This window comes from Canis lupus, chromosome 6, assembly GCF_003254725.2.
Source record: "Canis lupus dingo isolate Sandy chromosome 6, ASM325472v2, whole genome shotgun sequence".
In the NCBI taxonomy this organism is placed as follows: domain Eukaryota; kingdom Metazoa; phylum Chordata; class Mammalia; order Carnivora; family Canidae; genus Canis; species Canis lupus.
In genome coordinates this window covers 58832421-58976599 of record NC_064248.1, presented here as the reverse complement: position 1 = coordinate 58976599, position 144179 = coordinate 58832421, and the positions used below count along the sequence as shown (strand labels likewise).

Genomic DNA, 144179 nt, shown 5'->3' with positions numbered 1-144179 from the left:
ATGCCAGGTAAGTGTTCAAGATAAAGGCAAAGAGACATTCATGAATCAGAAAAAATATGGAGATTATTGAAAACCATGACATTTTGAAAGAATGGTGAGGCACAAAGCCGGAGAACAATGGGGTAAAGAGAGACATGGGAAAAGAAAACGTGGAAAAAGGAAATTGAGATCACATTTTTTGTCAAAGCAATAAAAAAAAAATAATAAGAAAGGAGACTTTTTAGCTACAATGGTATGTGAAGTTCAGGAAAGATTTTTAAGATGATAGATGTTCTGAGGTGCTTTAGCACAACTGTCAAGGAAGAATTCTTGAGATATTTCACAATGCAACTTAGTAAGTTTATTAAAGTAGCACAGGGACAAAACCCATTGACAGCAGCACTTTTGCTGTATGAAGCTGGTGGTTATATGCTTAAGGCTCAAAGGGGAGGGGACATGCAGGGAATATTAGGTCATAAATGTTTCTTTAAATTTCTACTCATAAAACTACTTTCACAAGATTTCTCTGGTGCTTCCCATTCAGCTCGATATTAACTATTGGTGAAATACACAGGCAGTGAGGAGACCCTTTAAGAATATAGCAGCCAGCACATATTTGATCTTTATAGAAACTATGAAGGCTAAAAAAAAAAAAGAAAAGAAACTATGAAGGCTATGTTAGGTGAATATTCTGGGCTGAAGGTGAATATTTTTCTGCTTCTATCCCTCCTCAGTAGACTTTCGTGATCATGGTATCTCCCCTGCCAGGTAAGTATCTCAGTAGACTTTCAAAAATCTTTATATGTTGATGAGGATATCCCATAAAAAAGCAAATGTGTTTTGAGAGAGGAGGGAGATACATTTATAAGAGCCCAGTACTTGATCAGGTTAAAGAAGGTAGGATCCTGAGAATTAGTAGGAGAGATTTTCCTTAACAATAGTAAAATAGTATGATAATATATTAAAATAAGAGTAGTTTAGTACTGAGAATTAGAATTGGAAGGTTAATTTTTTTTTTGAGAGGTGTTTGGTTCTCCTTTCATGTGACCAGGGAAGAAAAATAAAGATCTGAGATAAAGCTAGTGGTAACTGGTTGGCCCCAGACTGAATACAACACTTACCTCGGTTCTGTCCTCCAAGACGATTCATCAAATAGGATTTGCCTGTACGATACAGTCCTACAATAGCCACCACCACTACTGGTTGAGAAATCTTTTCAAGAATCTGTATAGCTGTTGGGTTCACTGACAGCTGCATATTGTAGTTTTCCACCAGACAAATGGGGGCCGTCATATTGGGTCCAGATGCCATGACAACCTGCCAACCTAGGAAAGCTCCTTGTAGAAATAAGATTACAAAGTCATTCTCTGACTTAGAGTTATCCAAAGCATCCATCAATTTAGGACTAGGTAATTGGAGAAGGACAAACATTATATGGTCTCATTCATTTGGGGAATATAAAAAATAGTGAAAGGGAATAAAGGGAAAGGAGAAAAAATAAGTGGAAAATATCAGAAAGGGAGACAGAACATGAAAGACTCCTAACTCTGGGAAACGAACTAGGGGTGGTAGAAGGGGAGGTGGGCAAGGGGTGGGGGTGACTGGGTGGCGGGCACTGAGGTGGGCACTTGACGGGATGAGCACTGGGTGTTATTCTGTATGTTGACAAATTGAACACCAATAAAAAATGAATTTATTTTTTAAAAAATTAGGACTATGGGAAACTTCTGTGCTTTCTATGGGACAAAGTGTAACCTAGAATTAGCAGACTGCAGAGGGCTTCCTCTGTTATTTCCCTAAATCTCTGATGATATTAGTGATGAAACATAGGTTATTATTATTCTCCCAAGTTTTGCTTCAATAGTGATAATAAAATTCAAGCAATTGTTACTACACACGGAGGGCCTACAACATACCAAGCCCTGTGACACATGCTTTACATACCCAGCCTCACACTTAATGAGAACCTACAAGTTAGAAATTATTGTACCCACATTGCAAATAAGATAAATGAGTCTCACAAAATCTGAGTAAGACATGGAGTCAGGATTAAACCTAGACAGCTGAGCAAAATGGCAAGCTAGGAAGCTCTAAGCTCTTATTTCTTCAGAGATTTCAAAAATAACCAAAATATTGGCTAGAATAATCTCACAGTAGTTCTGTAAAAACAGTCAAATGTCTAAAGCAACCTAGCAAACACACAATCAAGAAAAAGCCATATTAAAAATGGTAGAAAATTCTATGGTATTTTTGCTTGTCCTTGTCCACATATTTCCCAGTGTGGTATAGTTTTGGTCTGTTGGAGGTGGCAACCTAGTTCCCAGTTTTCTCTCTTGACCCAGAGGGAACAGAGCAGACCCTGTTCACAGCGTCTGAGGGATACCTCTTCAGGTCTCTGTCTCATCTCACATGGATCTCAGACAGGGGCAGGGGCAGGGGCTGGGAATGTATTAAGATTACCAGTGAAGACAAAACAGACTATCTTAGGGGCACCTGGGTGGCTCAGTCAGTTAAGTGTCTTGCCTTCAACTCAGGTCATGATTACAGGGTTCTAGGATCGAGCCCTGCATCAGGCTCCCTGCTCAGTGGGGAGTCTGCTTCTCCCTCTCACCACCCCCACCACTCACCCCCTGCTGGTTCTCTCTCTCTCTCTCTCTCTCTCTCTCTCAAATAAATAAAAACAAAAAGCAAGAAGCAACAACAACAACAAGAAAAAACCCAGGCCATCTTAGGCAATAGTTCAGTTCCCACTTCCCTCCTTTAGACTGAATGGAGCAGAGCAGTTGGTGTTCATAATGTTCTGTGTTCTGAGCTGCCTGAAGGACTGGTCTTTGTTTCATCTAATTTGGATCTTGAACAGGGAGAAGCAATGAGCATTGCCAGGGAAAGCTGCAGGGAGTCTGACCTGCAGACCCCTCTGGCAAAATAGTATGAGCACGTCATATCGTGATTTATAATAAGAAGCATGTATTTGGTCTTTGTCCCTGCTCCTGACACACAGCTTCCAAGTGATGAAAGTAATGGAAGTATCTTCTGTTATACTATTTGTTCTTTTGTCCTTGGTTCCCAAAATAGTTCCAGAGTGAAGACGGTGAAAGAAGTGTCTTTTGTGATACATAACAAGCACCTTTCAACCACACTTATGTTTATGTGACTGAGGTGATTATAAGATACCCTGGATAACCACAGAATGAAGGCTGATTGCCAAGGGAACCAACCCTGTGATTAGAGAGTTGGAACTTTCAACCTCATCTCCCAACCTCTGGGAAGGGGAGAAGGGCTGAATGCCCAATGATTTATTCAATAATGCCTTTTTAATGAAAACTCCATTAAGAACCTTAACTGAGGGAGTTTAAAGAGCTTCCAGGTTGACAAACATGTGCAGGTGCTCAGAGGGTGGTGTGCCCAGGAAGAGTATGGAAGCTCTACCTGCTTTTCTTTTCTTTTTAAAAGATTTTATTTATTCATGAGAGACCCACAGAGAGAGGCAAAGACATAGGCAGAGGGAGAAGTAGGCTCCCCACAAGGAGCCTGATGTGGGACTCGATCCCGGACCCCAGGATCATGCCCTGAGCCAAAGGCAGACCCTCAGCCACTGAGCCACCCAGGTATCCCACCACATGCTTTTCTTGATACTTTATTATTATTCTCCAGGTTTTGCTTCAATAGTGATAATAAAATTCAAGGAATTTTACTACGCACTGAACCTATAATATACCAAGCCCTGTGACTCAGACCTTAGATACTTGATACTTAGCCCTACACAACTCTTTTATCTTACTATTCGGGGTCTATCTTTTTTCTTTCTTTCTTTCTTTCTTTCTTTCTTTCTTTCTTTCTTTCTTTCTTTCTTTCTTCTTTCTTTTCTTTCTTTCTTTCTTTTCCTTTTCTTTCTTTTCTTTCTTTCTTCTTTCTTTCTTTCTTTCTTTCTTTCTTTTCCTTCTTTTCTTCTTTTCTTTCTTTCTTTCTTTCTTTCTTTCTTTCTTTCTTTCTTTCTATAAACCAGTAATCTAGTGAGTTTTTGCAATCCAGTGAGTAATCTAGAGTATTTTTCCTGGGTTCTGTAAGTGATTCTAGCAAATTACTGACTGGGATAGAGATGACAAACATAGCAAGTCAGAAGTATGGGTGGCACTCTGGACGTGAAGTGGTGCCAGTCTTGTGGGACCGAGCCCTTAACCTGTGGGGCACACACTAACTTCAGACTGTTCCTGTCAGGATTGCTTACTGTGACAAATTGCCCATACCTGAGGTGACCAGAAGTAAAGTGTTGAGAACAGGGTGTTGAGAGGAGAAACAGAATTTTTTCCCTTTTCAAGGTGGGGACAAACAAGAGACCATTGAAGTCTCCAAAGAGAGATTCTGAGGGAAATTAAGACATTTAAAAGCAACATGTATATGGGAAAACTGAAAAAGCCATGTACAAGCTCAGGGAAAATGCATGCTCAGAAAAGATCTGAAACAACTTTAAGATTTCTCCTTAGCTTAATCCTAAGGATCAAGACTAAGACCCAACTAATTAGCAAAAGACATCCTTGGCATAGAACCAGTATTTCCAAAAAAATGGAAAAGGTGGCTGTTTCTATATATGACCTATTTTCAGCAGAAACAACAAAAAACACAAAGCATACAGAGGAACAGGAAAATATGGCCCATTCAAAGGAAGTAAACAAATGTGGCAGAAAACATAACTGAAGAAACACAAGCGTTGCATGTTCTAAGCAAAGACTAAAGTAATTTTCTTAAGTGTACTAAAAAAGCTAGAGGAAAACACAAAGAACTCAATAAAGTACATCAGGAAAATGATATGTAAAGAAAATTAGTTCAGTCACAGCATGGTACTGGCATAAAGATATGTATAGACCAGTAGAATAGAACAGAGACCAGAAATAAACCCTCCCATATATGGTCAAATGATTCCTGACAAGCACATCAAGATCATTTAATGAGGAAAGCATAGTCTTTACAGAAAATGGTGCTGGGGAAATTTGATATTCACATACAAAAGGATGAAATTGGACCATTACTTAAATACCATATATAAAATTTAACTCAAAATATCAAAGACTTAAACATAAGAGAAAAACTATAAACACTCTTGTTAGAAAACACAGGAGAAAACCTCACAACACTGAACGTGACAGTGATTTCTTTGGATCTGACACCAAAGGCATGATCAAAATATGAAAAAAAAATGGCAAATAGGACTTCATAATTAATATTTTTTGTTACTCAACCGAGTAACAAGGCAACACACAGAGTGAGAGAAGAAATTGCATATCACATATCTGATAAGGGATGAATATATATATTAGAATCTGTAAGAACTTTTACAACTCAATAATAAAAACAATGCAGTTCAAAAATCAGACAAAGGACACAAACAACCATTTCTCCAAAAAAGATAGCCAATAGATACATGAAAAGATGCTCAGCATCACCAATAATTATGGGAATGTAAATCAAAGCCACAGTGAGTACAACTTTATACCCTCTAGGATGGCTATTATATTTTAAAAAATGAAAACAAAAACAGACAGCAAACAACGAGTGCTGGCCAGGATGTAGAGAAATCGGAACCCTTGTGCATTGCTGGTAGGAATGTAAAATAGTCCACCACTGCGGAAAACACTATGGTGTGTTCCCCCAAAATTTGAACATGGAATGACCATTTTATCCAGCAATTCCATATCAGGGAATATCAAAAGTATTAAAAGCAGGAACCCAAACAGATATCTGTACATCAGTGTTCATAGCAGCAGTATTCACAGTAGCCAAAAGGTGAAAATGCCCATCGGGGGATGGATGAATAAACAAAATGTGTCATAAACATACAATGGAATATTTTTCAGCTGTAGGAAGAATGAAATTCTGATACATGTTACAACAGTGATGAACCTTGAAGGCATTATTCTAAGTGAAATAAGCCAGACATGGAAGACAAGTACTGTATGATTTCACTTATAAAAGGTACCTAAAATAGTCAAATGCATAGAGATACAAAGTAGAATAGTGTTTACCATGGGCTGAAGTTGGGGGGGGATGAGGAGTTATTGTTTGAAGGGTACTGAGTTCCCCTTTGGGATGATAAAAAAATATCTGGAGATGGATAGTGGTAATAGTTGCACAACAGTGTGAATGTATTTAGTGTCACTGAACTGTACTCTTAAAAATGGTTAAAATGGGGGGCACCTGGGTGGCTCCGTTGATTAAGTGTCTGCCTTCAGCTCAGGACATGATCTCAGGGTCCTGAAATGGAACCCCACATCAGGCTTTCTGCTCGGTGGGGAGTCTGCTTCTCCTTTTCCCTCTGCGCTCTCTCTCTTTCTCTCTCTCTCTCTGTCTCTCTCTCTCAAATAAATAGAATATTTTTTAAATGGTTAACATTGTAAATTTTATGTTAAAAAATTTTTATCACAATTTTTAAGTTTTTAAAAAACAACAACTGGGCAATCTATCTTTCTGTTTCATGCCACTGCAACCACATATAGGACAGAATATTCTTCCTCAAAGACATTGATTATCCTGTCAGTTCCTTTATCAGTAGGTTAACCTATGGCAGCTTTCTTGTCATGATCACATATCAAAATGTGTTCTCTAGTGCTTTAGTGTGACCCATGCACTCATCTTTTGTCTGCAGATTGACAAGTGTTGGGAATAGGAGTGGTAAGTGGAATGAGGTGTAGCCTCTCTTTCAACCAGCGAACGCAGGAAAATGTCTCTGAATCTTAAGAGATATAGGCTGAAGTACTTAGCTGAGGTGGGTCAGGTTTTCTGCAAATTACTCTTATGGATGAGAACAAAAATAAATATGCAAATATCATTTTATATTATATAAGGAGACATACACATATATTTAGAGAGATAAAGCAAACCTAGCAAAATATCACCAGTAGATAAATCTAGGTGAATGGTATATGGGATTCTCTTATACAAAATTAAATATTAAAGATACAGTTTTGGTCTCCTGGCATATTTTTTATTGCATTAAATTTAAATGGTTTTCTGTAATATTGTGGGATTGTATAAAATTTCTAGACAAAAGAGACTCCATTTTGAAGTTCCATTTTCTTTTCCAAATAAAGAATTCCTTAACTAGACCAGAGTGGTAATAGTTTTCAAGCAATTACTCATAAAATTTCAACAGAGCAACTGGCATTTGGATCATACGAAGACTAAATGCACACCAGAGGCAATTTTATTTGATAGGACCAATAACATCATCAGTAAGATGGTAATCAGAAGTGGCTCAACTAGTCAGCACCAAATTAGTGGGTTTTTTCTCCTCTTCTTTATCTAAATCGTGTACTTATCCTTTCCTTCTTTCTCATTAAAACCTTGTGCTAGGGCAGCCCTGGTGGCTTAGTGGTTTAGCTAAGCCTTCCGCCTGGGGTGTGGTCCTGGAAACCTTGGGATTGAGTCCCGAGTCGGGCTCCCTGCATGGAGCCTGCTTCTCCCTCTGCCTGTGTCTCTGCCTCTCTCTCTCTCTAATAAATGAATGGATAAATTTTTAAACAACAACAACAACAACAACACCTTGTGCGTTTCCCACAACGAGCAGGACACTAGCCACTTCGGAATCTGTGCTCCCAAATTACAATTCTGAGACCCCAAATAAAGGCCTCTGTTCTTTTTCAGTTTTACCTTCTTTCCTCCATTGACAATGTCTATATGTATTTTTCATAATCAGAATATGTAAACATGCTCTTATGTTCAAATGTCTCAAATACTCAGTTCCAAATTTTATGTCACATGTTCAAAATGCATCTAACATCAGCCCTATCATTTATTGCTTTTTGGTGCCTTAAACAAGGAGCCTCACCTAGCTAAACCTAAGTTTTTAAAGATAATTATACAGGTAATGTGAATAAAATTAAAGGTCCAACGTGGAGGATATTTCAATAATTAAATTAGATGCTGTAAGCTTTTACCTTAGTATAGCATGCAACACAAAATAGGATTTCAGTGTATGTTTGTTGAATAAACGGACACTAATCTGCAATAATTGCATTGAGCAATTTGGTCCATTGGGCTGTGGATTTCTTTTTTTTTCATCTTTAAGATTTTATTTATTTATTCATGAGAGACACACAGAAAGAGGCAGAGACAGAGGCAGAAGGAGAAGCAGGCTCCCTGCAGGGAGCTGGATGTGGGACTCAATCCCAGGACCCTGGGATCACAACCTGAGCCAAAGGCAGATGCTCAACCACCGAGCCACCCAGGTGCCCCTGGGCTATGCATTTCAACACTGCAAACTGTAGATTGCTAAAAAACAAGGTCTACAAGTAAATTTTTTGTCAGGTCAGAATGGTAAGCAAGTTCAAATACACTGCTCCTGTCCCACCACCTTTTGTCTGATTCTTCAATGTGGGGAGCAAAGAGCACCAGGGTAAAACAGAAGCCTCTGAGCACTGGGTGTTATACTATATGTTGGCAAATTGAACTTCAATAAAAACAAACAACAAAACAAAGCAAAAGAAGCCTCAAACAGCTACCTTATAGTGACTGGAACTGTAAATCCCTTCTTTGTAGGTAAGATTAAAGGAAGCTGAAGGAGACGTAACAGGAACAACTGAACAACTTTATGAAAACAGCTGGTGGTTTCTTAGCTGTGAATGAGCCACAGAGCTTTTAACTTCAAATTTACAAAGTGCAGCCATTCAATCCTATTCAGGACTGGTTTTCAAAATTTAAACTACATTAAGAATCACCCGGTGAAATTGTTAAACCCAGATTCTATACGTTTAACAAATGGTACAGGTGACTCTGATGTTTCTATGAAAAATAAACCAACAAACACCAGAGAGGGGCAGGGAAAAAGAAACAGACGGACTTGACAAAAATAGATATTTTTAACTAATAAAGATCAGCGGTGTGGGAACTAAATTTATTCCTGCATGGAGAGTTCTGTAACTCTCAATCTGAAGCTTTCTTAAGTATGACTAGTAGAAATACTAGAAAGAAACTATCTCTTTAGATTATCATTGCCTATCAGCTCCTTGAGGGGCACAGTCTCATCTGTGAATTCTAAGTGCCTGTCACAGAGCCTGCTAAGAGTCAATCAGGGAGGCTCCCATGAAATTCTTTGCACTCCAGTTGCTGCTGCCCTGAGCTGACATTGTTCCAGAAACAGCACACCCAGGGAGACCTGGTGTGCTTGGCTATCACTTTGCAGCAGCTCCCATTTCAAATGGAGAAGCTGAGCTTCCCCAAAACTAAAGCCAGCCACAGACTCTGGTGGGCCAGACAAAAGGCAACCTGCCCTTCCTGCCCATTCCTCACTGTCACTTGAAATCAGAAATCAAATCTTGAGCTCAAGACAGTGTTGCCAATAAAAGAAGATGTACTTGCCTTCTCTGCAGCACCAGGGGTCCAAGAACAGTTAGCTCTCCGCAGCTCACTGGTTGCTCACTTGTTCCTTCCACCTTCTATTCCTTCCTTTATAAAAGCTGGAAAAAACTGAGCAAGTTATAAATTTCTACCTTCTAATGTGTTAAAACTGAAATTGAAAGTAAAAGTAACTCCTGCACCCTGAATCACCAGACTAGAGCATGAATCTGGATATTCAGTACACAGTAAGAGGGCATTGAGAAACCCCACAGTTGCTCAACAGTCAGATCTTAGAAAATACATTTCATCAGCTTTCTTTTGTCTTCCCCATCTTGGAAGGCTCTGCTGGCTTCACTTCTTTATATGTCTCTCTCAGCTGGCTTAAGTTTCCTTAGAACACAAGAGACATAGAAAATGCATGGCACAAATGTAAGCAAGATTGTAGAAAGCAAGATTATTTCAATTATGTTTCTCTTAGAGGGACTTCCTGGGTTCTTTTGTCAGTGGAGAGCTTTTAACATTTTAAATATGTTCCCTATTATGTAGTGTCAATGCAAATTGAACAAACCTTTTAGAATTTCCTTGTTTTTCTTGACTGATATGTTTATTTTTGCTATTTTTATCATTTTAATTCCAGTGGAGTAAACATACAGTATGATATTAGTGTACAATATAGTGATTGAACAATTCCATATATTACTCAGTGCTCATCAAGACAAGGGTACTCTTAATCTTCTTCACCTATTTCACCCAATCCCTACTCCCCTCCCCTCTGCTATTAGTTGGTTCTCTATAGTTAAGAGTCTGATTTTTGGTTTGTCTCTTTTTTTTCCCTTTGCTCATTTGTTTTATTTCTTAAATTCCACTTACGAATGAAATCATATGTTATTTGTCATTCTCTGGCTTATTTTACTTAGCATTATACTCTCTAGATGCATACGTGTTGTTGCAAATGGCAAGATTTCACTCTTTTTATGGCTGAATAAGATTCCATTCTATGTATATACCACCTCTTCTTTATCCGTTCATCTGTTGATGGACACTTGGGTTGCTTCCATAATTTGACTATTGTAAATAACACGGCAATAAACATAGAGGTGCGTGTATCCTTTTGAATCAGTATTCTGGTATTCTTTGGTTAAACAGCCAATAGTGCGACTACTGGATCATATAGTAATTCTGTTTTTAACTTTTCAAGAAAGTGTCATTTATTATTTCTGCTATTTCATTTCTGATTTTATGTGAGTCCTCTCTTGTTTTTTGTGAGTTCAGCTAAAGGTTTATCATTTTTATTGATCTTTTCAAAGAACCAGCTCCTAGTTTCATTGATCTGTTCTATTGTTTTTTTTTTAGTTTCTATTTCATTTATTTCTGCTCTAATCTTTATTATTTATTATATATTATTTCCTTTCTTCTACTGGTTTTTGTTGTTCATTTTTTAGTTCCTTTAGGTGTAAAGTTAGGTTGTTCATTTAAGTGTTTTGTTTGTTTGTTTTTTGATTTTTAGGTAGGCCTGCATTGCTATAAATTTCCCTCTTAAAACCACTTTTGGAAGCACCTGGGTGGCTGAGTCAGTTAGGAGTCTGCCTTTGGCTCAGGTCATGATCCCAGAGTCCTGGGATCAGGTCCTGCATCAGGCTTCTTGCTCAGTGGGGAGTCTCTTTTCCCTCTCCCTCTGCCCCTCCTTCCTGCTTATGCTCTCTCCCTCCCTCTCTCTCTCAAATAAATAAAATCTTTTTAAAAAAAAAATTTTTTTTCTGCATCCCAAGGATTTTGGACTGTTGTGTGTTCTCATTATCATTCATCTCTATGTATTTTTTAAATTTCCCTTTCGATTTCATGCTTGACCCATTCATTATTTAGTAGTCTGTTATTTAACTTCTATGTATTTGTGTTCTTTCTAGACTTTTTTCTTGTGGTTGATTTGTAGTTTCATAGTGTTGTGGTCAGAAAAAAATGCATGGTCTGACTTTGAACTTTTTGAACTTGTTGAGACTTGTTTTGTGGATTAACAGGTGATTGGTTCTGGAGAATGTTCTATGTGCACTTGAAAAGACTATGTATTCTGCTGTTTTAGGATGGAATGTTCCGAATATACCTGTTAATCCATCTCATCCAAAATGTCATTCAAAGCTACTGTTTCCTTGTTGGCTTTCTTCTTAGATAATCTGTCCATTGTTGTAAGTGGGGTGTTAAAATCCCCTACTGTTATTGTATTACTATCGATTACTTCCTTTGTGTTTGTTATTAGCTGCTTTATGTACTTGGGTGCTCCCATGTTGGTTGCATAAATTCTTATAATTGTTATAGCTTCTTGTTGGAGTGTCCCCTTAATGATTATATAGTGCCCTTCTTTGTCCCTTGTTACAATCTTTGTTTTAAAGTCTTTTTTTCTGATAGAGGTATTGCTACCTCAGCTTTCTTTTCATACCCATTTGCATGATAAATGTTTCTCCATTCTCACTTTCAATCTGCATGTGTCTTTAGATCTGAAGTGAATCTTTTGTTGGCAGCCTTTAGGTGGGTCTTGTTTTTTTATACATTCTGTCACCCTATGTCTTTTGATCGAAGAGTTTAGTCCATCTACATTCAAAGTAATTATTGAGAAGTATGTATTTATTGACATTTTGTTGCTTGTCTTATGGTTGTTTTTGTAGTTCTTTCCTGTTCCTTTCATCCCTTGCTCTCTTGTGATAAAGTGACGTAAAAAAATTTTTTTATTGATTTATTTGAGACAAAGAGAGAGCACGAGAGGAGGGAGGGGCAGAGGGAAAAAGAAAGCAGACTGCCCTGCTGAGCAGAGAGCCCAACATGGGATTTGATCACAGGACCCTGGATCATGACTTGACCTAAAGTCAAATGCTTAACTGACTGAGCCACTCAGGTGCCCCAAAGGTGACTTTCTTAAATGAGACTCTTAGATTCCTTTCTCTTTATTTTTTGCATGTCTTTTACTGGTTTTTCATTTTTGGTTACTAGTAGGTTTGTATATAACATTTTCTGCATATTGAAGTCTATATTAAAAAAATAAAATAAAAATAAAAAACAAAAAAGTCTATATAAGTTGATAGTTGCTTAAGTTTGAACCAATTCTTTATTCCTCTCCCCTCCACATCTATGTTTTAGGTTTATGCTGTCATACTTACATCCTATTATTTTATGAGCCCCTTGACTGATTTTTACAGAGGTACTTTTCACTGCTTTTGTGCTTCCTACTTTTGTTACTCTTATGATCTTTCCTTTCCCCTCAAGGAGTCCCCTTTAATATCTTGTAGGGCTGGTTTAGCATTCATGAATTCACTTTTGTCTGAGAAACTCTTTGTTTCTCCTTCTATCCTGGATGATACCCTGCTAGATAGAGTACTCTTGGTTGTAGATTTTTCCTTTCAGCACTTTCAATATATCATACCACCCCCTTTTGACTTTCAAAGTTTCTACTGAAAAATCTGCTGATAGCCTTATGAAATCCCTTATATGTAACTGTTTTCTTTTCTCTTACCACTTTTAAAATTCTTTCTTTATCACTACTTTGTGCCATTTTAATTACTCTTTGTGTTGGTGTGGACCTCTTTGGATTGACTTTTTTTGGGAAAATCTCTGTGCCTCTTGGATCTGGATTTCTGTTTCCTTCCCCAGATTTAAGAAGTTTCCAGCTATTATTTCTTTAAATAAAGAGTCTGTCCCCTTTTCTGTCTCTTCTGCTTCGAGATCCCTATAATGTGAATGTTATTACAATTGATGGAATTGCTCAGTTCCCTAAGTCTATTCTTACTTTGCATATTTTTTTCCTCTTATCTGCTCAGCTTGATTACCTTCCATTACTCTGTCCTCCAGGTCATTGATTGGTTCTTCAGCTTCCTCTAATCTACTATTTATTCCATCTGGTGTATGTTTAATTTCATTTATCATATTCTTCATCTCTGATTTGTTCTTTTTTATCTCTTTGTTAAAGGTCTTGCTGATGTCCTCCATGCTTTCTGAAGTCCAGTGAGTATCATGATACTACTTTAAATTCTCTATCAGGAATATTGCTTATCTCTGTTTCGCTTAGGTCTCTTGTTGTGATTCTGTCCCGTTCTTTCATTTGGGACATAGTCCACTCTCTCCTCATTTTGTATGACTCTCTGTGTCTGTTTCCATGTGTTAGGAAAGTCAGCTACATCTCCTATTCTTGAAAGTATTGACCTTGTGAAGAAAAGGTCCTAGAGTGCCCTGCAGTGCAATGTCCCCTGTTCTTCAGAACCTGACACTTCAGGGGTATCTCTCTGTATATTGCATTTATTCTGCTATTGTGGCTGAGTCATCTGCATTGCCTATTGTGGGCAGTGTTTGGTCCCTCTGGTGTTAGTGGGCCAGTCTGGGGACACCTGGGGCTTGAGTTGACTCAGACCAGGCATTTGCCAGAAATGGAGTTAGTGCTAAACTGCAAGATACTTTCCCTGAGAAATTTTCACTGGTGGGTGGAGCCTACAATCAAACCAGCTGTCTGCTCCCAGCCTACTGCTGGGGCCTCAGTCTGACTGATGTAGTTATCTTTCCCTCTACCCAGGGCAGGAGTCACTTTGGAGTGATGGTGGCCCCTGTTGGGGCAGCTTGCACACTGCCAGGCTTATGGCCTTGGTTTGGATGGGCTTTGGCCAAGAGCATATTAGAGGAAGCAGATCCACACAGCACGCAGGGGCAGGGCACACAGTCTTAGTAAGATTTGGGTGGGTGGATACAGTGTTGCCAAGATTTGCACCCATCTTATGGGAGAGGGAAACTGCAGCACCAAGACTGAGGCAGAACTGTCCCTGGAAGGGGCAGATCTACCAAAACATGGGGCAGAGGAAAGAGAGATGGAGACCTGGTTGCTTTGTTATCAATTAGGTAGGAGTATAAGCACTGTGCTGGTTCCCATAGGTGCCCACGTATTTATGCTGGGGGATAGGGGAGGGAAATGGCCCCTGCCTGCTCCTTTGTTCCTGGAGGAGTCTCCCAGGGATCTCTGTCCCTCTAGGATGTGCTCTGAGATTAGAAAACACCCCTCTCTCCTGTATGCCCCATGCGTTTTCAAACTGCTGTTTCTGTGCTGTACCTCAGAGGGATTGTTTGTTGTGCTGTCTCTCTAAGGGCCACGACTCAGTTTCCTCTGGCCCTCCTGGCTCTCCCAGAGCTATCTGCTGATTTTTAAAAGTCCCATTGGTTGTAAGAACTCACAAAATTCAGCCCCTCTGGTTTTCAAAGCCAAATGTAATGGGGATTTATCTTCCCCATGTGGGCTCCCTGGTGTGATAGTCTGTTTCTCTCCCTTCCTGTGTCCATGATGTTCCTCCTTCCCACAGACAGACTTGTGGCCCTTTAGCTCCTGACAGTGTCTCCATCTTTCCTAACCTCTTGGATGGGGCCTCTTCTCTACATTTAGTTGTGGAGTTTGTTCTGTCAATCTTCAGCTGGTTTTAGGGTTACTTACATTGATGTGGCTATTGCCTAGTTGTATCCGTGGGACAAGGTGAGCTTAGAGTCCCTCTTCTCTGCTGTCTTCTAGTAACCTCTAGAATGTCTTTTAACAAGGAGTTAAGGGTGCCTGGGTGGCTCAGTGGTTGAGCATCTGCCTTCAGCTCAGGTCATGATCCCAGGGTTCTGGGATCGATCTCACATCAGGCTCCCTGCTCAGCGAGGAGTCTGATTCTCCCTCTCCCTCTGCCCCACCCCCACCATGTGTATACATTCTCTCTATATCTCAAATAAATAAATAAATAAAAATCTTAAAAAAAAAAAAGGAGGAAAGTTTCTTTCTAGCCCAATTATGACAGCTGCCTGGGATACACAATCTTCATAAAGAACAGTACACTGGCAAAGGAACATTTAGTGCCCTTTTTGCATAAAAAGTTACAAATTATTAAACAAAAAACAATTCAGAAAATTGCAGACCTTAAGTTCCTAACATATGGAGGGCTGTGTGACTTAAATCTAATGAGAACTAGGGAAGTTTCTTACTTTTTCTTTTCTTTTTTTTTTTTTTTGTTTGTTTCTTACTTTTTCTTACCTTTTGTGTTATTTTGGTTTTTTCCTTAATGAAACAGATGTACAACTTGTGCTGGGGGCAGAAATAGAGAGAACCCATGCTTTGAGGTTTTGCCAAGTCATTTGACCTTGCTAAAAGTTAAGTACAGCTTCCCCGGGAGCCAAGGAACAGGGCTTACAAACATTAAAGTTGAAAATTACTTTATCAGTAGATAAAGAAAGAAATGGAACAAGTGTGTGACAGGAAAATGAGAGGCAATGGGACATTCCTGTGGAAGCCAGGCTGTGTGAGGATAGGGGAGCTCTTAGCCTTCCTCCTCTACTTCCCTCACCATTCTCCTTGTCTGTGGAAACTTTCTCATAAGTGACCAGCTAGTAAATATTTTAGAATTTGTCAGCCATTGAGTCTTTGTCACAACTATTCAGTGAAAACATCCATAGACAGTAGGTAAACAAATGAGTGTGACTATCTTCCATTAAGACATTATTTACAAAAGTGGGCAACGGGGCAGGTTTGACCTATGGGCCATGGTTCATTTGCTCACCCTTGGTTTAGATAAATGTGGTACTACTATATGTTGGGGGTTATCATGAAGTGATCATCCTGTGTATCATTGTCTTATAAACAAGTTATAGTTCCAGAATACAAATTTGAGTGTCTCCTTCTATAGACGTTTGGGTCAAATGGTATATAAAAATTCTTATTGTTTTGGATCAGCGATACAGAAAGGGGGTATATTTACTCCATTTGTCTCAGCATCATCCAAGCGAGTGCCTGCCTGGGTGCTTAGGCCATGCATCCCTATGTCTGCACAACTAGTTATCTAACTCCCAACAAATAGCACTGCCGGTAGCTCCTAGATATGTCAAAGAGGAAAAAAGTGGTGATGGAATATAGTCACTGGTAATAAGGAAGAGGCTGGTTTGGTTGGGGGGGGGGGGGGGGTCGGGGGGAATTTGCCCAGATCTACAGGCCTCTGTGAGTGAGCGAGGAAGACTAACAGTTGGGTATATATCAAGGTGATTTCAGCTAGCTGAGGAAGTTGGGCATTGGTGAAGGTTATACAGATATTTCAGGGGTTTTCTGCTCACATTTGCTAAGCACGGCATGCTTATCCCAAGCACGGATTAAGAAACAGAGTTCCCATGAATGCAGCACAAGGGCATACCTAAGATATAAAAGCTTGCAGGCACTGCCATCATGTGGTTACTCAGAATCATAATCTATCCAGTAAAATGTGAATGGGTGAATTTTCCTATGAAAAGTGCTTTATTGATATTATTATAGAATTTATAGAAATTTGATTATAATAAAGTAGAAATACACATGTACAAATATATCATGTGAATGCAATGATAATATTTCTGTATGTTTTCTAACATAAATATTGGCTATAATGTAGGTTCTTGAAAGGTTAATTGAAATGAGTGAAGTGGTAAGGTCTAAAGAGCCTATGGAAAGAATGTGTTTCTTTTCTTTTCTTTTTTTTTTTTTAAGATTTTATTTATTTATTCATGAGAAGCACAGAGAGAGAGAGAGATAGAGACATAGGCAGAGGGAGAAGCAGGCTCCATGCAGAGGCCCCAGTGTAGGATTAGATCCCTGGTCTCCAGGACCACGTCTTGGGCTGAAGATGGCGCCAAACCGCCAAGCCGCCCAGGCTGCCCAAGAATGTGTTTCTACCTCGGTTCCCTCTCCAGGAGAGAGACTTAGATGCGTGTAGTTTATTTGGGAAGTGATGACAGGAAGCTAGGGGATGGGAGGAGAAAAGGGAGACTAAGATAGGAAATGAAAAAGTCAAAAAGGTGAATTATAGAGCTGATTCCTAGTGTGAGAGACTAGACATCAGTCCCAATATGAATATTCTGAAGAACCACATAAAATGTATTTCAGAATTGTCCCTTTGAAGGGCACCTTGGGGAATTATCCAACAACCCATTTTCCATTGACTGGGTGCTGCCATTAACCACTTTAAACTTACAGGCTGTACTTGCACAAAATGGGCTGTTTTTTACAGCTTGAAGAAAAGCCTGAGAGAGAAGAGGAGAAAGATGCTTGAGGTAGGACATAGCAGGATACTGACAGGTACCATGACTGCACTGCTACCTTGGGTGTGAGAATAGAGGCAAGAGACAGAATGGACAGACAATGGATATTGGAAATAGCTGAAGCCTAGGAATTGGGAAATATGGTGATCTAACCTGAATAATGTTTTCAAACAAAGCCTTGTGCTAAAAACAACTTAAAATTCTAGACTAGGAAAAAGTTTCACCTTCTCAAAAGCAATACAAAATTTGGCAAACTGATAGTGAATCACATTACTAGGCCAGATTCCCAGGGAAAGTGGGAACCTAAAGAATTAGGTGGAGCTTTGAAGCTGCTTTTTTCCTGGTGGCACTTGCTGAATGAGGAAATGTGCCATCAGTTTTAAAGGTATTATGACATAAGGGGCCAGAGGTCAAAAGCCAGCACTTGCTTGAAACATCTATGGGGATGTAATATAAGTATGATGACTGTAGTCAACGGTACTGTTTTGTGTATTTTTTAGAAAGATTTTATTTATTTATTCATGAGAGACACACACACAGAGAGAGGCAGAGATGCAGGCAGAGGGAGAAGCAGGCTCCCTGCAGGGAGCCCGATGCAGGGTTTGCATCCCAGGACCCTGGGATCATGACCTGAGCCAAAGGCAGATGCTCAACCACTGAGCCACTCAGGTGCCCCTGTTTTGTGTATTTGAAAGTTGCTAGGATACTAGATCTTAAGGCTCTCATCACAAGAAAGAACAATAACTATGTGTGGTGATAGATGTTAACTAGACTTATTGCGAGGAACATTTTGCAATATAACATTTGCAATATATATGTATATCAAATGATTATATTGTACACCCAAAACTGATATAATGTTATATATCATTTGTGTATATATAATATATATAAATATAAATATATATATAATATCTCAATTTTTAAAAAATAGCATTAAAATCCATGTATGAAATTAACAAAATATTATGATTCAGTATCAAAAATTGCTAGTCTGTTGCTAGCAATAAGGAATGTCATAAAGGAAATGCCAAATGTCAAAGGAGGCTCCCCAGGTTGAGGAGTTAGGGAAGGCCACATGGCTAAGGCAGTATTTGAGCCTTGAATGACAACAAGGAGCCGAGCAGGGGGGGCAACTTCCCAATCTTCCTGACTTCATAAAGGCAAGCCAAGTGCAAAGACACTAATGTGAGCAGGACAGTCTCCACAACTTGGAGAGGATGGTGGAAACTGTGTATCAGAGCGTAGAAGGTGTTTGGGAAATGTTGTGTGAAAAGAGTGATATAAAAGCACTTCTATTATAGGATACATTTTGAGGGGGACACCTGGGTGGTTCAGTGGTTGAGCATCTGCCTTCAGCTCAGGTCGTGATCCCAGGTCCTGGGATCGAGTCCCGCTGAGCAGGGAGACTGCTTCTCCCATTGCCTATGTCTCTGCCTCTCTCTGTGTGTCTCTCATGAATAAGTAAATAAAATCTTAAAAAAAAATACTTGTTTGGGAGATATGTAGGCATATAGGATGATACAGTGCAAACTATCAACAGCGGAGCAGTCTGCTGACATTCAGAGGTGACTTTTATTGTCTTTCTTTCACTATCCGACTTACCTAAAGCACATACAAGTACATGCTTTATTTTATAATAATAATTAAAGGGAGGATATATGCCTCACCCTGGGGCCAAAAACAAAAAAGCAGCAGCAGAAGTAGCCCACAGCCACTCCCGGGTGCTCAGGATGGCCAGTCTGCTGCACACCGGAGAGTGACCATCCTGATTCCACCTGTGACAAGCCACCAGGTGGCAGCCCACCTGTCCCATAGTGAGGTGGCTACTCTCTGCAGGGAGTGGCTTGATACATTTTTAATGAAGAAATGCTTTTGCTTTGTTCCTTGCCTCCAAACCTTGGCACTGAGACAGGAAAACAGAAACTGCTAATATGCTCCCAGCAACCGGGGACAGGCTGAGTCTATCAAATGAAATCCAAGAACTAGTGTAGCTGCAACTGCAGGCCACTGACCTGCTGCCAGGCAGGGAAGCAGCTCCCACCGGTGGGAGCCAGGCGATCATCCCACCAATTTCCTTAAGCATTTTTACCAAAAGCTTTCTTTAGTTTTGAGGAGCATGCCTGCTGACCAGCAGATATCCACAAGAGGGCAGCAGAGGGTTATTTGGGTTTTGTTTCTTGATTTTTTTTTTTTTTTTTTTAATTTTTGATTTTGGTTTTGTTTTGTTTTGTTTTGTTTTAAGAGCTGCAGTCCTTTATAGAACTCGAGAGAGGAAGACAGAGGGAAGAGGGGGAAGGAGAGATTTTTAAAGAAATTTTATGAACAAGCAAGTGTGTAAGAAATTTACAAATTTTGTTAAGGTTTGTAAAAGTTTGTAAGAAGAGATTCAGGGCCAACAAGCCAAAGACGGTGGAAGAAAGCGGTCAGGAAATCGGATTCACCAGAACCTGCTATTAGTAAAACATAAAAGGGATGGAAGGAAGTGAAGAATAAAGAAAGATCAACTTTTTGGGAGATGGCAGGAAATATTAGTCAGCAAAGCAAATATTCCAGGATGCTATACTCAGGCACGGCTCGTTTTAGTATAGTAGCATCTGAGGAGTCCTGTAAGTCCTATCTATCTATAAGTATCTCCCCTTCAAGTACCCAAAGTTTTATGCCTTTATGTTTTTATGGTTATTTGGGATTAGAGCACCTACAAATACATATCTACTTGAAAAATATATATTTTTTAAGCCTTTAATTTATGAAGGTTTTTTCCTCCCTATATTTTTTCCTTTCCTCTCTATCTTTCAAACAAGTGGCTGGCTCTGTTTCACTGCTTTCAGAGGTCTGTAGCAGAGTCCAAAGCAACAATCTCCAGATTTTATTTCACAAAACCGAAGCCCATGGGAAAATTTAAATGTGTGGAGGAGAGAAAATGGAAAAGAGAATTTACAGAGTGTCTTGGATGAAGTAAGCAGGACAGAGGGGCTTTTCCCAGCCCAGAAAAGGATTTTCTTGAGAACAGCAGGGGAAACACAAAAAAATGATATGGGGCTCCGGGGGTCAGGGGAGAGCTAAGACCCCAGAAAGCAATGACTATGCCATTTCAGACAAAGGAGATCAAGCAATTTGCAAGGGGCCTTGTGGTAGAGCCCTGAAAGACCCACATACATCCTTGTAAGGCCCAGGACTGCATTCCTGGCTGAAATGTGAGAAGGCAAAGCTGTCCTTAAAGTGCTCAGGTGGGGCTCATTCACAACACAGTTCCCCCACTGGTCATGATCACACCCTCCTCCCACCCCCACCCCCACCCCCGTTGCATAACTACAGAGTGGTCTTACAGACCCTCACCACCTGGAGGATGGGAAGGACAAGTCAGGAAGGAGATAGAGAATCTCATCTTTCCCCCATCATATGTGATTCTGCTGTTATCCCCCCGCCCCCCAAGGGCTTTATTACCTAGGGAAGAGCCTCCTAGACCCTTGGCATTCCACTTAAAACCCCTTCCATTCATTTCCTGATCACAGAAACCGAAGTGGTAGCAAAATAGGGCAAGAACTCTCAAAACGAGTTTCCTGGTCAACACCTAGTGGGGAAAATGTTGAATTATTTTTTTTTTAAAATGTTGAATTATTATCACAGAGAAAGTAAATTTGATGTCTTGTCTCTGGGTTTCATTTTTTTTCCATACTGTTCCTCTTGCTTCATGCCAGTAAAATACTGAAGGTCTGCCTGCTTTATATTAAATGTTTGAATAAAAACAAGACCATTTGCATATGCTCTCTAACCTAATGTAAGTCTTCAAAGCCTACCTGTTCTCATAGTCCAGCCAGCTCTGAAGTCTGAATATCCACTGGGGTACCGTCCTCCCCTTTGACCTGTTAAGCATTCTAATCCCTTTTTCCTTTAAAGTGCCTTCTTCTCTTTTCTCTGCTCTTAGGCCCCAGACGCTTTCCCTCCTGCTGATCTTGGCTTTCCACTCTGTCCTAAACAATGGAATTCCTTTGGATCCAATGCTATAGGAGATAGCTATCTTGTCTGATAAATATGTGGCTCTGTGTGGTTTGCATTCTGGTTTCTAAACACAGAAGCGATCGGCTATAAGTTAGAAGGCTTCTCTTCCAGTGAACTCACATCTGCACATCCTTCTACACTGAGGAGCCTCATAGCTTAGCCAGATTATGAAGTTGCTCCCTTGCATTAGTCTGCTGATGTTATCACATCATTTGACAACTAATAATTAAGCATTTACTATGGGCTGGGCATTGTGCTGCCCGTTAGGGAATCAAAACAAATAAGCCATTGTCTTTATCTTTAAGGGTTTGCAGGTAACTAGGAAGGGAGAGAATCAAAGTGATTCAGCTCCACAGTTAATTTTCTGGGACTTCCACCAAAAGCATGCAGTACTTGTCCAAAATCTGCTACGAAGTGTGATCATTTTCCTCTTGATCCATGGTTGAGAAATGCATTCTTGTCAGTCAGGGCATTTTTGAAATGGTTGACTGTGTCTCCAATACACATACATGCGTACACTTTTGTTAATCATTTTGCCCGGCTTAATCCGTGGGCAGCATGGAATGGCAGAGTTTTGGAAAGCACTCCCCAAATCCTGGGCTGAACTCAGCATGACCCCTTGCTTCCTTTTTCCCATTGGCTATTTCCAACCCCAACTTGGCTTTGGAAAGTTTAGTCCACACTTGGCAGAAACTGAGGTGCTGACTAATTGTTGACCTAAGCTTTTTTTTTCAAAGCTTAAGTTGAATCATATTGAGTGAAATTCAACCAAAACAACCATCATATTCCTTACAGTTGAACTAGTATAGTAGTGAAGTGATATTTCTTCCAAATTCACTAATTTGACTGGAAAGAACCTCTTCTGTGACTGGTGGTGACTTTGCAGAAAGGCTGACTAAAACCAACTTTTCCTTTGAGAATGTCAGATACCTTCCAGATGGAGTACTTTTATAGACAGTTGTAATTACCTAGGACAGATCCAAGGGTATGACCCTCGGAGTTCCCATGTCTCAGAAGGGCTTTGAGCCAGTAAGGCCAGCGTGCACTTGGGTGGGTCACACAGCCTTCCTGGAACTCTGTGCTGGGGCTTCCTCACTCTCCTACAGGAGGTCCCGAGGAGGGACAGTCCATACCATTCACAGACAGACTCCTAGGTTCACAGCAAGGCTCACCTGTTGGGGTTGGCAGAAAGGCGCAGCGGCTACAGTGAGTTTATAGTCATTACAGGCAACCTGGTAACAGTACAATTTTTAAATTACTGGCAAGTCTAACCAGCTGTGTGTTTTTGCTGGCATCCTTTCTTTCGTTCTAAAACTGAGATTAGATTAGACGTAAAAGGAATGTGATTACGATTGTAAGGGCTTCAGAAGAGATCACTGCCCACCTTGCAGAGCCACATCTTTAGTTTGAGACTGAGATTTCTGTTTTAAGGCAAATATCGTGGAAAGAGGCTGCCATTACACCTTATGGATCCTTTACATCTTGATCGGGATGCATTTCGTATTACTTTCTGAGACGCAGCCGACCAGGGCAGGTAAAATCAAGAATATGAGGAGTAGGGGCGCCTGAACAGCTCAGTTGGTTAAGCCTCTGCCTTTGGCTTGGTCCATGACCTCAGGGTCCTGAATTGAGTCCACTGGTGGGCTCCCTGCTCAGCGGGGAGTCTGCTTCTCCCTCTCCCTCTGCCCCTCCTCCACTCCCTTGTACTTGCACGAGTTCTCTCTCTCTCTCAAATAAATAAATGAAATCTTAAAAAAAAAAAATAATATGAGGAGTGGGCAAGTGAGCCCCTGAACGGGAAATGGACACAGATCTACACAGAAGATTGGTACTTAAGGTAGATGCGGCTGCTGAAAATTTTATGCCAGGCCAATTCTAGTTAGAGCAAAGTATCTCCTGGCTGATACCTCTCTATGTCATATTTTTCAGAATAATTGTTCCTCGAGATAGAAATCTGCCTTTGTGATATAGCCAGAGAACTTGTATACATGGTCCTTTTTAAATAACTGTGCCTCCAGAGTAAAATAAATGTTTAGATAACTGTAGATACACAACCAAAAAATGTATGTTTAATCTCTTGCTCCAGAATTAAAGCTTTGGACGTATTGGAAAGAACTTGATAGCTGATAGGACTCCCAGTGTGTAGAAAGGATCAGTGGCCACAGAGTCTCTGAAGTTGGGAGCTCCTGTTTGCAATCATGTCTGTACATGAAAGGACTTCATATAGTGGTATTCTAATGCTATAATTTTATGATGATAGAAACATTTTCATAACCCTGCACCTTTTGCTGTAATTGTAGGTTAAGCAAAAAGCCTGTTTATGTTCCAAAGATAATTCCCAGTCTTATGCATAAAGGCACTATTTATCCCTCAATAATTTGTAGTAAAATGCTAGAAATAGTTCTCCAGTACTATAAAACATTAGCCTTCATGTCTCATCCAGTGCCAAGAATAAAAAATTATACTTGTCATTTTCATTAAATTCCAATAAAAATTATACCAGAAAGTTTAGGGGACCTCAGCAAATTTAGCATATGGAAGAATAAAACTTCACGAGTGCCAAAAGTTATTTCCTTATGTATAGAAGAGAGGACTCTGCCTGTTAGAAATTAAGATATACTATATATTTTTAAAACACATGGTACTCATATAGGGATAGACAAATAGACCAATGGACCTAAATATCAAGTTCAGAAATAAGTCCATGTGCATATGGAAACTTGCCTTTAATGGACATGGCCCCACAAATAAGAAAGGATGTGTGGCTTGTGAGATGGTATTTAAAAAACTAGTTATTAGATAGGACATAAATAAGTTGGATCTCTACCTCATCTCATTCACAAAGGTGAGCTTGGAAACTTTAAGGAACTAAAAGAAGAAAAGAATGTTTAACAATAATAGAAGAAAACATAGGAGAATGTATTTGTTATCTTGGGGTAGGGAGGAAATTTTTTAATAAGACCCCGAAGTCATATGCCATAAGGAGGAAAATTATTGAGTTTGTTTTCATCAAAAGAACCTATGAAAATACAGATGATTGGGCAAAGATAGTTATAGCATCAATAACTGATCTATCTATATCTGAGTATTTCTAGAATATAGGTCAAAGGTAAAGTTTACAAAAGGATGAAGATTTGGACAAGAAATTTGAAATATCTAACCCCAGCAAAGAAATAGCTTTTAGAACATTCAAGGATACCAGTAACAACAAAATGCTAGTTAAGCCAAAAAGAAATGAGCAAAAAATTTATATCCATATAAATTTATGTGTGTATATGTATGTATATATAATTTATAATTTTATATATAGATAGGAGAAACCTGAAAACCAGCAAGTGTATAAACTTATCCTCTAGTGCTCAAAGAAATTCAGAAAAAAATGGTAGGGCATCTAGGGGGCTTAGTCAGTTAAGTATCTGCCTGTGGCTCAGGTCATGATCTTAGGGTCAAGGAAACTAGTGAAGGAAATGGATTCTCCTGTGACCCTCCAGAGAACCATCACCTAGATTTTAGCACCATAAGACCTATTTTAGACTTCTGACTTCCAGAACCATAAGAAAATATGTTTGTGTGGTTTAAAGCCACTAAGTTTGCAGTGATTTGTTACAGCAGCAATAGAAAACTAATACAGTTAGAAATAGTTCAGACTCAGTTTAGGATCTTTAGAGCTGTCAGAAAGGTAGTAGATATGTTTCCAACATGATTTAGCAATGAGTTAATGCCATAGGTGGAACTAGTATCTGGGTCTCTTGATGCCTCAGTGCTAGGCTATTTCCACTGCGTATTCCAACTGACACGCCTCAATGTCTGGGGTAATAGCAGCATGCAATTTGAAGTCAAATTGAATATAGACATTAAAAGTGTGTGACTCTCTCTTTCCAAGAGAGCATAAGTTTAAACATAATGCATAGAGACAAAATAATCCCTGTGGTTTTGATACGAAGAATAGCCCAAGATACAAAAAGAAATATTTCTACACTTAAAGTCCTATCCTTGGCTATAGTACAATTCAGGTTGGGTTCAACTGCTCTAGCAATGCTATCTGCACATCCCTACGGGTTCTTAATGAAAATCACCCTTAGCAGGTGAGGACAGGTACAAATAATGCTACATGGAGATTACTGTAATCTTGTAAAAAGAAAGAAAAAGACTCTTGGAGTTGAAATCAGAATTAGGTTCAAATTCCAACTCTGCCATTAGCTCTGTGACCTGGGTAAATCAGTTTACCTCATTCGGTCTCAGATTTTTTTTTTTTCCATGCAAGGACCCACATAGTCCCTTACAGATCTTCCATGCTAGACTATTCAGTGCTTTCTTAGGAGACTGAACCAGGCTGGGGCCAGAAAGAGGAGCCCTAACATTCACACGGTACCTCCTAAGAGCCTGGTGCTGTGCTCTGCGTCCTACTTCTATTGTGCTGGTCCATACGCAAAGCTCCACAATGTCATATTATGATACACATTTCACAACAGAGGACACAGAGACCCAGAGAGTTCAAGTAACATACTCAAATTCTTACAACAAGGTTAGTTAGAACCAAGTTTGTCTGATTTGAAATGGGGTGGGCTGCAACACCGTGCCATCTACCATCTCCTCCCCAAACTTAAATAATGAAACTAACACTCACATGTTTTTCAGGGTAGAGACATTTCCACACCCATTTGTGCATTCACTCCTCCCTGCAACCTTGTGACAGAGGCAAGGCAGATGAGGAAACCAGCTCAGATAGTTTGAAGAAACCTGTCCAAGGTTGCAGAGCTCGGAAATGGCAGGCATGGCCGACCTTGGATTTGAGTCTTATACCTTGCTCCTTTTACGATGCCCTATTACCCTTCTCTGCCACCACTAAAGGGGCCTCGAGTAAGTCACTTAACATCTCTAAACCTCAATTCCTACTAATACTGTAAGATCTCAATTATGATACCTGCCTTCAAAAGTCATCCGGAGGATTACAGAAGCCTGAGAAAGTATTTTACAAGCTTCTAAAAATATACAAAGGACAGGAGTGTTTCAGCTTCCCCTGAATAGTGTCCTTTGTGTCATCTATTTTAGCTTCTTTTTTGAAAGTTTAGACAGAATGGTCATGACCCATCAAGAGCTAAATACCTCTATGAAATATAATTCTATAATGCCTAGCACAGGCTGCAGGCTCACTAAACATGTGTTTGCTAAGAGAAGAACCATTAATCAGTAGCTGTCCAGAAAGACGATCCTAGCAAATGCTCAGATCATCAATAACAGCATCTAGGGTAATAGTCCATTAACTGGTATTGAAAACACAATTTCATGTCACTGCATTTCCGAGCCAAGGAAGAACCCATTCGCCAAGAATGAATGAATGTTCAGTCCAATATAGCACTGAACCTGCTGTGGGATGGGAAAACCAAAACCAAATTAACATAAAAGTTGTTTTGTAGGACAGATCAAAGAAAGTGTTTTTTTCCTTCCATCTTGGTAAATGAAGACACCATGTGGTTAGCAGACATATCGGTCACAAGGAAGGAGCCGTGTTTTCATGGCAAACCAGTTCTATCTGCAAGTTCCTATACACGAATGTGCCCATCCTATGGGCTCACTTGAGAGGTAGCTGGATTTTTTCATGAGATTGACTTGGTTCTTGTCAACCATTACATCTTTTTTCAGGGTAATTGTATTAATTTTTTTGTAAATAAAGAGGCACTTTATTTTGCTTTGTCTTAAGCAATATACGTATAGTCTGTGGAAGGAGAAGAGGGTGGGCCAGAGAAAAGAGGAGATAAAGAGAGTTCTTCATAATGATAAATGTTTATTTCATGAAAAAGTTACCATTTTTCCATGATCTTATTAATAACAGAGCCTCAAGCCAATGCTCAAACAAATGTCAAATTGTTGAAATCACAGACTATATATTTGGCCACAATAAATTAAACTAGTAATAAAAAGTAAAAGGTAACTAGAAAAAAATTTTCATGTATTTTAAATAACCTGTAGGTCAAAAAGAAATAACAGTAAGAATGAGAAATTATTCTGAACACTTCTTTCTAATGACAAACGGTGTATACGTTCTTAATTTGAGTGACAGTCTCAGGGGTTATTTTGTGCTATCTAAAATGCAGGGCAGGGCAACCCAGGTGGCTCAGCGGTTTAGCGCTGCCTGTGGTCCAGGGCCTGATCCTGGAGACCCGGGATCGAGTCTCATGTCGGGCTCCCTGTGGGGAGCCTGCTTCTCCCTCTGCCTGTGTCTCTGCTTTTCTGTGTGTGTCTCTCTCATGAGTAAATAAATAAAATCTTTTTTTAAAAAATTCAGGATGTATTTCTATTCAGTTGGAAAAATACACCATGGTACTTTCACATCAAATATAATTCCCTGCCTTGTGAAAACACGTTTTGAGTACCAGGATTGAATCTTCATTGGCTTAATATTAATAACATCCCATAATGTCTCAAGTTAGTTCTTGTTGGCTAGAAGCTGGGTGTTTATGTATATGTGTATATGTATGTATGTTTGTATGTATGTATATCTTTTTGAGAGAGAGTTTGCACATACGTGGGGGAAGGAGAAAAGGGGGAGAGAGAGGAAGGGGCAAAGAATCTCAAGCAAACTTCTTGCTGTCGGGGGAGGGATGCTTCTGTCTCACACCCCTGAGATCATGATCTGAGCCAAAGTTGAGTCAGTCATTTAATCAACTGAGCCACCCAGGTGCCCCTAGGTTTATATTTTTAAACAACAATGGAAGACAAAATAGATCCAATCACTTTATTCTAGTTTTGTATCATGCGTGTCAATCCCTGAAGGGGAAGAAGGTCTTTTTAACGTGATTTTCTGTATGCCTAATTACTTGAGTTTATGAGTAAAGACAATATGCTAGTCAAAATAATTTCTCAGCCTGGTATAAGCATCAGCTTGCTATAATGGGAATAAGTTTAATTTAAAAAAATCTTAAAATGAACTAGCCAAAAGAACACTTTTAAAAATCCTTTCTTTTTTTTTTAAATTACATAAATTAAGCCATTTATTATAGACTAGCAATGTTTCAAATGGTGGAGCTTCTACTGGTCTTTCATCTCCTCCAGTCTTCTGATGGCAGACTTCAGTGTGAGGGCAGAAATGGTGTTGTAGTTGCAGGTATGTAACCATTGCAGGTTGTGGATATGTAACCATAGCAGGTGCCACTGGCTATGGTTTTCATGCCAGATGCTCATCTTTTCATCTTGGTTTTGCCACAGAAGGAGCAAGTGTACTTGTCACGCTGGCTTATTTCAATCTTCATCACCATTTCCTGAGGGAGGCACCATAACGGGTCCTGTATTTACCGGTGATTCCGACCTTCTTGGTGCGTTTTGCCTATTGCCCCAAGCGAGGTCTGAGCCTAGAGACAAAGAGACTTCGATCACAAACCTGAAAGTCCTTTCTTTAATGGAAGATTTACCTGTTGGTGAGTTTCTTTGACTAGCATTGTAGCTCACTTTGATTATGAATTAGTAACTTCTACAATTGAAAATAAGCCACTGAGCCACCATGAAAAGTTCCTGAAGAATCACAGATGGTACATTTTTTTTTTTAAAGATTTTTAATGTATTTATTCATGAAAGAGAGGCAGAGACACAGGCAGAGGGAGAAGCAGGCAGAGGGAGAAGCAGGCTCCATGCACCGGGAGCCCGACGTGGGACTCGATCCCAGGTCTCCAGGATCGCGCCCTGGGCCAAAGGCAGGCGCCAAACCGCTGCACCACCCAGGGATCCCAGATGGTACATTTTAAAAGGACATTATCAAAATATTTTAGTTAGGAATTTTGAAATACGAAGAGTTATTTCAAAATATTCCTGGTAATAGGAGTCAGGAATGACTTCAATTTATATACATCCCCAAAACTGCTGCTCCTATAAAACCTTAGATTCTGGAAGTAGAAGACATGTGCTTGAGTCCTAGCTCCGCTGCACACTAGCTGCACGCTTAAGTTCTCTGAGCGTGTTTCCTCCTTTGTCATATGGGCATAATGATGATACCTCAAAGGTTTATCTTTATCAAATTCTGTAACGACTATGAAAATGTTTTATAAATTATATATATTAATTAGCACGAAATGCTATTAAGTAATAAAACATATGTTTGTTCAAATTCTACTATCAGTTATTGGCCTTAGAGATAAAGAAAATACATTTAAGTTCTTCCCTATTCTATTACAATATTCAAAAAAGCAAAGAAAAGTATTAAAAACTCTTGGCAAATGAAAGGCATGAGTTGCCCTGGGTATAATTGAATCTGTGGAATACTAAGGAGCTCTAAAAATTGTCTCCAGATTATTCGCCAAGCTAACTCTACAGGGAATATGCCAGCACAATTTAGTAAAAAATTATATGAATACTCTATCACATGGAGGTGATAGTGGCATTTGTTATGGAGACTAGAAAGATAAATAAGGTAAAATCTCTTGTCTTTGAGAGCAAAGAGTAATGAATAGCTCTTAGTCATCCATCATCAGTTGGGATAATTGTTTTAAAAATTATCCCTGCCCCCACGTCTCTTTCTCTCTCTCTGGGTCTGCATGTCTTGCTATGTAGCTGTATTCACTTAAATGTATTCATGTGTATATGAATATATGTGCACAATTGACTATATATTCATATATCATCTTAATAGCCTCAGGGATCATTTCTTACCCACAAAATTATTTATCCCAAAACAAATTCTTATCTCACTCTTTCCCAGCTCAGGAAATGGCACCACCATTCAGCTGGTTGCTCGAACTATAAGGAGCCTTGAAAAGTAAGAGTGAAAATAAACACTGTTTTATAAATGAACTTGAAATTGTAAGAGAAGATATAATAATAATGATTAAAGGTTTATATACCAAATACTGCTCATCTCATTTAAACCTCAGAACTATGCTATCAATAGATAATTCTTTCAATCCAATTTGCAGTTTAGGAAACTGAATCATGGTTTTAATAGCTTGCCCAAAGCCATACAGGTAATGTATTATAAAATCTGGAATTAGGGACGCCCGGGGGGCTCAGCGGTTGAGCCTTTGGCCCAGGGCGTGATCCTGGAGACTCAGGATCGAGTCCCACATCGGGCTCCCTGCATGGAGCCTGCTTCTCCCTCTGCCTGTGTCTCCGCCTGTCTCTCTCTGTGTCTCTCATGAATAAACAAATAAAATCTTTAAAAAAAAATCTGGAATTAAACCCTAGATCTGTCTTATTATAGAAACGATTGTGTGTGTGTATGTGGTGTGGTGTGGTGTTCATGAAAGTATGTGTAGGGCAGCCCGGGTGGCTTAGCGATTTACCACCGCCTTCAGCCCAGGGCATGATCCTGGAGACCCCGGATCGAGTCCCATGTCGGGCTCCCTGCATGGAGCCCGCTTCTCCCTCTGCCTGTGTCTCTGCCTCTCTCTCTCTCTGACATTGTTTTTAAATTAATTAATTAATTAATTAATTAATTAATTAAATGTTTTTTAAAAAGAAAATGTGTAATTATTATTAAAAAATGTAATAAGGAAAGCAAACTTAAACATCTAATCTGTAATGTGAAAAGCGCAAAAAAAAAAAAAAAAACTCTGTACATATTGATAATAATCAGATAAATATTAAAAGGCCAAAGTCGGGCAGCCCCGGTGGCGCAGCGGTTTAGCGCCGCCTGCAGCCCAGGGCGTGATCCTGGAGACTCGGGATCAAGTCCCACGTTGGGCTCCCTGCATGGAGCCTGCTTCTCCCTCTGCCTGTGCCTCTGCCTCTCTCTCTGTCTCTATGAACAAAAACAAAAACAAAAACAAAAAAACTTTAAAAGGCCAAAGTCATAAAAGGACACATTTTAAGGGAATGTGCTGATCCCTTTTTAAGAACTCAGGGGCATCTGGGTGGCTCAGTCAGTTAAGCATTTGTTGATTTTAGCTCAGGTCATGATCTCGGGGTCATGAGATTGCGCCCCACATTGGGCCCTGGGCTGGGCATGGAGCCTGCTTGGGATTCTCTCTCCCTCTCCCTTTGTCTCTCCCCTCCTCCATTCACATGTTCTTTCTCTACCTAAAAATACAGACATACAAGTAAAGAAACTCATCAAGATAATGTTAGTGGACCATGTTGCTATCTTGATCTGGTAAATTCTTTCCAACAATGGCCAAAATCCTCTTGTCTCTGGATACCCAGGCTACTTCATCCTGAAGAAATGGAGTCATTTCTCTTCTCTTCGAATCTAGATTGTACTTGTGAGTTTTTTTGTCAAAAATTATATGACAGAAGTGACTCTTTGACAGTTCAAGGCCTAGGTATTAAAAAAAAAACCATGATAGTTCCTGTTTTTACTCTTTTCGAAGGTAGCAGCCATATAAAAAAGCTCAGCTATCATGTTAGACAGGAGCAGCCACTTGGATGAATAGGTGGGTTCACGGAAGAATAGATGGATGAATAGATAGATGATAGATTAGATAGTTAGACCAATAAAAAATATATAGACACCGTGTATATATGGAGAAGCCCTAAGTAATAAGAGATTTTGAGGGAAAAGACAGAAGCCCAGGCAATCTCCAACTGATCCAGCCACCCCAGGTGAGGCACTAGACTTGGCAAGTTAATCTTGTAAATGTTCTGTCTTCAATCGAATCACCTCAGGCAACATCATATGAACAAAGTCAAGCCATCCCCACTGAGTCCTGCCCAAAATGCAGAATCATGAGAAAAAGAATAGTTGTTACTGCCTGTTGTTTTAGTTATTTACTGCCATGTAACAAACCACCCCAATTTATAATACATAACTGAAACAGCTAGAAAATTGGTTCATATTATATTTTACATTGAGCAACAGAACCAAAAGTCATGAATGTATAATGACTTGCTCAGTTTTTTTAATCAAGCTGAAGCTAAATAACAAGTTCTTATTACTTGCAGCTTAGTAGAGACTATGAATCTTTTGTCAATATAATGCCTGTAGTGACTTATTTTTGATGTTCAAATTTGGAAGTAACAGGGCTCTGGCAAACATCCCATTTACCTCTCAAGCGTAATATAACAGATTTTGAAAGGTTAAGACAAAAAAAAAAAAACCTGAGTCTTTTGAGAGATGTGATTAAGAAACTAGGATATCTAAACAAATTATAAATAGAAAATATTCTTCCCAAAGTCTTTCTCAGTTTATTTAGTTTAAAACAGCATAAATTAAATTTAGGGAAGCTTCAGTGTTTGAAAAGGAGAATAAAAGAAGTTTAAAAAGTCAGAAATCATTTTACAATAGCTGGAGACAAAGTCAAGTTCATTTTTTTTTTTTTTTAATTCCTGCCAACCTGGGCAAGACATAGATGAATGAGCTCCAGAGCCCACTTCCATCCTCAAACTAGGCACTGGTCTCAGTCCCTTGTGCACTAAATTTCAACAAGAACTATTTAAAGAGAGCAATATTTTTTTGGATTGGATTTCAGATCCCAGTCTGTTTTCATTGGTCATCTCATGAAATTGGAAATGGCTAGAACACAGACAAAACCAAAGACTAGGAAAGGTTTCTGGAGATTAAGAAATACAGTAAGTGATTGAAAAGTGGACTCAGAAAACCTCTATAGAAATTCTGGAGGAAACAACCATCTGTCTGGCACATGTGTCACTGCATTTATCACCAAATTTGATGATTGAATAAGGTGATTGAGGACCTATCCTCTCAGTAAGTCATAGGCATCTCTATCAATGCTGCAAGGCCAGCGCAGGAAGACAGTATTCCTCACCAAGAGTATATGGTTATCTGCCCTTCCCTGCTGGATGCCCCCCTCCACCCAAATCTCTCTATTTGTAGAAGGGTATTCAGGAAACCTTTCTAAATCATGTATTAAGTGACGAGGAAGTTTACATGCCAGAAATCTCTAGCTTTTTGACCCCTTTTGATCCCAAGATTTGATCCTAGATTTGACCCCAAATCTAGATTACACTAACAAACCTAAACTGCACCACGAATTTAAGAAATAATCAATATATGCTCCAGGCTCTGTGCTAGGATATACATATTAAAAGTAAGAACTCTCGGGATCCCTGGGTGGCGCAGCGGTTTAGCGCCTGCCTTTGGCCCAGGGCGTGATCCTGGAGACCTAGGATCAAATCCCACGTCAGGCTCCCGGTGCATGGAGCCTGCTTCTCCCTCTGCCTCTGTCTCTGCCTCTCTCTCTCTCTCACTGTGTGCCTATCATAAATAAATAAAAATTAAAAAAAAAAAAAAGTAAGAACTCTCGAGAAAATAAATAATCCAAGTAACTAATTCACAAATTATTGAAACTTCTATCTATAAAACTAATTGTTTAGATAAGACTCCCAATCACTGCAATCAGCACAACAAATGTTTTTGCTGAGCCAACTACTCTGATACAAAACAGAGTAATGGTACATTATATTTTTTCTTAAATTCTATTCATTTTGTTTTTAATAGTTAAAATATCCATATGGTTCAAAATTCAAATGGGTGTAGTGATAAAAGTCAAATTCCTATCCTGTCTACCCACCACCTTGTTCCCTTGCCTTGAGTTTCTTGTATAGTCATATATTTTCCCCTTCCCACATTTCTTTTTTTTTTTAAGATTGTATTTACTTATTCATGAGAGACACAGGAAAGAGAGAGAGAGAGAGAGGCAGAGTCAGAGACACAGGCAGAGGGAGAAGCAGGCTCCATGCAGGGAGCCTGGGATCTGGGTCTCCAGGATCACGCCCTGGACCAAAGGTGGTGCTAAACCGCTGAGCCACCGGGGCTGCCCCCCTTCCCACATTTCAAAACTGTAAGTGGCCACCTTATATTTGTATCTTGTTTTGCAGGCACATATAGATAAATTATACTTTTAAGCCCCAAAACTCCCTGAGGTGGCATTTATTCTGATATTACAAGTGAAGATACTGAGAAAACATTTAAAACACTTAGCCAAGGCAGTGATGGCACATAAACCTAGCTCTTCTTATTCCAGTCAACATTCCCCTAACTGCACTTCAACATCCTTATTTATTCATTCATCCCTCCATTTATTAGTGCATAGATATGTTATTTTTTTTAAGTAGACTCCACGCCCAACATGAAGCTTGAACTCATGACCCTGATATCAAGAGTCACATGCTCTACTGACTGAGCCAGCCAGATGCCACATTTAGCAAATATATATTAAGCTTCCGTTATATGCAAAATAGTATGTTAGATGTTTTAGCGTGTATATATTTTGGTGAGACACAATTTCTTCTTCCCAAAAGCTTAAATTGTACAGTGAAAATAAAAGATAGATTGTTACAGTGTAGTTTTACAGCCATTACAATATGGAAGTCCTAAAGAGGAAGCAACTATTTTGCCTTGATATATCTAGAAAGGTTTCATGGTAGAAATGGAGTTGAGTCAATTCTTGAACTACAAGGAGAACAGAAATAACATAAACATATACAATTAAAATGCATATATTTACAAAGTGGTGTAAGCATGGCAAAGGCATTTAGTTAAGTAAATAAAGAATTTTCCATGGGAACAAAATGTGAAACCTTCCAAAATTCGTTGATTTGTTCACATAGTCTTCTCCTTCTCAAAACCAGAATTGCACATTTAGTCATAAAGATGTGTTACTTTATGCAAAGCATAGAATATTTTGGACATTGAATAAAAGAGTAAAGCACACTAGTCTTAACCTCCACTTCTTGCAATGACAAAGTAATCAGGTCAGCCCTCCCACATACAACAACTAAAAGAAGTGGAAAAAATATGCAAACATATGTTTTAAGGCATCAGAGCATTAAAAAGGTAAAGAAAAATTAGGTGGCCAAATTCTGGAAAAAGAAACCCATAGGGTTAAGCCAGGCAGTGGGGCTGCTTGTCTGCAAGGGATATCCACCAATCCCAGTAGCAACAAGTGAGAGGCCAAGAAGCTGAGCCATGATGTAAACAAATTCACATGGTTAGCAGGACAAAATGAGCTTTCAGGACCTGCCAAGGATTGAAGATCCTGATGGTCCATTAGCGTCTTATTGGAATCCCAAAGGACCCTACAATACAAATAAGGTATTATCTGGAAGGGTCAGGCCCTTCAAGGACTGTTGTTCAGCTTTGAATACATCAATTCCTGATTAGATATCTGGGTTTGCAAACATAAATCCTCTCTAGAAGAATATGACATCATCCTAAAGATCTAACAATCTCTATAATATTCTAACTTAATTTTCAGTGTTCAATACTCCATCAAAAGTAACAAGCCATAGGATGAGGCAGGTCAAAGAAACACCAAATAAGAAAAATAAGTACACAAGAGATACAAATAATGAATGACCAAATATGTACTTTTTAAAAGTTATGATTAACATGGTTAAAGAAATTTTTTTAAAGATTGAGTTTTCCAAGAACCAAAAATCTTTTTTTTTTTTTTTAAGGATCTCAAAAGAGGAAGGAAATTCTGCCAAAGGATACAACACGGATGAACCCTGAAGTCACAAAAAGACAAATATTGTGTGATTCCACTTATATGAGGTAACTACAGTAATCAAAACCAGAGACAAAGTGGAATGGTGGTTGTCTGGGGCTAAAGAGGGGGGAATAAGGAGTCGCAGTCTAATGGGTATGAAGTTTCCATTTGGAAACATGAAAAAGTTCTGGAGATGGATGGTGGTGATGGTAGCACAACAATGTGAATGTACTTAATACCACTGAACTGTACACATAAATAATTATTAAAATGGTAAATTGTATGTTATGTATATTTTGCCACAATAGAAAATTATTATAAGGAGATAAGAGAATCACATGGAGATTGTAGAATTAAAAAAATAAAACCACTGGAATTAAGAACTCAGTGGATAAATTAGGGGCCAATTAGACTGCCTTCTATTACTGCTGAAGAGGGGTTTGGGGGAATGACAATAGAGCATAAGAAAAAAGCCAAAATAAATCACAGAGACAAAAGATGAAAAATATAGTAAATTATATAAGAGAGGGGATACAGTGACACTTAACATATACTTGAGTTTCAGGGAGAAAAAGATATGAGAAAATGAGGCAGAAGTAATATTTGCAGAGTTAATGAATGAAAAATTCCCACCTGATACCACTAACCTGTATACTTAAAAGTGAGTGAGATGGGGGTACCTGAGTGGCTCAGTGGTTCAGCATCTGCATTTGGCTCAGGGTGTGATCCTGAGATCCTTGTATCAAGTCCTGCATAGGGCTCCCCACAGGAAGCCTGCTTCTCCCTCTGCCTATGTCTCTGCCTCTCTCTGTGGGTCTCTCATGAATAAATAAATAATAATATCTTTAAAAAACAAAAAAAAAGTGAATGATATGTGGGGCACCTGGATGACTCAGTTGGCCAAGCAACCATGTCTTGGTGTCACTCAGGTGATGATTTCAAGGTTGTGAGATGGAGCCCCATCTCATCTGCTTGAGATTCTTTCTCCCACCCCCCACCACACACTCACTCTCTCTCTCAAATGAATAAATAAAATCTTCAAAATAAAAAAATTGTTTAAGAAGTGAGATGTGGGGATCCCTGGGTGGCGCAGCGGTTTGGCGCCTGCCTTTGGCCCAGGGTGCAATCATGGAGACCCGGGATCGAATCCCACGTCGGGCTCCCGGTGCATGGAGCCTGCTTCTCCCTCTGCCTGTGTCTCTGCCTCTCTCTCTCTCTCTCTGTGACTATCATAAATAAATTTTTAAAAAAAATTAAAAAAAAGAAGTGAGATGTGAGTTTTATGTTATCTATATTTTACCACAATAAAAATGTAAAAATTTGAAATAATATCCGAGTCTTAATTATAAAGAAAATTAAAATCACTGCAAAAAACATTTAAATAGGGAGAGAATATAAATGAAGTTCAAATGTTCTGTTCTTCAGCTCTAAAATATAATAATAAAGAGTTGATATTAAAATGATGGAAAAATGATATACCATAGAAACTCTAACCTGGAGACCTGGGAATCGAGTCCCACATCGGGCTCCCTGCATGGAGCCTACTTCTCCCTCTGCCTGTGCCTCTGCCTCTCTCTCTCTGTCTCTAATAAATAAATAATCTTTTTTTTTTTTTTTAAAGGAGTCAGATGCTTCACCAACTGAGCCACCCAGTAGCCCCTGTATGACGCCAGTTTTAAGCACAAATATAAGGGCATTTAACTCATATGTGGAATGACCAAAATTTCACAACTTGTATTTTATAACCCATCCACGCATATTGTTTTATTCTATCAAAGCAGTGGAAACTGCACAAAACTAACTGCTGTTTCCATTCACTTCCACGTATGTTCACATTCTCTACCTGTGGCCTACTTGTGACTAAGAGAAGAGCAACTAGAGTTTGTCCCATCTTGCCTTTTCCTACCCTGTCAGCATTTTCAGAATGAAGTGGTTAGCTACTAAAGGGAAGTTGTGTTTCTTGGAAACCATTGCCTCTTTCTGCATCTGATGCAAGTTCTCATCGAAAGAAAGCACAGCCTGTCAAGTCCGTCAGCACCCCTTAGTCAGTCTGTAGCTGTCACATACTTAACTTCTTTTGAGTCTTGTTGGACCCCGTGAATAGCCACTCCTCAGAATTCTAGGCTTGTGGGATATTGGTCACATGCAAACAAAGCCACAATGAACTAGGATCGTGCATATTATGGCTTTCTCTTCTGGTTATGCATCCAATTTCATTTACAAAACTCAAGTTTCAAGATAAAATGAGTAAGAATTTCAGGACAGTAACGATAGAGCCTTTAATCAAGTGCAGGGTCCTTGTGAGCTAGGATCCTCTGGGACTGGACAAGATGCATATGCATGAAACCAGCCCTTCCCAGTGAACTGCCTCCAGATTTATAGCCAGATTTATGCATGCATATGTGCACCAAAAGACACGCTCAAGAACATTCATAATAGCCTCGTTTCTACTAAATAACTGAAAATAATTCAAATGTCTACTAACACAAACTGAATAATTGTATAGTATAATATATACATTTATAAAATGAGGTACTATATACCAATTAAAATGGAAGAACTGTAGCTCATCCCAATATAGATGACTCCACAAATACAATGGTGAGCGAAAGAAGCCAAACACTAAAAATATATGCTGTATGATTCCTTTCATATAAAGTTGTAAATCTGCCAAAATGATGCTGGAAGTCAGGATAATGTACACTCCTGGGAAAGAAGGAAGTAGCCATGGATTGAAAGATGAATGAAGATAATACTCTTGTCTTTTGGCCTGGGTGGTAATTATACAGCTGAGTTGACTTTGTGATAGTTGGTTGAGCGGGACATTAATAATTCGTTCATTTTTCTGAATTCAGTCATACTTCTCTTTTTTAAATTAAAAACTAGAAGTATGGAAAAATATGGGAAATATATGGAAAAAAGTATTCCTTTATTTTTATTTATTATAGTAAAATTGTAGGAAATTATGAGTTGATAAGAATTTTTTTGATTGACAAAATATTAATGATGATATATAGCATCTGCTATAATAATCATAAAAACCGTAGTAAATCAGTGCGTTACAGACTTAAGTTTGATGCTTAGGAAATTCCTCTTTCGTTACTATGACAAATCACCATCAGAGATCTTTACTTTTCTAATGACCTTATTTCCTTCTGGTAGTGTAGACTGTTCCATATATCTCCAAATATCACAATGATGGAATGATTCATGAAAATTGTTGAGATTTTTGCTAAAGTTATTATTTCCTATAATATTATGATTTTGTAAATATACATATATAGTGATGTCTTGAATTTCTGCTTACAATTATCATGCATTGAGGAAAAAAACAAGGAAGGAGAACAAACCTTGAATTATTTTATGGACTCCAGGTACAAGAGAATAATAGTAACAATCCAGCCTGTCAGTGATGACAACAATGTCTTGATTCCTACACCTGTTGAACACATAAAGCAAAGCATGTGACTCCATAATTATTAGATTCCCACTCTGATGAGTTGGTTGTAGGAGTAAGTAATCCTTGAGAAATAATCTTTGGTTTCTGATGTAACTGGAAGAAGGATCTGTGGGAAGCAGGGAGAAATTCTCTAAGAAGATTGAACTGTGGCCACAAGAGGGTGTTGTGAGGAGCAGAATGGCTGATTCCAAGGCAATGAGATCTAAGGCCATCAAGTGCCATGAGAGAAATGCTAACATCATCTTCATCACTAGCTGCAACCATTCCAAATCCTGTACAGTTTTCTTCCCTAGACCAACAAGGGTAAACTAAGAAAATTAGGTAATCGGTGACTACTTTTCCTGTTTGTCGACTCTACTTAATAAGTAGCTCTCTTCCTTTTCAGGATGTTGATGTTGAATACTCAATTTAAACAGCTCACATGGATATATTAGGGAAGACTAGAATAAATTTTTTCTCCTATCCTCAGTTCTTCTAGTGAACTCCAGTTCCTACTAGAATAATTATGGATGACAACATAACTATTCTAGAACCATTCCAACCCTTTATGACCATTACATGTTACCTACTTACTGGATTAACACTATCCTGCTCAGCATTTATGTAGAAAAATTAAAAATGTGAATGAAGATTACAATTGGCAAGGTTCTATAACAATTATGTACCTCTCTAAAGAATGAACAGATAAAAAAAAAAAAAAAGAATGAACAGATATGCCATGTCTATACTATATCTGTAATATTTCATTGTATTTTGTATAATTTTTATCTATCTTTTTCAAGTTCATGGATTTTCTCTTTATCAGACTTATTCAGGTTGTATTACATTGATTGTTCAAAGTTAACTAGAAATCAACAAAGAGGAAGTATTTACAATGACAAGGTAGGTGATGAAAACCCTTTGACCACATATTATGAAAGAAAGAAATCTGAAAGAAAGAAAAAGCCAGAAGTAGGGGTTGTCCATTCTCACTTCTGATGCGAGAATATGCTCAATTCACTGATGTCAATGCTTTATAAATTAGCCATGCATGCAAGATTTCTTTTTCCTTTAATATTTGCCTAAGGTAGATTGTGAAATTTAATGATCAATTCCTTTAATGCCTTCATATAACTAATATTACTTAAGCCTTTTTTTTAAGGGCGGGATTAAGATATTTTATACTTTAAAATCAGACAACTGGGAAACAAAGAGGTTAAAACATCTTCAATGCTGGATGCTGTTTTAGATTCTAGGAAGATGTTCCTCAGTCAACATGTTGCTTGCAGTGGTTTTGAAGGTATGCCCACAAGTTCTTTGAATCTCCTCCCTTCAAGAGGTAAGGCTTAATTCCCTTCCCCTTGAGTGTAGGTGAGTTTTAATGACTAATTTCTCATGATTTGGATAGAGCAGATGTGATGGTATTCAGTTCTGAGATTAGAGTGTAAAATATCTACAGCTTCCTCATCAGGAATGTGCTGCTTCTGTCCTGGATCACTGACCCAGGGAGAAACCATGTCATAGCAGGCTTGTGGAAAGAGGCTCATGTGAGGAGGAGAAGCCAGGGGAATGAGTGTGGAAATGGAAGCCCAACCCCAGCCCAGCCTTCATAGGCTGCAGCCCAGCTGATAGTCGAACTACAACCATGTGAGACATCTTGCAACGGAACTATCAGCTAAGCCGCTCCAAGCTTCCTGACCTTCAGAAACTGAGATAATCAATATTTGTTGTTTAAAGCTGTAGTGTTTGGGAGTAATTTATTACAAAGTGGACAACTACTATAGATCTTGGTATCTGGAAGTGGGAGGTTGCCACAACAAAAATCTAAGGTGTGGGAGTGGCTTAGGAACTGAGTAGTGGGCACCGAGAAAAACACTGATGAAAGCCCAAAGTGTCTTGAAGTAGCTATTAATAGATGCCGCAGAGTCTTTAATAAGGCAGTGGGTAAGGGCTGGCAGGAAGGTGATGTAATTGTTTCTTAAACATCTGTTTCAATTGATATTTAATTCCAAAATGAGATGTCAGACTGTATATACATTTGCAAGTATATCTATGAGAACCGTTACAGCACTTGTAAAACCCCTCACCTAGGGGCACCTGGGTGGTTCAGTTAGTTAACAGTCCAAATCTTGATTTTGGCTCAGGTCATGTTCTCAGAATTGTGAGGTCAAGACCCACAGTGGACTCCCACTCTCAGCAGGGAGTCTGCTTCAGGGTTCTTCCTCTGCCGCTCTTCCTACTTGCTTTCTCTCTCCCTAAAATAAATAAATATTTTTAAAAATAAAACCCTTCACCTCCTGGAATGATATAAGACATAGAGAGTATACTGCGAGAATGGAATCATAAAGAAATTTCACCTACTGAAAAGAGTTTTGGGGATTCCTGGGTGGCTCAGTGGTTTAGCGCCTGCCTTCGGCCCAGGGCGTGATCCTGAAGTCCCAGGATGGAGTCCCACGTCGGGCTCCCTGCATGGAGCCTGCTTCTCCCTCTGCCTGTGTCTCTGCCTCTCTCTCTCTGTCTCTCATGAATAAATAAATAAAATCTTTAAAAAAAAAAATGAAAAGAGTTTTGGCCTTCTTCCAGTGAGGTGAGGAAACCTTCACGGAGCCCCTGGGAGACCAACCCACGTTCCCTGAGCTGGGGTGTGACCCAAATCCGAGCACTCTGATGGGATACTGAGGCGACTGGTCTGAAGGTCAAGACAGAAATATCTAAGAGATTTGCTGCTGTTGACTCATTAACAGAAAATGAGAGCTAGTCTTGGAATCATTTTTAAAGGGATCTTACCTGTTCAATCACGGCTTTGGCCAGAGAGCAAGAGGTCCCCAGAGAGTCTGGGCTTGGACTGGACTGCTGGCAATTGGAAGCTAAGGAGTGCCTGTCACCAACAGAATGGGGAGCATTACACTCTGTGGGAGTTGAGGTAGGACAGGCCGGACAGGTGAGCTATCAAAGAGTTCAGGCTGGTCCCAGAGAGAGAAAGTCAACTCTAAACATCAGCCACCCTGAAAGGAAAACGAGAGAATGAAAGTACCTAACAAGTAGGTACTTTTTGTTCTCTCTCCCCTTGTCCCTCCCTGAGCTCCGTGCTTTATAGTGTTATGTTCAGGAGAGACCTGAGGGTACCTTGGTGGGAGGAGCAACCTGGTTCCTCCCTGCCAAGATTGCTAGGAAGCAGCTCAGGATAGGAGGCTGGAGAGAGAAGGGAAGGAAGCCTTACCTTGAAATGAAAACTAAAATTTGGACTAGACATGCTCATTTCTGAATCAAGCTCTGTTTTGAAAGTTAAAGCAAACATGGGACTTCCTATCATTAAGCCCCCTTGAGCTTTTATCCAGTAGCAGGAAAAACATTTCTCTTACTGAATACACTAAGGTGACAATAGGAGCAAAAATAAAATTGCTTTTCTTATTGCATTTCTCAAACCGTGGTTATTCAATATACCAGTTGTACTTACTATAATGGAAATATTATTCAGCCTAAATCATGAAAAAATTTTAATAGGAAATTACACTGCTATCATGAAAAAGTATGATTATAAATAATGGCAACAATGCCTTACATTTTAAAAGCTTTTAAAAAAAAACTTAAAAATCACCTTCACATCCATTTTTAATTATCTCTATAACCCTTCACGGTAGTAGCAGGATAAGATATTAATTAAGTGCTACATCCAGAGACCTACATACCCACAGCTCTCTAAACTCTCAGAGGTTATAAATCTAATATAGATTAATAAAATAAATTTTAAAGGATCCAGCTCAGCTTAGTTCCTCAACTCTCTATTTCTCCCCACCCAGCATCACTAGATCTAGATCCAGGTCCCCCTGGCTGCCAGGATCCCAAGGCCTGGCCCAGGACTGCTCTAGCCCCGCATCCCAGACCTACCTGTTGCTCCCTTTGTTCTGAATCTGATTCTGGCGCTAAGCCCCACTCCTGGTATCTGGGCCTTCACTGAATTTCCAGTTTGAGCATCTACTTCCTTCACTTGCAGTTGGCTTCTGCCCATCTTCATTATTTGCCTATATTCCTTTTCCTTTCCAGGGCTTCTTCTGAAGGTCATGTCTGAAGGACTGGAGGCCTGTCCTAGAAATCGGCCCAGGCAGTTGAGCCTTCACATCCATTGACAAATCTTCCTCAAGTCTTCATTGATGCATCTTGCTCAAATGCCAGAACTCCCTGCTACCGTTCTGTTGCTGACTATTTGCCTAGTGGAACCTGACTGTATTTTTTGGAAAGTCTACTTACCTGACAACATGAACCCCAGCTGAGCATATGCATCAGGGTCCAGCTCCTCTGTGGGTGGTTTATTGTCAGGTCCTATCCCCTCATATGAGCCTGTTCCGATGGCAGTAATTGACATGCTCTACCAAATCTCAATAATAACGACTTAACATCTGTTAATATCTTATTAAGTTCTAGTCATTGTGTGAAATACTTTATTTTTTTATTTGGTCTTACAACAACCCTATGAGCTAGGTACAATTGCCTTTTACAAATAAGGACTTTTTTTTTTAAGATTTTATTAATTTATTCATGAGAGATGCACAGAGAGAGGCAAAGATATAGGCAGAGGGAGAAGCAGGCTCCTCCCAGGGAGCTGGATATGGGATTCGATTCCTGAAACCCAGGATCATGCCCTGAGCCAAAGACAGCTGCTCAACCGCTGAACCACTTAAGTGTCCCCCAAATGAGGAAATTGAGGCACATACTGGTTGTGTAATTTTCCCAATATTAATTACTCTTAAGTGGAAAAGGCCAGATTTGCTCAACCATGTAGAAGTTTCTAGAAAAATTGCTAATTTAATGCATGCACATTCAGCAGGAGAGAAAGGCATTCCATTGACAGGCAATGACACAGAAAAACTTAAACCTTGTATAAAAGAAGGCTAAGTGCATTTTAGGAAAAGGAAGGACAAGTAAGAACAAATTTTCTCACACAGATGAGAAAAACTACAAAGAGAAAAAAAAAGTCGAGTCTGCTACTAGACGACTGGATATTTGTCAAGAGACAAAAGAGAAAAAGAAGAACCTTCTGTCACCAAAACCCTGGAGAGGGAAGGAAGCCCAGTCTTAGCCCTGCTTGGACAAGAGCTGGAATTGCTCCAAAGTGCTGCAGGAAGCTGTTGGTCATGTTGAGTGCTTCAATTCACTTGTCAGGAGAACTTTCTACCATCTAAGGAGAAAGAACATGGAGCTCAACAGAACAAGGGTCCATAGCATCCAGGCTCCACCTCGGACTTTGAGAAAATCATCTCGTTTTTTCTGAGTCTCAGTTTCCTCAGTTATAAAATGGGAACATTAGCATCGACCACTCAAGGTTAAGATGTTGATAAGAGATACGTATGTCAATAAACACTACAGCTACCTGGTGCAACACAGATGCTTGGCAAATATTTAATGATACCTTGCTGATGTGTGGAGAGAGAAGGGGAAAGACGACCATGATGCCAAGAAAAAGATTCTAAGCTGTATGCCTAGTTCCCGGCATGTAGCAGGCAAACAATAAATATTTGTTGGGTGAACAAAGGAGTAAAACAAGAAATAGATAAATCCTAGTGACTCCATCTCATGACTCAGAATAGAGTTGCTTACATAAGAGAGGGTAGCATATTTGCTGGCATCTGAAGTGCTCTCCAAAGTCCTGTCATCCTCTATGTCTCCCAGGGCTTCTAGATTCTGCAGGCTCCGTACTGCTGCCACACTGGAATGTCCTCGAGGCTTTCCTGCTTTTCTTTAGCATATAGGAATCATTTAAAGTAACGCATGTCATGCCTGTTGCATTTCAGAACTTTCATATGACTAATGAGAATTTTCCCAGGCTTTTCCCTGGAGGTAGGGTGGGTGGAGAAAAGGATAAACAGGTCATTTCATAGGCTAGCCTCCTCAGTTGCCCGGCTGACCTCGTGGTCCATATTCATGTAGTGGTAAAAGGGTGGCAAAGGGCATTACTTGAATATGCACACATGAAAGTTCTGGAGTGGCATAAATGTGACATCTAGTACTTTGAAAAAGAATTGCAAGTTGGAGAGAATCAATAGGAGTTCCAGCAGTACACAGGGTGGATTAAAGGAAAGTCACTATAGAATAAATTCATTCGAGAAAAATGCTTAGTCACACAGCAAAGTTTTCATCACATTCTGAGAGATCGGCTGTGTTCACTCCATACCAAGAATGAAATAAACTACAACATCCTAATGAGCTAAAGATTTTTCATCTTTTCACAAAGAAGGAACAGAGAGTTATGTATACTGATGGCTTTGAGGAGTATTTAAAACTAGTAAATGACGGACACCTGGGTGGCTCAGCGGTTGAGCATCTATCTGCCTTCTGCTCAGGGCCTGATCCCTGGACCAGGGATCGAGTCCCCGCATCAGGCTTCCCACAGGGAGCCTGTTTTTCCCTCTGCCTGAGTCTCTGCCTCCCTCTGTGTGTTTCTCACGAATAAATGAATAAAATCTTGAAAAAAAAATAAAAGTAGTAAATGATGCCAACTTGCACTGCAATTAATAAATACACAAAGCTGGTGACATGGAAAGGGACACCAGCTGCTTTCAGGGACCCACCCTTTGTGTGAGGGCTGAATCCTCAGAGCAAAAATGAATGCTAATGAAGAGAACTGACTATCATAAAAGATGACTGGAGTCATCATATGCTAGTTGGTTTAGTTCCAACTCAAACAGCAGACCAATCTGTGGTACTCTCAGATCTTTCTACAGGCTGGCACCATGCAACAAATAGCCCATCTGTATTGCTGGGGATGGCACCAATGAGAGCAGATATCTATTTACATAAAGACAGATTTCAACAGCTAAAATGATCCTATATTTGGCATGGCTTACTCATGAAAACTGAGCATTTAATATGCCAGTAGGCTATAATTGGTCCAATGAATTGTTTTCTTCATGCATGGTAAATTTTCAGTGTTTTTCAAGAGGCTAAACCTACAATTTGCAAGGGCTTAAAGCTAGCTAACTAGAAAAGTTATTTTACACGAAGTTGAAATGTAACAATCTGGCCCTTTGTACTCAAAAAATACTTATTACTTCCTTTCAAAATCAAGGGGGTTTTTTGGTTGCTTTTTCTAATGGTTTATAAAATGGTTTAAAAAAAAAATAAGAAGAAGCTTGCACTTTGAGGTCTACTGGACCTGGATTGTAAACATCTTTCCAGTCCTTGCTAGCTGTATAGCCACAGTTATTTGTGGACTCTGTTCCTGATCTACAAGATAAGGATGGGAACACTCACCTCAAAAACTATTCTGATGCTGGCTGGGACAAAGAGAGAGCACTTAGCAAAAAGTCTGGAAAAATTGAATATTAGATAAATATTAGTTACCTCTGTTTTCTTCTTCTCTGCACCCAAAGTTCTAAGAGAATCAAATACAATGGTTTTAAATTTTAAATTTATGTAGCTATAACTGTAATAGGTATACCCCTAAAGCTAGTGCACAAATTGAATTTTTAAAAATCTTATTAATACTAATGTTTAATGGAGCGCTGGGGTGACTCAATCGGTTAAGCGTCTGTCTCCGGTCAGGTCATGATCTTGGGGTCCTGGGATGGAGCCCAGGGTCAGGCTCCCTTCTCGGTGGCAGCCTGCTTCTCCCTTCTCCTTGTGCTCTCTCTCACTCTCTCTCAAATAAATAAATAAAATCTTTAAAACTAATGTTTACATCAGAGTTTACACTTAAAGAATCCTGTAAAGTATCCTTGCTTAGAATAAATAACTACCCCTAATCAATGTTTATTTTTAAAGATTTTATTTATTTATTCATGAGAGACAGAGAGAGAGGCAGAGAGAGGCAAAGGGAGAAGCAGGCTCCCTGTGAGAAGCCTAATGGGGGACTCGATCCAGGACCCCGGGATCACGACCTGAGCCAAAGGCAGATTCTCAACTGCTGAGCCACCCAGGCATCCCTCAATCTGTTTTATAATTCTGGGTTTCTGTCTCCCCTATGAATACTTTGCCTCAAATGAGATCTATCTCTTTTAGTTCTTTGTAAGCCAATAATTACATATTTATTCATCAATGTCAGTAGACTTTGAAAAAGAATATTGTATAATGTTTATTATATTTCCTATCTAAAAACATACTGTCATCAGGAAGATAATAACATTGGATTTATTCAGAATCATGGGGTCATTGTTACATTTCAGTCTTCCGTGGAAAAGGGACTGACTGCCTGCGGTGGGGGGCAGGGGTGTATGTGTGTGTGTGTGTGTGTGTGTGATCACATAAAACATAAGCATATACTCCAACCTAGGACATAATAGATGTTTAATGACTTTATGATTGCAGCAAATATTAAGCTATTATTAACCACTAACACTTCTTGAATTGGCTTAATGGGACAGAATCTTAAGGGTTAGCAAGAGGAGAAATAGATTGAAAGCATGGAGAGGGTCTTATCCTCTCCATTTGCAGTAGACTTTGGAGTTGTAAACCCTGAAGGGGAAGATAGGGCCATTGAAGATAAAAATTCAGTGCAAATGGAATACGGTTGACAGAAATCAGAAACACTAGACTATTCCTAGTGTATAAAAATTATCATGTATAGATTCTCATCTTATATTGTTATAGTCTTAAAGTGCTCTTCCATTGTTGCATCATAAAATCAAAATGATAACAAAAATAATAGTGAATTACAGATCAATCTGATTTTGTAAGGAATTGAACGTTAGTAGTGGTCATCTAGCAACAGATACCAATCATTAGTACCATTGTTTCACGTGTTCTGCTTAATCCAATTGTGAATTCTGAATTTATTTCCAATGAGAAGAGATAAGGAATAATTTCCTAAGGACAATTTAGTTTTAAATTCTTCTAGAAACTGCTGTAAGAAACCTTAAAAAAAAAAAAAAAGCATTGAAATGCCATCTGCTAAACAAATACTCTGGCATGACAAATTTAAACAATGTGAAATCCAAGAGATTAAAAATATGATTCAATCATATTACCAATCTTGGCTGCCATTGAAAAAGCAGATGTTAGAGGAAATTTTAGAAAATATTCCATTTGAATATAATATATCTAAATTTCTCCCAAATGTCTTTGTTTATAACTCCCCCAATATTCATATGTCAATGAGGTCTTTGTGATTTTGTTGTTGAAGTTATTAACTTGTCAGATCGCACTGCTTTTTCTGGGTCTGAAATCAAAACTTCTGTTTTAAAATAAGAGAATTACGGTTTTGTGATTAAAATCACCACTTTTAAATATGTCTGTGGTATTCAACTGGCATACCATTTGGAGTCCTGAATGCTACTGAGAGGGTTACTTACCTGCTAATGTATTTTAAATTAGCAAGACAAAGAAAGTGATTTCTAGCTCCCCACTACATGTTCCCTGGCATATATGGGGTTTAGTTAGGTACCTAACTTACCATTTCAGGGAATATTATTCTTACTGGATGGCAATTTCTCTTTAACCTAACCTTAACAGAAAAGGTTTTGAAATGGTCTCTACCATCTACTTTATTAAACATCTTCAGTGAAAGAAGAAAGCACTTGTCACTCCTAACAATGAGTAGGCTCAGTCTGTAAATCCTCCTTCACTTTGTTCTTACTGAGAAATATCACACTGTCACATACCAAAGAGAGACCAGGTGTGTGCATTTTCTTTTTACAAAAACATAGCTCTTTCTGAAGAGGTTGCCGCAGTGTGGTATTTAAATTGATGTTCATATAGTATCTAACTACTTAGCACTTGAACCACAATGGGGCTTTGGGGGCATGTAGACTTCAACCACTTGAAGTCTCTCAGTTGCCAATTAACCTGAAGGAAAATATTTGCCATGCAGGGCTCTTGCTTTAGGGAAATTGCTCTACTCCTTGCTAAACCAAATAATTTAAGCATATTGAGTGGAAATGGGTCCATGAGCAATGTTCCCAAAATTTTCACTCCTTGGATGACATTAACCAAGGAGATTGCAACATTGTTGGGCTCTGACAAGGCTGATCTCAGAAGCCTTAGGCCAAAGCCAAGGGCCTTTGTATTCCTGAATGACCACTGGGAACATTGTTAGTCCTGCCCTGGCACTCCCATGCATGCCCCTGCTTTTTGCTTTTTTAATTCTTTTCTCTACTGTCTCTTATTCTTTCATTTCTCTCTTCTTTAGTTCTTGAACTCTTCTTTACCTCTGTTGAACTCCACTCCAAATCTTTTTACTAGGACAGAGTATCCATCCCTAGATGAGATGGGTATTGATTGGCTGCTATAGGGCTCACACTACCTCCCTCAAGAGACGCCTGGGGACTTGTGTATCCCCGTATCACCAGTTCTCTAAAAGCTTTCTTCTAAGAAGATTCCCTCAACAAACCACATACAAGGGATTTCCATTTTAGTCTTGCTTCTGGAATGCTAGTCTAACAAATTATCATTATTATTATGATTACAAATAGATCTTCGGCTTTCCACTAGCAACCATAGACACTTCAAGCACTCAGCTAAAGACAATGCTTATCTATACTGGAGCAAAGTTTCCTTTTCCTAGCTCTACTTCTGGCATGACAGTGTGCAACTCTGTTACTCCTCAGCAAAACTAATGAAAGTAAAAAAAAAAAAAAAAAAAAAAAAAAACTAATGAAAGTATTTCTAAAACAACCATTTAAAAATGCTTAACCCCATGGACATAAAAAATGGAAATGGCCCTATGGGTATACAGTAAATGAGGAAACATTTACTTGAGAATATTTACTAAAACTCCATAAAACAGCCTGTCGTATTTGAGATAATATCCATACCCTCCCCGCTAACTTCCAGCTCTATGAGATGGGAACTCCACTCCAGACTAGTACAGTCAAGAATACAAGGTTCTGAATTCCCCAAGCTTCTAATTGGAGGGCTATTTTCCTGGGAGAGATAAGACATTAGCATTTCTCATGGTGTCCCTACCTACTAGTTGCTAAGGCAAATGTCTGGACAAGTGCAGCCAAGAGGAGGGAACTCTAGTCTTCTACTAGCTTCCACTCAGGGGACAATGTCTCTACCTTGGCACAATAGAACACTGAGGTCCCAATTTCTCTTGCTTCAACTCATAGGGCAGGGATACAATGCCAAGGGAGACAAGCCAAGGACACCTGGTGTTATTACTCCCACATCCACTGAGTTCTCAGTTCTTTAAGCTAGGGTTTTGCGTAGGAAGAAGTGAGCTATTGTTCCTTCCCTCAGTACCAGAGCTGTGGCTCAGAAATTTTGGCAGGTAGAAAAAGCAGGCCATAGAACAGAAAGCTCAAGCTCTTTCCCCAAAGAAACTAACTTCATTTGCAACAGAATATGAAGTTCAAGCCTAAGGGTGCTTTCAAAAACTGTACAGGTTTTGGTGGAAGACAATTGGGAGGAGACTGATAGATTCATGAGAAATATAGGCTAAGCTGTGAACTAAAGAGTTGCTGGGGAAAAATAAGCAAAGAAACAGGTAGAAGAGCTTTCCTAGAGTCTGAATAAACCTCAGACACTGATGTCAGGAACTGTCCCTCCAAAGGAGCCTAAATTTGATTGGATTAGTATATGAAGCAATTTATTTCCCAGGGCATTATTACAAACAATAGAGCAAGCAACGAGCAATTACTGGAGCTACGCAGATGTATGTGGGCACATAAACAGGCAGAGAACCACACCAAAACCACTGTCCCCCCAGAGTGACTGTGAGCATATCCAAGGATGGGCCCCCGAGGAACATCAGAGGTTCATCTTATGTGTGTTTATCAAGGTGGAGAGGAGAAGCAGGGAAGAGACTTCACTAAAGTAATCTAACCAGTCCCTAAATAAGTAAACAAGCTAATAACAACAAGCCCCAGATGAGGAGAGAGATGAAGCCAGTACCCAAGTTGCTATAATATATGATCTAAAATATTCTGTTTCCAAAAAATATGAAACATACAAAACAAACGGGAAGAAAATGTGACCCATATATCAGAAGAAAAGCAACAGAACTGCCTGTAAGAGTGATCAGATGTCAGACTAGTCAGAAAGACTTCAAAGAAGCCATTATAAATATATTTAAAGAACTAAAGGAAACCACAATTTTAGTAAAGTATGATGACAATGTTACATTAAACAGGGGACATTAATGAAGAGATAGCAGTTATGAAAAGAACCAAATGGAAATTCTCGAGTTGAAAAATGCAATAACTGAAATCTGAAGGTTCACTAGACAGGCTAAGTTGAAAATTTGAACTGGAAGAATAAAGAAGTAGAGAACTCAAAAATAATCAACAAAAATTATACAAGCCAGAGGACAGAGAGAAAAAAGAATGAATAAAAAGAAACAGAGCTTCAGAGAAACTTGAGACCCTGTTACGTACAAGAAAATACATGTTGTGGCAGTACCACAAGATCAGAGAGAACAAAACAGAAAATATTTGAAAAATTAATGGCTGAAAATTACCCAAATTTTCTGAAAACCATAAATCTACACATACAGGGAGTTCAACAAACAATGAAGGTAAACTCAAAGAGATTCATATATAAATAGATGCACTGTAGTTAAAATGCCAAAGAAAATCTTGAAAGCAGCAAGAGAAAAATGATTCCTTACTTATAAGGAAATTCAATTACTATTAACAGTCAACTTCTCATCAGAAATAATGGGTGTCTGAAGGCAATGGGATAACATAATCAAACTCTTCAAATTTGGAAAACTGTCAACCAAGCATCTTATCATTCAGAAATGAAAGTGAAATAAAGACATTTGGATAAATAAAAACTGAAAGAATCTGTTGCTAGCAGAGCTGTCTTTCAAGAAGTACTAAAGCAAATTCAACAGACTGGAAAGCAAGTAACCTCAGAAAGTAATCTAAATCCATACACACAAAGAGTACTCGTAAAGGTAATTCTGTAATTATAAAAATATAATACGTATGTATGCAATTGTATTGTTGGGCCTATAACATACAGAAATGTAATGTATTTGCACATAATAGCACAAGGAGGTGAATGGGGACAAAGCTGTCCTGGGCCAAGAATTGACTCCAGATGTTAACTTGAATCCACAGGAACAAACGCAGGGGATCTCAGATGATAAATAAGATGGTTAATATAACAGAAGTTGCAAATTAAGTGCTTGTTCTTTCCACTTCTTTCAGCTTCTTAAAAAAAAAAGATTTTATTTATTTGATAGAGTGAGAGAGAATGAGCAGGGAGGGGCAGGTGCGGCAGAGGGAGAGGGAGAAGCAGACCTCCCCACTGAGCAGGGAGCCCGACATGGGGCTCGATCCCAGGGCCCCAGGATCATGACCTGAGCTGAAGGCATATGCTTACTGACTGAGCCACCCAGGTACCCCTTCTCTCAGCTTCTTTAAAAGACATACAAGTAATAATAATTACAACAATGTGTTATTGGGTTTATAATATACAGAGAGGTAATACATAATAATATCACAATAACAGAGAAAAGAGAATAGAGCTATATGGGAATGATGTCTCTATATCTCACTGGAATTGTTAATATAATTCTGAGCTGTTTTTTGATAAGTTAAGATCTACATGGTAAGACCTAAAGCAATCACTAAGGAAATAACTGAAAACATATAGCAATAAAATCATTAAAGAAATGAAAATGCAACTTTAGAAAATATTCAGTTAATGAAAAGTAAGTACTAAAGGAAAAATAGATGAACAAAAAAAAGACTTGAGGCATATAGAAAACAACATGGTAAGTTTAAGTCCATCTGTACTCATAACAAATGTGAATGGACTAAATACTTCAATCAAAAGGCAAAAATTTGTCAAACTGGGTTTAAAAAAAAACAGGATCCAAATATAAGAGATACAGTTTGTTTCTAAATTACAAATAGATTGAAAGTAAAAGGATAGAAAAAGATACATCATGTAAACAACAATAGAGCTGGAGGGACATTTTATAATGAGGAAACTATCAATCCATCAGGAAGGTACAATAATTATAAACACATGCACCTAACAAGAAAACACCAGAGATATGAAACAAATATTGACATAAAAAAAAGGAGATATATATATATGTATATAACATTCCATATCATTTTTAAGCCCTGGCAAGCATTCATTATAAGTCCAGATGCACAGTTTGGGAGTACTTGATACAGAATTCATTCTTGTATATTTTTTATTTTAAAAAATTAGCATACCTGAGAGTTTGCCTAAAAGAAGGTAAAAAGTTTATAAATTCAATAGAACCAAAATAACCAAATTGCTTTCTTTTACTTCTTAATCAGTTGTTTTGGCATTATACAAACACAACCTCAGATGATTTTTTTTAGTTGAAAACAAAACAAAACAGAGATGCCTGGGTGGCTAGTGGCTGAACATCTGCCTTCGCCTCAGGGCGTGATCCCAGAGTTCTGGGATCGAGTCCCACATCGGGCTCCCTGCATGGAGCCTGCTTCTCCCCCTGCCTATGTCTCTGTCTCTCTCTCTGTGTCTCTCATGAATAAAGAAATAAAATCTTTTAAAATTAAAAAAAAAAAAACAAAACAACAGAAATCACTTGACAGGTTTACCTCTCCAGGAGATCTTTATATGGCAAAGTACAGGTTTAAAAAATCCACCAAAGCCTGACATTTTGTCCTATGGTTACTGCAACTGGGTGTATTTAGAGGACATTGATTTTGTTTAATAGCAGTTATATTGAGATGTAATTCACCACAAAATTCATCTTTTTAAGGCATACAATTCATTGTCTTTTAGTATTATGCACACAGTTGTGTAATCATCATCACTGTCTAATGTTACAACATTTCATCACCCCCAAAATAAACACCCATTAGGTGTCACTCTCTGCCCCTACTCCCTCAACCCTTAACAAACTATTTGTGTGTGGATTTGCCTATTCTGGATATTTCAAATAAATGGAATCATAAGATATGTGGTCTTTTGCAACTCATTTCTTTCATTTAACATGTTTCCCAGGTCCGTCTATGTTGTAGACTATACTGCATTACTTTTTATGGCCAAAAAATATTCCGTTATATGGATATACCACAATTTCTTTATCCATTCATCAGTTGATGTACATCTGGGCTGTTTCTACCTTTTGGTTATTATGAATAATGCTGCTATGAACATTCAAGTATAGGTTTCTGTAAGGTGATATTTCACTTATTTTGAGGAATAAAATTGCTGGGTCATAGAGATATTCTATGTTCAACATTTTGAGAAGCTGCTAGGCTGTCTTTCAATGTGGGTACATCATTTTACAATCCTATCACCAATGTTACGAGGACTCCAGTATCTCCACATCCTCACTGAGACTTGCCATTGTCTTTTTATTTTAATCATCCTAATGAGTCCGAAGTAGTATCTCCTTGTGGTTTTGATGTGCATTTTTCTACTGACTAATGATGTTGAGTATCTTTTCATATGCTTACTGTCCATTCATATATCTTTTTTAAAGAAATGGCAACAAATATTTTGCTTATCTTAAAATATTGTGTTTTTTGTCTTTTTTATCGTTTTGTCTTTTTGCTTTCTCAATATTGATATTTTAATTAATGCTGCCCTTCTCTTCTTATTCACAATGAGTGAGAAAGAATACAAAATTTGCACAAATGTTTAGATACAAATGCTCTGAAGAAAGGTCAGAAATAGAAGGCAAAGAAATTTGAGTGCAAATCATGTCATCTCCAGATATGTTTTGAAACAGTAAAATGTATCTATCTGCCAAATCCTATTTCTAAAATCCAGGACTTCTGAACTCAAACCAGAATCTGCCATCAAAAGCTAATTAACTGAATTCCTGCACTATGAATATCTCCAGTAGAGAGCACTAATGTTTCTTTTTATTATTTTGTGTAAGTAATGCTAAAATTAAAAGAAGGCTTAGGAAGCAGTTACTACCCTTTCTGATTCCCACACATCTGAGAACATAAGACACAAAGGCATTTATTCCACATTCGCTAGCAGTTTATTGAGCACTGACTATCCCTAGATACCATGTTAGACCTTGGGATATGGAAGAAGAAACCTTATATTTTTCACTCTCTAGAAATTTAGAGTCTAGTACAGAAGCTTGGTCTAATCTCCCAATAACCCCTTCTTTCATCAATCAGAGAAAGTATTTACTAATTAATCATCCACTTTCCTATCTCTAACCACACACATATATATGTATAAAGATGCATAGACCAACTGTCCTTGTTTGAGAACAATAGATTCAGAAGGGCCTCAAAGACAATCTACTCAAAATCTCTCATTTTGTGCATGGGAACTCTTAGTTCAGAGTGGGTCACTTACCAAGGATCATGATAAGAGCTAAATTAATGTTTCTGGAACTATCCTAACCATATTACTCATCTAATCCTTACCACAACCCATTTTTCAAATAGAAGACTAAGGCTAAGAGAAATTAAGTAATAACAAAACTTAAACAGCTCATAAAGGCAAAGCCAACGTTTGAATCCAAGTAGCCTTGCTCCAGAATCCATGCTTTTATCCACTAGGCTATATTTAGGTAGCTATTTCTAAAGTAGTCATAATTTGTTAACTCACATTTTTGCACTGTCCTGCATGCCGTCTTGTATGCTAATCATCATGGGTTTGGGCCTCTCCAAAGCCAATCCTCTGGTCAAATGTTATCAAAGAAATCTCAAGGTATTATGACACTTCATAGCCACAAGACACTCGTTAGAAAAAAATGGCCCAATGCCAATGTGGATGTATATGTTACCAAGAAAGAGGAGATGAAGACCTCCACTGCCATGAGAAATGTAAGTGATCTTGTAATAAGTAAATATTTTTTAGCTAACTTTGGAAAATATTGCAGCTTTGTCGATCATCCCCTTGTCTTCTCAAATTGTCCCTATCTACTCCTTTGCACTTCCAAATCCCAGTCTCTTAAATTTGTTGCTTCTTCATGCAGTGAGAACATATTAAACCTGGGACCTGAAGTGGACAGAGCTAGGGCTTAAATCCTCAGATGACCCTGGAATATACCAAATAGAGAATGTGTGCATTTTAGAAATTTCAGACCTCTTTTACTTCATTTATTCATTCATCATTTGGCAAATATTTATTCTGTGCCCGGAATGAGAAAATCACTGTGTCAGTTTCTGGGGATATACTAGTATATGTGATGGATGTAGCCTTCATCCTCCAGAGGATGTTAGGGATCTGCAATTAAGCAATTGTCATCTTTCCGCCCACTAGGCCTCTGAATGATGGCTGGGCTGTAGGAGGTTTAGCAGAGTGCCTCAGCAAGGCCGGGGACTGCTAATAGGTGACAGCACTATTAGTATACAGAGTACAGAAGAAGTAAGAGAATGTGGTTCAGAAATGACTATCATACATTGAGTGATTGGTGTGAACTCAAAAGTAGCTTACAAATAGAAATTATTTGCATTTTTGTTATTTACTCAGAATGCACATATCTTTTTAGTCCTGGACCCTGAAGAGCAAAATATTATATTTGCTTATTGAACTGATAAGTAAGTTTAGTAAATCCAGGAATTCTGTTTAACATTCAAGTTCACTCAAAGATGAAGATAAAATTGTAAAATTTCCACTCACCTATATACCTGTTTTCATCCTTCAAAATGCTTCCCCCTCATCTTTACTTGTAATCAAGTTGTCTGTAACTCCCCCACCTACACAAGGCCTTTGTCAGCCACCAGAGCTGTTCTACTCACTAAAACAACAGGTTCCATGGAAGCTCTGAGTTCTTTAATTCACTCATCAGATCTCAATTTCTCCAAGAAGTTTTTCCTACCTTAACCCACACTCTCCTCTACCAGTGTAAGCCTTACTACTTTTGTCCACCAGCTTTGCAATGAGAAAGAACATCTGCTTTATTATCTTACTGCCCTTTTTCATAAGGTAACTAGATTAAATTAAACTATTTTTTTAAGATTTTATTTATTTATTCATGAGAGAGAGAGAGAGAGGCAGAGGGAGAAGCAGGTTCCATGCAGGGAGCCCGACGTGGGACTCGATCCCGGGTCTTCAGGATCACGCCCTGGGCTGAAGGTGGTGGTAAACCCTGAGCCACCTGGACTGCCCAAATTAAACTATTATAAAGTATATTTGAGTCATAGGCTCTGAGCCATGTCAGTATCCTGTGTTAGAAGATTCTCCTGGGTCCTATATTGCTCACTTATCTGGTGACCTATTCACCTCTATTTTTTCAAGTTTTAAAAACTTCATGCTTCTTGAGGGTAAGTGTCCTTTTGTCCTTATATGCTCTGAAAACAATAGTTTGGTGGAGTTAGTAAATTAGATGCAAAGAAGCTTACAGGGATAAGTCAGTAGAATAAGTAGGTAATTGGAAAGTGTGTCTGCATTTAGATATGCAGGGTTCAGAAACCCAAGCCAGAGAGGATGGTGTTGTGGGGACAGCCTGGAGTTTGGTTAGTTAGTCCTTATTGATTTATAACATCCCGCCTACCATTCTCTGGAGGAATGCTGAGACACTGTGGACCTCAGGAAGGCAGAGACCACATCTGTCATGTGGACCAGTGTATCCCTAGAAACTAGTATGGTATTTTGCATAGAATAAATGCTTGTTGGATGATAAATGAATGAGTGAAATGAAGTCTGGGACTTCTAAAACATGAATGAACTATTTCTATCTTCTTATATTGTTCATGATGGATACTATTAAATACCTTGTAAAATATAAACTCCTCCCTAGTCTGTTAGTGGCTTGACCTAGGTCTCATGGCCAGAAGAGCCACCAGTAGAACCCAAGACTCCAAGTCCAGTGCTCTTTCTTGCATGTAATCTTTTTCTTCCCCAGCTCTAAAATGTTCTGAATTCTGTTCTTTTACAATTATTTTTTCTTCTTAATAAACCACAGTGCTATAGTAGCTCCTACCTTTAAACAATCAGTTTAGGGGTGCCTGGGTGGCTCAGTCAGTTAAACGTCTGACTCTTAATTTTGGCTCACGTCATGCTCTCAGGGTTGTGAGATCGAGCCCCACATTGGGCTCCATGCTGGGTGTGGAGCCTGCTTAAGATTCTCTCTCTCCCTCTGCCCCTCCCCTACCTCTCTCTCTCTCCCATTCCCCCTCTTTAAAAAAAAAATAGGTTTAGATGAGAATTGAAGTCCAGTATTCAAAGTACATTATATTATTTTTTAAAGATTTTATTTATTTATTCATGAGAGACACACAGAGAGAGGCAGAGACATAGGCAGAGGGAGAAGCAGGCTCCATGAGGGGAGCCCGATGTGGGATCCGATCCCAGGACCCTGGAATCATGCCCTGAGCCAAAAGCAGACGCTCAACAACTGAGCCACCCAGGTGCCTTTCAATGTATACTATAATTAGCAAATGACCTAATATCAGACAAGAAATGCACAGGCATGCGCACACCTACACACAGCTGCTGAAGGGTAAAAAATGGGCAGAAATCAAGGTATGGCTGCTTTGAGACCTGAGTTACTCTCAACCAATGGATGGGTTTGCTATGTCGAACCTCAGAAACCAGCCATGGTAACACCACCAGGAAACCTCTTGCCCAGATTCCAACGTGGTTCATGGAACACAGTGCGACTCCTTGCAGGGATCCCAGCAATCACTGTATCAGTCACAGGCAGAACTCAGCAGGGCTTTTTAAAATCACTTAGCAGAAGCTGAGGAGCACCAACTCTGCTTTAATTCTAGGCTTTCAGCCTGGCTTCGCTTGCAAATATTTTCTTAGAAGTCGCCTCCTTTTTATGGATAGAAAGGGACAAAAGTCAGTAACTGGCTGGCTGCTGTATGGTGGATTCCAATATGTGACCCAGATGACAGTATGTATTCTTTAAATGGGATGCATGGGAAACTTTCAAAGAAATATTTGGACAACTTCCCAGAAGACAGTTCAGCTGGGGATGTCGGGTATCCTGCTGCAGGAATTGGTGTTTTTCCTTCGGAGAAGAGGCTTGGAGGTCACCTTTATAGCACTTTTCTCATAAGTAAGGGGCAGCATACAGTTAAGGCGGTGTGTGTGTGTGTGTGTGTGTGTGTGTGCAATCAGCAGGGTGGGTGGTGAGAACAGAGTAACTCGACATGAATATGTCAGCCTGGGACCATGATAAGGGATCAACTCACACTGAAGTGCACAGCAGCCTTGCACAATTGCAGTTTGGATTTCTAGGTCAGGCTACTTTATTCCAAACACATGTGCAATGTCCTACTCATCCTGTCCTCAGAATTCCCACCACTGAGCTCATCCTCGGGGGTTATTCTCAGAATTTTCCTTAGGCCCAGGAACACTCATGTGAAACCTCTGAAACAAGTAGATTGAAAAGGTCAGGAAAACATGGTGAAGTGTTGGCCAAAAATAAAAATTCTTTATCAATAACAACGTGCTTGGCCATAAGCCGAAACAGGGGATTCAGGCAAACTCTCTGAGAATGCAAAACTGTAAATAACTTCTAATTTTTATTCTTTTCTTTTGGCCTGACATCTCAGTAAAACTAACAAACTTGAACCATGATGCTGAGACAATATTTAAAAGTAATATTCCAGTTTAGAATCTTAAAGCTACCCAAACTTCCTCAGACCCGTTCTCAGTATGATTCTCCTTCAACTCTACGTGGACCGCCAACTCTCCTCTGTAGATGCCATCTGGGGATCCCTGAGTGGCTCAGGGGTTTGGGGCCTGCCTTCAGCCCAGGGTGTGATCCTGGAGACCCGGGATCAAGTCCCACATTGGGCTCCCTGCATGGGGTCTGCTTCTCCCTCTGTGTCTCTGCCTCTCTGTGTCTCTCATGAATAAATAAATAATATCTTAAAAAAAAAAAAGACACCATCTGGGTATACCTCCTGTATGCTATCTGGATATACCCCCCATATTTAAAACCTTAACTTTCAGAACATGATTTATTATATTTATCTCCCTCACTTCTGAGAGATCCCCAGTCTTTCTTTTATATTGTGTAGATATCAATGTTTAATTAATTTAATGAAAGAGGATTTTTATTATCATAAATCATTTTTAGAATGCAGAATTGAAAAAGAACTGTTAATATTGGATAATATTCAGTCTTCCATTAATCATAACAATTTTCTCAAGATTCAGAAAAAATGAAACTCTTATCAACATAGCCACATGGAGCTTAGCTTATGCTGATGACACTCAGAGATGTGGGTTTTTTTGTTTGTTTGTTTGTTTGTTTTTCTGTTCTCAGAGAATCAGCTCAGAAGTAGCCTGACAATATTTTGGACTTCAGTTAATTTGACTGTGGAAATAGTGACTGAGTCTCATAGATTTTTTTTCTTTTCTTTTCTTTTTTTTTTTTTTTACCAAAATAACTTAATCAGAGAGTCCCTTAGAGAATTTCAGATATTCCTGTAATCCTTTAAAGACTGACATATTCTAAGTCATATTCTAAGACTCCACGGGTTCTGTTTCCAAAGAGATTATAAGGTAGTGGTAAAACTGGGTACAGACATGAAAGCCAAACAGGATTTGTGTTTCTCATTATAAGGTCTACCCTGGGATGCCAATAGTTTCCAGTTAGTAAATACTTTCTCCTCATTATGGTCCCATACCATGTGCATAGTATTAAAATTCTCAGGGACTAGCATTAGAGGTTATTCTTCTTTCTCCTCACTGTAATGCAAGCAGAAGCTTATATGAAGCATCACAGGAGGAAGAAGAAACAAGAGAAACATACACTGGATGTTTCAGAGGAGGATTCCCAGAAGCAATATCACAAATTCAAAAGGCTGTGTTCTCCAGTGTCAATAATAAATGCTGCCATCATAGATGGCGACTTAGTTCATGAGACTTGGGATAAAATAAACATATTTATAAGCTACATGCCTGAGATTAACCCAGAGCTAATGCAGTCTTAATGAACTTGATGACTTTAACCTCTTGCTAATGGTAACTTGGGTTACCTAGCATGGAAGTCACTTTTTTTTTTTTTAAGATTTTATTTATTTATTCTTGAGAGACACACAGCAAGAGACAGAGGCAGAGGGAGAAGCAGGCTCCATGCTGGGAGTCCGATGTGGGACTCGATCCTGGGACTCACGCCCTGAGCCGAAGGCAGCTGCTCAACTGCTGAGCCACCCAGGCGTCCCTGGAAGTCACTTTTTAATTCATACCATCATTAGAATTGGAATCTTAGCAATCACCTAGTTTATAATCTTTTATAAACGAAGAGCTTGATTCCCAAGGAGGTGAAATAACTACTCCCAGTCACACAAGTAGTGATATTGCTGTCATAGAAGATGGATTATCTGTCCATGAATTTGGAAGGAAAGGGAAAAAGTACTTTCCAAACATTCAAAGATACATATGGAAAATTAGACATTTTCAATTCTGAATCTCATGACTTTATAATCAGCTTATAACACTCACTTTTTTCCTGGTTTCATATTTAATTCTGTTTATCTTCCTCTCCAGGTGGTAAGCCCTTTGAGGAGCACACCTAAACCTAAATTGGCTTAATAGATCTGCACACACACAGCATCTCACATATAAACTCAAAAAAAACTCTATGAATGAGGAAGTGCTGAAATGTTCTTTCAACCTTTCCTCCAAGAAGACAGCTGCCAACCCAGAATGGAGTGGACAAGGAAAGAACAGAGCAGTGTCAGAGAGACAGCCTGCTTCCTACTCCGAGTAATTTACTTATTTTTTAAAATTTCTTTTTATTGGAGTTCAATTTGCCAACATATAGCATAACACCCAGTGCTCATCCCATCAAGTGCCCCCCACTCAGTGCCCGTCACTCAGTCACCCTAATCCCCGGTCCACTTCCCTTTTCACCACCCCCTTGTTCGTTTCCCAGAGTTAGGAGTCCTTTCAGAGTAATATAAATTGTAGTCCCAATCTCAACAGTCTTTGCGGACACAATTTGGTCTCACAGAACTCAGTCACGCCAATGACTTTACTCACATTTACACAAGCCCACCAGATAACGCCGCCCCAATGCTTTTAGGGTCTTCATTTTATTCCTTTGGGAAGCCCCTGTACAAACATTTTTTTCCCCCAAGGTTTTATTTATTCATGAGAGAGAGAGAGAAAGAGGGAGAGAGAGAGAGAGAGGCAGAGACACAGGCAGAGGGAGAAGCAGGCTCCATGCAGGGAGCCCGATGCGGGACTCGATCCCGGGTCTCTAGGATCACGCCCTGGGCCGAAGGCGGCGCTAAACCGCTGAGCCACCCGGGGATCCCAACATGTTTTTTTTTCTAATGGGAATGTGATTGCCATAGCAACTGAGAGATATCAATGTCGCCTAATTGAATCATTGTGTTGATGATACTCTGTGCAAAATAAATAAATAAATAATAAATAAATACAGAAATAAATAAAATAATAATAATAAAATTTAAAAAACCCAGATAAATCTGGGGTGGGGATGCGAGTGGGGCCTGAACGAGAACGACAAGGTTTAGCCCCCGAATTCCTGGGTTCGAATTCTCTGCCCCAGGACGCGGCGCGCCCCGACCTCGCCCCCGCCCCCGCCCCCCCCCCCCCCGCCGCCGCCGCCGCCGCAGGGGGAAGCGAGCCGGGCCCAGGCGGGCGGCCCGCACCGGGGACCTGAGCGCGGCCGGTCGGGGCCGCGGGGCGGGCGGGCTCCCACGTGCGCCGGCAGGGCTCCCCGGCGGCCCAACACGCCCAGAGCGAGCGGGTCGGGGGCGCCCGCGGACACGCCCGGGCCGGCTGCCGGCGAGCGGAGCGCGGGGCCACGCGGCGCGCTGGGGGGGGGGGGGGGGCGGGGGCGGGGGCGAGGCCCGGGGCGCCGGGGTCCCGCGGCGGCCGCCCTCCCGGTCCTCTTCCCCCGCCGCCGCCGCCGCCGCCGCCGCCGCGCAGGCCCCGCCCCCCCCGCCCGCCAACCGAGTCAGCGGTTCGCGCCGCCGCGCCGCGATTGGCCGGCCCGACGCGCCGCGTCACAATGGAGCCGGTCGGAGGCGGCGAGCCCGGCAGCGCCGGGGCTTCCCGCTGAGCCCGCCGCGGCCGGCAGCCGGGACCGAGCCCGCGGGGCGGCGTCCGGGGGCGCGGGGCACGCGGCGGGGAGCGCGGGCGCCCGGGGCCGGGGTCGCGCAGGCAGGTAGGTCGCGGCGGGGCGCCCCCCGCTGGCGGCGGCGGAGCCCGGGGCGCGGGGCGCGGGGCGCGGGGCGCAGCAGGTGGGGCCGCGCGCAGGTGCGAGGCTCACCTGCGGCTCGAGCCGGGCCTGCGGGCAGGTGGCGCGGCGGCGCGGCTGCCCGGGCGCCCCCGGAGAGCGGGAGCGAGCCCCCTCCCCGAGAAGGGGCGCCGCCGGGTGCCGGGGTCGTTCGGGCGACGGGGCGGGCGGCCGCGGCCAGGAGGGCCCCTGGGTGTCCGCGCCGCCGCGGGGTCCGGGCGCCGCCGCTGGTCCGGGCGCGGTGCGGGGCGCGGGGCGGGGCGCGGGGCGCGGGGCGGCTGCGGGGCCGGACGGGGGCGAGCGCACCTCTCCCGGGGGCGCCCGCCCGGCCCCCCGCCCCCCCGCCCCCTCCCGCCCCGGCGCTGCTGCCGCCGCCGCTGCCCGGACCCCGGGTCCCCGCGTCTGACGGCGCTGGCGCTGCTCCCCTGCCGGGAAGGGCGCGGCGGGGGCGACCTCTGCCCACGCGGGGAAGCCAGCACTGTCCTCCCGGGCTCCCGGGCTCCAGGCGAGCAGGTCCCGAGAGGTCAGAGGTGCTGGCTCGTGACTCTGTCCCAACTGACTTCCCAAAGTCCATAGGTTGCCTCCAGTCAGATGACATTTGTGGAAGACTTGCGCTTGGTGCAAGAAAGACTCTCCGCGACCCCCTTTCCCTTCCCAAGAAAAGGAAATTTCGAAACAGAACCCTGCGCCTGAACTTTCTCCAATACGTCTGCCTTGCCTGAAAACTGTTTTTGAGACTCCGTGAAGAGATGGCAGTAGGGAAATCTTAAATTGCAGATATGTAGCCAGTTTGAAATAGTCCATTTGTGCCCCGCTTTCTAGGAGAAAATCAGATGGCCTGTGTCTTCATCAGACTGTTCTGTCCCTGACACCCAAGTGTAGGCTTGAAGTGCTCAAAAGAAGTCAAAACGCAGGATAACCGCATTCCCAGGATGTCCAGGTTGCACCTCCTGAGAAACCAAAACTGCTCCTTTGAGTCGTGGGTGCCAAGGTGACTTTCTTTGGCCCCTGGCCTTCCTAGTCGGTAGCACCACTCGTGAAGAGGATATAAAGTGACGGCTAATCCCCCAAGTAGTTGGGCCTGTGTGATTTAAGAATATAAGCCTTACCATGTGTGACATTACTTTTTAGTTCAAGTAACGAGGGAGGCAAAGTTGTCACAGATTGTATGTACACTTGAGTCACGGCACTTTTTCTTGTACCCACTACCCCCCTAAAGTGTTTTTATTACAGCAAAAAATAAAAATCTCCACTTTAGAATTAAATTTACTATTCTTTCAAACTTGTTCTGTTTTTCTTCACCCGGAAGGGTGTTCCAACATATCCAGCCTAACGTGTATTTTCACATATGGAGTGATTTTATTTGACTATTTGGTAAGATTTCCTTTTGTGAGACCATTCCACGTTGCTGTTTCATTCTTCGGAATCCTCACAGTGAAAGCACCACGTTAATTAAGATGAAAATGGCCCTAATCAATACAACTGAAAAAAGATACCGGATCCTCCAAGTTGGTTTTTTTTTTTTTTTTTTTTTTTGACTTTATTTTTTAGAGCAACTTTAGGTTCACAGCAAAATTGAAAGGAAAGTGCAGAGGTTTCCCTTAAAGCCCCCCCCCCCATGTGTAGCCTGCCCCATTATCAACATGCCCTTGCCAGAGTGGTACATTCGTTACACTCAGTGAGCCTACCCTGATACTTCGTTATCACCCAAAGTCCATAGTTTACATTAGGGTTCACTCTTGGTGTACAAATGTATGGTGACGCGTTATCCACCAGTTTCATAACAGACTGTGGTCCTAGATCACATTATCACTGCCCTAAAAAATCCTTTGTGCTCCACCTTGCATCCTTCCCTCCCCATTAATGACCACTGATCCTCTCATGGTCTCCATAGTTTTGCCTTTTCCAGGATGCCATAGTTGGAATCATGCAGTCTGTAGCCTTTCCAGACTGGCTTCTTCCACTTAGTGTTATGCATTTAAGTATCCTCTAGGTCTTTTCATGGCTTGATAGCACATTTCTTTTTAGCACTCAATAATATTCCATTGTCACTCCAAGTTGTATAAGACTGTGTGGGTAATTTTCCTGCAGTGGCCTGAAATTTGTGTTGTTTTTGTCTTGTTTCCTTGAAGCGGGCAAATATTTTAGTAGTTAGAAGATTCATGCTTTAGCCAAAGTTTTTATTTGTGAACGAGTTAAATTTTATTTTCAAATCCTTCTTAATGGTATCTGAGTATTTTTATATGCTTTTCTAATTTTTTTTTTTTTTTTTTTTTTTTTACTGCTCATACAGAAAAAGAACCCAGCCTATTTAATCCTTAGGTTTTATTTGGTGTCTCTCAAGTTGAATTTCCACATTTTATTTTTGTTTCTCCTTTCCATCCTCCTTCTAGCATACACTGAAAATATCAGAGATGAACCTACGCCAGACCTGTCGTGTTACTCCAGACTTGGTGGAATGGTTTGCATTGCCTTCCACGTAGCATGTCCCTCCCTGGTCCCCCTGACTAAGAGAATGCTGGATGTTCCACAAACAGTTCAGGCCTGTGACCACTCAAAGGGAATCTGGGAGGTCCAGTTCTAGCATAGGATTTTTTTTTCACCAGCTGTAGAATGCATTCTGATCTCTGCCGTGTATATTTTCATATTCCTGTCTTTACTTTTATTGCTATCACCTACTTTCATTTTATTTCCCATCTATATTTTCTACACTTTCCACATACCTTTATTGTGAATTTTTTTTTTTTTTTTCTGTCATTTAAAATAATGTCTTTGGGCAGCCTGGGTGGCTCAGCAGTTTAGCATCGCCTTCAGCCCAGGGCGTGATCCTGGAGACCCGGGATCCAGTCCCATGTCAGGCTCCCTGCGTGGAGTCTGCTTCTCCCTCTGCCTGTGTCTCTGCCTCTCTCTCTCTCATAAATAAATAAATAAAATCTTTTTTAAAAGTAAATAAAATAATGTCTTTGGCGGACATTATTTTTCCTTTTCTGAATTATGAAGATTGATCTTAAATAAAATGAGGCCTAATTCTAATCACTGAATCTCTCTGCTAAGGTCTTAACCACTGTTGTTCATTTAGAAATTGAGGAAAGGGTAATAATAAACTCCCTGTTCTATGACTTCCTCTCATTTAGGATTCTGCTCAATTGCAATACAATTTAAATTCACGTCTTCAATGCTGTTGTGAACCTGTGTAAAGGAAATGAATAAAAATGAGTTGTCGGAGCTCTGTTCTTGAACTTTCCTTTTGCCTTTTCGACCTTTATGCTGTCTTTGATACGGGTCACATGCTTCTGCTTGTCCCTTTCCAGACTGTGTATCTTTGAACTTCATCTCCTGCTTCTTCAATTTCAGAGTTCCTTGTAATTCTTCCTTCTTGTCAGTCTCATCCTGTGGCCATTTCCAGGGCTCCATTCCCCAGTGCTTACTCCTCAGCCAACATGCCAACAGCATCTTTCTCAGAAGCTCCCAGCTGCACTGCTTCTGTTTCTTTTCCATTGCCAGCCCTGTGCAGGTGACTGAGCTCTCCCCCCACCCATTCCTGATGGAGACTAAATTCTTTATTGTTGAGTACCATATTCCTTCCAATCCTTTCTCAGGTGTGCAGATTTGAGAGCATATTTGAACCTTACTACTTTTCTTCCATCAAATTCCTTTTCACCATTTTTACATTGCCCTCTTCCCCCAATATATTGCAAATGATAAACAGGAGTTCTTCAGCTTCTGCCTGAGTGTGGACTTTGTAGAGGGGCCTGATGAACTAGTTGCTGGGTTAGTTAAGATTAGCTGCCAGTTACAGAGACTGCAAAGAACAGTGGTTTAAACAAAGTGTTGTTTCTCTTTCACTAAAAAAAAGTTTTTGGAGAGACAATCCAGGCTGGTATAATGATTTTACAGCCTTTTGAGACCTAGGCTGATTCCATCTTACAGATCTATGACACATCAGAAGAGGCCCTCAACTTCATGGTCCTAGATGGAGCCTTCGCCATCACACTTCGGTTCCAAGTAGTAGAAAGGAGGAAAGGAAGGTAGGAAAAAAGGGGAAAGGCAAGAGACCATGATCTCTTACAGAAATTTCATCATACACTCCTTGTCACATCTCTTTGGCCAGAACTTGGTAATGTGACCTCACCTAGCTAGAATAGAGACTGGAGAATATTGTCCTTATTCTCAACAACCTTGGGCCCCATTCAATGTGAATGATTCACATCCTTAGGAAGGAGGGAAGGAACATTATGGCAGCCAAACACCACAGTTATTCTACACCTCTTCTTTCTTGACTATTATTTCCTACTTTACAGGATGCTTAAAATTAAAGGAAATATTAACATTAAGGCATCTAATACAATAGCTGGCATAAAACAAGCTTTCAGTAAATGATAGTTCATGTGTCTCTATATTCCTTTGTCATAAATTGTCTAGTTTCCCTGCTAATCCTTGGCATCCAAATCCTAATTTTTTAAATTAAACTTAAATATTTGCCCCAGTTGGTAGAATGAGACTGTTTGTAGTCATTTGCCTTTTCATGGGAGAGTGCAATGCATTATTACTATCAGCATTTACTTCTGAGCTTAACACATGGCTTAGATTAAAAATATAGCTCTTATAATCAAATAGACCTGCATGTGAAACCTGGCTCTGCCACTTACTCAGGATGCAACCATAGCCTCTTGTATCCTCGTATCCTCAATTTTCTTATCTTCAAGTTGAGGGTAAGAATCGGGAGGATTAAAGTAGAGTCTCTAATAAACTGCCTGATAAATTAAGTGGTAACTTTTTTTTTTTTAATTTGGCTTAATCTGGGTGAATCTTTCTGAGAATGAACTCTTATTCCATTTTTAAAAAGTTTTAAAATTGTTCATCTTCATACATATCCAAATAAGTATTGTTAAATTGGTGTACACTTTTTGAGAATTGTCTCCAAAATCAGTTTAAACACAAATAGCAGCAAAGTCTTTCCTGTTTCTTTTTTTTTTTTTTTTTAATCAAAAACAGAACAGCTCAGCCTTAACCTTCTTCAACCTTGGCTTGAATGATTTTTTTTTGTTGTTGTTGTTGTTGTTGATCTGCTTTCAGAAGCTGAAGCATTTCCACCAATGACTATATTTCATAGTATTTTTTTAGCATCTATTTAGTAAACAGCTCCTGTGTGCCAGGTACTGTGCCAGGTTCTGGGGATAGAAGGTAAGCAAAAATGTACATGGTCCTGCCCCCATGGAGGTTGCAGGTTACTAAAGGAGACAGGTGAATGAAGCAAGTAAATGTAAGTGGCAAGTGAAAAATTGCCACTACAAAAGTTGTTAAGAAGGAAAGGGAAACCTGGATGGCTCAGTCGGTTGTGTCTGCTTTCAGCTCAGGTCAGGTCTTGATCTCAGGATCCTGGGATCAAGCCTGCATTGGGCTCCCTGCTCTGCAGGGAGTCTCCTTCTCCCTCCCCCTCTCCCCCTGCTCCCTCTGTCTCTCCTTCTGCTCATGCTCTCTCTTTCAAATAAATAAAATCTTTTTTTATTTTTTTAAAGGGAAGTACAGGTGGTATAGAAGCACATGTGAATGTCCTATGGTCAGAGGTTAAATGATGACTTGAGGAAGAAAAAAATTGGCCAGTGAGCTGAAGTAAAGAGATGGTGTGGGAGTGTAGTTTGAAATGAGCTCAAACATGAAATGAGCCTGCCCCTAGGCATGAATCGTAATGTGTCACAGGTTTCCAGCACCATTCCAAAGAAGGCATTTCATAATGCTTAGAGCCATCTTTAAAGGAAGTGCATATAAGCTATACCTTCTCAATGTGATACTCTGAAAGGGGCTACATAATTCAGAAATAATTTAATTATTTTATAATTTATTCATGCTACATTAGCAGAGTTTAAATACAGATTTTTTTTTTTTTTTTTTTGATATACCAAGCAGATGCATCTGAGAAAGTTGGCTTTAAAGTAGAGTCTTTTCAGAGAGGGTCATAGGGTTGATCTGCATCACCCTTAGCAAGTGGAACTTAAAGCCATTTGGTTGAGTGAGGGCCATATGAAAGATTATTGGCAGAAAACTAGGGAGTCCATAAAGCAGCAGTGGAAAATGGCCACAGGATAGGGGGCATGGGCAGTGTGTTCCGGATCGCTGGCTAGACTACTGTGCCTCAGGTGGCCTGTGTTAGTAGACAACCGCAACATCCAGTTGCTCCTCAGCTTTCAGGAGGACGTAGACAAGAACCCAGCTCAGCATATTGGCAATGGGGTACCATTTTTCCCTGCCCTCTAGCTGAGCTATTGGAGGAAACTTTGGAGGAAATGTTGCCTTTCTGATCCAGCTGCGAACCTTGGAGGGTGGGCAAGGAGGTTCTGCTTCTAGGTAGTGTGTTAGGGCATGACCAAGCCTTGGGGGCAGAGCCACCTGCCATTTTAGTGCAGATTGTTTCTTGCTCTGAGTGGATAAATATAAAATGAATTTTGTTCATCTAAAGATTTTAAAGCTCATCTCTCTAGGCAAAACTAAATGAGTTTGTTCTTGGCCCTATTTCAATGCCAAAATAGGCAGTCTTCACTGAGCAATGGCTTGTCTTCCAAAAGCGTTTGTGAGTCATGGTGCAGTTTCTCAGATGCCAGTGTTGTGTATGGTGGTCAGGTTGCAGGCTTCCCCAAGAGAGTTTGCTATGCTAGTGCTGCCCTAAGGGGCCCGCAAGTTTTTCACCTTTGCCCTCCCACACCCTCCCAAGAATACCCTTTGAACTGGGACTTGCTCTCATTCCACACCTGCCCCGATATTTGGCATTTCTCCCTCAGTGACACACCAACTTTGTTCCTACCTCAGGGATTTCTCAATTGCTATACTGTGTCCAGAAATGCTCTTTATGAATTTTCATGAATGCTTCCTTCTCAATGAAAGGTCAGCTCAAATGGGACTTCAGAGATACTTTCTCTGACCTCCTCTGATAAAGTTCCTATGCCCCCCTCACCTACCCCATCATAGTCTTTCTGATCTTGATTAATTGCTTATTTTTCTCCTATTCCCCTTACCTGAAATTGAATGAATGGGTCTTCCTTGTTTACCTGCTCTTGAGCCTGGTATATAGTAAGCTTTCCAAACTATTGCATGTGATATTGGGCAAATTTTTTTACTTCTTTGAACAGAGATTGGGGCTAATACTTGCACTGTCCATTTCAAAGAATAAATGAGGGAGTCACTGTACTAAATGTACTTTTGTTTCCCCAAAACTTGTTATTTGTCTTTTTTTTTTTTTTTTTTTTGTTATTTGTCTTTAGGCTCCATATTTTTTGTGAATAGCAATACTATTTACCCAATTACATCACCCATAGAACTCTAGAAGTCATTCTGGGCTTCTCCTTGCCTCATTCCCCAAAACTGCTCCTTATACAGTTTGTAACCAATTTGTCCAGGGGCCATGCCCTTCAGTTTTTTCCCATCTGCACCCTTCCTGCACAGCGCTTTTACTGCCTTGAGTATCTTCCAGGATAACTGCTAATGGTCTTCCAGCTGGTTGTTCAGTTTGTAGTCTTCTGTATCCTCCACCCTGCAAGTTAGTTGTCCATACTGCAGGAAAATAATCATTCTGAAAGGCAAATCTCATACCATGACTGCCCAGTTCAATAACCTTTAATGACTTGCTTTGCCACAGGATCAAGTCCAAAGGCCTTGGTGAACCATATAATCAAGTCTTCCTTTGTCTGCTTCCACAATTTTCCAGCTTCACCTCTTGCCACCCTGTCATTTCTAAATCACCAATGCATCCACCATGGACAGTGTGCATGGTCACAGTCGCATACCAGCCATCCTAAACTATTTGCAGTATAGGGAGCAAGGCATGAGGTAGCCAGGTGGCTGTACTCTATGGCTTTGTTCCTTCCCTCTACTTGGGGTGCTAGTAGCCTCTTGTCAAACATCTGCCCATTTTTCAAGGATCAGTTCAAGCATACCTATACTGAAAGACCTTTGCAGACGCCCTCTCTCTGCCTGCCACCCAGCAGAGCTCCACATTCCCTCCCCTGTGCTGCCTCTGGGTTTTGTACACCTGTTGTAATACCTATGCCAGAGAACACATCTGTCACCTCCTAGGTGCCCCATAAGGATTGTTTTGTTCATCTCCTGGGCTTCCTGGCCCAGACATCATGCTTGGCATATACATGAATTTCTGGGAAAGAATTAGGAATAAAACCCCACATACTTATTACCTAGTCCTGAGATTTGTGTCGGTAAATACTTTTGACTGATATTTGACCAAAATTTGAAAACTCTCTATGAAGATTAGAAGTAGGAAGCAATTTTGCGTATATATGCTGTTAATAGATATCAGTTGAATGGCCAAAATATTTTGTCAATGAGCTAGTGTTTACTGAATATTTACTGTTTTGAGTTATGGATTTGGTAACTTGCAGGGGATGCTTCCGACAGATTTTGCACTTTTCTGAAATAGTCTTGGTTTTGTTTATTAGAAGTAAAAACTTCTTAAGTCAGTGCAAGCTCTTGGCTTAGAGGTAGTTTAGAGTAATATCTCTGAATGTTTTTCTTCTAGATCTCTAAAAGGATTTTGAAAAACTATGTGCTCTCCTCATACATTTTAAAAGTTAATATCTAGGGGTACCTGGGTGGCTCAGTTGGTTAAGCATCTGACCTGGACTCAGGTCATGATCTTAGGGTCCTGGATCAAGCCCCATGTTGGGCTCCCCACTCAGTGAGGAGTCTGCTTGTCTCTCTCCCTCTGCCCCTCCCCTGCTTGTGCTCTCTCTGTGTGTCTCAAATAAATAAAACATTTCAAAATAAATAAATATAAGTTAATAACTAAAGTTTTTAATTATGATTTAAATAGTTGTGAAAGATGACATTTGATACTATACTGATTTCCTTTAATTATTTTTTTTAAAAGATTTTATTTATTTATTTATTCATGATAGTCACACAGAGAGAGAGAGAGAGGCAGAGACACAGGCAGAGGGAGAAGCAGGCTCCATGCAGGGAGCCCGACGTGGGATTCGATCCTGGATCTCCAGGATCATGCGCCGGGCCAAAGGCAGGCACTAAACCACTGCGCTACCCAGGGATCCCTATACTGATTTCCTTTAAAAACTCTTTGTAATGTACCCAATGGAAGCTAAATTAAATACCAAAACGATTTCATGTCTATTATAACATCATCTAAAAAACATATGAATAAAAAACATATGAACAAGCTTTTCCAGAAGTCAGGAATTTTACATAGTTGTTTCATTTATGGAACTCATTTCATTTCTCTTTTCCTATAAAACTTAATCCCAGTGTAACATTCTTATGTTTGAAAATCTTTCATTGATTACCTTTTCAAACTCTTAAGAGACACACACATTTACGAGTACTGTATATCTTTTTTAAAACTTCTTGTGACAATAAGGCCCTGTTAAATAAAATTTCTTTTGGATTAAGTTGTCATGATTTTTACTAGTAAACAATTGATCAGAACAACAAGTATATTAAAATTTTGATGAATCATTTTTAGATATAGGTACACTTTTGCAGGCAAATTATCTCTCAGTGAGATGCTTGGGGCTTAAAAATAGTTTATACATAAATATTACTTATTGGTAGAGTAAGGTAGCCTTTATTATCAAATCAAGTGTTTCTTTTTTTAATGTAGTATTTAAGAAATCTTGCTACATAAATAAGTATATAGGGAAGAAGGTAGTATAATTTTACTGTTTCTTTTTTAGAGGAGAGGAAGGGCAGAGGAAAAGAGAGTATCTTAAGGAAGCTCCGCACCTAGCATGGAGCTGGACACAGGGCTCCATCTCACGACCCTGAGATCATAACCTGAGCCAAAATCAAAAGTCGGATGTTAAACTGATTGAGTCACCCAGGTGCCCCTACTCTATTTTTTAAACTCCTAGTTACATGCCAAAAGTTAGCTAGTGATTGATCACAAAAATGATTTTCAGTTTTTCTTTTCTTTTCAGTTTTCTATTGTCTATTGATTAGGTCTTGCTCTAGCATTTGAAGCAAAAAAATTGGAAACTTCCCCCTGACTCCAAAAAGATTTGTTTCTTAGTCATGAAAGTCATTCACTTTCATTGCATCTATAACTTTTACAGGTATTTCAAAATGGCCCTCTGCTTGGGGCTTGGAGAGTTTTATATCCCAAGGCAATGCACTCACTGTAAGCAGACTCCTGAAAAATGAAATATTTGCCTTTCTTTCAGAATGTGGGAAAAGATAAATGGTGAAAAAGGAAAAAGGAGCTGGCTAGAATCAAGAGGACATCTGGTGTTTTGAAGCAGGCACTTTTAGACAAAGATTAATTGGTGATCTAGAGTAGATTCTACCAAAGTACCCTTCTCTCCAAAAAATGACCCCCAAACCTCAGACCCTGTTTGAAGATCAACTGATTTGGCTGCTACAGAAAACTTTTCAGTCAAATTAGCTATCAACTCTAAGGGAAAGGGCCCCTAACAGGCCAATTTAAAGACTTCCTCTTGCAGTGGGTGAGGGGGGTGGGGGTGGGGGGGGACAGGAACATTCACTAGGGAATGAGAGTGGTTCGAGCACACTGACTTCTTTATATATAACCAATGTAAGCTAATTTGATACCAAAGTGATTTAATCACCATCATCCACTTTAAAAACACACAAACTCCCAGAACAGTTAGAAATTATACATAACTTTTTATACTCATTGTTAGACTGGAAAATAGAACATTGCAAAAAAAACAAAACAAAACAAACAAAAACCAAAAAACAACAACATTGGTAAAGATCACCAGACCCTTATTTGACTGATAGTGAGCTGGGTGAGTAGGTGACTGATTTCTTTCTTTCTTTCTTTTTTTTTTTTTTAAGATTTTATTTATTTATTCTTGAGATACACACACATACAGAGAGAGAAAGAAAGAGAGAGAGGCAGAGACACAGGCAGAGGGAGAAGCAGGCTCCATGCAGGGAGCCCGAAGTGGGACTCGATCCCTAGTCTTCAGGATCACGCCCTGGGCCAAAGGTGGCGCTAAACCACTGAGCCATCCGGGCCCACCCTAGGTGACTGATTTCTAAGAATAAGTCTCAATCCTACTGGAGAGAAAAAACGTGTTTTTCAGAGATTTGTCAAAAATGATAATTTCTAGGGTTCCTGGAAGCATCCAGCTCCCTGCTCAGCTGGGAGTCTGCTTCCCCCTCCTTCACCCCCACTTCGTGCTCTCTCTCAAATAAATAAGATCTTTCAAAAAAAAGAATGCTAATTTCTTCCCAGGAGGAGGTTCTGAATTACAGCATGCAAAAATGTTTGGTTCCAGGCTAGATTTGGGACTTTTTTTTCTTTACAGAGTAATGCGTCCTGAAGGGAGAGGAGTTGAGCCTGGCTGTCATCCTGTTGAATAAAGAGGCTTTACTGGGGTCCTCCCATTTCCTGGATGCTCTGGCCTTGTATGAGTGAACTCTAGAGTGTTGCCTGCTGTTGTACCTCCCTCCAAAAGCTTATGGCAAATCTCTCCTGAAGCACTTTACGGGAAGCCCCACCACATTACTTATCTTTGTAGATTACTTTTTTTTTTGGTAGATTACTTTTAACATACTAAAACATTTATTCTCCTGATGACCTGCAGTAGGTGGGGCAAATATATTTGCATGATATAAATGTGGAAATGGAGTTTGTAAAGGGACACGTGGCTTGTCTAAGCAAACCCAACAAGTTAGCGGCAGATCTGATATCTGACGAAGCAGCTTTTTCTACGGTATATTGCTTGGCTCCTTTTCCCAGATGTGTTATAAAAGGCGCTAAGGATTGGAAAACTTCCCGTAAGGATTAAGCAAAATAGATATGCTTGCAACATGCTTAGTAAAATGCACGCTGTTAGCAGGCCCCCCGACCCTTAAAAAAAAAAAAAAAAAAAAAGAATGCATTTGAGTTTTTTGTTCTCCCATGCTTTATTTTGTAGCTTTTAAAAAATTAAATCATTTGGGGTTTTTTTGAGCACTTAATGTGTGCTAGGCATTGTGCCAGGCACTGGGAATAAATCCAACAGTGAAAAGAGAAAAAAAACCCTTTTGCATGGAGCATACATCCTAGAGGAGGGGAATATAGATAATAAGTGCAAGATAAAATGTCATGTGCTATATGCTATGAAGAAAAATAAAGCAGTATAAAGGGCTAGAAGGTGGTTGGTGTGGGGTTTAGATAGGTGGTCAGGGACAGCATCCCTGAGGTGGGGACTTGAAAGGACCTGAGTATTATGCTCACCTGAATCTGAGTTCAAAGCCTTGGCCTTATTTGGGTAAGTTGATTCAAGTCATGGTATTCTAGTGTCATGTGGAAGAGACCTTACAGAGTATCTGTTGATTTTTAACTTTATGTCATAGATATCCTTGAGAGTTTCTCAGGATAATACGCATACACTCATATGCATAGCATTTTAACATGCCTTGAGATCAACCTTAGATCCCCTCACGTTCGCATCCCTGGTCTAATTCAGTCCTTTCTTTTTACTAATAAGACATTAAGGTTGAGAAAGGCAAAGTAAAAATTGTCCGCAGAGTCATAACTAGTTAGTGGCTGTGTAAAGATTCCCACAAAGTTGTCTGTTGCTTTTTCCGCTAAAATCTGTAAGTTTCTAGAGTGGTTTTGTTTTGTTTTGTTTTTGAGAGAGGGAAGGGGGGAGAGGAAGATGCTGAGGGAGAGAGAATCCATGCCCAGTGCTGAGCCAAACATGGGGCTGTATCTCATGACCCTGAGATCATGACCTGAGCTGAAATCAAGAATCGGACACTTAATTGACTTGAGCCACCCAGGCATCCCAGTTGCTAGAGTGTTAAACTCTCTCAAACAGGGATGCCTGGGTGGCTCAGCAGTTGAGCCATCTGCCTTTGGCCTAGGGCATGATCCCGGAGTCCCTGGATCGAGTCCCATATTGGGCTCCCTGCATGGAGCCTGCTTCTCCTCCCTCTGCCTGTGTCTCTGTCTGCCTCTCTCTCTGTGTCTCTCATAAATAAATAAATTAAAAAAATTTTTAAATATGTTTAAAAAAAACTCAAACAACTGTAGTCTATGAAGCATCTCCTGCTTTTTTTTTTTTGTATATACATCATTTTTATTTACATAGAGTAAAACCTGTGTCGTAAAAAGCCTATGGTAGTAAAACAAGTAATTTATGTAGCTAGTAAGGATCCTTTCCCTATTTCCTGACAAGTAATAATGTTAATAAATCGCAGGTATTCCAAATACTCTAGAAAGGAAGACACGGCTGGCAGCAAAAAGGAAAGAGAAGAAAAAGATCTTGGGAAGATTTCTTACAGATGAAACTTGGGCCCATCATGACTTTAAAGAGCATAGAGGGCCTGATCGTGCCTTTGAAGATCTCTGAACCTAGGGAGAGCAGAGGGGCTGCACATGGGAATGGCCTTGTCCCAGTTTCAACAGGGGCAGTGCCTCCCTAAGATGAAACAACAGTCACCCCCCACTCACTACACAGTGATTTCCTTTTGGGACATTTTATACAAAAACTTGGAAGATGAATGTGTCACTTTCAGAAAAATATCCATTGTATCAACTTATATTCTCAGCCACACTTTCTTAACATATGTCTCAACTTTCAGTATTACAAAGTAACCAAAAAATCGTAATAGTAATCATCCATACTGTGAGATGAGTACCTGATTTCCCAAATTGCAAGCTGTTGTAAAAATTTCTATTTGCATACAAGATTTTCTAACAAAATATATTTGGCTTTAAAACCTCAGAAATCTAGCAAGTCTACCTTCTGTAAATAATGATATTGAACTTTTAGGCTGCTTCCTACTGTGGCCTACTTAAAGACAAAACCCACTTTTTCAGTAGCTTGCCCATTAGTGTACTGACAGCTCTGATAGAAGAAACTTTAGCCTTTTCTCTCTTAATCAGTGAAAGGCCCTTTCCCCCATATTCCCCATCCCCACCCCCATTTTTGGGTATTTCTAGCCTACTTTTCCATCTGTGTGCCTTGTTACTATGGTGATGGGCACCATAGAAATAGAGAACAAAGCAGATGTAATGCGCATCTCCTACATGGTTTACAGTGCTAAAAAGGGATCTAGGTTTTTCAGGCATGGCTTGATCTTTATTGGTGGCAGAACTGGACCAGCCCAACTTGGGGGAGTACCTGGGGTTACAAGCTGATTTTGGCTTCACTATTCCCATTGTTCTGCACTTCACCAGACCTTTCTCTACCCATGAGTTATGAAGGTGAAGGAAGAGAAATGGGAGCCTGCAGAGAGGATATAGTACAGAAATTAGTGCCTCGGAGTCAACCCACCACAAAAGACCAATATTCCTGCCAAAGCATATTCCGTGAGCGGGAATCTTGGACTGGTTTTAAGGTTTACTTGTTCCTAATCCTATTGCTTGATTTTGCATTATTTGACTGAATCTTTCAATAGAGCAGATATGCTAGTTTAGGTTTTTCTTCCTTTCAAGGTACTTAAATTCTTTTTTTAAAAAATCTTGATGACTAACAGCTTGTAGTGTTAGCTCCCATTCATTGAATTTAAGTGGTTAAATTACTAATGTGTGCTTATTGTATGCTTGCTTAGGATTACAATGAAATGTTTCCTAGATATGGTAGGAATTGGTGTCTTCCATAACATCTGGTAGAAGGTGCCGATAGGTATTTTTTTACATTTTATAAAGCAGTCTTTACACCTAATGTGGGGCTTGAAGTTACATCGCTGAGATCAAGAGGCATGTGCCCTACTGACTGTGCCAGCCTGGTGCCCTCCCGTAGGTATTTTTTAACCTTCCACATGCCTTGTTTTTCATATATTCTATCTTCACGAATCATATTCTTGAGTGCTTCTAAATTACCCAAAGATTAAATACAGTGTTCCAGTTACTCCAACTTCCAGACAATTATTTATTATATTATTATTTTTTTTTTTTTTTTGAGAGAGAGAGAGAGTGCCTGTATGCAAGTGAGGGTGGAAGGAGAGGCAGAGGGCAAGGGAGAGAGAACCTTTTTTTTTTAAGATTTTATTTATTAGAGAGAGAACCCGGACAGGAGAGGAGCTGAGGGAGAGCATAAACAGGCTCCCTGCTGAGCGGACACAGGGCTTGATCCTAGGACCCTGAGATGATGATCTGAGCTGAAGTTGGACACTTAACTGATTGAGTCACTCAGGCATTGGAGGGACTCTTAAAGAGCATGTACAGGGTAAAATAATTTAGCATAGTGTTTTAGATATAAAGTCCTTGCGTATGAACAAAGTTTTGGAGCTAAGGAAGTTGAATGTTCCATGTCCCCATTGCACTATAGCATGAGAGCCTGAAGTTCCTTCTAGCTGTAACTTATTATTTCTTTGGCCATGTGGTTCCTTTCTTTTTACCCGATAAACCTGTATTTTGCCTGTTTGTTATCTGCTGTTATGGCTTACACACTGGTGTGAAAATATGCTTAGGTTAACCCCATACTCTATGACTTTCTTATATACTTACACAGTGTACCCCTCTCTACAAAGGCAGCTTTCCCCCTTTGTGGAATGAATGAAGACATCCCTGGAGTGGGAGTTGGGAGACACGGTGCTGACGCTGGCTTAGCCTCCACCTGGAGTGGGCTTGGAGATGCATTTATTTTATTTCATTTTAATTCAGTTAATTAGCATATAGTGTATTATTAGCTTCAAAGGTAGAGTTCAGTGATTCATCAGTTGTATGTAACACCCAGTGCTGGGGGAACCAGGGTGGCTCAGTGGCTCAGTGGTTTAGTGTCTGCCTTGAGCTCAGGGTATGATCTGGGGTCCTGGGATCGAGTCCTGTATCAGGTTCCCCACAGGGAGCCTGCTTCTCTCTCTGCCTGTGTTTCTGCCTCCTCTCCCAGTGTCTTTCTCATGAATAAATAAATAAAATCTGAAACACACACACACACACACAAACCCATACCCAGTGCTCATTGCATCACATGCCATCCTTAATGCCCATCACCCAGTTATCCCACCCCCCTACCTCCCTCGCCTCCAGCAACCCACAGTTTGTTCCTACGGTTAAGAGTCTCTTATGGTTTGTCTCCTCTCTGATTTTGTCTGATTTTATTTTTCCCTCCCTTCCCCTATGCTCCTCTATTTTGTTTCTTAAATTCCACATGGGAGTGAAATCATATGATGATTTTCTTTCCCTGGTTGACTTAGCATAATACCCTCTAGTTCCACCTACATCTTTGCAAATGGCAAGATTTCTTTTCTCTTTTTTGATGACTGAGTAGTATTCCATTGTATGTATATACCACATCTTCTTTATCTATTCGTCTGTCAGTGGCCATCTGGGCTCTTTCCATAGTTTGGCTTTTGTGGACATTGCTGCTATAAACATAGGGGAGCAGGTGCCCTTTGAGATCACTACATTTGTATCTTTGGGATAAATACCTAGTAGTGTGATTGCTAGGTCATAGGATGTCTCTATTTTTAACTTTTTGAGGAACCTCCACACTGTTTTCCAGAGTGGCTGCACCAGTTTGCATTTTCACCAGCAGTGTAAGAGAATTCTCCTTTCTCTACATCCTCCCCAACAATCATCATTTCCTGGCTTGTTAATTTTAACCATTCTGACTGGCGTGAGGTGATATCTCATTGTGGTTTACCCTGATGCTAAGTAATGTTGAGCATTTTTCCATATGTCTGTTGGCTGTTTGTCTTCTTTGAAGAAAAGTCTATTCATGTCTTCTGTCCATTTCTTGACCATATTATTCTTTGGGCATTTGGAAATGCATTTTTAACCATATAAGCAGCACACAGGTTAATCAGGAGGAGCCACAAGGAAGGTTTTAAAACCACGGCAGCCCCGGTGGCGCAGCAGTTTGGCGCCGCAGTTTGGCGCCACCTGCAGCCTGGGGTGTGATCCTGGAGACCCGGGATCGAGTCCCACATCGGGCTCCCTGCGTGGAGCCTGCTTCTCTCTCTGTCTGTGTCTATGAATAAATAAATAAAATCTCTCTCTGTGTCTATGAATAAATAAATAAAATCTTAAAAAAAAAAGGAAGGTTTTAAAACCAAAGGTGACATCAGATTTGTTTGGGGACATAATGAAGGTATAGAGGATGTGTTGGAGAGTGTTGGAGATAAAAGAGATTATCTTGGGAGACCAAGTAGAGCAGTGGGGTTGGAAAAGAGGAGACTAATATGAAAGAAATTTGAGAAAGAAGTCATAAGATTAAGTTGTCCCATTTCCTTTCATCACAAGGATCCTATGGCAATTACTTAATACAAACTATGCTCACCAAAGTTTTACTGGTCTGTGTTACTCCTAACTTTTCAATTGTTTTTCATAGAAGGAATAGAATACTCTCCTGATTACTTATTGGGTTCCCCAAAAGCCTCAAATTTCAGAGTATTATTGAACATATATTGGCACAACTTTAAAAATCATAGCTTCCGCTATAGACTGCTTGCCTCCCTCCCTTAATTCATATGTTGAAACCTAACCTCCAAGGTGAGGATATTAGGAAGTGGAGACTTTGGGAATTGATGAAGCCATGAGGGTGGAGCTCTTATAAAAGAGAATCCAGAGAGCTGCCTTGCCCCTCCTCCTATGTGAGAACATAGTAGAGAAGAGATTCGTCTATGAACCAAGAAGTGAGTTCTTACCAGACACCAAATCTTCTGGCATCTTGATATTGGACTTTGCGGCCTCTGAAAGTATGAGAAATTAATGTTTGTTGATGAAGCATCCCCATCTATGGTAGTTTGTTATAGCAGCCTGAATGGACTAAGACGGCTTCTTAGCATGGATATCCTGTGACTGGAAATGAGAAGAGACTTGTTAGGAGAAGTAATATTTGTTCTGTGGGAAGAATAATGACTCTGTGCACAGGAGAGGTCTGCTGACACCAGGTAATCACTCCATGCAGGACAGCTCCTTGTCTTCCAGAAGGCCTGAAAACTGTGGGCAGATTGGCTATATTTTATAGCCAGAAGAGAACAGAGCTTGTATTTGTGGAGAGTTTACTCCTTTGTGGGTGACTGTTCTCTGATCCCTCCTAGGCGAAGGGAGTTTCCGTTGCTTTTGATGGTATCATCAATGGGAAGGTAGAAAGCAGGCTAGCTAGTATTATTTCTGTTTCTTTGATTAAAAAGCTGGCGTCCTGATAGATTGCGTAGCTTGGCTAAAGTTAAGGTAGTTGGTAGGCAGGATTCAGTTCACTCTGCTCAGTCACCTTGCTCAGACTTCTGCTGCACTTTTTACTGAATGAAGGAGGGCATGGAGAAATGCACATTTCATCTTTTGTTGGTTCCATGGAGATAAGCTACTCTTTATTCTTCTCAGATATCTCTTGGGAGATCATTCCTGGGGCGCCTGGGTGGCTCAGCGGTTGGGCATCTGCCTTCGGCTCACGTCATGATCCTGGGATCCTGGGATCGAGTCCCACCTCAGGCTCCCTGCGTGGAGCCTACTTCTCCTTCTGCCTGTGTCTCTGCCTCTCCCTCTCTGTGTCTCTCATGAATAAATAAATAAAATCTTTAAAAAAAAAAAAAGGAATTATTCCCATTCGTGCTAGTTCTACTATTACGAGTTTACTAGTTGTTCAGGCTTAGGTAAATCACACAATTGCTTCAGTTGCTTCATCTGTAATGATGACCCTCCTGGAGTTGTTGGAAGCATTAAATAAGTTAACTGACATAAAGGGTTTAGAAGAATATTTAAGGTATGGTTACCTTGTGATGAGCACCAGCTTCTGTGATTCTCATAATGAACTGCTGTGATTCTCATAATCAGCTACTTCAGCCTCACATCAGCTGGGGCCTAAGCATTCCCACACGGAGCTTGTTTTGTCTTATTTACCTGGAAGGAACTCGTAGGGCAAGTTCTACTTGATTCTTTGGATAGTTTGTAATTTGTCATTTCAGTTAACTAGGCTTAAATGGACTTTTTCCCTGGTCATTTTTAAAGTACAGTCAAATTGCTTAATGTTGACAAATTAGGCTTGCATAGTTATTGATCAAATAGACACACTATAGACAAATTAAGGAGAAATTAGAGCTGTCCCAGCCCCAGATCAGAAAAGTCTCTTGAGTTTTTGTTATAGCCTGGAACTTTTTCAATCCTCAAGTTGTCCAAAATTCGATTTTGAATTACTCAGCAGAGAGACAAGTAAAAAAGAAAACTGAAACCCCAAAAAACAATAGTTTCATGTTTTTAATGGATATTTGGGGATAGGTAGGCTTTAACCTTGGAAAATCTTTCATGCAAATTGACCATCATGGGTACAGTACTCAGTCACACAAGTTGAGGTGTTATAAAAATTATTTTTATTTGTTAGAAATTCTAGAATTCCTCTGTGTTTTTTTTTTTTTTTTTTCCTCCCGTTGGACATGAAGGTAACAGAATCAGAGACTGGTAGTTTCCTTATTTTAAAGAGTCTATATGAGAGAAGGTTTATTCTAATCATCTCATTTTTGATAGACAAACCATGATAACCATGATTTGAAAAATCTCTGTGAGCGTGTGTTTATGGAGAGCAAGATGTAAGGATACACAGGGGTTACCTGGTGTGTGCAGGGGGAGAGGAAGGAGAGGAAGGAAATTCTTGTTCTCTAGTTTACCCTTTTGATTCTTGTGTTTTTCCTCTCCAGGGAAGTCCTCAGAGATGTGGCACATGGTGAAGTCTTACAAAAAAACTTCTTAAACAAAATGTTTCCTTTCCTAATGAGATTCTGCTCTACTGCTTTGTTGTCAGTGTGCTGGGAATTTTGAAATATCCTCTGCGTATTTCTGTGGTTTTAACCTAATAATTTTATTTGGATTTACCAGGTATAGCAGCTGTTGTTTTCACCGACTATTGCTAAATTGCATTAATGTCCAAAGTTGAAAAACTCTTTTTTTTTTTCTATGTTGGCCAAGATTATTTAGAGTTTTATAAAATGTAAGGCTTTTCTCCAACTCTTGTAATTTTCATTTTCTTGCAAGAAAACTTATAATATGAATATTCTAAAGGATGGCTTAGGCTGAACATCTCTCTCCGGACACTGGTGCAGCTTGTAGTGTGGTATGTAGAACAGTGTTTTCCTGATAAAATCATCTATCCTCTTTTCTGCTGGGAGAAGGAGAGACCTCAATTCCATTGTAATTTAAGTAGTGTTTGGTGTGATATGTTATGGTTGCAGTTTGATATTAATGATTATCCTTTGGCAAAGCAGACTGCAGTGAGGGGCCAACGGCTTTAAAAATGCCCTCAGAGAGCATAAACTTGGAATTACAACAGCTTTGTTAGATAATTCTGCAGTTTTGTTCGGAGGGAATCAGATGATGAATTTTGCCTTTCCATTTAATTATTTCACGTAACATGATTCTTTGTAAATATTTTGCTTTCTATGCAATTTCTTTTTAGGGCTTCTTCAGTTAGTCTGAATTGCAAGGTCGTGGCTTTTGAAATCTCAGAAAGATATGCTCTTATATTGCTCATAGGGTTAATTTTGTGGGTTCTGAATCCCACCTGATCTCTATACTATCTATCATATTCCCATTTTCTCTGTTGAGAGCTTAAATTTTCCTCCTACATTCAGATTCTAAGGCGATAGTTTTACTTGTCAAATCATACAGCCAAGCATTTCTGCATTTATAGGTAACGATGTCTATCAACAACATGCCCTAACAATTACAAAGCTATTTTTACATGTGTAATTGAGTTTGATTCTGATAGTCCAGTGAGGCAAAGAGGGAGCATGGCTGCAGTTAATTCCTATTTTATGGGTGGGCTCTGAGAAATTACTCAGACCCAAAATAACACACAAACAGAAGGGTGGGAACAAGAATCCAGGCCTTTTAACTCCAGTCCAGTGTTATTTCTGCCTGTCATACTGGGCCATTGAACCCTGGTCTGTGCCATGAGACATTTCTCATATAAGGAGTCTGGTCAATATACTGTGTAAAATTGTATTTAAATTAGGTTTAAAGTCAATTGAATTTAACGCACTTCATAAAACCAAAGTAGTATTCTTAAGTTCTTTCCCTTCTAAGCATTTGTTATTGCTCTATATGTGTAGTGAGAGATGCTTTCCAGGCTAGGGACATTGTTAGTGAACAATTTAAGAGGTAAGGAACAACAAAAAAGCAATAAGAGAGACGTCCCAATGTGACATGACTAAGTGACAAGTTCAGTGGAAATGACGTAGGAGGTGAGACCTGAGCTGAGCTTTGCAGAATGACATAGAATTTGGAAAGATGGGGGTGGGTAGGGAGAGAAAATATCAAAGCAGAGCTTTGCAGGAAAGAATACATGTGATGCTGAAATAAATGTGGATGAAATGATATATCCAGGGTGGCTCAAAATAATCCTGAGCATGTGATGGGAGTTGGTAACTGTTGAAGCTGGATGAAGGAGATATTGGGGTTTCCTTATACTATTATTTATAGTTTTGTATATATTAGGAATTATCTTCCTGGTAAAAAGGTTAAAATATAAAAATGGTACAGAAAGGTACCAGGTTGGCCTACCTGGAATGAAGGGTTTATTCAAAGGCATAGTGGGAAATGATGTTGGAAAGGCAGTTGGAGATCAGATTTGGTGGGAGAGGGCGTTCATGACTATACACTGTAGAGTCTGGGTGAGTGCTAATAAACACTAGACTTCACTGACTGGACTTGAGTCTTACTTACTGCAAGGTCAAGGTGGACTTTCAGTGCAATCTGCCATCTTCATCAAGGATGAAAGGATGGCCGCAACCCACTTATGTCTTAGTAGGCCCTACGACATCTCATCTAGCATATTCAGTTCTGGAAGGCACCCGAGTTTCCGTGGTGGGACATCTTAGGCACAGAAGAGTATCTCACATTTTGCGAATCTTCCTAGCAGAATATTTCATTAACTGAAGGTTGTCTATCTGGAAGGGACTTATTTTCCCTTCTGCTACCCCTTTCCAGACCTCCTCTCTTGTGGGTCTAAGAGTGGGCAGTTAAATGGAAATATAATCATCACTATGATTCTCCAGTGATATGAAGATTTGTGTGCGTGGTGGATTCTAATCTCCTGAAGACCGATTTTAACAGAAGACTGAGTTATACGTGGTGGCTCTGAACCATTTAGAAAGCCTTGATGTGGGGCAGCCCGGGTGGCTCAGCGGTTTAGCGCTGCCTTCAGCCCAGGGCTTGATCCTGGAGACCGGGGATCGAGTCCCACATCGGGCTCCCTGCATGGAGCCTGCTTCTCCCTCTGCCTGTGTCTCTGCCTTTGTCTCTGTCTGTGCGTCTCTCATGAATAAATAAATTTAAAAAACGTTTTAAAAAAAGGAAAAAAGAAAGCCTGATGCTTTACTGTAGCTTTCTGAAGCAGAGCTCCTTCTTTTTTCCCATTTAAAATGTTTCTCTACTGCTAGGGAAAAGGAGGAAAGACATGTCAGAAATTTGGAGAGTTGGTAATATTAAGGAATGATTATTTGGATGGGATTCAGTGGCATGCTAGAGTGGACAAGAGCTGATTGTTGTGTTTTCAGGAACTTTGCAAGCCACGTGTTAAATACAGCCATTAAGCAATTAAATTATATAAACTTGAGATATAAAAATAAATGATACTCAAAGCTCATCACTTCCTAAACATTTTACTATACTTTGCTATTATCCATGCTCCTAAGATTACTTATGTCTCATGTATCTGCAGAGCTCAAGTCCTATATAATAGCATCTGTATCTTTGTTCTCAACCCTGCATTCAGTGCCATCATGTTAGTAGCTTGAAATTGACTCTGGTGAGAATAGTTAGGCCATGCAAATTGACAAAGACTACAAATCAGGTCCTTTTCTTCCCCTGCCGGGAACTGATTTATTGAATATCTACTGTTCAATTGATCTATTGAATATCTAGGTTATATTCAGGTTTTAAAGACTCTTTACCTTTTATTTATTTATTTATTTATTTATTTATTTATTTATTTATTTATTTATTTATTTATTTAATAAATTTTTATTTATCTATGATAGTCACACTCACAGAGAGATTGAGAGAGAGGCAGAGACACAGGCAGAGGGAGAAGCAGGCTCCATGCAGGGAGCCCGACGTGGGAGTCGATCCAGGGTCTCCAGGATCGCGCCCTGGGCCAAAGGCAGGTGCCAAACCGCTGCGCCACCCAGGGATCCCGACTCTTTACCTTTTAGAGATATATTCTGAAACAAGACAGATAGAATATGATATCTAGAATTTATTTCAAGTAATCCAGTGGGAGTGGGTATTTTGATTGTTGTATCAGAGTGATGGGCGCATGGGCTTCATTATGCCCTTTTTTTTTACTTATATGTATGTTTAAAATTTTCCATAATAAAAAAGTTTAAAGCAATAATTAAGGAATGCTACAGTGAAAATAAATAAGTTGCCTATACCCAACAGATAATCTGGTACCTGTCGGTCCCCCAAACTTTGATGCCAACATTCCATTGATAAAGTATTTTCTTTTTTTTTTTTAAGCATTTTTTAAAAATTTATTTACTCATGAGGGACACAGAGAGAGAGAGAAAGAGAGGTAGAGACACAGGCAGAGGGAGAAGAAGCAGGCCCCATACAGGGAGCCCTATGTGGGACTGACTCAATCCTGGGTCTCCAGGATCACACCCTGGGTCAAAGGTGGCGCTAAAACACTGAGCCACCCGGGCTGCCCGATAAAGTATTATTTTCTAAATGTAGATCCCTATTTGTAACTGTTCATATAGATCACTGAGTTTAAATGGCTGCTTTTCATGAAATAAAATCAAGAAATCACTATGTGCAGTTACCCATATCCATGAGGACAGAGGAATCCAGGAGAACCCTCCCTAAGACACTGAAAACCTCTCTCTTCACAGTGGGGGAAAAATGCATTTGTTGGAATGCAATCCTGTTTGCAGAACCAGTTGTACAAATAGATGAAAATGAATCAAGTTATTGCTCAGAGGGCTACTTTAGACTACATGACAGCTGTGTACCCTTTAGATTTATTTTCAGTCTAGCTGATTTGAGTCATTGCTCAAGAAAGGAGTGCTGTCAAGTGAATTGTCTTCTGTGCAGATGACAAGAGCCTTTCTAAACATTGCCTCGCTGGTACAAGTGATGTGTTTAGAATTGTTGGCCTATGAATTAAATTAGACCCAATCCAGTGACTTCAGAAGCATAGCATGGGTTGTGTACTGACTGCATTTCACAAAGGGTGCACAAGTACAGTGTGTTTCCTCATACACATCTAGACATCAAATGGAAAATGTGTAGTGTAAATTACATAGACTAAATCTCTTCTTCCCTAAGTTTAAAGTTCTTTTCATTTTATTCTTAATAGGAACTTAGATTATGGTAATACCTTCTTCTTGTCTTTGTGTCAGAATTCATAGTAACTAAATTCAGTTGACCAGAAAAAAAATGATGGTGAGTGAGGGAAAGCAAGTGGTCACTGTGATGATCCCATCACATGGTGTGGTGAGGAAATTATTAGGTTTTATAATTAGGATAGGGACGGACTGTAAGAACCTTGAAGAGAAAGTAGTCTAGAGTATTGTTCTGTAATTTTAAGTTATGTGAGTCTCCGGTCCGTGTAGAAATACACTTAGACTGTTCATTAGGTTTAACCACAGGGGAAAAAAAAAAATCAAAGTGTCAAACAATGAAAACAACAGATGTCAAACTCAGGTATCCTGGGTCAGACTAAAAGGAAGCCTAGACTGAAACAGAAAGTGAGATCAGGAAACCAGAAGTGAGAGTAGCATGCGTAGAACAAGAACCATAACTCATCCTCCTAAGACAGAGGCCAGACAGAGGAATCAATGGGAGAACCTGGAAGGTTTTGAGACCCAGCTGCAGTTTTCCCCATGTTAAAACTCCTTTGCACCTCTAACCTTTAGTGTCCTGTGGGGTCCCACCACAGTGTAAGTCCTGAAAGAATTTCTTCACAGTCTACAAATTGAAATCATGGTTCAAGAGTTAAGAGTGCAGATTGAGACGAGTGCTAATGAAAAACACATGTTAAATTCTTGAAGCGTAAGAATCACAGGACCATAATTGATTCATATACAATATTTTTTTGAGCCCGTATTATCTGGGCTATGCGTTGGGCGTACCACAGTGCACCCCACAGGTAAAAGCCCTGTGTTCTTGGAGCTTACTGCCTAGTGGGTAGATCTAGACAATAGACTAAATAATTATATAGTACATTAAACAGAGATAAATTAGAGGAAAACAACAGGAAATATTCTCCAGAATTAGATTCCCCAAGGATACATTTTCCAACTCTATCAAAGCTAACGAAGATTGATAGTTCTAAAGATACAAAACACACATCTGGAATTCCTTCATGTTTCTATTAATTCTGCTGATAAGCCAAATATATTCACTGTTTTTATAATTAGCAAGTTTAGAGCACAAATGAAGGTTGAAGTACTTTTTTTTTTTTTAAACTGAAGTAAAATGAAATACATGCCCTTACATATTTTGTGAGAGAGTTGGCAGTTCATGATCAGGAAGGCAATGGTGATTTCTGTCAGGTGTCTTTGATTACTTCCAATCCTGTTTACCTCCAAATGAACAGACAAGTAGAAGCCATTCAAAGCAAAGAGGCTGGGGTGTGTGTGTGTATATGTGTGTATGTGTATTACAAAACACAGACTTTATATATTAGTCAAGTTGATTGCCTTCATTAAAAATTAGTCTCATCTTTAAATGGAAATATTTAGAAAGGAGGGTACAAATGAATTTTTTATGGGAGATGGACCCAGATTACATTAAGTTTTTTTATCTTAAATGATTTTTTTTCCAAGTTACCAAGGTTATAAACCCAGTATTGGCCAGAGTCAGTACCAAAAATGTGCTAAAAATTCATTTATATGTCCTCCTCTCCCTGGGGGGCTTCAGTTTGTATTTCCAGCAGCCTACTAGACCTCACCATCTCTATGGCCCACAGATATTGCAAACTCAATATTTTAAAAACCACACTCATCACCCTCCACCAATTTTTAACCATTGACCATTGGCCCGGACTAGGGTGGTCACTTGTCCTTGAGCCCTGAGCATCTGGAACATCTAGTCTGCCACCAAGTCCTCTTGATCAATACCTGAGTAATCCAAGAATCTATGTCCATAAGCTATTTAGGAGAGTACCTGCTTGAGGGAGTTAAAAGTGTTTGCCTTTATCCCCTCTTCTCCTCCCATCTAGCCACATCTTTGTTTAAACCATCTTCCTTGTTTTACCCCTTGGACTATTGATCTGGTTCCCTACCTGCATTGTACATTTTCCCCTTCTAATGAATCCTCCATGCTACCACCAAAGCAGCAAATTCTAAATTTCTACACTTAAAATTTGACACTGACCAGATGACATCACCCCCTTGCATAAAACCCCTCACTGAGTCCATGACTTGGTGCCCATGTTTCTTTATGATCTAACTCTAAATGTCCTTTTGTTTCACCCTTCTCAGCTTTCCTACTGGCTTCACTCTTGAGAGCTGTACTCAGTCGAAACTTAACTATACCAGACCCCTTATACGAAACCTTAATTAGGTTAATAAATTATCTTTGATTTAAAGTGAAAGAGCAAAATTCACAGACTTGCTCATGGTCTTTAACTAGCACTTTATGATAAGGTCCTTTACCAGCCCCGGTTGATTCCTCTTTCCTTTCTCCATCTCTCCCAGCAGCCAGTATTTGTCAGATTTTCCCTCATAATAGTACTTAAATTCCTTCATCCCTGGTCATTTTCACTGACCCTCCCCTATTCGCATCTTTGCTAGTTATTGAATTACTACAGTAGGATCCTACCTGGTCCCCTGGTCTTTATTCTGTCTTGCTCTCTTTTCTTGCTGCCTGTATCTCCTGTGCCCACTCCCCCTCTGGTTAGTCTTCCTGAAACATCACTTGCATTCTGTTTTAGAATCTCTCATGGTTCTCTTTTGTGAGTCAAGTCAAGCTATACTCTTCATTCTGGAATCTTTTTTTCTTTTTTTTAAGTTTTTATTTATTTATTCATGAGAGATACACAGAGGCAGAGACATAGGCAGGGAGCCTGATGCGGGACTCGATCCTCAGACCGGGATCATGCCCTGAGCCAAAGGCATCAGACGCTCAACCACTGAGCCACCCAGGCATCCCATTCATTCTGGAATCTTAATCCTAGATGTCCTCACTATGTCATGTATTTGTGAAATCATTACCCTCTGACAGCGACTATTCTGTCCTCAGTAGGACCTGCTGCCTATGGCTCTTAACTCCAGGCCTCTTTTGCCTGGACAGCTTTGGATGGTGGGAAGAACATGATGGTTGATGTCAGTTATGGGATCAAGATTTTGTTCACAAAACGTGGCTTAGGCAGCTTGGTTTTTCCTCTCTGAACTGGTATCCTTATCATAAAGTCAAGCAAATGATTTCAATGACTTATGGGGAAGAATGCTCCATAAACTTTAAAGTGTCATGCTATGTATCTCGTTGTTTCAACCATATACTGTTTGTAATATATTTTGATGTTGATAATATATTTTCCCGTTGCCTAATCACTTGCTGTGTATTTCCTATCTTCCTAACTTTTATGTGTGTTTTAAGGGTAGACATAAGACGAAATATAAAAATAAAATGAATTCTCATTTGCTGATTATTATTCCTTCTTGTCTTATTCATCCCACACCATAGCAAACATTTAATAAGTTTTCCCCTATCAAGAGAATCCGATGTATAAAAGTGTAAAGTTTCAGGCACTATAGGAAAGGATAGTATTTGATACAGAGAGTGAGAGAGTAACAGGAAGAAAAGGTGCTAAGAGAGAAAGAGCCCATCTAGGGAACAGGCTTGCCTCAGTATTGACTTCTTTCATGGGTCCATGGGTAAGCTTAGGATTCAACTCCTAGGCAGTCTCTGCAACCTTTTTATACCTCAACAATAGAGTTGCCTCATTTTCTTAAGAGTAACCATTCTTGCACAGAATAAGCTTTCTACTGTTTGTTGAATTCACTTACCCACATACTTTTCCCACTGTTACATATCCATGTGAACACACAGTATGTTTATATGCATACGTATGTCAGTGGATTTGTCTATCACTCCTCGTAATTATTCACATTTCTCTTTCCCTTTAAATTTTTTTTTTTAAAGATATTTATTTATTTATTCATGAGAGACACAGAGAGAGAGAGAGAGAGAGAGGCAGAGACACAGGCAGAGGGAGAAGCAGGCTCCATGCAGGGAGCCCGATGTGGGACTCGATCCCAGGTCTACAGGATCACGCCCTGGGCCGAAGGCAGGCACTAAACCATGGAGCCACCCAGGCACCCCTAAATCTCATTGTCACATGTAGCAGGAGTGTGTGTCTGTTTTGTCTGCAGAGTAGCGCTGATAGTCACATTTGCAACGTGTTTGTGCAGTGACGGGGGTGCCTAAACACTTGATAAAGCCATAGGTACTTCCGGGAACTACCTTATTTATTTCAATTACTAAGAAACGTCCATAAAATTTGCATTATAATAGTAAAGTTATTTAAATCATATTTAAATTAATAAGCATAAGGAATAACAATCAGCAAATAACTCATTTTTGCATCAGTATTTTCTAGCCCCTCTCCCACAGGCAATTTCCTAGGCACAAGAGGCATGGAAGTGGAGTGCAGGAGTTTACGATTCTGCTTAGTGTCCACCTTTGAAGGAAAATCTAAACTGACAACTCTTATTGGATAACACTATCGTTGTAACTCTTACTATGCCTGGATCACCAAGTCTTAGTACTCAGTTGAAAAACAAACTAATCAAACAGCAAAATACAGTTCCTGTTTTCAGGGAATTCACAATTTGTGGAGGATAAGGGAATGATAGGAACTACAGCAAAACAATTAGGAGAGGTGGGATTTGCTTGTTACCTTAGAAGTAAATTGTGTATTTCTCCAAAGCAAGTCATTAAGGATTTGTGATTGTTTTGTTTCAGAATAGATTTAGTGGCGTGGAAAATGCTAGCTTAACTGTGTTCTCCACTCACCAGGCGGGCTGGGCGAGTGCTCACATTTCAGATGATCCAGCCTGGCTGCAGGACAAGATATTTGCATAGAATATTGGGGAAATTGCCAAACAACAAAATGAAGACTTATGCTTTTGAAATTCTTCTTATTGCTGCTTTAATTAAATTGAAGTTTCCAAAGGAATGGACTTTCAAATGAAATTTTAATAGTGCCTCAGCTAATTCTAATGTATTCTTTCATTTTACTCGGCTTTCACAATGTGATCATACTTGGTTTCACTTCCTGGTTTGTCCACACAAGCCTGTTGTTGCTGGGAAATATTTAAATAAAGTGTTTATGAAAGAAGAATATTGTTTTGTAATGGATGAAAGCATTTGGATTTGATTTTGATTTAGTTCATGTAGTAATTTTTATAGTAAGATTTCTGACGCCTGAACTGGGAAATCGGTTGCCCAAAGAAAACTTAAGAAACAACAACAACAAAAACCAAAAAAACCTTTGGCATGGAAGTTAATTAAGTTACCTTGTGGTGAGTGGTCTACAGAACTGTTTGATTAGGTACCAGTTGTGAAACCAATGAAATGTCGGCCCATAATTAGAGTAATTGTAACTTGATTTTAAGCAGAGGCTTGATTGTATGGTGAGTGACATACTGCCTAAGGATTTTTCCAGAAGGGCCCAGCATATTCTTAAACTGATGGCTTACTTATGGTGTGTTTCATATGTCCACTAGTCTGTCTGGCACCATTTTTTGTGTTTTTTTTTTTTAAATGACTGTTTTTGTGTGTTATATATAGCATAGCATGAAGTTTTTGGCTATTAATTCTCAAAGTGATATTTTTACCCCAAAGCATCTAATTTCACCAGAGTATTCAGGTACCATCTAGTGTTTTGTTTTGTTTTGTTTTAAAGCTGATCAAATCTATTTCTCTTTTAAAAACATCAGTGAAGCAGGAAAAAAGTATGCTCACTCAAAATCAAATTGTTTTGTCCAGATACATCATTTGACTGACCAATCTGAAAGTTTAAATTTTTTTTAAGTAGGCTCGACACCCAGCATGGAGCCCACGTGGGGCTTGAACACTCAACCTCGAGATCAAGACCTGAGCTGAGATCAAGAGTCGGATGCTTAACCGACCCAGCCCCTCAGGTGCTCCTGCAAGTTTAATTGTTTTAAGCATAACTGTTTTTCTACTTGAGATTTTACTTTTACAGCCATTTATGTTTTATTTTATGATAATACCTTAATATAGAAGTAGGCCTCCTGGTCTTATTGTCAACTCCCTGCAATGAAGTCTTCCTGATGCTTTCAAATTAATTTTCACCAATACACACTAATATGCTTTTAAATGTATTTTTTTCCATCATTCTTCTGCTCCGATACCATCAATGGTTCCTACTGGTTATATGATCAAATCTAAATTACTTTCCGCTCTCATAAAAATTATTTGGTGATTAATTCTAAAAGTGAAATTAAACTGATATAAAGTGATCCTGGAACAGTCATTTCTCAGGTGCTTGTTATGCACTAATAAGACCTGAGCTATCCTTGAAAAGTTCTTAGCCTGACATTTGAGACTTTCTTTATTATTTGACCCTAATCTACTTATCTCCATTATTTCTGTCTCAGAAATTCCACTCCATCTGTATATGTCTCTACACTAACTTCTAAAATTTACCTTGGCATCCTCTGAGCTTCTTGATTTGTTCCTCCATTCCTCTACATAAAATACTATGTGCCCTATTATTAATTCTCATCCCTTCAACCTCTTATCCCTTCACCTCCCATCTTTATAAATCTTATGCATCTTTCTTGGCCCACTCATAACTCCTATGCAGTAACTGTTATACCTTCGTTGTATATTGCCCTAAGATGCAACTGTAATCCATTTGAGCTTTTTTGTATTCATGCTTTATTTCACTAAAGCAAAAGGTCCTTTTGAGGATCTGGTCTGAGGTTGACACACCCTTCTGTTCCCTGCAACATTTGGAATGATGCTTTGCACCTTTGCAAAGGCGAGGTCATGATTGTCGAGTACACCTAGTGTCAGAGTGGATGCAAGAGATGATGACATCTCTTGCCATGACAAAGTTGGTGGTACATAGGGTCCTCTTTATTTCTACATCCGTTCAACTAGCTATGTTGTCGCCTTCCTTGAGTGGGTAAGACTTTCCACAATAAAAACAGATGGTGTTGTCAAATATGAATGGAAAAATATTATTTCTTGTGTGTGGTAAGGGGAAGAAAAAAGGACTTAGGAAAAAAAAACACCATTAGCTTTCTTGGCACAATCTCTCTGCCTTTCAAGTTTGGTTGCTAAGAAATAACTGTAGATTCATTTGCTGTGTACAAAGGAGAAACTTAGGTCACTAACCCAGAGATTGTGCTACTTAATGCAGCTGAATTTGTCATTGAGCCAGGAAAAGCCCCACCCTGATTTAGAAGTCATGTGTTAAACTTCCAGATGGGGAATGTGACTTCTGTTTCCTGAGAAGCCATCAAATTTCTTAAATTCCCAGAGGGAACATGGCTTCTCTCCTCTGCTAACACCAAATGAAGCTCCAGAACCCTGCCGAGTTCTGAAGCCCAAAGCCAAGCCCACTGTGCAGAAACACTCTCTGTCACCTTTGCAGTGTGGACATTCTACCCAATTCCTACTACTTATTTGTGGGTTCTTTTGGAAGCCTGACCTTACTCCCTCACTTCAGTATGCCTTGAGTGGACTGAAATTATTCTTAATGCCATGGCTGAGCTAAATCTTTCATCTTTGCTGTTAGGGCTTGGATCTGCAAAATGATTCAAGAGTCTTTACATGTCAAGCAGAATTTGGAGAATTGAAGACATGATGATGTAGTGATTGTAGGAAGTTGCTGTAGTCTTTGCTCCAAGCTAAGGGGTCTAATCTTAATTCTTTTATCCATTCACTTAATGTTTAATAGCGGCTTTTGCCTATGGGGACACAGGGAGACACAGCATGAGACATGTAAACCAGATGTCATAATGTGATAGAAATAAACTTTTAATTAAACAATTGTGTGAAGGTGTGTGATGAGCCCTGTGAAAGCAAGGGATAGAAAACTAAAAGAGCTCATCGTGATGGGCTTGGTCAGAGTGGTCAGGGCAGGCTTTCCTTAGGAAGAATGTAAGTCATTGACTCAGGAAGCCAGTGGCTTAAACAACTCTCTGACTCTCCAGGTTGGGCCTTGAGAGGGAGTTTGACCTTCTAAGTCAACTGCTTTGTACTCTTTCAATTGCAACTATTTTGAATGAGAATAAGGCTTTTGTGACTGTTCTTATGGAGTTCTGTACTACAAGTGGTACAATGTGCATGTGGTCTTTGCCCTGGGCTCCTGGCACAGAGCTTAAAAACCCTTGAAATTTCTTGTTAGGAGCATCTTTTGTTACTCATAACAAGCCCCTCTCCGCCATACCTGAATTTATGCTAATGAGGTGACTCAGGCTGAGCCCAGAGAGAGCTTCAGGTTAGGGGCTAGTCACCAACTATGTAACTAGAGGATTGGAACTTTCCATCTATCCCCAACCTCTGGGGAAGGGGGAAGGGTTGGAGATTTTTAATTATCGATGGCCAGTAATTTAATCGACCATGCCTATGTCTATGGGGAGACATAGAGAGTGCTTGGGAGAGTGACATGTTTAGATTGGGCATGGGCAGCTCCACACCCACATCCCGGGCCCCCACCAAGACTACCCCCAAATACCATGCCCTAGGCATCTCTTCCATTTGGCTATTCCTGGGTTGTATCCTTTGTAATAACCTGCTGGTTTGTAAGTGTTTTCCTGAGTTCTGTGAGTCACTCAAGTGAATTATCAAACATAAGGCAGGCGTTAATGGGATCCATGGGAACCCTTAGATTGATAACTAAGTCAGACAGAAGCGGGGGGTGGGGTGGGGTGGTTGTCTGGGTCCTGAGACTTATGACTGGCATCTGAAGGGGGGGGAATCTTGTGTGGCTGAGCCCTTACACTCATGCAGTGTCACGCTAACTCGAGGTTGGGTCAGAATAGGACTGCATGGTAGGGCACCCATATGGTGTCAGAAAAAAGGACATCTCACCATGTTTACTCTAAATGTAAACCAGACATTTTTCTGCTCCAGCAGAGGAGCAAATGGAAATCAGTGATTTTGACTACCAGGAGCCATACCCAGGTTATAAACATGAAGTACCGGTTTAACACCAAGAGGAGCGTGGACTTTTTACATGAAACATAGATGCCATAAGAGCTTGCTCTTTCGAAACTGACCTGTTTCTCTGTTAATACTCTTGCTGGATGTTTCACTCTTCCCACACCTTCCAGGGAAGAGATAAGCAGTGTCAGCTGACTGGAATGTTTTCAAAGGCCTCTGGGCTGGGCAGATAGGCATGGCTGCACTCCATTGGTACTGTGAGCCAGAGGTTGTAGGTGTTGTGTTATCTCTTCTTCTTTTCTTTTTCCAATTGACTGAATTATAAATGGTCTACTATGAGCCCATTATTGCAAGGTTGATTTGGAAAAGAATTTTCTACTTCTGTTGTTACCTTCTTCTCACTGTACAATTCTATGTTTGGGCTACATATTTCTACCTGGACCCCTGGGCCTTTTGGAAAAATTCCTTTTGACTTTTGTAGTGGGACTTAAGTGTTAGGAAGTGTCAGGGACCTTGTAACACTCGCTGTTTTGTTTCCTTGGAACCAAAATGGAATAAATTAAGCTCACTTCATGGGTTGTTTTGTTTCGATTTAAGATAATGTTCCAAGGCTAAAGGTATCCTTTTTAAAAATTACTGGCAAAAAAAGAGAAAAAATTGGCATTCTTTATAAGAGCTCACCCTTATATTTATGTGCTACTTTCATGGTTCCAGAGTACTTTCACAATATTTATTTCATCACCAGTATCAACCCTTGCAGCCTAAATGATTGTCCATATTGTAAAGGCAAGGACTGGAGGCCTGGGTTGGATGAGTTGATTTGCTTCAGCCCATAAAGATGGTGGTGGACACAGGCCGCGGACTCAAAGTACACATTTTCCACACTGCAGCCATGGAAAACCAGCCTCTGCCTCTAATTCCTGCTTGTGGGGAGAATGGAGAAGTGAGGCTTCACATGATCAGCAATGGGCCCAGAGTTGGGGGGAACAGGAGATAAGTAAGAATTGGGCAGTTTGCATTTACCTAACGTCACTCTAGAATATTTACAAAGCAGCATGTCAGCAGGAGGAGCAATCACTCTATATTGACAGAATTGACTGTCATAACAATGACTGCTGCTGACCGAGGAGAAGAAAACTTCTGTAAAAATGCCCAGTATCTGGGAGCATAGATGCCAGTAACATGTAGATAGAAACAGAGCTAAAGGCTTTAAAAATCCCTTCTCATAGCATTAGTCTCAACTGTATCAGAATCCATGACACAGGCATCCTGAGCTGGACTTGGAGGGTGGGGTGCAGCAGGGTACAGCTAACCTTTGAATGAATGCCCACAGTGAGCCATAGGATGAAGCATCCTTTCTTCCTAGTCCAGCTATTCTCAAGTGATTGATGATCACAGGATATATGACCCATCTGCCCAGCCTTTTGGAGTCAAGCCCTAGTGTTCCTGGGAAGGAAATAGCAAGAGCCAAGAAGATGGCAAGAGAAGCTGGGTAGTATTTGTTCCCATCACGTTTCATTACCAAGCCCCCGGACCCCTCCCTGTGATATTATTTTGACTTTATAATCACACACACAAAAACAAAACAAAAAAAACAAATCAAGAGGGTTTGATATGTTTTAGAAAGAACTCTCTGACTGCAATTTAAAAACGGGACCAAGGAAGACAAGAAAGGAAACATTTCAGTTGTCTTCCCCAAAGATCCAGCAGGCTCTACCCAAGACAGTGGGAGTAGGGATGCAGAAGGGGTTAGTTAAAGAAAAGAACTGGTATGTTTGAGGGAATCGAAGGAAAGAAGGTTTGGGGGCCGTTGATGTTGCTGTCAACCTTCAGCATCATTCAGCTGTCAGTCTTGTTGCTACCAACATTCGGCGATCCAAAAAAAAAAGTTGGTGTGGTGTGGGTGTGAGCAGGAACGGTGGATTTAGTTTGGGACATACTGAGTGTGAGTTGCTTCCACACCTCTCAATGGATAGCCGGGAAGGTGTTAGGGAGGTGATTCTGAGGCTCAGAGTTAGAGAGCAGGGCTCACTATGTTGTTTTGGGGATCACCTACATAGTGGTGATGGATGATCCTTTAGAGTAGAGTATGTCACTTGAGAAACACATATGCATGAGCAGAGAAGCTACTGGCCAAGGACTGAATCCTGATGAACCCCAGGGCTTCAGGGATGGGTTTGTATTAGGACCCTTGCGTGGTTCCCAGTTACTTTTTTACCTTCAATTAATATCAGTGCTTTTGTTACTATGCTTGACCCAACAACCTTCTTTTCTTGCTATGACTCACTTTGACTCTTTTTAGCAAGACTGACTTATTAGTTACCAATCCTAGACCATTCATTGCTCTCTTTCTAAGAAAACCTATACTGTTTGTCTTTGAGTTCATGTTTTCCTTGGTGCTGTCACCATTTTCTTTTTAAAGCCCTGATCAATTCTTGCCACTCCAGAGGAGCCTTTTCAGATTAAATGTCCCCCAGATCCAGCTGCAATTAATCAACTCAGAGGACAGTGGAATGTTGGAAGTAGAGGGTCTATCTATCATTTGGCTTTCCCTCCAATGTGACAAGTAAGGAAAGTCAGGTCAAATGAGGTGAGGTGACTTACTCAACATTATGCTGTCAGATTGGTGGAAAGCAGGAAGTAGAAATTGAGTCTCCTGACACCTAGTCAGGTTCTTCCTGTTAAGCCATGCTGCCTCGTAGTCTTGATTCTTCCCTATGCCACTGTGATGGTTACTTTCCTTCATTTAAACATCCAGTCTCATTCCTGTAATTCCCTCATCCTCCTCCAGAATAGCCCTACAGAGAGGCAGAGCAGTGATTTCTTTTATTAAATTAGCTCTCATTTGATATGGATCATTACCTCTACCCTCTTGTGCCTTGGATGGTCATTTCCACCCTATATATCCAGGCCCAAAAAAGTAACAAGTCAATCCTACAAAGAATGAGTTCATAATTATGAGAATCTCAGAAATTGATTGATTGATTGATGAGTGTTAAGTGCCCAGTAAGTATGTCTGCTGTCACTAATGCAAAGGGTTATGATTGTTTTTCTTGAACTACTTCCCAACACACAATCTCTCCACATTATCACCAACCTCCCTCTACTCTCCCCATCTGTCCCTCTCCCCAGGCCTCCCTTGATGCCTTCTGTTAGATTGACCTCTTAATAAAAGAAGATTAATAAGAGGCTCAAATACTTTTCAACCAATATAAAGTTATTGGTGATTTTTACAAACATGTGGATGCTTCCATGGTTATTTTATGGAGAAAAAAAAGATCTCATATGTGTGCTTACCTAGATGGTCACTAGAAGATTTTTGAATATGTTAGCTTCATATATAGCTTATTTCTCTAGTATAAAAGAAAATCTATGCTTTTTTCTGGACAAATTAGTAGGGTCATATTCTCTCATGCAGCCAAATCCTTTTTTATTTATTTATTTATTTTCAGCCAAATCCTTTTAATTCAAGGTAACAAAATTGATAATTAAATGGTATTTATTATAATCTAAGAATTATGGATTAAGTAAATTTGACACAGTAAACATTTTTTATATGTCAGTATGCCTTCTAGTACATTGAGGCCCACTGTATATTTAATTTGTGTAATCCACTTATGTTCATTTTAAAGCAGTCAGAACAGTTTTTGTTTTACATGATTATAGGTTTTTTTGTGATAAAATATATATAACTTAAAATGTACATCTTAATCATTTTTAAGTGTACAGTTGTGTGACGTTAAGTTCATGCACACTGTTGTGCAACTATGAATTGTAAAACATGGGCTTTGCTTGGGTGACATTGGCTATATCTGACTTACCTGAACCATGATGCTTGACTGGGAAAACAGGCACTCCACCGGGAAGTAGGGGTCACTTGCCTGGGGTAACTCATTTTTGCATCAGCGTGTATTGTTTTGGCCTCACAACACTGTCTTCCCTCTGGGCCATATGCTAAATAATTGAGATAAGCTATGATTATATTTCACAACACTTTCTAGTAACTGGAGTCATGTGATATATTGTAAAATCTGGCATAGAAATCACTCATTTTGGTGGAAAACCAAACCCCCTGACATCCATTCTGGTTTCTCTTACAGGATACTTTAAAGCCAACCTTTAAAGGATTAATTTTAGATAAAACTGCTACTCTGTTAATAAATTACCAATTTTGAATGCTTGCTGGGTACCTGCTGCTGTGCTAAACATTTGATTTATAGTTATCTCATTTAATTCCTAAAATAACTCTATTGTCTCTGTTTTATAGATGAAAAAATTGATACTTAGCTTATCTGAGATCAAGCAGGTGGTAAATGACAAAGTTAGAATTCCATCAGACCTTAACCATCCTGCTGTGCTCCCTTCCAGGTTTCTCAAACATTCATAAGAGTTTTATGATAAGAACTAGGCCTATCAACGTAACTCACATATTGAAAGTAGCTAACCTGCTGAAGGCATGTGACACTTCTTTATTAAGTTATTCAGAAAGAATGTCCTATGTAGGGAATATGGTATTAATTTGTTTTAGCCACATTTTAATAGGAAAGCCAAGAAGAAAAGCCTTGTAAAATATCATTTAAATATAGATTAAACTTCAGTTATTCCTCTTGTTATTATATCGGTGGGAGAATGTTTCTCTGTAAGAGGCTGTGCCTGCAGGATGCACTCTTGCTCTAGTTATCTAATGTGTCAATCTTAATTATATAATAGAGACAGGCAGGAGGCAGGGAGCATTTGTTGATTCTGTTTCACGAGATGGAATACTGAGTACGAGCTGGAAAACCTCTATAAATCTAGCTTTTAGACTGTGTCTTTTGGTTCCTCTAAAAGATAGCTTGTAGATTTTTTAAAAAGAGAGCTGCCACTTTCTATATAAAACTCCTTTTTATATAGTTCACTGGAGAGGCGGTGCAGCAGATGGCTCATAGTGCTGGATGGTGTGAATTTGGGGTTCGCTTTGTGAGCTTGAGCAAGTTTCTTAATTTCTCCATTCCTCAACTTTCTCACCTGTAGAGCTGAGATCATAATGCCTACCTCACCTACCTGACTACCTTTTTAATTTAGCAGTTATTACTAAGAAAGTCTCATGTGTTAGGTCCTGTCCAGTACCCTGTATTCTTCTAAGAGCTCAAAGTGACAGACAGGAGGGCATCTAACCCACTCTTTGTGATGCAGTTTAGTGGCAGTATAATAGATCTATCAGGACTCCCTAAATGTTGAAGAAGCATGGAGTATGGAACAACTACTTGTTTGGGGGGTAGAGTGGGGGTAGCAGCTTTCATTTTAAACATCTTTTGTGTTTAGCAGTCATTTAATACTTGGTGAACATTAAACCTTTACATTTTAGGGTCAGGAGTTAACTCGACCTAAATACTAGGCTGATTTTGAGTGCATGACAATTTGATCTTTGTCATTGGGTTAAGAATATGTTCTACTGGATATAGCATTCTTTACAGCTGAGCACTGACAGAAGTTATTGATTTCAGGAGACTGAAACCATCCAGAGACATGTAATATTTTCAGCTTGATCATAGCTCCCGAGAATTGTGGAATTACAGTACTTACAGGGCACCTTGTGTCTGGCAGACCCTGAGTAGACAAGAAATGTCCTTACCTTCCCAGAGCCCAAGGTCTTGGGGGAAGGGGAAGAGGGAAAGGGCTCGCAGATCAGCATGACACACACCATCCTCGTTGGGGTGAAACCTTGATAGTTCCCCGGGTCTTGGCATTATTCCCATCTCATTGTACTTTTAACTTGTAGAAAACAATGGTGAAATCATAATTTGATAAGATATTAAGGTCATATAGGAATGCTGTGGCATTTATCCAGTGATCCATCACTGATTCAAAGTGACTCACTGTCATTAGATTGCAGCCAGGCATGCTAAATTTGACAGCAGTTCTCGTTCAGATTTGCGAGATGTCATATTTGATGGCTAAGTTGAAGAGTATGAGTTTTTCTCCATTCTCCCTGAAGGGTGAAGGCCCAGCCTCTGCTTCTGAATCTCTGGGCCTGTCACCGGATGATGGAAATGCCAGAGTTTCTGTCCCCTCTGCTTTGTTTTCCCACCTTTCCAGACCCACTGTGTGTGTGTGTGTGTGTGTGTGTGTGTGTGTGTGTGTGTACCAATTATGTTCATAGATCATTCAGAGAGCTGGGACTCTTCCTCTGTACCCTTGGTTCCTAACTGGGTGGTAAAATCTGATTTGGTATTATTTGTTCACTCAGTAATCATTTACTAAATATTCATGGTAGGTATAGGGGCAGGATTGAGATATGGGGGTACAAGAGATAGGCTAATAATTTGTTACCCTGGGCAGGCTGATGATTTGATGCCACTTCAGATTATTATTCTTTAAATATTTGTTTACAACATTTTTAGGAGGAAAAGCCAAGCCTTATGTTAGAGGGAAGGAGGTAGCCAAAGAATCCCTCATATTCTCCTTATGCCCATTTTGAGGATCTCAACTGACCAGAAGAAAAACATCAGACCCCTTCTTTTTCCTTCCAACCATATTCTCTATATTTCTCTCCCGAGAAGAGTTCTGATGGATACTATTTTTGTTTAATCTAGTTAAGTTTCCAGAGATGTTTTCAGCACCCCATTCATGACTATGTACATGGAAATTGCCGTAACATCCAGGCTTTTAATCTAGCCCTGGAAAGATCCCAGAAATGTAGATAAATAAGATGCTGCCTCAGCGCTCAAGGAACTTGAGGCAATAGCTTATTATATACTACAAAACAGTGTGAGAGAACTGTTAATGTTATAGGAACACAGATGGAGGAGCAGTGAATTCAGGCTGGGGAGGTCAAGGTGGCTCATGGAGGTGATTCATGGAAGTGATGGCAGGGTGGGACAGATGGGGAAATGAAATGTCCCTCTTTTAAGTACATCTGGTATTCTTAGTTTGAACTTTTCAAACTGATGAAATAGGCTACTTTAATTTTATATAACCTAAAGCCTTAAACTTATGGAATTGCTCAAGGCAGGATGAGTAAGTGTGATATTGCAGTGATTCTTGCCATATCTGACTTACAAAATGAGATCAAGTTACTCAGAAGAAATTCTTGACTTCTTGCTACGGCTTAAAGGGCAAGATTTTATTTAAACCATCACTAAAACACAAATTCATGCAAATGTAAAGCCATTCTCAGACTCCAGAGTTTTAGAGCAGTTCCTTGCTTAACTACAAAGGAGTTCATTTTTTTCAATCTCCCCTATCTCTACTGACCAGAAGGAAATAAGAGCATCCAGACTTCTCAATTTTCAAAGTAAAAGGCAGTGGGGCCTCTTGTTTTTCTATCGTAGTTGATTGTCTCCTATTGTTCTTTAATCCACAGTCACTTGGAAATATTCCCTTGTATGTCCCTCACTGGGAAACCTTTTGAAGGGAACTCTTCTTTGAGAAAGGGAATTCTAAGTGTTATATTTGTCATCTCCAAATCTTCCAGATTTTTTAAGATTCTCTTGGAATTGACTTTTTAAGTGAAAATGAACATGTCTTTTGTACCACCAGTGGGGAGAGAAAATGTTTTTGAGGGGGTAGGTAATGCCAGTTTTGTAACACTTGTTAGCATGGCAATTGGAGAACCCACTGACGCTGCAGCCTGTGGTAGCCCCTGCGTCCCGTCTGCGTTACCCTGATGGTTGAGTCCTGGTTTTTCCTGCCTCACATGGACTATTTATTCTATTCTAACAAGCATTGTCATTTAGTATTTTCACATTTCATTTTTTCTAACTTGTACTTTTGTTTGCTGTTGGGGAGGAAGAAAGGCAATAGGTTTTGCTCTAGTTTCGAAAATTAGTTTGAGTCATTTGGGTTTTAGCCTGGATAAAGAAACTGAGCTACATTTTGTTGTTTTTTCACTTGACAGCAGTGGCTTCACTCTGAGATGACAATTTGTCATTATGAGGGAGCTTTCATTACACTTCTGTCTTCTCAGCAGAATATTCCTCTGATGTAGGTAAATGTTAAGTAGAAAAGAAGAATGAAACTTGTTAGTAAAACATGTTGAAAAGCATTCAACTCAACCCCATCAGAGAAATGCAAAATAAACAATAAGATAATTTGGAATGCAATTAGCAAAGGTTGTTTGTTTTGTTTTGTTTTTAAGATTTATTTGTTTGCTTGACAGAGAGAGGGAGAAAAAGAGAGAGAGCAAGCACAAGCAGGGGGAGCAGCAGAGGGAGAGGGGGAAGCAGACTCTGCTGAGCAAGGAGCCATATGCAGAGCTCAATCCCAGGACCCTGGGATCATGACTTGAGTGGAAGGTGGACACTTAACTGACTGAGACACCCAGGTGCCTCTTGTTTTTGTTTTCTAATGATGATTCCCATATCTGGATGCTACTCATACATTGTTTATAGAAAAAAAATTAGTATAATATAACCTTCTTGAGAAACAATTTGTTGTTATACATCAGAGACCTTAAAATATTTATGCCCTCTGACCTATTACTCTCACTTTTAGAGATCTATGCAAAGGAATCATATAAACAGAGTACAGGGATGTTTACAGTATTATTAGTAATAAGGGAAATTTTAAGATTCAATAGGGAAATAATTTTGTAAACTATGATATATCTATGTGCGAACTATTATGCTTCCATCAAAAATGATGTTTAGAGGGGTGCCTGGCTGGCTCAGCCAGTGGAGCATGCTACTCTTGATTTCAGGCTTGTGAGTTCAAGCCCCATGTTGGGTGTGGAGATGGCTTAAAAATACAATCTATTTTAAAAAATGCTGTTTAGGTCAGCCCTGGTGGCGCAGCGGTTTGGTGCCGCCTGCAGCCTGGGGTGTGATCCTGGAGACCCGGGATCGAGTCCCACGTCGGGCTCCCTGCATGGAGCCTGCTTCTTCCTCTGCCTGTGTTTCTGCCTCTCTCTGTGTCTATGAATAAATAAATAAAATCTTTAAAAATAAATAAATAAATAAATAAATAAATAAATAAATAAATAAATATAAATAAAAAATAAAAAAATAAAAAAATAAAAAATGCTGTTTAGAGAAACTGTGAGAACATTGAGAAAGCCTATGGTAAATAATAAGAGGCAAAGTATCGTGCCATTGAATTTTATAATGGCATAATTGTGTAAGATAGGCCAGCAAACAACAACAAAACAAAACAGCAATAAAAAACTAGAAAGAGAAACTACCCCAGATATTTCCCCCAGGCCTCCCAACCCTTTTTCTAGATGGAACACAGATATTTTCAATGGGTTCTTCTATTATTCATAAAATAAGGGTGCCTAAGATATAATGCTTATCTCATTCTGAATTAAAAATTTAATGTTTATACTTTATGCCTTATAAATTGCCGTGGTGATGACATTAAATGTGTAATGTGACAGTGATTTGTGTCTCTCCCTGGGTGTTAATTGACAACCTTTACAAGAGATAAGAGAATAATAGCACTCACTTTTTAAGTTGTATGCTTCATAAATTTGTTACAGATTTTGGAAATCTTAGAACCACGTAAGTGCATAACTTGTCTTGCAATCCTGTGATGAATAAAATGTAACAATATGTTTATGATTTCTTTTTAGGAATTTTTCAAATAGAAACTAATTGCAGAGTTTCCGGTTGACCAGCATTCATAGGGTAAGATTAACATTCTGAATTGTGAACACATGGTAAAGATAATTATTATTACATTGGTATCTTGGGGCAAATACTGAATACTTAGTATGTAAAAAAGAGATTATTATTCCTACAGACGTTTTGAATAAAATCCTTTTGATATTTTTAAACAAGTTAATAAATAGAAAAATCTGCATACATTTTGGTAAAATGTCCTCTTCTTGTCCTTTGTTGGTCTTGTATGTTGCAGAGTATATGTGTGCATATGTTTGATGTTTGTCATTTTTCTAAACCTTAAAGATCTGAGGAATGTAATGTCTATGACAGACTTAGACTCCATGATTCCATGTCTATATTTTTCTGATTTTTGTTTAAGATAGTGTTTTTTATGCCTGGAATTTGTTTGCCATGTTTCCATAAATAAACAATGGCCATCCTTTCCCAGATTACGTAAATCAGAAATACAAAAGCCCTATATCTGTTGCTTCCTACAAATATCATTCATCTTTTATAATTTGGAAGATTAATCTTAAATTAGCTTTGTGGCAGAGCTTTTGACTTTGACATAATGAATGATTAATTTGTACACTTTATTAAGTAGCATGACTCGCTAGTATTGTGAATATAACAAATGTCTCAAAAAGTATGTCTGCTGTCCGGCTCTGAACATATATAAACAAGGTGAAGCAGTGGTGAGGACGTTGGGTCTATCCTCTGTGTATTGTGAACACTCTTCTTTTTATAGATGAAGGTATGGATCCTTTGACTTCTTGAATATATCCACATATCCCTGCTGATTTATTGTGTTGACTATGAATTTTTGAAAGCTAATATCAGGGATGCCTGGGTGGCACAGTCAGTTAAGCTCTTAGTTTTGGCTTAGGTCGTGATCTGAGGGTTATGAGATCACGCCCTACGAGGGCCTGCATGCCCTGTGTTGACCTCTGTACTCTGTATGGAGTCTGATTAAGCTTCTCTCTCCATTTCCCTCTGCCCTTCCCCTCCTCTCTGTAAAAAATATCTTAAAAAAGAAAATCTAATGTCAGATCAGCTACATCTCTACTTATGGCCCATTCAGTGGCTTTTCCATCCCTTCTGGACTATTTATTATCCAAACTCTGTGTTTTGGCTGCAGGCCCTCTCACTCTTCCGCCTTCTCCAGGCTCCTAACATCCCAGCTGAGTGGCCCCCCTTCTGATCTGCATCCATTCTAAGTTTTTTGCTCCTTCTACTTGGAATGAGCTTCCCAATATCATTGTATGGCTGGCTTTATTCAGATCTAAAGAGACCTTCCTGACTAAAGGAGCTCTATATTCTTCGTGGCATTTGTGATTTTATAGTGTTTATATATTTGGTTGTCTCTCTTCCCTTCCTCTTTAGTGAGGTCCCTTAGAACAGGGATCTTTCTGTCTTGCATATCTGTATCTCCTGGACACTTAGAGCTCCACCAGGCACATAGCAGGTATCCTACAGACTAAAATCCTGACCTCTCTTTGAGAAATGCTACTGTTCACTGATGTTCCACCAATTCTCTGTGGGTATTTTGTTTGTATAGAATCAAATGTAGTAGTTATTAGGTTTAGCCATCATCCCACCCATTTAGCACTGGTGACAGCATGAGATGGTGGTGTTTTCAGCTATGCAAGTCTTCTCTCCACAATGGGATTGTAAATCCCACAAAACTAGAAACAAGGCCTCATAATTCCTTGGTATGCCTTTGTAGTCCTCGCCTCCCTAATTGAGTGCATTTAAATGTTAACTTTAGAGAAAGGGTTAAGGCTAGTGGCTTAATCCTATTTTCAGTATTTCTAGAGTACACTGGTGTGTCTGTCCCAAAGCTAAAACAAAAAATTTCTCATTTTGATTTATAGTTAAAAAATTGTTTCATAGAAATTTTCTGGACTACATTTGCAAATTCATGTTACAAAGCCCTGTTTATTTTATTAAGAAGGCGAGGTGGCCTTCTTAATAATAATACCTATTATTAATTAGGTGAGGTGGCCAGAATTAATGCTATCAACATCCCAGTTCTTTTCAAATTAGGAAATTTGCCCTAGAGAAGAAATTTAAACACCTCTACGCTTTAGTTTCCTTACTTGTAAAGAGTTAGACTCTAATCTCCATGGTTTCTTCCTGAATTAAATAGCCCATATGATTCTGCTCTTGTGAAAGGTAGGTCACCTATGGAAGAAGTAGGAGAAGCAAATGGAATGATGATCTCTGCTATCAGCCAGACGTTCGACCGGAGAGCATGTAGGTTCACAAGAGACTATACAGGAACAGAGTCTGGCTCTACTTGATGATGGGCTTACTGTGGGTGGTGGGAAGGGGAGTCAAGAAAACGTTTTTGTAAAAAACAGAGATGTTGGAGAAGGTTTTGAGGTTGCCTTCTGTTTACCTAGTCTAAGAATCATGTAGCCACTAGTGGCTTCTGTGTTAGTGTTAATATTATAATGTGACTGTACCTTCTTTCATTTTAAATGTATTCTAGATAATTTGATAGCTTACAAAATGCATAAAAAAACTGAGAGGCCTTTTCCTACAAAGACAATTATCATCTGCATTAAATAAATCATGTGTTCCATAACTGTCAGAAACAAAGAAAAGTAAAGCATTTTTTTTTAAAGTTCAGAACAACTCTGATTTAATTAGTATTTCTAGAGTTATTCCCCTGGTGTTAATTGTCATATTCAGTAACTGTCTTCTGGGGCTTCGGATGATTAATTTTCCTAATGTTTAGAATATTATTTATGATTGTTTTTGGAAACCCATTACCACCGTGCAGCTTTGGGTAAGAAACTGCTGAATTGTAGCTACACATCACTTTTTTCCTCTGGTGTCTCTGTGTTGTTGACCATGATGTCAGACTGTTTCCTTGAAACTGATTTCTGTGTTCCAGAAACACTGTGCTTCTCCTTTATCTCACTGACCCTGCCTCTCTCTCCCCCTTTCCTCTACGAGTCCTTCTTCATGTGATATATTATCCAGGGAAGAGAGTCTGTTCTTCAGTCACTCAATTCTTTCTCACAAAGAACTACTTCATTTCTACAGCAGTATCTGCTACTTCAATGTTCTTGAGTTTCTGTGGTGAATTAAAGATGGCTGGAAATACTGTGTGATTTTTCCAGTTTGTTTCCCTTCCCTTTAAACATCTGGACTGGTCTGGTTACCTTTTTTGAACCCTCCAGTCTGGCAAAAGCGGTGTGGAGTAATTTTGAAGGTTGGATTTTAAGGAGATGTGTCACTTCTGCTATTGTGTACTTGGCAGTGTTCCATAGAACTTAGCCACCTTGCCCCCGGGAAAGCCTAAACAGCCACGTGGAAGAGTGGCAAGGCCCCTGGTTGTTAGCTTAAACTGAGCTGCAGGACCAGCAGACAGCCCAAGTGCCAGTCCTATGACCGAGGCATTTCAGACCTTCCAGCCTTCTCCGCATTCCAGCCAACACCATGTTGAAACAGAACAACTGCCTCACCATCCCACAGAATCATGAGAAATGATAAATGGTTGTTTTAGCCACTAAGTTTTGGAATGTTTTTTGGCATAGCAATAAAGAACTGAAACAACAATTGATACCCAGAAGTGAGGTGCTGGCCTAACAAAACATCTAGCATTGGATTTGAGACCGGGGGGCACAGTGAAGATTTGAAGGGAAGTAAAACAACTATTAGTGATGGCTGGAAAGAGCAGTGAGGACATTGCTATTGGGGGATGTGAAATTGTACCCCTGTTCATACTGACAGAAAAATTGACAAGACTGACACCTCTAGTAACATGGAAGACAGAAAATGAATCTAATGTATTTGTGTGTCTAGCTTAGGACATTTTCCAACAGAATATTAGAAGTGCCCAGGCACCTGGGTGGTTCAGTTGGTTAAACGTCCGACTCTTGATCTCAGCTCAGGTCTTGATCTCCGGGTCATGAGTTCAAGCCCTATGTTGGGCTCCATGCTGAGCATGAGCCTACTTAAAAAAAATATATTGGAAGTGCCAATTGACTTTTTTTTTTTTTTTAACCACACACGACCAAAGTATTACAAGAGAGAGATGAATCAAAGAAGAGACTATTCAGGTTTTAAGTAGACTTTAGAGGATATATTTCCATCCAGAATTGTCTAGGATTGTAAATAAAACTGTTCCTCATTCCCAGTTTTTCCACCCAGCAAAAGGTACTCAAAGTAAGAAATGCCCTCAGGTTGAAAGATCAGATCCTATTACTGTCAATAAAACTTAATCTCACAGTACAAATAAAACCCAGAGCATAGCTGTAAGACCCTGTATCATGCCTTCAAAAAGATATAAGGCTGTGCCTCCTGGATCTTCTCAGCTAGATAAAGTCTAAGGACTTTAAGAATGCTGTCCCCACAGCCTCCTAGACCTAATTTAGATGACAAGATTCTAGACTTCAAGCCTGAGCTTGATGCCGTAGTCAGATGAGATTTTTAGGGGGTTGGAAGAAGGTGAGTGTGTGTTGCATATAGGACTATAAATCATTTTGGGGCAAGGAGACCCAGGTAAGTTAAGCATGGATGTACATCTTTTACCACTCCTCCCATTGAGAAGTCACGTTTCCCATCCTCTGAAATCTGAGCTGGCTGTATGACGCCTTTGACTGATAAAATGTGGGGGACATGACCCTATGTAGCTTTGAGGGCCTGTGCAATGAAAGACCTGTAGTTTTCACCTTTGTGCTTGGAATGCATCATCTTAGAACCCAGCCATGTTACATTGGGACAGTCAAATAGCCATGAGAAGTTACAGTAGAAGTGCTAGCCAGCAGTCAGCTCCAACTACCAGCCTGATGAATGAGTACATTCTGGACCTTCCAGCCGCTTTTGTGCCAGCCAATACCATGAAGCAAAAGAACCACCCACAGAATCATGAGAAACAAAACCGTATTGTTTTTTTAAACCATTAATATTGAGAATATGCTGAATAGTTCGCCAAAATCCTTCCCATCTACATGTGACTGAGGGCTAGCCTCTCCCAGGAAAGCCTTATTACCTTAGATACACTCTGCCTAACCTCAATTTATTTTTTTTCTGCTCTCTGATATGCTCAATTATTTACTGTACAAATATTGTAGACCCCGTGCTAGAAACTGTGGAAGATACTGCAATACTATAGACTCAAAATCTGAATCCATTTGACCCCTGCTTCTCAGTTGACCCTTCTATGGGCTATTGCTAAGAGGTGTTGAATTTTCATTTACAGTCACTATTTTATTCATTGTTTTTTTTTTTCAAACCTACTGCAAAATTTTCCTCCATCACTTCAGCCTACACTATTGAAGTAGCCTTTCAACTGGGCTCATTGTCTCTGATTCTTCCTCAAGTCCACTCTGCAAATCTCTATAGTTCAGTGACCCCCTGTTCTACTGCCTCGCGCCCATGGGTCTTAGGTCTCTTAAGGGGTCACAGAGCTGCTGGTCACTGTTACCCCGGTAGTCTTCGGGGAGAGGCAGCACTCTAGACACCTACTGAAACTTCCAGGAAGATTTCAAAGGTCAGCACTTCCCCCACATATTTTATTGCCAATCTATCTTGTAAGCTTTCTCCTCCTCAGGAGATTAGGAGAAAACAAAAAAAGTACTGGTCTCAGCTACATCAGTTGAGTTGCTTGATCAATTGTAGGAGTAGGGCTTGGATTTGAGTTTTTTTTTTTTTTTTTTAAAGTGCTCCAGGTTATTCTAATGTGAAGCCAAACTTAAGAACCACTGTCTTAGATTTTAAAAAATGGTCTCTGCATCAGCAGCATCAACATTAACTAGATGTTTGTTAGAAATGCATTCTTGGCCACCTGGGTGGCTCAGTGGTTGAACATCTGCCTTTGGTTCAGGTCGTGATCCCAGGGTCCTGGGATCGAGTCCCATATCAGGCTTCCTGTGGGGAGCCTGCCCCTCCCTCTGCCTATGTCTGCCTCTCTCTTTAGGTCTGTCATGAATAAATAAATAAAATCTTTTTAAAAATAGTTTAAAGCAGAAATGCACATTCTTAGGGCCTACTTCAGACCTAATGAATCATAAACTCAGAGAGTGGGACCAAACACTTGAGAATATGCTGAGTATATATTATTATATAGTAAGCTCTCCAGTGATTTTTATGGACATTAAAGTTAGAGAAACACTTCATTGTATAAATCTTAGCTCCCTTCTAGGAAGTCTCAAGACTGCAACTAAATTTGGGAAGGGTGTTTAGTATTTGAAATTCGCTCTATTGATAAGATCTGAAATAACTGGTAAAGGACATAAACTGGCATACCAAGTGTCTTGCTAGTGATCATTTAAGTCCTTGAGAAATGCTGAATGATTATCATCAGATCTCTGAAGAATGGCTCGAGGGGTTATTTAGTCTGAAGAAAATGAGCAAATTAATCAAGGGTACTGACACTATTTCCCAGAGAGAGAACTTAAAGAGGTGAATTTAAACTTCATTTGGGTATATGTTAGACCCAGGAAAATATCTTTTGATGAGTAGTACTAAACATTTTGAAGGGATATAAGGCAATTTCTAAATCAATTTGGAGTGAAAGCATAGAGAAACCCCATTTTGAATTGTTTGGTTATATCCCTGCCTGGGGTCAGAGATAGACATCTTTGAAGTAGTGTCCAGTTCTCTGCATAGAATGACTCTAAATACCATCTGACCATCATTTGTTTATTTTTTCACTGGTTATTTTGGAAATGCTTTCAAAGTAAAATAGGGACTAGTGGGAAGTAAAGATGCCTAACTTGAGTGTTCTTGTTTCAATCCTAGAGGCTTTGGGGTGAGATTGTCAAATGAATTCATGTGCTTTCAAAAGCTTTTATGATTTTTTAATGAGGTTTAAAAGCTGAAGGAATGGGATTAGGACCATAAAATCCTTTACTCTTAACGTTGTTTCTTTGAACTGATTTAGTGGATTTGTATATTAGAAATAGAGATCTGATTTAGATTGAATTCTCGTTGCTTGCAAAAATATGGTCTGGAAAAAATTTCCTGGATACATAAACAGTATTAAATATTGTAATGACAAAGGATAGCTATGCTCTAGCTCTTGAGTTAAACACTTCAATTAGAAAAATTAACATCATTTTTTATGTAGGAATGCTTAAGATTCTTCATACATCATTAAATCCGGATGCTATATATTTATGTCTTAGTTCAGTGGAAAATGTTTGGTAGAAAAAGTTTAGCTGCGAAAGTAGACTATATAATATATTACAGGGGACATTGTAGAAGATTGTATATTTGCATCCTTGTTTTTCAAAAGATTAAAATAGAACCCAGTTACAATGCAGTTGTTGGGGTAAGTTGATGTCTTAAGTCTGTTCAGGCTGCTTTAACAAACTGCCACAGCCTTGGTGACTTAAATAGCAGACATTTATTTCTCACAGTTCCTGGAGGCTGAGAAGTTCAAGATCAAGGCATGGGCAGATTCTAAATGAGAGCTCACTTCCTAGTTTATAGACAGCCACCTTCTTGCTGTATCTTCACATGATGGAAGGGGCAAGAGAGCCCTCTGGAATCCCTTTTATAAGGGTACTAATCCCATTCATGAGAGCTCCACCTTCATGATCTGAGGCTCTACTTCCTAACATTCTCACATTGGGAGTTAGGATTTCAACATATGTATTTTAAGGGGGACAAAATAGGGGAGCCCCGGTGGCTCAGCAGTTTAGCGCTGCCTGCAGCCCAGGGCATGATCCTAGAGACCCGGATGGAGTCCTACGTTGGGCTCCCTGCATGGAGCCTGCTTCTCCCTCTGCCTGTGTCTCTGCCTCTCTCTCTCTCTGTGTCTCATGAATAAATAAAATCTTTTAAAAGGGGGGGGGGGGACAAAATATGTATTCCATTGCAGTTAGGGAAAAGAGATAAATACTCAGCTTTTTCTTTAGCCTTTAAAAGAACTGAGAGGCATAGTTAGTTGGATTTAATGAGACAGCGTGGTCAGCCATATACAAGGTTTGAGATTTGAATCTGAGGACCTAGGTTCTACGTGCAGCTATTTCTTGACAGTTTTGTCACCTTAGACAGGATAGCTCCTTTGGGCCTGCTTTATTTTCCATATTTTAAAATGTGTAGAATAAAAATATTTGCCTAATGGTTTATTATATGAAACAAATTAATGTAAATTGAAGTACTTTGAAAGTAGGAAATCAGATATTAGATTATAAATAGTATATTTTTGTATGTTCTCTTATTGGCAAGGAATTCCTCAATGGAAATCTGAATTAGGTGATTAGATGGAAAGTTTATAATTCTTAAAAAGGTAAACAGAAAAAGTTCTTTATAAGTCATCAGTTAGTATAAATATGGTAAACCTGTCATTAGCTGTGGTTCTCTTAGCATATTAGTTATAATAGTTTCTCATATTATATGAAAATTTGTGTTTTAAAATATTACTGTAGTTGAAGGTTTGTGACTCTCTTCTTTGATAGAAATAATGTGTTTAAAGTAGAAAATGTGTTTGCAATGTTTAAAAGAAACTATTTTACAAGAAATATCAGGATGGCTGAGCAGCATTCTGGAATTATGCAATAAATTCTTTCCTGGTACATTATAGATGCAATACAATGGAAGAATATGTAAAATGTTTCACACCTTAAATATCTTTATCATACTTGCTGCACATAAATGCAGTTGTGTATCATATGGTATAAGCCTTTTAAAAGCGAACTGTGAATGAGAAACTCCTACTCTAGCAGTGCTAAGTAAGTATGGATTAGTACACGGCTAGATTGTCATACATACTAACTGTGCTTTCTGGCCTGCAAAATAATTTGATACTGGATAGTAGTTATTAAGCAGGCTTTTTTGCACATGGATTGGTAAATCCAAAGTAAATTTCAGACATGCCCAACTTTATGATCTTTGAAAATGACAAGGTCACAAGAGTATTACTAAAACCATCTTAAATACAATTTGGGGTTAGTACATTGAGCTGGATTTCAAGTACTTAATAAACCAAAAAAAGATTGTATCTTCAGGGCAAATATATCAACATTCCCAGCAACCTTTCAGAGGTGCCATAGGCACTAAAAAACACAATTTCCATGCCAAGTTAAAGTTTTTTTGTATGTTTTAGAATGTTCCCTTGTTTCAAACTGATCAATATATATGCAGTTTAAATTATTACAAGTGATTGCTTGAAGTAGATGCTAAGAATGGCTTCTATTAACCTACTAGGTTAAAAAAAAGCTAATATAAAGGGAAGCTACATTTAGTAATATCATAATTTCAGAGAATTACAGCCATATTTCTGAGCTGTGTCTTTAAGTTATTAACTTGTGACTATTTCTAATGAAATCAGGCTAAATTTGAAGAGCACTAAATCTTCTTTAGAGAGATGTGTGGTTTTAAATTAGGATGCAGAAATTACATGATTTGACAGGCCATCTGATAAATGCAAATAAGACCAACTGTGTATGAGGACTGAATGAGAAAAATTAACATATGTAGGCTGCTTGGAAAAGTTAAGTGTTCATCTAAGTGTTGTAAATATGGCATTTTAAAATATATATTTTTTTTTTTTTTTTTTTTTTTTTTCATTTTAAAATATATTAACATCAAAGTTTCTGTAGAACTTCTCTGTAATTTAAGGGAGTTCAGGGGCTGAGTATGATCTCATATATGGGTGGGGTCTTGTATATATAGCTTTGCCAAAATGTCCTCCAGTGTGAAAAGTAAACTGATCTATGAAAATCTATTTGCCGTATCATGTCTTATGATGGGAAGAGGGTCTCTGGAGACAGTATCTCCATTTTTGTTTAAAATACCACAGCTATTATATCTATGCTTTCTCACAGAATGAAGACAAACACAGAGATGGTGTGTCTAAGAAATTTCAAAAGGTGTCGGCCTCCCGATTGAAGCACAGTCAACTTATTGGATTCATTTTTTTCATCCAGTGAGTATAAATATTTAAAGTACATGATTTTGGTCAATGTTGACTTGTGTTCTGTGTTGAATAAATATTCGCTCTCTGTCAAATACCCTTGTCATGGTTGGGGCCATTTGTGTTTACATTCTTCTGCAATTTCAGTTGTATGTCTTTAATCTCAGGACCTTTAAGAGGACAAATACAGCCATAAGCTGTAAGGTAGCAGAGCCTTAGAGATGATCTGAGTTCATTCTCTTTATCCATTAAAACACGATACTATTGTGATTTTCTTTCTTCTTTCTTAACAGATATGTTATTAGATCCAAATATTCCCTTTTGTTTGTCTTCTAGGTGGTCTGGGTTTTACTCATTAGCAGTCTTTTAAACAATTGATTTATGTAAGGTTGAACATTACATAAATCATTGCTGTGAGGAGCACTGTCTGGATACTTTTTAATATGAAAAAATGCAAAATCTACCTCTTGTTTTTTGAAGGTAAAAATAATTTAATAGAGTATACCCTCAATAATTTATCCTATTAGTACTTTGCCATCAAAACAGTAATCATGAGACAGTCCCCATAGAGCAATGTTCTAATTGGGTTTTTCTTCGCTATCCCTTTTTAAGCCACTGCTGTTGTTTTGTCAACTTTTAAATACTCTGAGTTGGACGTGAACTTAAGTTATAAAGCAAGAGCTTGGGGGGAAAGGAGATAATGCATTAACTCACAGTTGGTTTCGAACATAGAACTGATAGATCCCTATAATCCTAAAGAATAATTCTACAAAACAGTGCTTGCTCAAGAGTCGCTCCCGATAGTAGTTGCAACACAACTCTGGAGCTATAACTGATGCACCCAGACGTGGGGTGGGGTGTGGAAAAGCACTTATTCAGACCATTTGCAAGGTATAAAATGTGGCCCTAAGAAATAAGTAGCATAAGGATAAGTTTTCGTAATGTTGATTGAAGAAAACATGGCTTCTAGTTTTTAATAGCTTGGCAGAGGATAGTCAAGATCTAGGAGGAAACTAGATAGTTGCTTCACAATCTGCCCCAAACACCTTTATAGATCCAGTCTGGCTACCACCAAATGGTCTCTCAGCTGAAGTACTTTATAATGCACAGCTGGGATGGCTGAAGTTTTCAAATGAAACCAGATGTTTCTATCATCCAATTGGCTCTGCCTCTGCCAGGTTTTGTCCCTGAGCTAAATCCCACTCGGGACGTACAAGCCATTAGAGTTAAATGCTTATTTTGGATACTTGCATCAATGGCTTTTCTTTTATTTTCCTCTTCCAGTTTCTGTACTCCTATAAGGGAAAGTCATGATTACACTAACAGAGCTGAAATGTTTAGCAGACGCCCAGTCATCTTATCACATCCTAAAACCATGGTGGGACGTCTTCTGGTATTACATTACCCTGATCATGCTGCTGGTGGCTGTGCTGGCCGGAGCTCTCCAGCTCACACAGAGCAGGGTTCTGTGCTGTCTTCCATGTAAGGTGGAATATGACAATCACTGTGCCGTGCCTTGGGACATCCTGAGAGCCAGCGCAAACATGTCCTCTGATCCCGGGACACCGCTTCCGCTCCCCCTCAGAATCCAGAACGACCTCCACCGACAGCAGTACTCCTACATTGACGCCGTCTGTTATGAGAAACAGCTCCATTGGTTCGCCAAGTTTTTCCCCTACCTGGTGCTCTTGCACACGCTCATCTTTGCAGCCTGTAGCAACTTCTGGCTACACTATCCCAGTACCAGTTCTCGGCTCGAGCATTTTGTGGCCATCCTTCACAAGTGCTTCGATTCCCCGTGGACCACCCGGGCCCTGTCCGAAACGGTGGCCGAGCAATCAGTGAGGCCCCTGACATTCTCCAAGTCCAAGGTTCTGCTGTCGTCCTCAGGGTGCTCAGCCGACGTCGATTCCAACAAGCAGTCATTGCCCTACCCACAGCCTGGCTTGGAGTCAGCTGGCATAGAAAGCCCAACTTCTAGCGTCCTGGACAAGAAGGAGGGTGAACAGGCCAAAGCCATCTTTGAAAAAGTGAAAAGGTTCCGCCTGCACGTGGAGCAGAAGGACATCATTTATAGAGTGTATCTGAAGCAGATCATAGTGAAAGTCATTTTGTTCGTCCTCATCATAACTTATGTTCCGTATTTTCTAACCTACATCAGTCTTGAAATCGACTGTTCGGTTGATGTGCAAGCTTTCACAGGCTACAAGCGCTACCAGTGTGTCTACTCCTTGGCAGAAATATTTAAGGTCCTGGCTTCCTTTTATGTCATTTTGGTTATACTCTATGGTCTCACCTCCTCCTACAGCTTATGGTGGATGCTGAGGAGTTCTCTGAAGCAATATTCCTTTGAGGCGTTGAGAGAGAAAAGCAACTATAGCGATATCCCCGACGTGAAGAACGACTTCGCCTTCATCCTCCATCTGGCCGATCAGTACGATCCTCTTTATTCCAAACGCTTCTCCATATTCCTGTCGGAGGTCAGCGAGAACAAGCTGAAACAGATCAACCTCAACAACGAATGGACAGTTGAGAAGCTGAAGAGTAAGCTTGTGAAAAACTCACAGGACAAGATAGAGCTGCATCTTTTTATGCTAAACGGTCTTCCGGACAACGTCTTTGAGCTGACAGAAATCGAAGTGCTGAGCCTGGAGCTGATCCCTGAGGTCAAGCTGCCCTCTGCGGTCTCGCAGCTGGTCAACCTCAGGGAGCTTCACGTGTACCACTCGTCCCTGGTGGTGGACCATCCAGCGCTGGGCTTCCTGGAGGAGAACCTAAAAATCCTTCGCCTGAAATTCACCGAAATGGGGAAGATCCCACGCTGGGTATTTCACCTGAAGAATCTCAAGGAACTTTATCTGTCAGGCTGTGTTCTTCCGGAACAGCTGAGTACCATGCAGCTGGAGGGCTTCCAGGACTTGAAAAACCTGCGGACCCTCTACCTGAAGAGCAGCCTCTCCCGGATCCCACAGGTCATTACAGACCTCCTGCCTTCTCTGCAGAAGCTGGCCCTCGATAACGAGGGAAGCAAGCTGGTTGTGTTGAACAACTTGAAAAAGATGGTCAATCTGAAGAGCCTCGAGCTGATCAGCTGTGACCTGGAACGCATCCCACACTCTATTTTCAGCCTCAACAATTTGCATGAGTTAGACCTAAAAGAGAATAACCTTAAAACTGTGGAAGAGATCATTAGCTTTCAGCATCTCCAGAATCTTTCCTGCTTAAAGCTGTGGCATAATAACATTGCTTATATTCCTGCCCAGATTGGGGCACTATCTAATCTAGAGCAGCTCTCTTTGAACCATAATAATATTGAGAATCTGCCCCTGCAGCTTTTCCTATGCACCAAACTACATTATTTGGATCTAAGCTATAACCACCTGACCTTCATTCCAGAAGAAATCCAGTATCTGAGTAATTTGCAGTACTTTGCTGTGACCAACAACAATGTAAGTAAATCCATTCCTCCCTTTGTTTAGCCAGTCTTCTGAGCATCTGCTGTTGCAGTGTATAAAGTGGGTAAAGAAAATGGACTTAGGGGCAAACTAAGCATCATCTGGGCCTGGCCTGACTCCCACTTACTAGATATGTGACTGTGAGTAAATTACCAAAATACCGAGCATCAGTTTTTAATCTGACTTACAAGCTGTCATGGAGATTTTATGAGAAAAATATAAGCGCCGGGCATAGTTCCTGGCACATAATAATTGCTCAATGAATGTTCTCTTTATTCTCTTTCCCCATTTTTTTTTACATAAACATCGCAATTGAAGTATTTTAGACTAATTAGTTATAACAGAGCTTACTTTTCATTTTGGAAAGATCTTAAGTAGTTAGAAAGCTTCATAAAAGTTTTTAGCTTTCCAAATCTGTCATAGGAGAAGAACTTTTTGTTAAAAATACTGGGATCATGAATTATTCATAAATCTTTTTTGTGATGCAGTAAAAGAGACTTGAAATCTACATGCATGTCTAGAAAGACGATTCAAAATGAAAGGCCTGGTTCTATAATGCAACACTAGGGCTTCTTAGAAGCTTTTTCCAGCATCCATACTTTAAAAATGAACCATAATTTGCAACAGTAAAGCCAAGTTAAGGAAAACTTGACTTCACTGAAACAAGAAAAAAAAAACAAATGAGTAGTTTCCTAGGTTAAAATGTGAAGCAGGAGGGAAAAGAAAAAAAAAATATCAAGCTAGCCAAAAGGACAAGAGAGTGATGGTAATGTCCATATGAGAAGAAGAAAAAAAATCTTTCAGAAATCAAGTCTGCCAAAAAATGGAAGTGATCTTTCTGTAGTAGAAAATGAAGGCTGTTTTCTTCTACCCTGCCCCCCAAAATGTATTATCTCCTAGACTTTTTGTAATTCAAATTTCATTCTAAATGTGACTATGAACATGGTGTTGGCTAATGAACATATTAATCACCAGACATTATTTTCAAAAACCATGAATTGTTGGGAAAACACCAGAAAGTTGGGGAATGAGAGCAAAATTCGTGCTGATTTTTTGAACCCTAAGACCTGACTCACATATTAAAAGGCTAGAACCCATTCTAAGATAAATGCAAAATCTTTGGGTTTTAAAGAATTATGAGGCTGTAAAACTCCTTGAGGGTTGAGTTAGATTAGCAGCGTTCATAAGAATTACCCAAAGGGGTTGTTAAAGCACAGATTGCTGGACCCCACTCCCAGGGTCTTCGATTTAGTCAGTCTGGTGTAGGATCCAAGAGTTAGCAGTTCTAAAAAATCCCAGGTAAAAATTATGCTGGTGCTGTGATGACCATACTTCGAAAACTATAGGTCTAGAGATTTTTCATTAGTGTTGTTTATTTATGCAGTTGATTAATACTAATATTTAGGTTATATTTTCCCATTGTTAAGTCAGTAATAAAAAGTATAAAGAATTATATTGAAAGGCATTGGTTCCACTAAGTTATTATTTGGTTATGTCACTATATGAATTTTTGAAAGTTGCAGCTGATTAAATAATTAGCTGGCCATGAATTATTTAAATGTATGTTAATTAATAAGTTAATGTGGTTTTCTGGTTTGATTTAATAAAACCTTAAGACCATTTGTACTTTTGACACTAAGCTTATTGACATCTTGACTGTGTCTAAAAGAAAAACTAGGTGTAAGTATCAGACACAGTTTATCTTGAGTAAGGGAGGATACTTGGCACACATGAAAAGTCCTCTTCTGAAGGCAGTTTATGGCCAAAGTAGAATGATATCTTAGCCTGAGTTGTCTCAGAAGTCTGATAACCAGCAGTTGCCAAGCATCCCAGAGCCATAACAAGGACCTTTGAATGGGTGAAGAACACTCTCCTCAGAACTGTGGAGACTTATTTAATCAGGATATGGAGAAAGTGGAACTCACTCAGAAGACAGCAGCCAGAGAGATGAAAAGTTCTCCGGTGGAATAGTTAACCTAAAGATGGGAAGTATTGGGAAAGGAAGAAAAAAGAATAGTTGGTCTTTAAATATTTGGAAGACTTAATCTTCTTGCAGGTAACCATGAATCTTAGAACGAGGACAAGCAAGGGAAAGATTTCCCATATTTCCCAAAAAGCTGCCCCAAAATTAAATCTTTGAGAAGGGGGAAGTGATTTCTTATTAATTAAACTGTCCAGATATAGATTGTCAACCACTTGGTAGAAGTGTTGTTAAAGGGAATCAAGGATTCAAGTTTCAGTTTCAGGGTTCCTTCTAACTTTGAGATTCTTAAGATTCTATGAGATAGACCAAAATATTTTTTTAATTAGAAAATAAAACATGAAATTGGATGTGTAAATATTTAGATATGCATATACTCAAAAATGTGAGTTGATTCATCCATTTTGAATAAAACATGGTAAGGGTTCCTGAAAGAGGAGAGCTTTTATTTTTTTATTATTTTATATTTTTTTTATAAATTTGTTTTTTATTGGTGTTCAGTTTGCCAACATATAGAATAACACCCAGTGCTCATCCTGTCAAGTGCCCACCTCAGTGCCTGTCACCCAGTCACCCCCACCCCCTGCCCACCTCCCCTTCCACCACCCCTAGTTCGTTACCCAGAGTTAGGAGTCTTTCATGTTCTGTCTCCCTTTCTGATACTTCCCACTCATTTTTTCTCCTTTCCCCTTTATTCCCTTTCACTATTTTTTATATTCCCCAAATGAATGAGATCATATGTTTGTCCTTCTCCGATTGACTTATTTCACTCAGCATAATACCCTCCAGTTTGAAAGGAGAGCTTTTAAAATACTCTTCTAAAGAGTTGGGCAGTATACTAGGTTCATGGATGGATGCAATGAACGCTCTCTGTGGTTAAGGAGAAGAGACATTCATTGACAGGATGTTGTGTCTCATTATCACGGAAAAGCCTGCAGAATCAAGCTTAGAAAACAAATGTAAAGTTAGATAACCAAAAGGTGAAAGTCATAGCACAAAAAACAAAATGGTGAGGGTATCCTGCCACTGACCATCAGGGGCACAGAGCTTCCCCTGAAAATTGGATACTCCTGCTACTGCAGCCCTTGCCCTCCTATAAAATAAGTTCTTCATGGTTTCTGCTGCTTTATGACACTAGCCCCAATTTAAAGTCCAAGTCTGAGCACCTGATTGGCAGAGCTTATGAGCACCCACCCCACATTCAAGCTGTAAGGGGATCTGGGAAGCCTGGAATCTGATGTTGTCAGTTCCTCCAATGGGAAGTGGACTCTGCTTCCCACCAAGAGTCCCACCACCAAGATAAGGGAGGAAATTCTCCAAACATTGAAGATAGTGGGCATCCCCCAAATGACAGACATTCACAGAGAGGGCACTCTAGAGTTTCTTCCACAGGGTAGTAATAGATGTTATCACACAAAACACTAAACATTTATTTTTTAATGTTTTTTAAAGATTATTTATTTATTCATGACAGAGAGAGGCAGAGACATAGGCAGAGGGAGAAGCAGGCTCCCTCTCCGGAGCCTGATGCAGTATTTGATCCCAGGACCCCGGGATCACCACCTGAGCCAAAGGCAGATGCTCAACCACTGAGCCACCCAGGTGCCCCCCTAAACATTTATTTTTATCATAGTTTTTGCTGCAGGATTCCTTAGAGCCTTTAGTATTTGAATATGCATTGTGCTTCTCCAAGAGGGGGATATGATATGCAATGTTTGCCAAATAGATTTGAGCAAGCTGTTCTTTTTTTTTTTTTTTTAAGATTATATTTTTAAGTAATCTCTACACCCAATGTGGGGCCCAAACGTACAACCCCAAGATCAGGAGTCATATGCTCTACTGACTGAGCCAGCCAGGCACCCAAAATGTTCTTTTTTTTTATAGTAACTCTTGAGAGGAGTGTTCCTAAGACTCTGGGGGTTTTGGAAATGTAGAAGGATAGAGATCATGTGCAGAGGATTGCAACAAGCATACCCAGATGTAATAAGAGATGAGAGCATTTAGAAGGTGGGTCGGAATGGAGAATGCCTTGAAGACTGCCAGTCAAGTTCAGATTTGAGTTCACTGGACAGTAGCTGGGGTCAGACTTGAGCTTGAAAGGGATACTTAACATGAACAGGTACCTTCAAAGGACGCTGTAATTGTAACCCATTTAGAAGGGTTGGGAGATTACAATCAAGAAATAAAACCCCTTTAAAAAATTTAATCAGTTATGATTTTGAAGTAGGACTATAAATTCAAAACAAGATCTAAAGATTTACATCTGAAAGGAACACCACGGGCAATCAAGTCAGCAAACTGCAGCCTGATCCCACCCAGGGCCTGAGCTAAGAATGTTTTTAAAATTTTTATACTGCCCCGACCTAAGAATGATCTTCTAAATTTTTTAATGATTAAGGAAAAAAATGTTTAAATAACACTCTGTCTCACATGAAAACTCTATGAAATTCAAATCTCAGGATCCATGACTAAATTCCATTGTTCTCATTCATGAGCCTATATTATAAAAAATATTATATACTCAACCATTATTATATTTTGAATTTCCTCATTTAAAAATGTAGGAAATTTTTTCTCTCTTAATTGTATAAGTACCTACATAATATTTCCAGTTTTACTTCTTAACCCACAAAGCCTAAAATATGTACTATCCTACACATTTAGAGAAAAACTTTTCCAACCTCTGCTCTAGTAACTGCCTTCATACTGATACTGACACTGATGCTCAGAGTGATTTGCCTGAAGTGTGAAGCTTCCTAGCATGAATCTGGGATGGAACCCAAGTATTCCGACACCCACTCTGGCACTCCCTCTACTGCATCTCAGATGTGTCGAGGCAAATGCTGTTACGCGGGAAGCAGTGGTGTGTGTGGATGGACGTGGGAGACGGGAGAGGAGGAGGAAGCATCTCTATGCCAGTACCAAAGTGTAATTCAATTATGATGGTATCGAATGTGATGGAGAGGCATAGGAAAGGGGGAGGACTTAATAGTTTCACTCAAATCTTAAAAACCACTCCAATTTATACCTAGGTCTTCCAGCTTCTACATTTGTGCATTTAATGTGTTTCTTTTATTGACTCAAAGACTTCTAGCTGGAAGTAGAAATTACTTCTAAAGATCATTTATGTGACGGAGCTTATTTTTGACATCACTACTTAGAAATGGAAATACTCATTTTTGTTTCCTGAAATGAATGGCTTTTATGGATTTGCTTAGCATGTACTGAGATGATGTGTTCAACAGCTAGGAAAAAAGGGAAATCTGACATTGAGACAGATTCTGAAGCAAGGTCTCAGCCTCTGGAAACAGGGGAGTATTTCATTATCAGATGTCAGCAATACATATAGGAAGAGGACCATCCTTCCTTAGATGTTCTGGGGGCTTTACTACAATTTGTTCAAGATATTTTGTTGTCAGAGAATTCTAGGATGTAGCATTAGTTTCTCTCTCTTTTTCAGTTTGATAGCTTGTATGTATAACTTATAATTTATTCTATAAAATCATTCTGCATATGAAGTGTATCAACCCTTGATAGTCTGCAAACATTTCTTTTGATTTTTTAAAAATAAATCAGTAGTCCATTAGGGTCATTTTTTCCTTTTTGGGGGTGTATATCATATTGTCTAAGAAAGAGCATGTTAAATGAATTCAGAATAAATAAATGCTATCTAAAATTTTATTAAATGTATCAGCCTGGGCAAAATGTTTTTGATGTTCTTGTAATACAGCTTCAGGGTAAACTATTTTTAAGGGTTTAAGTAGATTTTTCAGAATAGAAATGCTGAATTGAAGGAAAGTCTTGCGTCCCTACCACAGTTGCCCAGCCTTCTTTAACATAATTGAATTCAGGCAGGTGAAGAAAGGTTTTGTGCCTCAGCTGGGTGCTGACTCTGAAAGAAAGTCCCTGAGATGGACACTTGGCACTCAGGAAGTAGAACTGCTGAGCACAGCCCTTGACTCACTTTCATGACAGCAGCACAGCTGAGGGACCCTGGGGGCTTGCTCCCCTTGCCTCATGAAACCCCTCTCCTGTCTTAGGGGGCCGAGAAGTTGCTAAAATCCCAACTTTGGAAATTTTTTTTTTTTTTTAACTTTGGAAATTTGAAAGAAGATTGGTGAACACATGGTAGTGTTGATAGACAGGAAAGTGATGGCAAGGGCTTCAGGGTTTTCACCCAGTTGGAAAGGAGTCCAATTAAGCAAGGTCCTTGCTGGGCATCTGGAGGCTTTCTGAAGTAAGGAGATGGAGCAGTCCCTGCTACAGTCCCTGCTACTGTCCCTCCTTCCCAGCGCCCATGACAGACTAATTATTGATTTAATTGTTTAGTATTTCTCAGTGCACCAGTGCCGCTCAAACGGGGGCACTTTTGCCCCCCAAGAGACATTTGTCTGGAGACATTTTTGATTATCACAGCTGAGAAGAGGCATAGCACTGGCATCTAGAAGGCAGAGGCCAGGGATGCTGCTAAACAGTCTACGATACACAGGGCCCCCCACAAAAGGAATGATCTCACCCAAAATTTCACAGTGCCAAGGTCGAGAAACCCTGCATTAGACCATGGTTCTCGAAGACCCATCTGTCTATCAGCACTTTATCCCCAACACCTAGCTGGGAGCCTGGCACGAAAGGAGGCTGTCTGTCTGCATTTACTGAATCAAGATGAGCCAAGCCTACCCTCTTTTTCTCAACTGGCCTCCCCGAGTCATTGCTTAGACACTAATAGGCACTCTCAGGGTTGAGCTTGGGTTGCACAGGATGGATTATTTACTCTACTTGTACGTCACTGGCCGTACTTCTGAGCTGCAGGCGTATGACCAGAAGAGGTTGCATGAGAAAGGGGTTACATTTCTTCTGTCTCTTATCTCTCTGCCATAGCTCCATATCGAAATCTACATAGTTATGGTTTTGTATCTGCATTCAAGAAGGGAACGAAATAGAAGGGTCAGTACTTTTCCTTTGCTCCTACCTAGTATTTTGGTGTACAAGGAGGAGCTTTTTTGAATGCCATACTTAGCAATGGTGATCATTCGATTTATTTCCAAGGATAGCCATACCGAGTGTATGTATGGACTATGGAGAGAGGAATTTCAAATATAATGAGCACTCCTGAATGCAGTTTGACTATTTTTTTAGTTTGTATAGAGAATGTCTATCTTTTTGAGGAATAGTTCTGGATGGCCTGGAAATTCCAGCAGAGAGCTGGCTCAGTGGGACTGTGTTAGCCCATCAGAGGTGCAGGCTGAGCTCTTGAGTGCCCCTTTCATCCCTGTGTCTAACAAAGCCCCATCCTGAACCAAGAAGCCTGCACTATTTCACAGTTGCAAAGATACCCTCTGTGCCGCATTATAGATCGGCCTGCATGCTGTCCAGCACCACCCGGTGCAAACTCCCCTCTCAGTGGCATGACAAGAGTTGAGGATGCTAGCTCTCAGCTCTTCCGTGGATGTCTTTTCCAATCAACTTTCACAGATGCCCTGTGGCTCGCTTAGAAATTCACGTGCAACGGACCGACCACATGGGGGAGCAGCTCCTTTGAGCAGCTGGAGGAGTTGACCTAATTTCAGGCTATTTATCATATTTTAAATTATTTCTCTGTGATACATGATTTAATTGAAACTGCCAGAGGGCAGGAAGAAGGGTAAATACTCACAGAAGTGCCTATGTAGAGGGAAATGAAATGTGTGCGTCTATATGATCATATCTTCTTGTCTGTGCTTCTGTCGAATTTTTTCTTTTCATAGAATGAAAAGAAACCCTTAGAAATAGCCTTGTGTCTGTACTCACAATGTTTTTGAGGATATTGCTCATTACACTACACAGTAACTCTTTATGAGGACTCTTGAGAACAATTTACTTCTGATCCTCAGCCTCAAGAATAATTACGATTTTCCTAAAATACTGTTGTTGTTGCTTTTTATCCTAGAGGCAATGAGTAGGTGACTAATTAGGTTGTGTTTGAGAATTGCTTGTTGGAATGCCCTGAATCAAATCTTTTACCCACCCACTTATACAACAAGAGTTTAGGGGTGCTTGGGGGCATTAGTACCCAGGTCAAGTCAGGACATTCTTAGGTTTCCTTTTTCTTTTCCATCCCCTTCACATTTATCATCATTATTCTCCGTATTCCTGTAAATGATCAGAAGTGTCTGTGGGAAAAGGTAGGGGTATAAATAAGTAAATGCGTTGTCGTAGGCCATAGAACACCAGTTTTACTGGCTGCTTTCTTTTCCCCTTTCCAGATTGAGATGCTACCAGATGGGCTGTTTCAGTGCAAAAAGCTGCAGTGTTTACTTTTGGGGAAAAATAGCCTGATGAGTTTATCCCCTCACGTGGGTGAGCTGTCGAACCTTACTCATCTGGAGCTCATTGGTAATTACCTGGAAACACTTCCTCCTGAACTGGAAGGCTGTCCGTCCCTAAAGCGGAGCTGTCTGATTGTAGAGGAGAACTTGCTCAACACTCTTCCTCTCCCTGTGACAGAACGTTTGCAGACGTGCTTAGATAAATGTTGATCCAGAGAGAAAAGAATTTTTAAAAGTGTGCCTCCTGGGCTTTAAATGAGAACTAAAGTTTCCTAAGTTATAAAGATGAAAAATGGGTAATAATTATGACTTGACTATAACCCAATGTCTCGAAAGCAACTCAAGTGTCTAGCCCTAAATTAAACAGGTAAAAAAGTGTTAACACTGAACTAAAGTTTTGTGAATAACTGATCTTTAACTTATTAAGATGTGAGACGTACTCTTCGAGGGTGGCATGGGGGACATGAAATTACTGAATCTCCGCCTTGAGGTTTTTACCTTGAAGATGCGATATCCTTTCATGTCCTTCCCCCCAGTCCCTAGTACTTACTTATTTGCACACTTGTTTTAACTGGCTTCTTCCTGTTTTGATATTTATCACCTAGACCATAAATTCATCAATATGTCCTTGATGTATACTCAACACTGTCTTTGATCTATGGTCTTAAATATTTTTAGGCAGGGTGTACATTGTGCTTCGCAGAATTCCTTCTTGGCTTGATTTTATTTCCTGTCCCAGCCCACTCGAGTCTTCCTTCACCTTGTTTTCTCTTAACAATGGCCAATCCTAACAAAAGCCCCCAAACGAGGGTGAACCCTGAGAAAAGTGCCTGCCTTTGGCCCTTCCATAGAAAAGGACAGGGTACTTAGGACAGGTCACCCTCGGGGCATCCTGAAAATTACTATTTCCTAAAATTAATTCAGACGTATCAGCAGAGCCTTTTTTATTTACTAATAATTTTTCTATTAAATGTAAAACATATACTTTCTATGGCATAATCTTGGATTCAAAATCTGTGAAAATAATTTTTGTAAGGTACAGAGAACACCTGCATTTCTTTAAGAATTCACTGTTAATATACTTGGTTTGGGCTGCTCTCGAGTCGCATATTTGTGTGCATCCTGCTCCAGAATGTTTTTCTACTCTGCAACTAATTACTTTTGGATAACAAAAGCCTTGTGTTTCTGCCCTAAAATATTTGGGGGGTTTCCTTATAAGAGGATGGCCACATCATCTACCTCTCTCTTCCCTAGTTGCTGTGCTATTGTACGGGTACAATTAATTACTTCAAAAACTGTGATGGAGGGGAGAGGTACAGATTTGAATCCTTAAAGTTGATTTCAAAAACACTTGGAGAAATTAAGGCTTACAGCAAAATACTTTTCTTCAAAATCTGCATGATCTCTAGATATGATTATAATGTAAAACATTCCACCTCGATTCAGTATTTAAGAATTCTCAAAGCTCACAAAAAAGTATATCCATTTAACTGAAATTCATCTCATGCCTTTGTCTAACTTCCCTGGAATACATTTTGCTCTCTCTCTCTCTCTCTTTTTTTAATAAAGAGCTTTGTGTTTAGCCTTCTATTATCATGCATATTGTAAAATGAATAAAATCAATGGACTCATTTTGCGGAAATGTACATTCTTACCATGTTTTTCTCTAATGGGTCTAGGCATTATGATGCCTGTCTCATTTTGGATGTTAACTATGAAGTAACCTATTAACTGCATCTAGACAAAACTGGAAAACATTATGGGTGAATACTGTAAGCATGGAATTATGATGTGTGATATGTTGTTTCTTGCTCTGCCCCTCCCAGAAAGATGAAAGTGAGTCTTTAAATGATAGCAAAATGTAGCTCCCCTCACCTACCACACACCCCTGAACTGACACTCAGAGAAAGTAATTGCTTGTGTCAAATGTAAATTGAATAATATGAGCTATAAAACTGTAAACACCAAAAGCTGCCTAAAACATTATTTTTATTCTGAAGGAGAAAGAACAGTGTAAAAATGTTAATTTTTACCAAAACTTGCCTTTAGTCAGAACATTCAAGTTCTCAGGGACCCAGGCATAACTGATGAAACTTTCTTCTAGGACTTTAGAAAACACATTCTGACTATATCTAGGGTTTTTGTTATTTCCATTTTTTTAATGTAAGTTAATGGCCATTTTAATGTTTCACAATAAAATTGTCATGTGTACTGATTGCAGTGTTGGATAGGATTTATCTTAAGTTTTTGGAATATGGAATACAATGCATGGAGAGGTATTTAAATGTTTGTGGCCATATAATTAGCCATCGTTTCTCTGAAAAACTCCACCCCCCTCCTTAAGAAGAGTTTTCAAAACAGATTTCAGATTTGCTACCATTCTCACAAACTAGAACTTCTCCACGGCTAGGCACACTGGTTGTGTTCACCCGCAAAAGTCATTAACTAAATCTTCCTTATCGCTTCTCTCAATTTCTGGAAGCATATTACTTACCATCAGGATCAATAACGAATATTGTAAGCTGCTTTCCAAACACTAGGGTATAGTTACTGGTACAAATCTTGTTCCTTGATGCCATAGTCTTTAGATTTCTGTTTTATTTCAATCTTACACACCAGTGTTTAGGTAGCTTTTGAAATAACATAGCCTCGATGCAATGAACTCTGAGACCACCACTTGACATTTGAAAATGTGGTGTTTGATGCCACCTTTATTGCATTGTTGGAGCAGATCTTCATTTTGCAAGTGTTCATATCCATTTAAGAGGATTTTCAATGAGGAAAATGAAGTTTATTCAATTATGACACTTCAGTTGGCATATGATTTCCAAGAATGCATAGTTCATTTTCAAAAAAAAAAAAAAATAGATGGGGATGTTGTTCAGAACAAAGTTGATGACTTATGCCAGCAATGGCATAGGTTCGTTTTATTTGCATACGCACACAGACACACACAGATGAGCTTGTGCACACATAGAGACACGCACACCATAGGCAGTTCTGAGCACTGCTGGTGAGGTATGGTGTTCTCTCCCTAACCTACATTAGGATACATCTGTGTGGCACACAGATACTGTGTTTTCATTCTTCATCCTCAGTCTTAATTTTTCTCCCTGGATGTCACCATACTTCACTATCACTTAACAAATGTTTGTGTTAAACAGGGTAAATAGAGATCCGTAGGCTCTCAGCGCTGTGGCGTGGCTTCAGTTTGTGTGGTAAGCTTACTACTGTGCTGTGGTAAGCTGCAGTGAGTTATTTGCATAATATTATTGTTTGAGAGTGACAATATTTGTTTCTGTTCTTCCTGTGTTTCATGATTCAAATTTTGTATGTTTAAGTAGAATATTGCATAATGATGGGTTCAGAAACCATTAAAATAATCAAACAGTTATTCTGTGGGTTTATAGCTTTATTTCCTTGTGTTTTCAATAAAACGCTCCTTCCATCTTCACATTCTCTTAGCATCATCCTAACTGCATAGGTATGTTGCTTCCCCTCTCTACTCACTCACCTCCTTAAAGTTGGTCAGCGCTTGTATATAACAGAATAGATTTGTGCTAAAGAACTCGCACTGATACTTGAGCATGTATTTATTTGGGGGGAAGCCAGGGCCTTTAATGAGGCCTAATTGAGTAGTTCCATTTTACCCATCCCTGCAGTATTTAGAGCTGATTGATTCCATGATTTCTCATCCCTACCAAAAGCATGAGAATATAACTGTAAGTCCACTTTGTTTCCAGGAACTGTATATCGCATCAAAATCTGTGTTCATTTCTTTCTGGAAACAAGAGGAAGGCCGATGGGAGGGGGAGGAGCTACTTTGTATCCTCGTTTGAATTATGAAGACATTATATACGTGAAATGGTATAAACTCATGACTGTTGGAAAATGTCCTGGATATAATTATTTCTTATCTTCAGTTGAATGTGAAAGCAGTGAAAACCTGCAGACCTGTTTAATTGGTTTCTTCCTGTTTCTGGTCCATCACTCTTACATCCACTGGGAACTATCTGCTCAGTACCTTTGGTAATGGACAACATTCTCCTCAACTTTTATTTTAATATGAACAATTTCATCAACACTAAAGTGTTAACACCGACTATATTAGCTAAAGTACTGAGTTGAGATAGCTTCCAGTTGAACTTAATTCATGTTTAAGTTTTGCATTTGATTTGTATAATACACCACTGCTGAGAAAAAAAAATTATGAATGCCTCCTGCATGTTCTATATTATCTCTAACAGAGATGGTGCAATTTAAAAAATATAAAGGGGCATAGAATTAGAATGGATATGTTTGTGCATATGCGTGTTGTATGTAAACCTAAATATTTATGTTTAAATATTTTTAAAGCTCCTCAAATGTTTCACTCTGTGTGAAATAATGGGCCAATCTTGGGTAGAGACATTTTCTTTGGTTAGCTTCACGGTGAGAGCTGGCATTATCTTTGTCACATATTTTGAAACATGTACGTAACCGGGTTTTGCTTCTGGTAATGAATTATTAGAAAATATAAGATTTTTTTTGTAAGTTGAATATTTCTGGCCCTCAGGTTTACCATGTAAATCTGCATTTTGGTGGTGAATCCCTTTGCCTGAGATTCAGTGGTTTTTGGTAACCTTTACTGTTTTAAAGTACCTTTTGTGTAAAACAAAGATTCAATTTTTATAACAAATGGCAAATAAAAACAGATTAAATGTTGGAAGAAGTTGACTGTACTGATTTGTGCCTGTGCTGTTATATGGTTACATCATTCACCAGATGATCAATTTTAGATTTACGTGTGAATCTCATAACAAGAGTTGTAGTTTTCAAAATATGCTACAATGATCACAAAATAACAAGCCCCCAAAAAAGCTGGATTGATCCTAGACAACGATCTTTCTAAATAGGTCAGTCTCTCCAGTGGTGCTCATCCTTGGGGACTGATGCTCACAAAGCACCCCAGTTCTCCCTCTCTTCTTGGCTCTCATTTCTCCATGCACTGTTAGTTTAGCACTAACACTAATATGGACCAGATCAATAAGAAGTAAAGAACTGCAAGACAAAATTTTAAGAAGCTTTAGTAGGGGATCCTTGGGTGGCTCAGTGGTTGAGCATCTGCTTTCGGCCCAGGGCCTGATCCTGGAGTCCTGGGATTGAGTCCCACATCAGGCTCCCTGCGGGGAGCCTGCTTCTCCCTCTGCCTGTGTCTCTGCCTCTCTCTCTCTCTGTCTCTCATGAATAAATAAATAAAATCTTTTTTTTTTTAAATAAGCTTTAGTAAAGGGGGGAAATGGAATTATTGGGGGAAATAAGCATATGATAGTTCCTTCTGGAGACAAGACTTTCTTCTCTGTCTCCCTCTCAAGCTCATACCCACCCCCCAACCCCCCAACTTACCCTTTCAGGGGCACATTAGAAAGCTGATAAAAGACTCCTCTCTGCTGGAGGACAGAACTCTATGTAAACTGAAGCAGATTGTGAGGGAAAGTGATGCTGCTGACACCAGATGGCCGGATTTTACCCTGGAAATGCGGTACTTCAAGAAAGGCGTGGGCCCACCTCGAAGCTTTGGGAGACCCGCTGAGGGAAGGAGGCCAGCGTCTGACGTAAGACCTCAGCAGCCATTCGGGGACTGCCAGGGCCTCCAGGGCAGTGACCGGGCATGCAGAAGCCACATTCCCTTCCACGCTGCAACCTGCCTTTCCAGCATGCGGTGAGGGAGGGGTGAGGCTGTGCCCCTGCTGTTGCGGACACGCTCCCCTTCTCCTGGGGTCCTCTCCAATACTGCAGCCTCTGTCCTCCCCTCCCCCCCGGGGCTCTGCAGAAAAGCTGGTTATCCAGAAGCACAGAGGCACACCTTGAACTCGAGCCCTCTGTTCACAAAAGAAGATAGATCTGATGCCAAAGAAAGATGAGAAAGAAAAAGTTCATTTTCTAAAACGCATAAGTTTTTTGTTTTTTGTTTTTTTTATTACAATCTCTTCACCCTGTGTCGCCTCCTCATCCTCTGGACTAACTAGAATCATAAGTCCTGCCTCCCAAATACCAATGATTCTATAGGACTGCCTGTGTGCTACTCAGAAGCTTTTCAGATTATTTCTTACAGTAAACACCTTAAATTTTGTTTGCCTTTTTACACAGGTCTATTGTTTGTGCAAGTAAGGCCTGCCACACACCGTTTTTTACTCTCTGCCTCCCTCTGCTGCTGAGCTGAGAGTAAGTCAAATAGAAGTTGACTGGCTTCTACTTCCTCCCCTTTTTATTCTGTTTCTCCTCGCCTTGCCTTTATCAAAGGCAGCCCCCCAAGGTAAGCTCTTGACAATTCAAGGGCCCCCACTTAATCCCAGTGACTCCATCTCAAATGAGATGCACTTGGAAAGCCCCATGCAGAGCCCGACACCAGGACCAGACCAGGTATGTGGGGGCCCTGGGCAGGTAAGAATTTGGCACCTTTTAAAAACCTGCTTTGAATATCTATTCAATATGCATTTGGTAGAGATAAGGCAATTGGTCTTCCATTAGTAAAAGTCATGAACTTTGGGGGCCCTTGAGTGGCTCAGTCAGTTGAGCACCCAACTCTTGATTTCAGTTTAGGTCATGATCTCAGGGTTGTGAGATTGGGCTCCAAGCTCAGCATGAAGTCTGCTTGTCCCTCTCCTTTTCCTCCTCCCCTCACTCTCTCTTCTCTTTCTCTCTTTTAAATAAGTAAATAAAATCTATAAAAATTTATAAAGCATAAACTTTTGTGTCCCTAATTATTCCCTTCTCCCAAAACAAGACTCTCAAGAGTAAGGGACAGCTGGAGGCAGGGGTTGTAGGGCCAATGAGAGTTCTCAAGGCTCATAGCATTTCTGTCAGACACCTCGGGTGAGAATCTCCTCCCAGGCCCCCTGAGCAGGCCTGGCAGCTGCTGGAGTTCACCTCTCCTTTTTCCCCTTGCAAGTACTGAAGCACCTTACTCTCCTAGCCCCCACCCTCTCTCCCTTTCCGGATCTCTCTCCCTCCCTCTTCCTCTACCCCTCCTCTGGTTGTGCTATTTAGCATTTTCCTAATTACATACTCCATGCTTACATATCCTCACCCATTACTAAATGCCATCTTTGAGAATATTAAGTCATACTAAGAACGACATTTTAGCTTGTGCTCACCAGAATAAGTGTCTTTTGCTTAACAAGATGCTCCCCTCCTGAAAGGTGGTTTCTTACCATAATTTCAAATTCCAAATAAGAGACTTCAATATACAGAATGGGAGTAAGACCAATTTGTATTCCTCAGGCCGGTAACCTAAAGAATTGCATATGGAAACCTGACTTAAGGGATCCCTGGGTGGCGCAGCGGTTTAGCGCCTGCCTTTGGCCCAGGGCGCGATCCTGGAGACCCGGGATCGAATCCCACATCGGGCTCCCGGTGCATGGAGCCTGCTTCTCCCTCTGCCTATGTCTCTGCCTCTCTCTCTCTGTGTGTGACTATCATAAATAAAATTAAAAAAAAAAAAAAAAAAAGGAAACCTGACTTAACTGGTCCCCTAATTCCAATTAGTTCATTGGTATTAGTTCTGTGTAAATTAGTACCTGAGGCAAATGTTTAGACCCCAGGAGAACCAAATGCCCCCTGTGTGAGTGGCGTCTTCTAGCCTTTGCCTGAACCGGGTTTGGATTCACACCCTTGTCTTGGTGTCTCTATAGTGCTTCCCAGGGAAACCACCTAGATCATTGTGGGGAGAAGAGAAAAAACAGTCCTGTCACCCTTTTCACAACAGATGGAGCCAGTCTCTGGCAATTGCTCTGTGAAAAGGAAAAGCCTGAAGAAGCAGCCAAGTGGAGGAGAATTGACTCAGTCTGCATCAAGCGGCTCGAGGAAAGCTTCCCAGGCTTGTGATACCTGGGCATCATCAATACATCATGAACCACGTTAATGATTTCAAACTGAGAAAAGATAAAAATCTAATTATTTTGTCCATGCTCCTTCAGCTTGATGTCCACGCCAAAGGGGAAATAGCCTAGTGGAACAGAGCAATAATGTTATTTAGCACCTGCCACATGCCACGTACATAGCAGGCTCTTATTCTGTGCTAGCTCGATCCATCCAATGGTCTTATTTGGTGTGTTATTCCTATTTTACAGATGGGAAGACAGACTTGAAAATGGTAACATTTTCCAAGGTCTCATGACTGTTCAGAAGAGGAATCCTATTCCACCTACAGGTCTGCAAAGCCTGTTCCTACAGAGTTGTAGGTAATGAGCACTTGACCTCAGCACTGTGTCCTCTTGGGCCCCCCGTGGAGTTTGAAGGCTCACAGATGAGGCTCTGGTTTTCAGAGCTCACTGCTCTCTTCCCTTCACTGTAAGCCCCTTGCTTCCTCCTGCTCCAGGTCTGTCCTACTTGTTTTCTCCTGAGCCAATGAGTCACTTCCTGTCCATTTCATTTGCTCCCTCATTCCCAAATGTAATTCTAGAATTTTAGAACTTTCCAGCTGGAAGGAACCATATAGACTTTTCTGAAGAAAACCTAACTGGTTCGTTTGAGATCACAGACCCACTGTCTGAGGGAGCTGGCACCTAGCTGTTTGTCCCCTCCGTTGAGTACTCTTTGCACTCTGTGGGCTGGTCCTCAGAAGCACTGAAAATCTGTATTTAACCAGAGTGGAAGGGCTGAGATTAGCACCCAGGCCACCTCCCTAACTCCAGTCCTGTGCCTCTGCTAACAAGCTGCATTCATCTGAGCTGCGTCTTGCATCTTGATAACAACCCCTCCCTGTGCACAGTGCATTACTGGGCGCTAAGCACTTTAGGTTCCTGTCCCCATTTCACCTACAAGAAAACTAGGCTCCAAAATAGACATCTTCAATAGTCACCATATTGAGCATCTGCCATAGGCTTTATAAATATCCTTAATGCTTAGAACATACTAAGATAGGCATTATCTCCACTTTAAATGGAAAAAGAAATAGGTCCAGGCAAGTTAAATGACCTATTAGGTTCTATAAGAGATTGCCTAGGTTTGGGCGGAGCCAGGTTTTGAACTGGGGACTCTGTAGCACTAAATCTCCACTTGTTCTATAGTGCACACTGCCATGGTCGTATGGCAAGGGTTGTGAGTCTAGCTGAGGATTTCGGCATCTAATACGATTTTCTATCCTTTATGATGTACGGGCTCTGAATAATCTGGAAAAAGATTGACATACATACACGCACATGCACAGACACAGCTTCAAACACCCTTTAGCGTAAATATAAAACTTCATCCAAAGCGCGAATGTATTTTTAAATGTGGTTATTTTTGAAAAATGCTGTTTTTATTGAAATGTCCTAACCTAAACCCTGAGCACATTTGCAATCATTAGGAGAATGGCATGCCACTGTGAATTTTGAGTCCTGTGGGAGATGTTGGATAAAGACCCTCATCCCGTTAAGAGGAGTTGTTGACATTTTGGTTTTTGTTTCAAGGTACAGATGAGGCTCACAGTCAGTTTGGGTCTTACAACAGAATTGCAGTTTGACTCTCCGAGAGTCCTGGTTTATTATACGGAAATGCTGGCAGACATTTTAGACTTGCAAAATGACTACCAATCACGGTGCAGGCTAAATTCGTTCTGCTGATTTAGACATTTGGAGGAGCGGGTTATGCTGTCCTTATTGAATTCATGCCATGCTCCAGATAAGAAGCTGTGTTTCTCACCCCAAGCTGATGGTGTGTCCCTCCCTGGCTTTGCCTTTTAGCTGAGTGCACAGCTGAACATGGAAAAAAGCCTTAACCCAAGCAAAGAACCCACTCCCTAAAGCACTGATTCCCTTGGCATTTGCCTTTGGCTTCTTCAAAATGCCTGCCTTTCAAGGCAAGTGGCATGTCGGGTCAGCTGTCTCCGGAGTCCGTGCACACAGTGGGACTATAGTGCTTACATGGTGCCTGTCCTCCACTCTCCACTGAGCTCTGCTAAGGAAGGGAAGCTTACTTACCAGACAACTTGGTGCAATCACATTAGTTGTTTTTATATTCTTCTAGAAGATGAAAGAAATTAGCCCCTTTTTTTTTTCTGGTGGTAAGTCTAATTCCTTCAGCTTAGAAAAGAAGCTCCATGGGGAATTTTTTTTGCAAGGATGGAAATGAGCCAGATGGCTTGGGTGCTGTCTCTGCATAACCAGCGGAGACCCTGGCTGGGCCCATGCCTGAAATATATGTAGGAAAATAACACATTTCTCCCTCAGGGTGAGCTGTGACTCGGGGAATCTGGTGGTGCTGAGGATGCTGGAGGCTGGCTCATCAGGGGAGAGGATGTGGGCTCCCTGTGACTTCTGGAATTTAGCATCTGCCCTCAGGATGGCATTTCCAGCATGATCTGCATATATCAGCATGCTCAGGGGCCGGGCCTAACTGAGCCTAATGAGAGGGTGAACTGAGGTGTTCCCTAGGGTGCCTGCGACTCTACTGTTCTGATCTACATGGAATGCTCAGTGAGTAGGAACTGTTGATTAGGGTTAATGTTAATTTTCTTAAGAGTTTGAGTACATCATACATTTATTTTTGAGCTTTTGAAATGACTCATTTTTATGGCATATGAATAAGACTTTTATTCACTAAAGGACCTAAAGCATAATAGCAAACGAAGGAGGTTGGGATTATTTTAAAGCGCTCCCTGCCATGCCTCCGCACCAGGAGGGCCTTCATCACGCTCAGGCTACAGTTCCCAGTAATGACAAATGTCCTGAGGTTGCACAGGTGAAGAGCTGTCCTGTGAGGTACTTGACCCTCTTGGGCTTTAGCCCCAAAGCCGGAAATCTGAGCTAACCCATCACCACTGGCACTGAGCCCAGAGTCTGACTTGGGGCCCATGGATACCTCCAAGTTTTCAGTTCTCGGGTTTCTGTTCCATGGGGCTCTGGGCCTCAGTGTCCAAGCAGCAGACACGCTCAGTGGGAGAGCCGTACCTCCGGTCTTAGTTGGGCTGGGACATGTCGGCTTCTCCCTGCATTTAGGGTACAGCTCCAACCGGCTGCCAGCTCCCACACCAAATCGTGTGGCCGTCGGCCTCACCGGCCCTATGTGGGCTGTCCTGGAACTGTGTGCTGTGCACCTCTCCTCTGTGCCCTGGTGCCCAGCTCAGGACTGTTCCAGGGCTGGGCTTGGGCTCCCTTGTGTCTCAAAGAAGAGAAAGCAAGATCATTGTCCTACACAGGCGGCCAAGCAGCAGGCTACCGGGAAGGCGCTGAGCTCCACCCTGGCTTGGAGTCCTCTCTCCACCAGTCACATTTATATCTCTGAGCCTCAGTTTCCTCTTCCATAAAATGTGAACTCTAGTCTACAAATATCAAGTGTCCACTCCTACAGCTGCTGCCCTAAGTGTTGAGGATTCAGTGGGATCAACGGGGACAAGAGAAACAGGGCCCCATCTTCATGGCAGCATGACTCTAGGAGGATTCCATGAGATTATCTAAAATGCTGAGCCTCCTGTCTGACCCTAGTAGGTGCTCTCTTCGGGTTAGCTCTGATGACTTTTCCTCCAAATATGGTAGAAACTCTCTTAAAACCAGCCCTTTCCCACCTCGATCTTGCATATGTATTCTTCTTTGCCTAGAAGGCTCTTCCTTGGTCCCTTGGCCTAGCTAACTCCTGTTCATCCAGTTCTTGAGGTAAAACGTCACTTCATCAGTGTAGCGCCTCCCCAACCAGGTCCATGTTCAGGGTCCCCTGTCGTGTGTTCTCATTGCAACTGACACTCTACTTTGAGGTATCCATCACCTCAGTGACTTACTTGTTAAATGTCTGTGTTCCTGACTAGATTGTAAAACTGGTGTGGACAGCATCCGTAGCTACCAGAAGTCTTGGCTCCCGGCTTTGAGATGCTCAACAAGTATCTGACCATCTGACTGGCTGACATGTGAATGGGATGTTCTCTTCCAAATGAAAAAAGTATCCTGGATCAGAAAAAGGAGAACCTCAAACATCAGGAGCACATGGGCCCTTTCTTTCCTCCCTCTCTTCTCTGGCCTAACATGAAGAGGAAGGATAGCCAAGAGATGGCTGAAAAAACAGGCCTTGCCCTGGGCAGCACCTACACGTCCCTGGAGGCAATTGGGTAGCCAAGTCACAGTGAAGAGGATGGTATGTTGGGTTGCCCATTGGTAACAGGATTTATCCATCACCACTCAGGGCGCTGCTGAGAACAGGGCAGTAGGAGTCTCTTTTGGGACCATGTACCATAGTCACAGCATTAGCTGCCCCCACCCACAACCAGGCAGTGTGATTTAAAGGAAAAAGCCTTGTCTCTGTAACCAGATAGAAGCTTGAACAAATTAAATCCAGCGCCACATGGCCAGAATGACAGCACAAATGTAACTGTGTTGACTTCATACTGTCAGGCGGTATGAAAGGTGTCCCCAGCCTCAGTACACTGAGAGAGAGACTTCCGCAAACACAGTCGTTTACGTGTGACTCACTGCAAATGTTAATGTTCTTGACCTTTGGGGCCCTGTGGGATTTAACACAGCAGCAATGTGACCTGACCCCAGTGGTTTTCTTTTGGCCAGAATCCAAATGCTCTGGGCAGTGCTGGACTTCCCACATGCATTCCTGCAAGCCCACCGTATGGAACTACGTGGCAGTCCTCTTTGCCAGGCCTTTCTTCAACTTCCATGTGTCTTTGCCCACGCTGTTCTCTCCACCAGAAGTTCCTTCCATCCATGGAAATATGTAATAGTATCTGTCATCTATCTACCTGTCATCATCTATCTGTGTATCTGTCAAGCCTACATTTATTCTTCAAGACGAAGATGAAATATCATTTTGTCTCCAACACCTTCTCCTACCACTTTCCTTCTCCGAAATTGTAGTTAGGTGCTTTTATTCTGAATAACTATGTAATGAGTTTATTTATAGATTTCCTCCTCACTAAACTGATGACAGAAACCAAATCTTGTTCCTTTTTTTTTTTTTTTTTAATCCCCTTCAACAAGTACAGTGTGTCGCATGTTGCAGGTGCAGAATAAGTAAATGGCAGAAAGCCAGGCATCGGCAAACTGTGTCATGGGGCCAGTGGGTTAGCCAGGATGCCTAACTGCAGAAACTACTAGTGGGTACTTTTGTGGATAGACTGTGAAAACGATAAAGTCATTGAAGGCTTGTGGGCAAAGAAACAGCATAAGGAAGTAGAACATTGGGTACAGTATTTGAAGGTGCAATGCGTATGCTGAAATTAAAGGATGAATATCTTACACCCATTCTACAGATGAGAAAACTAAGGCTCGAGGAAGTTAAATGTTTTACCAAAACACACAGAGCTAGTAAGCAAAGCAATCTGCTTTAGTAGATCTGATTTCAGATCTGATTTTAGACGCTATGCAAAAACTCAACCAAATCTGGAAACGCTCCCTTGAACTTGGGTGCTCCTTCAGCACTTGACTCTACTACCTCTAATTCTGTATCATAGTGAAATAAAGTCCAGCATTGCATGCCCTAAACCTCGGGCACCCCACCCCATCACAGAAATCTCAATCGCACATACACGCAATTCTCTGACTTCAGGCTGAATTTTAGGGTCGAACACATCTGAAAACGTCTGTGTGGTTCAGAGTGAACTCTGAAATGAAAAGTTCCCACCCAAACCACTGAATAACATCCTGTTGTTTTCATCAAATCTATGCAGTAACTCCTTTGATTTGGCTTTCGTTTGGAATAATCTGTCCATTGCCATTTTTCTGAAACATTCAGAACAAGATACAATCTCATTATGGTCGGCTACATAGAGTGGACCTTTCAGAGCATAAAGAAACATCTGTCCTCCATCTGCAGTGCCTAGAAAATAGGGCTTTCAATGGAGTACATTGTAGGACGCTAACGCTTTTTAAAAGGCAAAAGATCTATTTCTACTAAAATCTCAGTAAATGTCTCTAACAGAGTATTTTCATCTTACAAACTGTTTTCCAAAGAGCATTTCAAAGAGCAGAGGGTTTAAGAGCATAATCTCTAGGTTCAGCCAGACCTGGTTCAAATACTTGTTCTGTCATAGACTAGCTGCGTGATCTGAACTTAGGCCTGATGATTTTAAGTTTTTCTGGGACATAAAATAGATTTTAAGTTTTTCTGGGACATAAAATAGAATCATAATACCTACCCGAGGCGATACTGTTTTCAAAGAGATGGGCCACAGCAGAGCACGAAGTAAACACCAGTTCTTGTTTCTGCTTTGTTACTGCAGTTGTTCATACCAGGGGCAGAACGGCCTGATTTCCGCTGCAGTTGAAAGAACACGGCATCTGGAACGAGAAGACCTGAATTTGCACTCCACCTCGGCCCCGCTTACTAGGTGTGTGACCTTGGGGAAATCACGGAATCCTTCTCCACGCAGCTCCCTCATCTGTAAAACAAGGAAAATAAAAATAGCTAACTCACCGGTAAGGATCATGAGGTGCAAATGAGGTGGTTTATATGAATTCACTTTGCCAGCTGCTAAGCTGTGTGTGTGTGGACTTGTTATTGTTAGTATTGTAGACTGAATGTTTGTGTCACCTCAAAATGCAAATGTTAAAACCTTAACCTCCAATGTGATGATATTAGGAGGTGGGGCCTTCTAAGGTAATTAGGTGAGGTCATGAGGATGGGGCCTCCAGGATGAGATCAGGGTCCTTAAAGAAGAGGAAGAGGGGCACCTGGCAGGCTCAGGTGGAGGACCTTGCAACTACTGATCTCGGGGTTGTGAGTTCAAGCTCCATGTTTGGTGTAGAGATTACTTAAGTAAATAAAAGCTTAAAAAAAGAAGAGGGGGAGGAAAAGCTCAGAGCTCGCTCGCTCTCTTTCTCTTTCTTTCTTGTGATGGGCAGGAAGTCAGCCAGGAAGAGAGCCCTCACCAGGAACTGAATTGGTGACACCTTGATCTTAGACTGCAAACCTCTGCAACTGTGAGAACTCTTTACTGTTTAAGCCACTCAGTCTATGGTATTCTGTTGAAGCAGCCCAAACTGTGACAATAACACCACCAGAACTGAAGAACATACCTAGTTTTTGTTTTTGTTTTTTTTTGGGGGGGGGGGTGGATTTCGATTTATAAAAATCTGAGTGGAGCACCTGGGTGGCTTAGTCAGTTAGGCATCTGACTCTTCACTTCAGCTCAGGTCCTGATCTCAGGCTCGTGGAATCAAGCCCTGCATCCAGCTCCACACTCATCTCGGAGTCGGCTTGAGATTCTCTCTCTCCCTCTCCTCTGCCCCTCCTCCTGCTTGCACTCTCTCTCTCTAAAATAAATAAATCTTTAAAAAAACAAAACAAAACCTAGTTATGTTCTTGAGTGATCATAAACTGACTTCCAGTTAGCCACAAAAGTAGGGATTCTGGGGATGGACTAAGGCAGCGCACATAAAAGTAGAATGTCTACTCTTCCAACAAAACTTCACCATCTCTGTGTCTGTATTAGACTGGGCCTCTGTGAGTACTTAAAATGTGGCCTGGTAAGGAGTTCACATGTCTGAAGAGGTGCTGAGACAGAGAAGGGTTGTCGTCTGTGGTTTCCGCCTATTGGGTGTGTTTTCGATGTTATAACGTTAGTCAGATTTCACCTCCCACCCCCTCCTAGAGCATTTAGAGCAACTAGCAGTTCAGCCATCTCCACCCTCCTGGTTCCCTGCTCCCCTCCGTCCTTCCCAGAGGGTGGAAGTCGTTGGGCCTGGGACTATGATATAAACCAGACTTACGTTGAATCTCGCCTCCAAAACTTTCTAGCTGTTTCACTTTGGGCAAGTCACTTACCCTTTCTACAGTTCAGTTTTTTCACTGTAAAATGAGAGAGAATAATAACCATCTCCCAGGGAGTTGGGAGAAAATTAAGTAAGATAGTACCTTTAAAATTCTTGGAGCCCTATCTGACAGTAGATAGGTATTCATCAGTTTCCCCTCCCTTTCTCTGAGCTCTCTTCCCACCCACTTCTCATTCCTTATACTTGATTATTGATACCTCTCTGGAACCCGTGGTGAGGCAATTGCTAACTGTATCAGTAGCTACTTCGGTGAGCCTGCAAGAAAGTGTCCCTGGGGAAACATTCATCAGTACTCCTAAACTAAAACTCCTGCCCCAAGCTTTTATGAATGCTATGGCTTTGGAATATCTCAGTTAAAACAACAGACTCCTATGGAATACATTTGTTCCTTGAGTATTTGAAAGTGTGGTGTGTGTGTGTGTGTGTGTGTGTGTGTGTGTGTGTGTTTAAGCTTGGATATTCACATGCTATCAGGTGGATGCACAAAAACAGGCAACCCTTGTGTAAGATGAAATGAAACGGGGCCACTCATGTCAAGGGATTTTTTAATGGACCCAGGAGGCCATTAGGGAGATGGGCCTTATGCATGTCCTCACCTGGTGGAACCATGAACTTATGAACCAGGCCAAACAGCAAATATTCCAAGGACCTATCACAAACACCTGCAACTTCCTTCAGTAAGAGACTTATAGTTTTAGTGACCAATTATATTCAGGCAAGACTGGCTTTCTGCCACCAACGCCAATCAAAACATTTTTTAATTTCTTTTTTCAATAAAAAATTTTTGTATACAGCATATACAGGCATTCCCTTTTGTCTTTTAAATCTTTTTTGGCGGGGAAGGGAGGCGTTACTTGGGTTGCTGCCTGAATCTGTGTTTCCTGAATTGCAATTCTGAGACTTCAAATAAATGCTTTTGCTTTTATGCTAGCTCTGCCTCTTTTCTCAGTTGACATATCCGGTGTCTGGAGACGCAGGATCTGAAGTGACACACTACCTCAACTTGGTGCTGCTGTTGGACC

General features: G+C 40.2%; 2 protein-coding genes and 5 long non-coding RNA genes across 22 annotated transcripts in view; 2 read left to right on the top strand and 5 right to left on the bottom strand.

Moving 5' to 3' along the window:
• Positions 1-9544, bottom strand: part of LOC112640914 (guanylate-binding protein 6) — a 20302-nt gene extending 10758 nt beyond the window's left edge. Inside the window, exons 1-2 of the mRNA XM_025417733.3 lie at positions 9331-9544; positions 1101-1316 (exon numbers count right to left, since the gene is read on the bottom strand). Coding sequence (XP_025273518.3) covers positions 1101-1290 — 190 coding nt within the window. The 5' untranslated portion in view covers positions 1291-1316; positions 9331-9544. The remainder of the gene's footprint in view (positions 1-1100; positions 1317-9330) is intronic.
• Positions 9545-27131: 17587 nt separating this feature from the next.
• LOC125755322 (uncharacterized) lies at positions 27132-39882 on the bottom strand. Of its 2 annotated transcripts, none has more exons than XR_007411526.1 (2): positions 38285-39882; positions 27132-28715 (listed from the first exon to the last, which is right to left on the bottom strand). It is a non-coding gene; the product is annotated as an uncharacterized LOC125755322 (long non-coding RNA). The 2 variants fall into 2 exon arrangements; XR_007411525.1 differs by having other exon boundaries at positions 39092-39882.
• LOC112640911 (uncharacterized) lies at positions 39174-43595 on the top strand. Its single transcript, XR_003124344.3, has 4 exons — positions 39174-39846; positions 40007-40083; positions 40430-40519; positions 43225-43595. It is a non-coding gene; the product is annotated as an uncharacterized LOC112640911 (long non-coding RNA).
• LOC125755323 (uncharacterized) lies at positions 40647-42653 on the bottom strand. The gene is made up of 3 exons (XR_007411527.1): positions 41968-42653; positions 41542-41722; positions 40647-41435 (listed from the first exon to the last, which is right to left on the bottom strand). It is a non-coding gene; the product is annotated as an uncharacterized LOC125755323 (long non-coding RNA).
• A 19392-nt stretch (positions 43596-62987) lies between the features above and the next one.
• LRRC8B (leucine rich repeat containing 8 VRAC subunit B) lies at positions 62988-142399 on the top strand. 15 transcript variants are annotated; one of them, XR_007411513.1, is made up of 12 exons: positions 62988-63148; positions 93121-93229; positions 105778-105832; positions 115597-115697; positions 116970-119134; positions 132820-133127; positions 133556-133630; positions 135538-135648; positions 137620-137865; positions 139191-139513; positions 141619-141801; positions 142228-142399. XR_007411513.1 is itself a non-coding variant. In XM_049111713.1 (8 exons), exons 5-7 carry the CDS (start codon positions 116996-116998, stop codon positions 133626-133628), a joined length of 2520 nt encoding a protein of 839 aa, XP_048967670.1. In that variant the 5' UTR covers positions 62988-63148; positions 93121-93229; positions 105778-105832; positions 115597-115697; positions 116970-116995; the 3' UTR covers positions 133629-133630; positions 135538-135653. The 15 variants fall into 15 exon arrangements, 3 of the variants coding, with proteins under 3 accessions (XP_048967670.1, XP_025273517.1, XP_048967671.1); XR_007411518.1 differs by lacking the exon at positions 139191-139513 and having other exon boundaries at positions 142228-142396; XR_007411514.1 differs by lacking the exon at positions 142228-142399 and having other exon boundaries at positions 93124-93229; positions 141606-141737.
• Positions 78170-91220, bottom strand: LOC125755324 (uncharacterized). Its single transcript, XR_007411528.1, has 2 exons — positions 89904-91220; positions 78170-88663 (listed from the first exon to the last, which is right to left on the bottom strand). It is a non-coding gene; the product is annotated as an uncharacterized LOC125755324 (long non-coding RNA).
• LOC112640912 (uncharacterized) lies at positions 95619-142119 on the bottom strand. Its single transcript, XR_007411524.1, has 9 exons — positions 141800-142119; positions 141522-141663; positions 127502-127595; positions 121066-121116; positions 105651-105732; positions 100049-104187; positions 98832-99025; positions 97541-97673; positions 95619-97147 (listed from the first exon to the last, which is right to left on the bottom strand). It is a non-coding gene; the product is annotated as an uncharacterized LOC112640912 (long non-coding RNA).
• Positions 142400-144179: the final 1780 nt, after the last annotated feature.

What these genes read in the sequence shown, in the direction of transcription:
- LRRC8B (XM_049111713.1), top strand. Translation starts at nt 116,996, where the DNA reads ATGATTACACTAACAGAGCTGAAATGTTTAGCAGACGCCCAGTCATCT. An exon ending in TTGCTGTGACCAACAACAAT is followed by an intron (nt 119,135 to 132,819) that starts GTAAGTAAATCC and finishes TTACCCTTTCAG; the next exon opens with GGGCACATTAGAAAGCTGAT. An exon ending in ACCTGCCTTTCCAGCATGCG is followed by an intron (nt 133,128 to 133,555) that starts GTGAGGGAGGGG and finishes CTTTTTACACAG; the next exon opens with GTCTATTGTTTGTGCAAGTA.